The sequence below is a fragment of the Rissa tridactyla genome, chromosome Z (assembly GCF_028500815.1).
Source record: "Rissa tridactyla isolate bRisTri1 chromosome Z, bRisTri1.patW.cur.20221130, whole genome shotgun sequence".
In the NCBI taxonomy this organism is placed as follows: domain Eukaryota; kingdom Metazoa; phylum Chordata; class Aves; order Charadriiformes; family Laridae; genus Rissa; species Rissa tridactyla.
The window spans coordinates 48,312,218-48,448,536 of NC_071497.1; the positions used below are offsets into that span (position 1 = coordinate 48,312,218).

At 39.8% G+C, this 136,319-nt stretch overlaps 1 protein-coding gene across 2 annotated transcripts; it reads right to left on the reverse strand.

The window, feature by feature from the left end:
* Positions 1 to 16,526: 16,526 nt before the first annotated feature.
* On the reverse strand, positions 16,527 to 76,251 carry TMC1 (transmembrane channel like 1). 2 transcript variants are annotated; one of them, XM_054186115.1, is made up of 20 exons: positions 76,212 to 76,251; positions 69,466 to 69,531; positions 68,965 to 69,331; positions 63,970 to 64,110; positions 52,077 to 52,167; positions 50,733 to 50,814; positions 46,904 to 47,010; positions 45,684 to 45,782; positions 41,288 to 41,430; positions 36,830 to 36,974; positions 34,571 to 34,765; positions 31,221 to 31,400; positions 30,832 to 30,984; positions 29,294 to 29,422; positions 25,410 to 25,477; positions 22,449 to 22,688; positions 19,709 to 19,834; positions 17,962 to 18,040; positions 17,734 to 17,863; positions 16,527 to 16,792 (listed from the first exon to the last, which is right to left on the reverse strand). In XM_054186115.1, the coding sequence occupies exons 1-20, from the start codon at positions 76,249 to 76,251 to the stop codon at positions 16,527 to 16,529; spliced, it is 2,847 nt and encodes a 948-aa protein (XP_054042090.1). The 2 variants fall into 2 exon arrangements, with proteins under 2 accessions (XP_054042090.1, XP_054042089.1); XM_054186114.1 differs by having other exon boundaries at positions 68,965 to 69,337.
* Between the last annotated feature and the right edge of the window lie 60,068 nt (positions 76,252 to 136,319).

The following is a 136,319-nucleotide window of genomic DNA, read 5'->3' on the forward strand; positions in this document are numbered from 1 at the left end:
AACAGAACTGACTATCGCGTGGTTTCACTGTTGAAAATCCAACTTGTGAAACAGTCCTCAAAGGGCAGCAACAAAGATGATTCATACACAGTATAATAAATGGGCCATGCAAGAGGAAGAGACCACAGGTCTCTTTACACATTACTAGCAGGTGTTGCAGAGAGATTTGGGAGAAGAATTAACCAAAACACAATACAGTTGTCCTTGATGGGAGGGGAATAGAACTAGCTAACTCTTCCAAGAAAAATTATTAGTACTGACGGTTATTTAAAAGCAAGCAAAATAGAAGACACAGCGGCAAGAAGAGGGTTTGTTTTATTATTTTAGTTTATATCCACATATTGCTTATAGTTCTATGTGGAGCATAAGATTATGACTAAATAATAACTTGAAAATTACAAATGATCAGAACACCCCAATCCAAGACAGCTCTGGACATAAAGAGGAATTTGGTGTACTCTGACAAGCATTTCAAGTTATTAAACAAACCACTGCAACTAAGCACCATCCTGTCATTGTCAGCACAGAAAAAATCCCTTAGCCACCGTTCCTCTTTCATAGAATCACAGAATCATAGAATGTGCTGGGTTGGAAGCAACCTTTAAGGGACATCTATTCCAACCCCCCTGCAGTAAGCAGGGACACCTTTAACTAGATCACACTGCTCAGAGCCTCATCAAGCCTGGCCTAGATGGACTTTTTAATAGCCTTTCAAGGACTATTAAGAAGCTTTGATAATATGGTGTGAACCATACAGCACAAATCCAGCCATGGTAAACAGAATAATGCCCTTGTATCATCATACCTTGCCAAATAGCACAAGCTGTCAAGGCATTCTCTATGGACTCCTTGCAGGTTGGTGAGTCCAGTAATATGGATTCTACAGTCGTTCTGAATAAAGCTCTGTATTACACATAGGAACGTGCAGGACTGAGGAGCACACCGTGTGGTGACAGCAGGAGTGAAACTGGCAAAATTTGAGCAAGGCTAGAGATTTATTGCCTTTGGAAGAGAAGAATATCTGACAGGAAAACAAATGAACCAAGTGAGAACAAACACCACTGTTCACAGTTAGCTATATTCAAGAACCAAGAAAGATTCTGTACGTGTGAAGGAAGAAATGTGTCGTGTGAACATTGTATTTGGACTATAAATATATCCCATGCACAGATACAGCAACACATATTTTAGAACTCTTATTATGGACAAACAGCATATATTGCTAAGAACAGTGCCTATTAGAAAGATTACTCTTATATAAAGAATCTTTGACCCTGCTTATCCACTGTGTTGATGGCAATCTTTAAAAGACAGGAGATTCTGTGGTCTTCTCCATCTCCAGAAATCCTCAAGGAAAAGAATCTATGCAAGTTATGTCCTACAAACCCTCATCACCAATCAATGGAGCACTTATTTTCAGCACAATCCATGGGCCATCATACAGCACATTGGTCAAGTTCAAATTAGAGGGAAAAATGCCAACGCATATATTTGGGTGATATATGAACACAAGAAAATCATAATCTGTCTACAGATATTTATCTGGATGAGGAGCATGATGCATATATATTCAGTAAACACTCAGTGCAAATTACTCATTCAAAATTAATGTACTAATTAGTATTCAATATTCTTAACCTATCATTTTCTCCCAGTGGGGAATTTCGGTCTTCTATTTCTTCTATGTGTACTAAGTCAAATTTCTATAAAATAAAATAAATGTAAGTATTTAATTTTGAATGTCCTGAGCAATAAAGGGATTCTGTTTGTTGAATATGGGAGGCCGTGGGCACAGGTTAACTAAAGCTAGCAGAAGGAACCTGAAACCAGCTCCACATATCCACCTGTCATGAGGGAGATTCAGTCTGAAGGAGGAATGAGATCCAAGCACTCACCATTAATGCTGTTGTGGCTGTAGGAGTCTAAAGGCAAAACAACATGATTAGAAAGAGGTGAAATCTTATACGTGACCAAGTTAAACAGCAGAACAACAAGGAAGCTCTTGGGTACAAAGTGCTTTCTCCATACCACGTGCTGGCTGCCTGTTCTCAGGCTTGAGGGGGAACAATCACAGAAACGTAGAATGGTTTAGGTTGGAACGTACCTTAAAAATCATCCTAGTTCCAACCCCCCTGCCATGGGCAGGGACACCTCCCACTAGACCAGGCTGCTCAAAGCCCCATCCAGCCTGGCCTTGAACACCTCCAGGGATGGGGCCTCAACAACTTCTCTGGGCAACCTGTTCCAGTGCCTCACCACCCTCAGAGTGAAAACTTTTTTCTTGATATGTAATCCAAATCTACCCTCTTCCAGTTTGAAGGCATTACCTCTCATCCTATCATTACATGTCCTTGTAAATAGTCCCTCTCCAGCTTTCTTGCAGGCCCCCTTGAGATACTGGAAGGCCACTGTGAGGTCTTCCCGGAGCCTTCTCTTCTCCAGGCTGAACAACCCCAACTCTCTCAGCCTGTCCTCATAGCACAGGTGCTCCAGCCCTCAGATCATCTTCATGGTCCTCCGCTGCACCTGCCACGTCCTTTTTGTGCTGAGGACTCTAGAGCTGGACGCAGTACTCCAGGTGGGGTCTCATGAGAGCAGAGTAGAGGGGCAGAATCACCTCCCTCGACCTGCTGGCCACGCTTCTTTTTATGCAGCCCAGGATACGGTTGGCTTTCTGAGCTGCTTCAGCCAAAGTAACTCTAAGGAGGTAGAGGAGGGGAGTGCTTCCAGCTCACATACTCAAATTTCATCTCAGCAAAAAAAATCCTGTATAGCTTTTTTTGTTAGTCTCCCCTTATGACATCTAATGTGCAATGGGAAAAGCAGTAAGGTTTCTACTACTTCTTACTTTTCCCTGCCTCCATGAATGTGTAGGCTGAACTTCCACTGGCTTATCACTGCTAGAAATAGGGCTACTTAAGTAGGTGTCTTTATGGACACTGGAAGACACGTTTTAAACTTTATTTAGCCAAATGATTATTTTTTAATGAGATGTATTTGTTGCACATGTTTACTGCCTATTTTCTTTATTCTTATTTCTTTCTGTAAATATTTTGCTTATAAAAAACTACATTTAAATACTGATCCTGTGCAATTGATATACAAATATGAGCTTATATGTAAGTCATTGTATTATGGACAAGATGTATTGTGGACAATATGTATTATTACAAGAACAGAACATGGCAGGATTTTATTTCATAAAAGGAGACTATGAAAAATAAAAATTTTGACATATTGGACATATAGGAAGAAAAATGCTTATGCCTTCTCCTTCACACCAAACATACCTGTCGAGATCAAGGTCATAGCAGTTTCACTGTCTCCTTCCACGCCTACTACCCTAGCACAGAAGCAGCTGCCTGGTCGGAGAGTGGAGTGAGTCAGTTTGACTCAGATTTTTGTGTGGTTTTATGTTACTATTGCAGCTGGAAAGAAGAGATTCACAGCTCGTTAGGAGCTCCTTCGTGTCATATGAAGAATAGTATGGGAGAAGCTAGCTGTGTATTGAAGTGACCGGTTCCTAACAGACTGAAACTTTCCATAACCACCAAATCTAGCATAGAGTGAAATCATTTTTGACTTTAAATCAAGCATTTAGCACTGTCCATGCTGGCACTGACTTGTCAACAACAGAGACCAGCGTGAACACTCCATAGCCTATACAAAAATTTCAGTTTCAACCATGAAGAGACTTCTTAAACTGAAGATTTCTAGGGATGTCAGCTGTCACTAGCATTAGTTTTGACAGCTCCAGATATTCATGTTATTCAGGTAAACATCTCCTGTGAGCATTGCTATGCTCTGAATAGAAGAACTAGTTATTCACCGTGGTCTCGTGCTTTACTGCCTCAGGGCTGCTTGCATGATGTTACTGCTTCAACTTCCAAAAGCCTGTTTTATCTGAAAGATGCATTTTAGTTCTTTAATTTTTAAACAAACCAAATGGACATCTTTAAAACTAATATTTCTCTTGAATGCTGAATAAAATAAATTATTTTGAAGGTGAGACTTTAATAATGGTATTCAACCAGGGCAATGTATAACAAATGCGAGGACAGAAAAAAGAGCACACCAGTTGACAGAATCCAGAAACAAGTTAAATATTTAAAACTAAAATTCGTATTGTATAAATAAGACATTACACGATTAAACAGAAAATATCTGTTTACTTTTCAGTCATTGTGGTGTCTGTGAGAAAACTTGCTTCTGTAAAGTACTGATGCGCAAGTCTGAGAGAGTGGCAGTGTATGCTTGCACATGCACTACAACCACCTAGCTAAATCCATAATGCCAAGGTCAAATCTTGTTCATAGTAATCAAATGAAGGCAGAGGGACTCCAGTGAATAAAGTGGACAAGATTTTATCTCCCCAAACCTTTATGCGCTTAAAAAGTAAAGCTCGAAAAAACAATCAGTAAATTAAGAATCTTTACTGAGAAGGGAGAAGACATATATACCCACAGAAGAGATATGCTAGCAGAAAAGTCAATAGGGATTTGATGTAGAAAAGCACACTGTACCTTTTATAGAGACAGAAAGAAAATGTCTCCTATTACATAATAGACTGGAAGATTCAGGCAATTAGGATATTTTAGCATTTCTAAGAATGAACTTTTGTTTACAACATTTGAAAGTGATAATAAATTAAACATTCCACCCCATGGCATTTTTTGGTCATCTTCTGAAAACTCCAGCTCCTAAGCCTTATAGCTTTTCTTTATATATTTCCTTAAGTAATACGTATCCCAGAAGGCCAGAGATCAGCACATATATGAAGAATTGAGAACTGAGAAAAAAAACTACATACAACAAACTCGACACAATGGGCAGACTCAGAGAATTCATAGTCAAGATTAGACTTAAAAGAAATGCAAGTACACAAGGCAGAAAAAAACACAATGTGACCCTCAGACATCAATAATATTTATAGCGAAACTCTGTAGTTAGCGCAGGAGAAGAATGTAGCCTATGTAGCCAGGTTAGAACAATTAATTTCTACAACTTAATTTATGTTTCAGCTTTTTGTATTTTCTCCTTTCTTGTCAATACTTAAGAAATAGCTGTGTAAAAGAGTGGAGTCATCCACAGATAACCTGTTAATGGGTATGTTGCCATTCAGCTCAATCTTTGATGTAGTTATTAATGTGGATCTCAAAAAGGCTTTGAACAATGGCTTATCTGTGAAATCTGATTCTACTCTATGACAGTTTTGACAGATGGGTCTTGTTTTCTCTTCACAGTAAATACATTTTTCCTTTGCCATAATGCAATACAAACACTTCCTCAATAAAAAAAAATATATCTATATATGAAGAAAAATCATCTGTCAAAAGAATACCTGCAGAAGGATTTATATAAAGGAAATGTTCCTAGCCTCAAGGAGGTGATGGCACAAGATTACTTTAACTCGCTTCGTCTGTCAGTGAAATAAGAAACACGTGAATGAACAATGATGTAGTTACTGCAGAACAAGGAAGGATCCTATTTTAACCTAGGACTGAAATATTCTTTATTTCATTATATGCCTGGGCAAAGAAATCACACTTTTTATGCCACAATCCCATATAAATTATGTGTAGAGCTACAGTACAATTGAGCTGAATAATAATAAAAAAAAGTTTTAATTGATTAAAAAAAACAAAGCCTCCTAGAACACACCTGTGAACTCCTAGGAGACTGAAAAAATAGCATAAAAGTTACCCTGCTTGGGGCTGCAGTCTAGCTGTAAGGCCCCCTGCTGTACATGAACATTTCCAGGAGGTGCCCTGAGCTCTCAGTATCCGCTTGGCAGATGAAGAACATTGAAATTAGGTCTGCAAAATCTCGTATGATAAGCACTGAGCTAACAATTTCAAAATAGTCAAGAGTAATGGGGCAATGAAACATAGCACGGACTAGGGGACAGCTTCCTACATTTGCAGGAAATAGCCCCTGTAATCACTAGGCTCTGGAGTTACTCTGGCTCAGCCTCTGGCACAAGGATGCTTTGTTGCAAGTGGATCAGTAGAAAAGGAGAAAGTGCCATCTCCAGAGCAGACTGCTGTATCGGCATTTTCTGGAGAGACAAAAGACACTGGGAAAAGTTTGGTACCAGAGATTTCAAACTGGAGTCCTGCACAACAAAATCCATTAACTAGCAGGATCCCAGAACAGAAAAAGGGGAGCACTGGCCTGACTGTTCACACAGTGTTAGTGTTAGCCATGCTCTGCAACACTTACATGCTTGAAGCTTCTAGGGTTTAAGCCTGGATCCGAGTTTGTTACACTCAGTGTAATTTAGGCATATACTAGGTGACCTGGCTTTTGGCACTTGTAACAATCAAGGCTCAATCAGGTCTATGCATGCCCTAGTAGACATTTGGGTACCAGGGTAATTTTGCTAATGGAAAGATGTTTTCACAGAAATTTCAGATAACTTCAAGCAAGGAAGGAAAAAAGGGAAAATTTTTATTCTGTGATTCTGAATACGCACAACGGAAGTGGAAGCTAAATGCCTAGATTGTGCATTCTGCTACTGCTCCTTACTTTGTACTTCTCAGACAGATGCAGCTGACATGGGGAAAGTATCCACTAATTCCTTGATCATCCAGCAGAAAGGTCTTAAATGAGCCACCTTGGATGGCCATGAATTTGTTTCTAGACTAACCCTAGAAAGAGAATACAAGCTAAAAGAGCAGTTTCAAGCAGCAAGCTCTCCTGCAGCCTTGCTGGGATATAACCAAAGTCCACCACATGTGCAGAGACGGTGCCATCATTTGAAATGTAGCATGAGTGATTCTGTTATTTATCCTTGGCACATCATAAAACACCACAGAAAAATAACCCTACATAAGTAGTAAAATATTGCTAGAAATGCATACAGTGAAGAAAATTATCCTCATGATGCTGGGTTCTGTATTCATACTTTCATGAAGTTAGCTTTCCTTGTTTCTTTATGAGAGATTCCTGTACTATTTTAGTTTGCCTGTGACTCTTAGGAGGCAGAAAGAACTTACTCCCCCTTGCAGAGTGGTAGCTGGAGTTAAGGTGATACTTGTCCTTTCTAGTGCAACACCCAAGGTTGTCTAGGGTGAGTACTGTTTGTTGCTGTACATTTATTTGTTGTAGTTAACACTATGCTGTTGTTGAACTGCGAAGTGGAGACTGGATATATCACTGCTGTGCATACAACCTAGCTGCCTCTCTGCCTTACAGTGCATTGGAAATAAGATCCTTTGTTGACCTTCATTCCTGTTTTGTGTTAGGGAAGCAAAAAGTGTAGTCTATGGCAATCTTGATCTTGTTCATCCATGATGTGTAAAAGAGGGGATAGGTACCTGTAACTTCCTGCAATGGACATTGCAGCTTTCAGCTTTTGAAATTGCACAGCCTATTAAATTTTTTGTCTCTGTTCCTTTTCGATAGCAACAGCACAGAAAAGCTTGCTTTGCACTACTGGCATTAGTCCAAACATTGCATCAGCAAACTTCTGGAATTCCTATGAATTCCCAGATGATCTGAAACTCTACTAGCAGTCTTAGTTCTGTCAGATTTTATGGGATCAAATAGTAAGAGTTTATCCTTTCCTAAGGCAATTGTCTCATGAATGTAGGGCAATATCTTATGTTGTTGTGACCTCTGCTGGAGAAAAGACCAAGGAACACGTAATATTCTTTTTCTTTTTTTTTTTTTTTTTGGAGGGGGCAAGTGGAAAGGAAGGAAAAAAGGGCACTTTTTACTTCCCTGTAAGCTTTAAAACCATTTATTATTATATAGTCAGGTAATAGATTAATTCATATTTGATGGCACATATCAGTGTGAAACTAATGGTTAAGTACTCACACACCTAGATGTTCACTTTAGTAGTAGCACTCAAAGATCCTGATCAGATTTGGGGCAGATCTGCAGTGGGAGCCTCACAAACAGATGAAAAGGCTAAGCTACCCCAAAGAGTTTACATATAGCTTAGACATGATGTAGTCAGTAAGTTCGACAAAGAAAAATATCTGAAAAGGAAGTGGCTAGGCAGATGAAGGCAATATTTTTTTTTTTTCGTAAGTTAACTTAAACTCAGCAGTTATTAAAGTGATTATACAAGGCATCCTTTTCCAATCAGCGAACTATTTACTAAATTCACACTTAAATGCTGGATTATTACATCTATAGATATATGTTCTAGTGATAGAGTGAATAGGGTAGGAGCTAAACTACAAGCGAGGTTCATAGCAAGAAGGAAAGGCAAAGAGCAGGATTTCAGGAAGGGGTTGAAGGTTGAGACAAAGATGAGGAATTCAGGGACAAAATTTCATTAAGTTCAGATACTGACAAGAAAAATGTGACTGGTCTTTCATCAGCTAAAACTGATGAATTACTGAGATAAACTATCCCCTAGTTCAAACACTCTGGAATATAAAAACACACAAGGGATTTTACCAACCTAATTTAGTCTTAGGGGTACCTTCTAATAAAGAAACAGGCTAAAGGTGGGATTCAAAGAGTTAACGAGTGCCTTTCAGAAAACATAAAAGTCACGTCAGAGATATCATATAATCTTTAAAAGTAAATCTATGCAGCCTGAGCTTGCTCAGATAAAGGCCTAAATAACTCTGTGTGTAACCCGTGACTTTTAATTCTGCAAAATTACAGCATGCAAGCGAGTATAGAAAGTATAAGGCAGCAAGGTAAACTCCTATGTTAAGTGTGCAAATATAATGTTAGCCTCTGACTCAATTAAATTCTGCTTTGAACTGTAAAGCGAAACAGTAGAAAAAGAGCAAGAACAAGAGCACTGGGGCTTCTCTCTGCTGTTCATCAAAACGGGAATGAAACGTTCGATTGTCCCATGTGGGAATGACTTAGAGAAGATCTCAGGCAAAGAAACCACTGCCTAGATGTGGGGGAAAAAAAGAAAAAAGTAATTGGAATTGTCAGGGATTCTTCATTAAAATGCAGTCCAAAAGAAACTTCGTTTGTTGATTAAATCATACACATTGCATACAGAAAAAGGAAATAAAAAAAAAAGAGAGACCTACAAGAAATTATGTAAACAAGACACTGAGCCCTGAGAGCTGATCCCATGTGTAAAAGAAGGAGGACTTCTGATGTCAGAAACAGCCTGTCTGGGAGGGCTGCCCTTCCAACACCATTGGTTAAACACAGGACACCTCCCCTCTTGCCTCAGCTGCAGGGTGACCACCCCAGCCCAGTGCCACTAGTGCAGTATGCATTGCCTAAAACACAGGGATCGCCAGTCTCGTGACAGAGAGCAGATGGATACGCAGCATGAAGAGAAGGGAAACATGAATGTGCTTTCCCTGTCCCAGGGATGCGGCTGACTTGTGGCATAAGGGAGTAGCAGCTACAGGGCTGGGAGGGGCTGGGAACCCTCTCTCCATGCTGCAAGTAGATGGTGTCCCAATCTCAGAAAAAACATATCCTGCTTCTGCTGGGTCAGGGCGGTCCCCATAGTGCATGGACGGACAACCTCATCACTCGGGCGGTGGGACTACAACCAGGGCTGTTGCTAAAGCTGCAACAACGCAATGCTGCACAGAGAAGGGAAAGGAAGTTACTTCCCTGGCCTTGCTAGTATCTGTCTGCTCTTTGTTATGCCTGCTGCGTTCTTCCACTAAATTGTTGTTAAAAGCCCGGCGGAACGTGAAACCAAACCGGTGACCAAGCAAAGGTTAGAGGCAGCTCTGTACTGACAGTGATTTCACTGAAAAAAATCTGCCAGGTGACAGTCCAGCAATAAACAAAAGAAAGTTTCTTGTGGCGTAGTGTGTTTTAATTTAACTCGTCATTCTTCCACAGATTACTGCACAAAGCAGGAGAGAGAGGGCTTTCCTATCTTGACACTAAGTTTGCTGAATCAGATCAGGCTCCCTCTCTGATTTAAGGCAATATTTAGAAGAAGGGGGCCCCACAAGGTGATTACCAGGATTCCCAGCGCCATCAGCACCCTGAAGTGGAAGGTATGCCTGGGGTAGGGAGCAACTGCCTTTAGAACCTGCCTTAATCACAGGTGATTTGGAAAACCCCTAGGAGATAATAGGGGAGCAGGAGAGGAAATCTGATATTAACATGTATTGTGCTTTGTGTTCTTTATTATAGCTCATGTGCTATTTTCTAAGCTGTCACAGAACCTAGAATACAGACTGTTTATAGGTAGGTAGATAGATAAATAGGTAGATAGATTTATTCTTAGTCTCGCCTGGTGATGAAAGTAACTTCATATTATACAGGCAGTTTCTCTGAGAAATGCTGTTTATAGTAATTTGTCACGATGCCCTGAAGTATCTTGCTTCCAATCCGTGTTATGCCACTTTCCTTTTTGTGTGGAAATGACAGAATATTAGCTTTCCACAGTGCAGCAAAGTTCATTTGTGGAGAGGAAATGCCAAGTGCCAAGGAGCTTGTTTTAGCAGACAAAATTAATGAGACCGCAGTTTATGATCTAAGAACACCCATCTGCACGACACTAATCCAGCACATGAGAGCAGCAGTGCCACAGACAGAGCCACCAGTCTGCTTTTGCATGCTAGGTGGGACTGAGGCTGATCTTGACATAAAGAAAATGGTTATTTAAAAAAAAAAAAAAAATCCTTCCATATTTTAATCTGGTTGCAGCTGGAACATAAACTGATTTATGGTCCACCGGCATTATTGCTATGTGTGGTCGTCAGAGATACTTGAAGGTGCCAGACTGGTGCTATACACTGGGGACAAGAATATGCCTTTAGAATGGCTTTTCAAGGCTTTCAGCCTTAGTTGTTTACAAGCAATAACAAGGTTTACAAGGTGTTTGGAAAAATGTCCTCAATGTTTTAAATATTATTCCTTTAAACAAATGAATTTATCTTGCAGGTTTTATAAAACTGTGCTTTATGCACAGTTATTAAATTAAATAACCAATATTTTCCAAAATGTATATAACTGTGACATTAACTGCACAGAGTACAATATACAAACACACAAAACGTCTTCCAACAAAAATTCAAAGAGAAAAAAAGTATCGAATAAAGTGTGCAATAATCTTTTTTCCAAAATTATTTTGCTGTTAGCAAACCTCAGCAGATGTGGTTCACAGCTTTCTATGACTATGCACCGCAGCTGAAATGTTATGTCTCAAAGTAAAGAAAAGAATTCTGATGTGGAATACAAGCTTCTTTCTTTAGATCTTCATGCCAAGCAGAATAAAAGAATCAGACCCCTGAACCGCAGGTCAGTATATTCAGGTGTTCCCAAGACATGAAGGGAGGTAAAATATATTCCTACTTTGAATTATTATTAAGGCCAAACACCTTTCATCCCTTTACACTAAACTAAAATCTTCTAATAGTGGTGGCTGCATGTGGTGCAGTACCAACATGGAGAGCCAGCTTCCTGCTTGCAGTACTGAGTGAAAGAAGCTAAACTAAAAGGGGACAGGAAAAAGGCGGGCAAGGCTGTGACTCGTTTCCTTTGCTGAGACCAAGGGAGAACAGCTGGCTGGGACCAAGAAGTAGCAGACCTCATTCAGAGCCCTTGCTGCTTTTCAAAGCAGTTACTGCAGCAGCCAAAGCCCTGCAGTTTCACACAGTCCAGTTTCACCCGGGGAAATATTTCAGTGAGCATCTGACAAGCAACCATGCTGGCATTTGAGTCTCACAAACCATTACCACGGCATCCTAGTGATTCCAACCTGGTCTCCTTTCCCTTGCGCTCAGCCTTCGCATCACTGCGTGAATCAGCCGTGTGAGACAGAGCTCATCCGCAAGCAGCTGCGGCCCAAGGAGCCAGATCTCCCACCCCAGTGCTGCAGGGCAGCGTCGCTGAGCTGTCAGAGGAAGCTCTCTGAGTCTCCTCTGCGCTATGCCCCTCTGGAAAAAGCCTGATGCTGAAATCACCTCCATGCTGTCTTGAGCCAGCAGGCTGAGCCACAGCTGGGCTACCAGGGAGCTGCGCCCTTCCGCCTCACCGTTTCCTCTGACACAACCCCCTGGAAACATCTTTATTTGCACCCAGCAGGCAGAGCAATAAAAACTGAAAAAGTTTCTCCCAGTGGTAGCTGAGGCACCAAAGGGGAGTAGCAGTGCCTCCAGGGGCTACCACAGCCCTCCCCCCGGATGAGAACTGCAGCCTTTCCCTCCCACTTACAGGGTAGGCAGTGGGTGCTTATGTGCTTTGTGTCTCCAAACTATGCTATAGTTAGGTCCCACATCCGCAATGCGAAAGACCTTAATGGTGAACGCTGCTTCCCAATTTCTGGGTGATAACTAGGCTCATGAATGCATTAGAGACGCTAGCTGATCAGAAATAGATGGAGAAAACAGAGAACTCACAGAAAAGTGTGTGTTCAATTATGATTCTGACTTTAATAACTTGGAAGCACAGCTACCACTGAGCATGCTTATAAACAGATAGGTAACATGAATTATACAGCGCAATCACACACAGGCATTTTTATAGTACAGTCTTTACAAACAGCAGGTAAAGCAGAGTTTGCCACATCCATACAGATTTTTCTGTCATGACCCCCAGGACGTTCTTTAGTTCAGGAAAATACAGTTCTTCACAGCTTGTTTATAACCACTGAGCATAGGTGCTCCTCAGATAATAATGACCTTTTCTACAGGAGGAAGGGGAATATTGTTTGTGTCACCATATCATTATAATTGATTAATTATTTTTTGTCCATGCAATGTTTTTAAGGAATTAATACAGATTGGTTATACGACATGGGCGGCATAAAGCTCATTGTGAACTCTAACAGCCTCATTTCTCAACAAAGGACAAACAGAGCAGATGTTACCTGCTTTTAAAGTTTATCTCTAGCCATAAGGAGTTTAACAGACTGATTTTCCACAGAGAATGGGAAAGTGAAGCAAAAGATTCAGAACAGATAAAAACTGCATTTAATTTTCCAGTGAGCATTTTGTGGGGGTTTTTTTAATCAACGTAGGGTAATAAAATGATTCCTTGGATTTAAACTTCCATCAGCTTTACAACACCTCTAAATTTGTGGATATTATTGTTGCAGGTATCAAACTTGTTATTTTCAGGTCCCAGCTACCACAAATCTAGTGTTGAAAAGAATATGTTATAAAAAGTTACGTCTTTCACTTGCTGTGAATTCAGTCAAGTCTGGACTTTATTTTCATCCTTTTGCTTCCTGCTCATCTGAGAGCATTGCACAGTCCCAGGATAGGACTTTGTCATTGAGTAAAAATATTTAATTCAACAGCAGAAAAAAAAAAAAGACAAATAGGAGGAGGGAGATTTATTCAATAACCATAATTTTACAGTAATTATAATTTTCACAGATCAGTGAGAAATTAAACCTTTGGCAGGGACTTCAAAATATTTTGAAGATCCCTCTGTACCAGAACACTAATATAGTGAAATGCACCTTTATTATGCATAAAATTATATGAAATGCTCAGCCAAATGCTAGGAAGACGGCACGTAAATTGTGCATAGGATAATGTAGGACATGCTAAGATGTGCTGAGCTCTTATTTTCACTAAAAGTAATTAGATAATAGAGCTCTGAGGTATCATTAGCACAATTTGCAAGTCTAACATAGAAAAAAGAAAATGGTATATGTGTCACGAATGAATACAAAATATATTCTGTTTCTATAAGCAAGATTATTCACCATGATTTGAGCCTTTTTTACCTGTTCAGCACAGTACAAAACTCAACAGTACCTGTGTGGTTAAGTGGATGAAGGTTGCTTGAGGTGCTTTTTCAAAAAAAGCAGAGACAATGAATTTTAACTCAAAATATAGAAGAGAGAGAGAAAGGTTTTACAGAAAGGAAATGTGACTTGAAATCTGACCATGCAAAATTATTGTAACCATTTCAAAATTACTTTTTCCAAGTAAGCAGCATGTCTTCTTAAAGGTGGATGTAATATAGAACATTTGAAGGTATAACTTGTCTGCTAAGTCAATGTTATGTTATGAATGAGATGGCAAGCTAGGAAGCATTGAAAACACAGCTTCGTGAAACACATTGATGAAAGACCTTTACTTAGAAGTACCAAAGAATAAGAATAAATATTTAATTTTCAGTCACAGCAGTCTGATGCTGATCACAGGGCATGAGCAACATCTACTTAGTTACTGTTATTCATGTTGGCTATTACCTGTTCCTCCCTGCACATACAGGTGCACTCTGAGAACACATTTATTTTTGAAAGTCAATACAGCATACGGAGCTAACAGAAAGTTCCTCAGAATAATTTCAGCTGGTGGATTCCTTCCTGTGTCTCTCTCCCATTCATGATGTAAAGTAATCCCACAGAATTAAATACTAAGCTTGCTAACAATGAAAAAGCCCTTAATACACACAGAAAAAAAATCACTCCTAAAGGAACAAGAAATCCTTATTAAGATCTGTGTATGTAGCATAAACATCCCTCTACATTTCAGGGAACAAGACTCCATCAAAACCAGTTTAAAACTCCAATTTATTCCAACACCCTTTGAAAATCTCAGACGGATCACGAAGCATCTTTAAAATCAGTTTCTTCACTTCTATATACAATCTTCCTTTTTCTAAGGAATATCTAGTGTTTTCTTATTATGAAATGTTAACAAACAATGAGATGAAACCTCTATGCAAATCAGTGTCTCATGACAGATCAATCCCAACTTGTAGGAAAAAGTTTGTCTTAAAAGAAAGCATGAAAGCCCTAGAGCACTGTGGCCCCATGCTGAACTTCAATATGATTCCTGACAATCTTAAAGCTTCTGGTCTAAAAACACAAGTAGTTTAAAAATTAATGACATCAGAAAAAGATCTCAAAATTAAAAGACAGTTTGAATTACTGTACTTTTCCCACATGCCTGAAGTCCATAGATTAGAAATCTTATCTGAGAAAGATGAAACAACTTACATTGCACTCAGCTGTACTTTCTCTAATTTAAAATACTAGTCTTACTGAACCCCAGATGCAGACACATCTTGGGATCCAGTCTTAACTCATTTGTCCTCTCCCTTAGTAACAGTGCATTTCCAGCCTTTTCCTAGAAAAAGACTGTAGTTATTGCAGTACACTTATCTCTTGATTGGGTTATCAGTGCTTAGCGTTTACACGCAGAACAGCCATGCTGGTGCTCACTAAAGGTCTGATTGATGTAACATCTTACCTACAGCTGATAGCAGATGCTTATGGAAGCAGTACAACAGTCAAGTCAAGTAAAAAGTGAACTTTCCCTTGGTTTTTCCTCCCAGGTTCTGGCAATTGATTTAAAGAGTGCTTGAGCTGGAAATTGCATCTGGATCATTGTGCTTTATGAGGATACATAGCCTATACTGGGTTTTTTTGTAAGCCTTTTTCAGTAAGTTCCACAATTTAATTACATGAATGTTGTTTTGTGATGCCACAGACTTGTTTTATACTGAGATATGGTAAAAGATTTTCTCCTGTACAGAAAGGGCGTGTATTGTATAGAAGGCCCCCAATGGAATTCCATTTATTTTTTAGAAGACAGTAAGTTGACTAATTTTGTTGTTATTAATCTTGTGAGTATTAAAATAATTATCAAAGCCCAAATTCTGGACAAGGAAATAAAATCAGAACATAAAAATAAGGCTGTCTCATTGGATTAAGTAACAACAGCTTGTCCATGGGCTTGCATCTGTCCTGTGTTTCCACAAGACCTATCAGACTAAGGACCTGCTCAACCCCCTATAGAGTTCAATACACAATTATACAATGATAAATCCACAGAGCAGATTATACAGCACATATTCTTATGCAATAATAAGTATCTCTGTGCCATAATGCAACCCTGGTGAGTATTTGGGAGAAATGATTACATAACTGTCTTACCTCTATTCCTTAAATATGTTTTTCTGCACAGGAGATATTTCTTCACCACTATAATTTTTTAGAATTATTTTTAGTCTTTCAAAATGTGACAAAAATATTATTATCTAAAAATGGTACTGTAGTAGCAGATAAATGTTCCTCATAGCAGCAGGCAGGATACTGCTTTTCTTTTACCTTTTTAATACTTTCCCAAAGACGTTAGAGGTAATAATCCAGCTTTTGAAAAGGTACGCATTTTCTCATGTACAAACTGAAATCTTTGGGTACGCAAATCTAACCTGCAGAAAACAAACTATATGCAGTGTTTAAATACAACTGATTCTCATACACTCTGTATGAAGTTATGTTTTCGGTGAACTGTACTTCTGAGAAAAAGGAAAAGATGTTAGGGACATGCTTTCAGGCTTCTAAGAAAATAACTGAATACAAAATATTTTTCATTCTTCTAATAAATATCTTGCGATAAATATCGCTAAGTTTAGTAGCCTATTGACACAGATAATGCGTTTTTGTAATGCCTTCAAGTACAAGAAGACATATGCAATGTTTTCTTCTGAAGCCTCCCATCCTGCAAAAACTGAAGCGCGTGGGTAACTTCTATGCACATGAAGATTTACAACGAACACAGTGGGATTCTGCACTTGCAGGAGCGTGTTTGGGGTCAGGAGCACTCTTCTGTCCCTCAGCATTCTTCATCGTATCTCAATGTGCTTGAGGCTCCTTATCTGTAGTTGGGAGGGCCCCTGGGCATTCCTGGCTGCGCCCCTGGGAAGTGTGGATTTCCAGACGGATAGCCCGGCATTCCATAGCCCCTGGGCCCTGGTGGCCTCGTCACAGCTATGGATGGGGGAGGAAGGCTTCCTCCTCTACCCTGCGGGGGATAGTGGCCATTTGGGGCAGGACCTGGATGTTGGAGTGCCTGAGAGGAGCTGGCTTCTTGTGGCTGACCTGTCTTCTTCCCTTCATTGCCATCCTGCCCTTTCTTGTCTGAAAAGTGTTTGGAGAACAGAATTAAAAAATGAACATGCAAACCAGAAATTCCCTGAGAAGAATATCCTGCAGCTGCCTGTCCACTCCAGGGTGTGGTGGAAAGTCTGGGGCCTCCCCTGCCGACAGCCTGAAATCTGTGATAATGCACCTTCACCATCTTTGCACTGTATTTTCCCTCCAGTCTTGTCGGCAAGGCGCCAGTGGAACAAAGTGGAGGCTTTTCCCAAGTAACTAGATGCACTTAAATATCATCCATAAATGACAATGAAGGAAGTAATTTCAAACTTAGGAGGGCAGATTTTGAGGCTGCAGACATGCCTTGCACATGGTTCTTCCAAAGGCCGTCATCTCTAACTTCGGTTTCTCTGCTAGGCTTGAACCTAGCTGTGGGCTGTGTGGCATGTATGCCTGATGGGGAAAGTCTAGCAGTGTCCAGGGGAAAGGAAACAGCCTGCGCAATCCTTCAGGACAGACTGAAACCTGCCTGACCAAGCTAGGCTTTCTGGTAAGGATTACTACCGTTCTGTGTTCTCACTATACCTTCTCCCAGCGAACCTGACAAAAGCTGTCCTGAGCAGTCCTCAGTCAATGAAATATGATAGGAGGGTGCAAGACTTGGACCTGACTGGTTTGTGATAGGTGTCTGTTCATTGATGTTCATACCAGGCTTTAAGTGAGTTTTTTTTTGCAGGGCTGGGGTCTTGTGAGTCATTATAGCTCTATTTACTTTGGTGTTGCCTGGTATGGAATAACATTACAGTATTTCTTACACAAACCACAGAAAGAAAAATGGATTGGAGATTACGCTGATACTTGTGAATCAGTATTGTGAATATTTTTCATGAGATTATGGCGAAAGAAGTAGTCAAGGCAGTGAGGAAGACTACGGTCTGGCATACATGAATTCCTCATCTTGAGGAGTTCAAAACACTGCTTACCTTGGTTTGGAGTGGATTCCTCTTGCTTGCCTTCTTTTTGCTTTGGCTGTGGTGGTTCTGTCTCAAATGGATTTTCCTCATTTGATTTTTGTGCCTTTTGTTTATTTCTTCTTTTATTTTCTTCTGCTTGCTAATAATGGGGGGAGAGAGAGAGGGCATCTTTCAGTGACCTGAGTGGCTTCTTTAGTATTTAATAAAACCAAAAATCAATAATTCGCTATCTCTTACACTCTGTAGCTTCTTTTTAAGTTCCAAGTTAGCTTCCTTGTAGGATTTGGATGTAGCGTTGAGATAATAAATACTGAGGCTAAATTTAAAGAAAAATAATAGTCCTTGTTAGGTAATGATTAAAATATAAAGACTCTTACAACATTCCTATAGCAACAACTGCAGTTTTGCTAATATAAAATCTGTATCTTTTCCTCATTTATTGTGCCTAATCAGTAGTAGTGTTTTGACAAATAACAACGTGCTTCCTTACAGTATAAAGAAGGTACTGTTATTTCAGGGAAAATAGCGGCTGAAATAAATTATTCTGTCCATTAATACTCCACATTGAATCTTGTAGTGGTTAAGGAAGACATTCCATAAAGCTATGCCTCGCTATGAAGTGTGTTCTAAAGAATAACTTATATAAGTTAATTTGTATGACATATCTTAAAAATTAGAAAATCATGTTTTTTTCAAAGCTTTTGAACTAATACAATAGGCAAACTCAAGCAGTGCCACAAAAACAGCCAAAAGCATAGGTTTTCATTTTTTTTTAAACTATGACCTCCTTCTTCTACTAAACAAAAACGTAACTGCATAATACCATTTCATTTTTCAGTGTATTGTGGAAATTGAGTGATAACTAAGAAATTAGTATTTTTCACCATCCCAATTTAATTAGAGAAATTCCGATATGAAGTCTGTTATTGATATAAGCAGTAAATAATTAATCTGTATATGCTGTTTTCTCTGCTTTGCCTGATTCTGTCTTGTATTTTCATTTTATTTATTTATTTATTTTTTTATTTTTTTATTATTTATAATATATTTCCTTGCACCATTTTGAGAAAACAATATAGCTCAAAAAAATTCAGCAGGAGTTGACCAGGTATTTTGGCAGACAGTCTGGATTCTTTGTTTTTCTATCCAGGGATTAAAATGGAATATGATGTTAAGTGAATCTTGGCAAAATTTAATCTCAGAATTTCATTTTGTTCATGTAAAATCCTTCACAATTACTATTGCATTATGTAATCTTCTCTGTATTTATTGGCAGTGCTACAGTGCAGGGTTAAATCCCAGCTCATCTCTACTTAGAATTAACTTTTAGTTCAGCAGTATGCTAAATAATCCGATATACGTATACAGCAGTTTAAAATGCCTTTATAAAGAAGGATTCAATACAGTCTCTGAGAAAAACTATTCTACAGTCATTATTCTTTACCAGGTACTGACTTACAAAAATTCTCTACTAGCCCTATTGCATAAAGTGTATGGTACACACTCCTGTACCAAGAGCATAGAGTACATTGCTTATCAAGGACAGGCCAAAGGCGCTGATCTGACTCGCTGAAAGTTACTGAGAAATAACTCTTCTTCATTGTGCTCATGTTTCTATTGAACTTGCTAAGGATTTGTGATGTGCGGTTCTGCCTGTTGGACAAGCTGATCAAAATCACAGCACTTCGTATCCCTTATAGACTTCTGTGTTTTAATTGCTTTGCCATTATCATGGCAACAACAACATTTTTGAAAAGCAATAACAAAAACAAAAAGAAAGCCATTGAACAAAACAGACATATTATCCTTTGTGCGAAGGCACATTAATTATGATCAAATAAAAGGCTCATGAATTCTTCAGGTCCCTCACCATAGGGCAATCATCACTGTGTTTAATTAGATACTCAGGCAGTGAAGATTCAGAGTGAAGGAAACTTAACAGACCTTAGATTAAGCAAGTTTTGAGTTAATATTCCATACATACACCATCAGCAATATAAAAGGTAGGATGAGTCCAGGGTTAGAGGCATAACCAAATACCTTCCCAAACCAGGAAGGGAAGTCATGCTCCAGAGTTTCTGATATGACTTCAAACATTCTAGTCTTCCCACTATTAAACAGAAAAGTTGACAATATATTACATGCAAATATTATGGCAACATCAGTGCAGTAGTATGAATATATAGCTTAATCACGTCAAATCAAACCTGGGAAAATGACAATAAACTACATGTTAACATTATTTAAAACCTGACACTCTGAAAGGAATATTATTTAAAATACTATATATGTTTTTTAAGGGGCAAAATAAACCCCAATAGTTTTATTGTACGGTAATAGATTTTGCCTGCAGTTACCACCAAGACTACTTCTCAAAGAATCAACGTACCAAGTTGTGAACTCCATGCCACTAACCAAAGACTGAAATGCAATTTGTGCTCTATAAAGTCCTGGTGAAAAATTCAAATCCCACTTTTATATGTTTGATAAAATGGTCTGCTTGCAATCGGTTCCTGTTCACTACTCTTCAGCCTAATTCTCCTCTGTCTTTGCTGTGTACCAGTGCTATAGAAGTCAGTGTCTGTGTTTTAGGAGTTTTTTGTTTTTGTTACAGCAGTCTAATAATCTTCATGCACGTGTTCCATGGGCAGCTTATCTAGAAAGTGTTTTTTCCCTAGATCACTAAGTTTATTCTTGCAGAAGCATTTTAATAGATATTCTAAAAGTCCCTTCCTGCTTATTTTGCTTTTGTCTGTGCCTCACAATGTAGTGTTTGAATTTTTTTTATCTGAACAAAACCAGCAAAATTGGTCTTTATGTGTATTGAAACTAATTTCTAGCTTTAGCTGGTTAAAGGAATTGCCACCAAATTGCCACCTGATATTCCAGTCATATGGGTCTCCTGTCACCCTTTTTCAGTTCTTGTAAAGCATTTCTAACTAACAGGTCTGTTTCTTAACTCATTGCTCTCAACCTTTACCCTCTTCCCAGTAATGTAAAAAGGTTGTGGATAGAATTCTTCTTCAGGCCAGCTCTTTCTCTCCACTTCCCCCACTCATCCATGATAAATGAGAAATTCCGCTCTGTGCTCTTATCTTTTCCCAGCATGTACAATGCTTCTTCTGTTGCAACTTTGCTAATTCTGTTATGGCTTTCCTGCTCCTGGCAACTCTCTGTTGAGTTGTATATGTTGCTTTTAATGATGGATTAAAAAAACCAAACTAAACCAAAGCTAAATAAATAAATAAATAAAACAACCAAAGAATCAGAAGTTTCATAATAGATGAGACACTGAGTTACTAATAGGAAAATATTTTCTTTTTTTTAATATAGAGATGCACTATCAGTATTTATCCACTGGCTGCTCAATAGTAGATTACCCATACCCAGGTTTTATGAATGTTAATTAGTTTCAAGTCCTCTCCCATTAAAATTTACATTGAAGGTTTCACTTTTTTTACAAAGAACAAAATATCTCTGTATTCGGTAGAAAAAGTTGTAGGCACTATTATCTTTCTCACTTTGAACAGTAATCTTACCATTTTCTGTAATATCCAATTCAATAACTGCAGCTACTCAGATCTGACTCCAGATGTCTCCCTCTGTACTTTCTTTGCTATGGCAAATAAAAAATCTTACTTTGCATGACTTGCTTTGTTACCATTACATCTGAAAATTCAAGCAATTGTCTGTCTCATCAGAATTTTTGGCATGTCATGCAATTCTCCCTCTCGGGTGACTGTGACTATTGCAGGTGGCTGGGAACAATCTCCCATATATTTTGCCTTTGACCAAAGTTACTGTGGCAAGACTTCTGCTTCTTTACAAAGTGCACTGGGGATTATGCAGATATCATTTTACTCGCAACAGTAATGTATTATTCAAACCTGTCATTGCAATCAGGGTGTGTCTTTTACTATTCTCCTGCTCTTGCTTTGCTAATGCTTTGTTCAAAACCAAAGACTAAAGTATTTTAAAAATTTTCATTTCATATATTGATTGCAGTTGTGTACTCATTACAGTTGTATGTCATGCTATCTGGCAAGTAAAGATGATGAAAATGGTCCTGAACTCCTCAGGTAGTGTGTACAGAAGGAGAAAGGGTGGCAACACCTAAGTTAGCTTGAATGCAAGGCACATGTTTGCACAGGCAAGGCAGGCCTAAGTTTTTAGAGGGAATTAATGAATGTGGAGGTCTTGAAGGTTTCAGAAAGAGATTCAGCTTCACAGTGGCAATACAGATGCATGAAACACTGTGTCAGTTTAGGAGAGTCACAGCAGTCAAAGACTGTACCACCACGTGTTTGGCACACAACCATACATTCTGATCTGCCTCTTCTACAAGGCATATGTAGATATTTCCTGAAAGCCATCACTCTCAAGACAGCAGACCAGAGATGCCTAACAGGTCACTGCTGTACTCCTTAAGAATAATTTCTGGCTTAATTCCAGCAGTAATGACATTTTTTTACATTACAACTAACTAAAAGAAAAGGATTTCTCTTCTACACTTCACATAAAACTTTCTAAAGAATTACTCAGTTTTCTAGTATTCCAATTTCAGGAATTGTCCACAATGAGAAATATGACACAACTAAACACTCAGCCTATCAGGTGCTAACGCGTATTATAGAAGCTCTTTTTCATTACTGGATCATTCACTGTGATGTGATGAGACGGTTCATTACATTAATAACAAAAGATGGATGTAAAATGCAAAACACCTGAAAGGACCACAGTCAAAAGATGGTGGGATGGAAACAATGGTGTACACAGCAGGCAGTGTGGAGAGAAAGAGGATGAAAAGCAGCATGGCCATGTAGAAGTTATTGGATCTGGAAGCCTTGAAGACCCTCTCTTGGGGGACATTGCAACACATCACTGCCCAGCACTGCAGGTACATAGAAGTGTGGAGGCGGAATACATTGATTGCTGGGAGACAAGGAGCATAAAAAGATCCCATCCTAGAAAAGAAGCAAAGAAAAAATAACCACTTCATTGTCATCCTAGATGTGCCACCTATCCCCTATGTCAATGTTCTTTGCAGCCATATACACTGTGCACTGAGAAATCAAGTTCATAAAACCATCTCTGTATTCATTTTTGTTGTCTTGTCTCTTTAGTCTTGCTTTAAGAAGATCTGGATGCACACTACACAAATCTTATGACAGATTCTATTACATTAATATCTCTCCTTCCTCTTTTCATTACTCTTCAATGAAAATATAGGGGGTTTGCTAGTCTATAGTTGAAGGGAGAGAGCACTTCATGGCCCTGTTTCTTACCCTCATGGAAATCAGTTGCAAAATACTCCTCCATTTCAATGTGTTCAAGATCTGGGTAACTTACAGACTTTATCGTAGTATTTCAGTATAACACCTATTTTAAATGACAGAAAAACTCTTGCCAAATCTTGTTAATATGGAGAAGACTTGCAAATTATTTGCATCCCACCTGCTTTGTGAAAACACAGAGAAAAAGAAGAGAGTTTTCCTAACTGCATGGGCTCTCTCTCATACACAAAAATAGGTGCACACATACATGCCTCTTCTATCCTTCCTAGCTCTGTGATAGCACCAGCTCACAGAGCTGAAACTCTTTTTTCACTCTGCTTCAGGTGAGCACAACCACATGCAGTAGAATTTGAAAAGCTCAGATAGAACAGAAAGAAATTTATCCTATGTATGTATTAAACATGGTTTTGGCAGTGTATGTTTATTATAATTTAGTCAATTTTATTTACTTTTCTAATGTATTCGGTTCAGTTTAAATAGTCAGAAAACACTTTGAAAAACACTACAGCTCTAGTGCTTTACTTGGCCCTGCAAATATCAATTATCATGTAAATGTGGTCACAACTGTGATAAGCAATAAGCAGAAGGATGCTGTATCTGAACAGCATCACAAAAATACAGGTCACCGTTTCTGTGCCAGAATGTGTATATTGGGACATAGCAGGTTTACAAGGCACAGAGTCTGTACATGCAGTGAAGTAGAAAAGTGATAGGCACGTATAGAAGTTTTGTTAGACAATAATCAGGAATTGACTCCCTCACCCAGTCCTCAATGTCTCTCAGGTAGAGAATGATTTCCAACCTACCTTCCAAAGTGTTAATTACAGCAGTAGAAAGTATTAATGCCACCAATTGTGTATAAAATTGCAAGCAGAGTTTATGTTGCAGCCTTATAATTTTGACAAACAGCAGCCTTAGAAATGTTTCCTATCAGAAATTAGGCAGATAGCAACATACTGATTGCAAACGTAAGTTGCTTTTCTAAGTTGCGGGACACAATATAGGTGTCTCACATGCCAGCAGCAAGGTTGGGCTCCCTCCAGCCATACTGTTATGGCATGCCATCACTACAAGGCGGTGCTGTGCTCATATCCAGCAATATACCCTCCTTCTGAGTAAGCCCACGGTGCTGCTGTCGGGGCCCTCGGCGCATCACCCCAACAGGGTTTGGTTGTAGGGGCTGCAAGATATTTGCAGCCTCTTTTGTTGTCGTATTTCTGCAGCATTTATTTGAAATGCGCACGATGCACAACCTTTGGGCTTTACAGAAGTGAGGGCTTTCACGAAGAAAAAAGACTGATCATCAAAGTCATATTAAAGGTAAAAAATTAGGCCTTAGCAAGAATTAACTTTGAGAATTCAACAGTGCTTATGGAGGACAGTTCCTGAGGAATCATAGAATCATAGAATGGTTTGGGTTGGAAGGGATCTTAAAGATCATATTGTTCCAACCCCCCTGCCATGGAGCAGGGACACCTCCCACTAGACCAGGTTGCTCAAAGCCCCATCCAGCCTGGTCTTGAACACTTCTCTGGGCAACCTGTTCCAGTGCCTCACCACCCTCATAGTGAAAAATTTCTTACTAATATCTAATCTAAATTTCCCCTCTTTCAGTTTAAAACCGTTACCACTCGTCCTATCATTACACTTCCCGATACAGACTCCCTTCCCATTTTTCCTGTAGGCCCCCTTCAGGTACTAGAAGACCGCTATAAGGTCTCCCTGGAGCCTTCTCTTCTCCAGGCTGAACAACACCAACTCTCTCACCCTGTCTTCTTAAGAGATGTGCTTCAGTCCTCTGATCATCTTCCTGGCCCTCCTCCGTCAGGAAGGCTGGGCATCTTGCATGAGGACTCTACACGCCGGTATACTTTACCACCCATGTAAAGTCCAAAAAGGGGATGAACCATAGACCTCTTCTCCTCTAGAGCTAAGGAATAATACTGAAGCAGTAGCATTTTAGGCGCTTTCACATGCCTGCACACATAAGTGTACATACATTTGGTTTAAGTCCTTTTTTCACAGGACTTAAAAAAGTGGTAAGGTATTTTGAAAAGATGAAATTCAAAGCAGAAAGTACACACCAGGTGCTTGCTCTAGCAAGCAGTCAGTCAGAAAAAAAAACCAAAAGATATGATTCATCTACACAGCTTTTTGCTGGTTGATCTCACCAGGTCATTGCAGCATCCTGATGTGTCTGGTTCCATAATCTTAGCCCAGAACTAGTTTTGAAGTGGTGCCACTAATACCAGTGTACCAGAGTTTGGTATATATTGCATTATGCTTCCGCAAACTAAAGCCATGGGACAGGATCAGCATTTCAGCATAATCTTTCACAGATACAGCTGAATCCTCCAATCCTGCAGATGCAACATGCTTTGCCACACCTACCAGATCATGCCTTGGTTAAAGATCAGTCCCAGCACATTTCCACTTATATCGAACTCTGAATATGATGGCTGAAAGAAATAATACAGATGCTTTCATTAGGTTTGCACAAAGGGTTTTAAGATGACTTATAGTAGATTAAAACTGTCACTTCCAACAGCAGCAGCATACTGGTATTGTGTTGTAAGGCCTCTTGTTACAACTTATCAGTGAATCATGAAACAAATTAATATAACTCAAAGCCAAGAGGCAGACTTTAATACAGCTTGTGATATTTTACTGGAAATGTTTTTGAGATTTGTTCAGAGGAAGGAGAATTAAAAATAGTTCTGGATATTGGGTAAATTTTAAAACAATAATTCATAAATTTTCCATTGGAGTGGCTAGTGGTGGTCATCTAATGTGTCCTCCAATATAGCACCAGCCATGAAGCTGCTGTGATTTAATTCCTGTGTGAACTATAACTCTATCTTTCGTATTTTAACAGTTACACTGTTGAAGAATTCTTTTTAAGCATTGATAGATGTTGCCAATCCTTGTCTTCCCTGCTTAATGTGAATATCATATTTCTAATTTGAGTGTGTTTGATTCAGCCATAGATTCTCATTATCACTTTGTCTGCTGAAGAAATTTTTTTTTCTCCAGTAGAGACACATAAATCCTGTAAAAAAAAAAAATTCTTTAGTCATATTTCTAAACTATTCATCTGACTCTTTCATTGTTTTTCCAAATCTTTAATCATTTCCACATCTCTTCTTTAACCCTATTTATTAGTCTGTAATTAATGAATGGTCATCTGCAAACATTGAATACACTGCATTTCAGCAATGATTGGAATATGCACATGCATATTAGTTTGTCTGCATATGCACTAGAAAAAAACTTTCTGGTAAGAAATTGTGGCTGTGAACTTTTGGCTTACACCTAAATGTCTCATTCAAGCATATTATTCATAAGATTTTGCACTGTCACATTTCGTTTAATCAGCTTTCTCATAAAAAAAAATTGCTACACCATAGCTGGTGACTTGCACAATTCACCATCGTGGGTGGATAAAAAGATCAGGTGTTAATTACACAGATGGCTGATAGACAGAGGAAGGGGCATGAGATATCAAGACTATTATGCTATTAAAATCACCAATTAAAGTCAGAATTTTTAATTGTACTGTATTATATTGTTGGAATATTTGGAGTCCCTGCACTCTTTCCGTGTATTTTTTCTGTATACATATGCATATATACGTGTGTGTTTACAGCAAACTGCTATACTTATGTTGCGTGTATTTGTGAATCTGCTTCCATATGAGGAAAGATTAAATAGACTAGTACTGTTCAACGTGGAGAGCCGTTGACCAAGGAGAACTGTATAGAGGGATAGAATATCGTAAGTTACACAGAGAGATGAATAGAATCATACAAGACCAAATAACGTGTGACTGTTCTTCATAACATAAGGGCTAGCATTAACAAATAAAATAATTTTAAATTTAATTTTTAAACAAACAAAAGGAAGTGTTTTTTCACACAACATGCAAGTTAGTTTCTGGAATTCTTTGCCAAAGGACATTTTGGTTGTCAAAAATATTTAGGATCTAAAAAAAGTCTAAAAATTAATGGATGACAGGTACACCGTGGCCACTAACCACAAAGACACAGGAATAGCTACTTCGTAGGAAATATTTTAAGCTCAGATATTACCAGAAATTCAATGATTTTCACTTTGCACTTCTACTGATGGATGTTGTTTCAGGCAGTTTACTGGATGTGAGGACCATAATGGACCAGACCATTATAGCCATTCTTACCTACTGCCAAATAAAAATTTCAGTAATAAATTGGCTTCCACATCCCTACCAGCAGATGTGTTGTTGACACTTTGAGAACAATACTATATCATGGAAATAAGATGTCTCCTCATTGCTGGATAAACATGTCACAGCTTTCATTAACAGCATTGAAGCCCTTGTGTGGGGGCTGTGACATTCATTCTCACTGCTGATTTCGTGTCTTTATGTTCTTTACATTGTATATGCATGAATAGCCAGAAAAACGGGTGCAATCTGTGCAGCACTTTAGTTCAGACCCTTAATTAAAGCTCTTTCTTTTATAGGCTTTGTTGTATTGATTGAATTACTGTATTATATTCTATTACCATCCTGAATGGTAACAAAAACAAAGAGCAAAAATTGTCTGAACTGTAAATGGACCAATGTATGCATCTTCACTTGACAACTGGCACTCCCAGTTCAAGCCAAGCTGTCCTACTGTTCACTGTGTGGCTTTCCACACTGGGAGACTGCAGGCATCCCACAAAAAATATATCTAGTAGGCTTATCCACCTGTTCTGGATAGCCGGTGTCATCTCGAATAACACTAGGCTCCTGGGGTTGGGCAGGTCGTGCAACAAAAAGTCCCTGCATAAAAGCAGCTGATTCAGAGTAAATAGCAAGACAGAAGAGGCTTCAGGAAGCCCAAATGGAAGCCAGATCATCCTAGCTAAAGAGTCTGTCCAACAGTCTTCAGAATGGCTTTCAGGCTTGTGTTCATTCAGTCTCTTTCATTGATCATGGATATCCTGATAGGAAAAGGTCTGGACTATCACTTCAACATCTTTGGAAAATATGATGTCTGAGCTATTTCCTGTCAGATGTGGGACTGACTACAATGACTCATGTGTTCCCCACATCCAGCCTTTGCTATTGTGATAGCTGTGGAACATCTGAAAATATGAGGAAGCTCCAGATGCAATTTAAGTATATGAAAATACATGGTTCCACAAGTAGTGCTGGCTCTCCACCCATGATGTATTCAAATTCCTGCATTTGATATTGATATTGCAAGGGTTATAACTTGTTTGTTCACAGCCTGGCTGGCTGATAGTCTTTGTCTCCAGCCCTACGCCACTCCTGTTTGAGACATGCTGTAGAATTAACAGGAAGAAACCTGGTCCTTGTAATAAAGCACAGAATTTCATAGGAACCAGACAACAGCAATGAGATTGCTATGCCAGAGAAATCTTTCTTCTATAGAAAACACAAAAACCTTTTCTTCATCTGGAAAATTACCATTTCCCAAGAGGCCGCTTTTAGTAAAACAAGAAATTTGTACACGTTTGATGGTAAAATTTTGAGGAAAGGAGGACAAGAGGATGCCAGAACAGCTTATGATGGCTGTCCATGCAGATGCACCCAAGATAGCTTTAAATGACTTAGCTTTTTTCCATACGTCTCAGTAAGTACAAAAGAAGCTTCAAGAGCTTCACAGTCTTTGCCAGTGAAACAGCAACATCAGAATTTACAGTGTAGGTATCTGAGTTAGCTAATTTAACCTCTCTCAGATCTATGTAAAATAGTAAAATCCCAACTCCCAAGTGAAGAGCTCTACACCCACCTGTGTTGTGGGACTTGCTAACTTCATTTCAGCTAAATTAATTCTACCAAAAATATATATTATAAGATTTCTAGAATAAGTTCTTTCATATTTTTCTCCACAAACACTGGATGTCTCAGTATGTTAGAAGACCCTATCTGAAATCCCATGGAAATCCAGGGAGATTGTGTGCTGTGGAACAGGGAATGGGTCTTCAAATTAGAAATGTGTGAAAAATGTGTACCCAGTTTTCTTACACAATCAAATGAAAAGGAAAAAAAAAAAAAAAAACAAAACCAAACATTTCCTAAAGTTACAAAAGTCTAAAGAATAAGACAAATATCAAGGCATAAGCAAATTCTGAGGAAAAATAACACAATGCTGTTCAGGGATCCTTAAGGTGATGATTCTAGCCAACTGTTAACTGTGTAGGATAGAAAGCAAAATGTAATTTACTACAAAAATGTGAAGTGATAATCTGACAAAGACATTTAAAATAACAAACCAGATACTTACAAATCCATACTCCAAGTCCCAGCACCAGCAGTAATTGAAAAACCTAACAAAGACAGCTCTCAAGAAATCACCAATTAGAATCGTGATGTAAGTTGTCATTGTGTCAGAGACTGTTAGCCGCACAAATTCCTGTTAGAGCAAAATTTTCTCTTAAGAATATATTTAAGCAAAAAACAATACAATGAAATACTGGACTAGAACCCTAGTTGTTGTTGCCCTGCTTCAACATGGAAAAGGCTCTGCTCCTCCTCTACATTCACTGATTCTGAAAAATGCAAGGAGAGAAACTGCCCCTCGTTTGCTGGAGGTATTCTTTGTTCTAATTTGTGCGCGTATTATTAGATGACACTTCCAGGATATGATTTGACTTCCAGACAAGAGAAATCTGAGCTGGTACCTTAAACTCTTTTGTTCCTTTTGACTTTGGAAACATTAAAAAAAAAAAAAAGAAGTTGAATGGCTTGTTTTCTCAAGGAGCACCAACTCCCAGTGAATATGGAGAGGAAAGAAGAAAATCCTAATGGAAATCCTCATTCCTCTACTTTTGTTTTCATAAGTCCCACTAAACCTTACTGTAACAGGCCTTACCCCAATATCCCAAAAGCCTATTACTCTCCCTGAGCTCAAATTGAGGAGAAAATTAGTGCAGTGATGAGCTCTTGGTGTTCTTAGGTTCAGTGAAAAGAACAGAGGTGATGTTTTTCCTGCCTGTCTGCTCCCTGCTGGTGATTTATTCGGTCAGGAGTGGAGATAACCAGATGGTGAGATTGTCAGAGTGACGGAGCAACAGCAAAAGTTGTGATTCAGTGGTGAATTCATTCTCATGCACAGAACAATAGCAATGAGATAGGATCAAATAGAGGAAAGGGGGGCATTAAAATTTTTTTGGAAATTACATTTTATATTAATAGGTCAGTAAGAATAAATTTTCACCTGAATCAAATAAGATGACTGAGCAGATTTAGCATTAAACCACTATTGTTCTTTTGCGTTATGTTACTTAGCTAAAGATAGAGATACCTTCTCAAAAGCGCACTGCTGAAAGAGCTATCTTACAGGTAATTCCTTATTGAGCTGCACTTTTTTTTTATCTTTTCTATAGGTCTGTTGTAGTCAGAAACTGATTTTACCTGATCAAAATTCTGATCAGAATTACCACATTTGTTAGGGGTTGTGAGAAATCCAGCTTTTCCAAGTTTCTAAACAGGTGTTGCAAGACAAAGATGGGATGATGAAGAGGAAGGTAAATTAAAAGAATAGTGAAAAGGAGCCCGGGGGGGGTGGGTGGGTGGGCTGGGGTGGAATAAATGCTTTCAGTGCTGTCAACTACTGGAAGAAAGAATTCCCTATTAGATAGGGTCCAAGAAACTCAAATAATTTTTTCTCAAATTTTTAGCTCTGAAAAAAGGCCCACATCTGCTTTTCCTCACATTTTCACACCTTAATGCCACTTAGTAGAAATAAAGAGGGTTTAGGTATGATATCCTGCAACAGACTATGATCTATTTTCAAGTATGAGCTCAAAACAGTTACATTACCTGTCCTACCATTGTTTCCCAGCATGGCCCTCTGGGGACATCTGCAGGATCCACCTGTATTGGAGGAGCAGTCGAATTTTCTGGAATAGTACCATTGTACAGACTGGCTTCCCATATTGTCATGTTATACTTGACTATCTTTTCTTCTTCCAACTAAATAAAGAAATAAATGGAGGGGGAGGAGGGGGAGGAAACAACACGAGCTTATTACCAACTACCAACTCTCAACCTTTTCTACTCCGAGACTCCCATTACCAGCTTAGGCATGGATGTGATTTACAGTACAGAAAGGAAAGAACATCTTTCACTGACATGTCTGTGACTGGACGGAAATCCTCATCCTGGCCCACATGCATGTTAAAAATGATGAAGGTAAGTAAATAGCTTGCCTTGAGATTGATTTCATCCATTAGGGCAATAATGAAAGTGTAGAGATTGCCAAGAAAAAGAGCAAAGATTCGTCCCAGCTGCCATCTTAGAGCTATTCGAGGGTGGTAGTTTTCCAGAGAACTAATTACATCAAATAAAGTTGGACAGAACATTCCTAAAAGTGACATAACCATGTTCACCTGAGAGGGGGAAAAAGGAAAAAAAAAAAGATATTTACATTGAAATCTCAGAAGCAAGTTCTTTTATTATTATTAATTTGGGGGGAGGGTGTATTTACATTACTACCTTTTATTGGGTTTTTGATTTAATGAAAACCAAAATCCACTCTGACAGTCACAAGATGTTTTCACAAAAGAAGAAAGGGCTGAAAAGTCAGTTGTAATCTAGTGCCCATGGACATATGAGAACTTTTTTTTCATTTTACATTTTGCTTAAACCACTGAAATAATCAAATGTTAGTTATTCTGACTAGAACCTATATTTTCATGAAAATTCTAGTATCAGTGAACTTAGCAAAACATATTTCCACTACTGTTTTATGGTAGGTCTCTACCACATCTTCCTAACAGACACGTAGATTCTGTATAAAAAGCATTCCTACAAAAATACCAAGTAAATTATCTGATCTCACTCAAAGTTAATTATAGATGTCACAGAATCACAGAATTACAGAATGTATCAAGTTGGAAGGGTCCCATAAGGATCATTGAGTCTAACTCCCTGCTACTCACAGGACTACCTAAAACTAAACCATATGACTAAGAACATCGTCCAGATCCTCCTTGAACTCTGACAGGCTTGGTGCTGTGACCACTTCCCTGGAAAGCCTGTTTCAGTGACCAACCACCCACTCAGTGAAGAACCTTTTCTAACGTCCAATCTGAACTTCCTCTGGTGCAGCTTCATTCCATTTCTTCATGTCCTATTGCTGGTCGCTAGAGAGAGATCAGCACCTCCCCCCTCTGCTGCCCCCCTTGAGGAAGCTGTAGACTGTGATGAGGTCACTCCTCAGCCTTCTCACAACTCAAGTGATTGCTGAAAATTATTTTAAGCCTGCTTGAACTTTTTGGTTCTAATTCACTGTGTCAGCTAAAAATGAAAATAATTGAAAAAGTTTAAGAGTGCAGTTATTCAATTTCAATTTAAAATAAATTTCATTACAAAAAGTGTGTCTTTAAGGGAATAAAAACAACAAACAAGAAACAAAAAACATTGTCTTAATCTAAGTCACAAAGACTGTTGGAAAACACAAAAATGTTTATTTGAGATGAGTCATATTAAAACAATTAAGCAAAAATAATTTATTTAGTCACAAAAAGCATAATTGTTCCCAGAACTCTAATCTACTGATTGCTCTGAAACTAGCATTTCTCAGCCATGCTGGAATCTGTTTTGCTAGAAGTATTATAAAATTTAATACAATTTAAATTCCTGCTGCCAAGAGAATGAGAGCTGCTCATGCATCTCAGAAATAATATGGCAGCAGAAAGGTGCTATGTCAATGAATAAATTCACTCACTTCCAAATATATACATTCCCACTCTTAAAAAGTTTCATCCATGAGACTGGTGTTCTTAATGAAGAGAAATAAATGTCTCTCCCTTTGCTTTTTTTCTATTCTTGGTTTTTAATGAGTTCTAGATCTAATTACTGGATTTTTGCATTTGTAAGCAATCAGTAGTGCATTCTGCGTATGGCTTGTAGCACCCTGTAAGAAGTATGTGGGATTTTTTTAATTATTGCAGGAATTCACTGATGTTTCCTATATATTTAGATAGCATTATCTATAACTGATATTACTTTGTTAAAAAGAAAAAAACAACTAAAAACTTGTATCTACCATCTGTTACAGCACTTGGATTTATAACTGTTATTATATTAACAGCTATATTGGGTTTCATACATTCATGCTTTGAATAAATGTTCTCTTATGAGAATTGTGGTACTTCTTTTGGTACTTCTAGAAAATAAGAAAAAAATTTAAATGGCTGTTACATAAAAGCCAAATATATTTATGTAATTAAATATTAATATCCAATCAAGGGCAATATTTTGTAGCCTTCAAACAAGTTCTTTATTCGTCAATAGGAAAAATTCTTTAGCCAAATAATGGCAATGTTGCCTTATCCACTCTCCTTTAGAGATACACCTACTCCAGCTCTTAGTTCTGAGATACAGAGTCTTCCTAGCAGTATTTTTTTTAAAGCAAAAGTAAAACAATGAATGTAAACATGCATATGTTTAACTACTTTCCAGTTTGCAGCATAAGCTAATATAACAGCTTTTGGTAGTGCAGTCCTTGTTATTACAAATCTGTTCCCGCTCCTTTCAACTGAGAGAAAGTTGAATTCCTTCTGAACTGTCTTCATCTGCTAGTCTGTTGTCACACTTACAGCTCATGTTGCTTGAAGCCAAGCAGTTTTGTACACGACCTTTCTTTCCCATCAGATCCAAATCTAATAACTTTTATCAAGTAACTTAACCCAATATCAACAGCCCCCTTTCTTGGGATTCCAGAGGTGGATTGCTGGAGTTTTTTATATTACTTTCTTGGTCAGGTTTTGGTGTTGGAAATTAGGAATTGACTTTCCTCATTCCATCGTCACCCATTCCAGCAGCTTTGTGAGGCTGGCATTTTTTTGCCCTACCTTAAATCAGATATCTACTTTGCACTCTAGATGAGCTCTAGGTAACAAACAGCTAGTTTTATGACATCCACAACAGTGTGTTTGCTAAGAAAGTAAGGCCTGTCCAGGTTTTCATATAGCAACACTGACTTCAAGTGCTTACTGTAGACTGGTATAGCAAAAAATAACGACTTTCACTATACACCTCTATGAGGCAGGGCTGCATCTGCTCTAGAAGAAAGCAGGTAAAGCACAAAAATCATGTTGGACTCTTGGAACGGGCAGCTGCAACTGGAAGGCATGAGTTTCATCCTGTTGCTACACTGTGGAGTTGTATCCAACTGAAGCCCCAAATAACTTTGGATATGCCTACACTCCAGTCACTTTGCTTGGGCCAGTCTCAGGAGGAACGCAAGAGGAGAGTAGGTTCCTTGAAGAGATCTTGTGAGTCCATAGAGTGGCTGGAAAACAATGTTGATAGCACAGAGGAGTAAAGGTAAAGGCCTCAAATAAAAACTAAATACAAAGGGGCATTTGAAAGCACCAACCAAGGAATAATCATTTTAATTAAGCAGGAAGCAGAGAGACAAGAACAATTCTTTTGTTAGATATTTACCACCCGCACTCAGAGTATTTAAATTCTCAGGAAAATAAAAGGCAACATGCAGAGTAGAGGAACACAGTTTCAAACCACATCTATTTTAAAATGTGCTAGCACGAACTTCATTTCTTTCCCACCACCCGTAGTTCTCCAGACCTTCCAGGGCAAATTTCTGGGATCTTCTGACAACAAAAAAGATGAGGTAGCCACTCCCAGCAAGCGTGCATAAGGCTAAGAAGTTAGCAAGAACCCTCAGGAATCGAGTCAAGTGAATATTTTCCTCTTTTCGGCTCTCCTGCTCCTCCACGATAGCTTCCTGCACTTGTTAGAAAGAAAGGAATATTATGAGTTCTTTAATGGTCAAGATCCCACGTTGCTTCCCCAGCTGTTAGAAATCAGTTAAATAAATTACAAAAATGTGAATGCACACCTGGACATCATGCACACCGTTTGAGAAGAGCTTATATTGTCTCATAAAATCTGTTTTGGACCCTGGCAGACCCTGGGGTTTTAGTTCTGCAGCGTTCACTTTGCTTCCATTGAGTGTGTCCCCACTGGGTCTTGTTACACCTGCTCTGGTGTGCCAAAAAGAAACCAGCATGTCCTTTCAGCTTGCAAGGTGCTATGAGGCTGAGTGACCCAGCAAGATAAATGTGTGACTAGTTGCCAGAAAAGGAACTGTCACACTTTAAAAATGTGCATTTGTGAGAAAAGAGCAAAAGGTTTTATTCCGCAAGTCAGCAATTCAGAAGGAATGAAAAGACAGCTAGTATTTAGGAATCTCAAAAACAAGCAGTGCACAGTTTCAGACCTCAGAATAAATTGTTTGCCCCACATTTACCCTTGGCTAGGTCTGATAAATGTTAAGACTCCGGTGTAACTCTAATCTCCAGCTCCTGCATTTGCCAGAAGAAAGAGCTTTTGCTCTGAAATGTCCTCATGAAAAGGGATTTTGATTAGAGCTTGTCACTTTGGTAGAGAGATCAGTTGCCCAGAGGGGAAGCTGAACTCCTGCATTGTAATAATTACTCTGCATGGCTCTGCTTTTTCTTATATCTTGTGTTTATTACATAACGAAAGGAGATTGCAGCAGCTCTTGACCAAAACTCCCATGACCTCACCCACGCCAAGACTTCACCCATTTTCTCTGAGGTTCCTTGCTCATTTGCAAAGAGCGCAGTAAAGCTTTATAATTTTATTTCTCAAAAGCTTCATAAGTTTATTTCTCTGTCTCCACTGATGTGTATTCTTCTCCAAATAGCTTACAGCAACTGCCCTTAGTGTGCGGGCAGGGAAAGCTCACACATTTTCAGTGCTTTCAGTCGTTATTTCTTCAATATTTGTTTTCCTGGGACCTTTTCTTTCAACTGACTTTGAGCGCAGTTATCTTTTGTGCCTGCAGTTGGTAGGGTGGGTGGGTTGAGGTGGTATATTGGCAATATCACCCATGCAGAGAGGAATCCCTGAGTGTGATTGGACTGTGCAGCTAATGCTTGGTCCTCCATCTCCCATCCTGTATGTTGTCAGTGTGACTGCAAGCCTAGCGTCTTGTTCATAACCTGGCAACACCTTGCTGATGTATTCCCTGTACATTATTTAATTGAAAATTAAATTTTCCTTTACATGCTGCACTGGTGTGTCCCAGTGACCCCAGTGTACAAACACATTCTTTAGCATTCAACAGACAGAATATGTCCCTTTCACTGTTTTCACAGCGGTGCGTTTTACATCCTGTAGATTCCTCACACAGTGGCTCTTGAAATCAACATACCCTATACACTGAAAAGAGGCCTAAGAACACCTTGTATTGCCTTGCAAACTGAGCTATATTTCATAATTAATTTGAAAATAAAAACTTTACATTATGCAAGGAAAGTAACCTTTTTTTTCTTACTGAAAAGCAAGCATAGACTCAAAATTCTGAGGCCAATTCTTCTGACATGATTAATCTCCCTTAACAGATGATCCTATTGCTTTATCGTATGATATCTTTTCAGTGTAGCAAGAGAAGATGATAACGTGACGCTGGCAAAATGTCACCAGCATTTTAAAAAAAAGTTTTTCAGACAAGCACCATAGAAACAAAAAATGACAAAAAGAAAAAGATTATTTTTATAGTAGAATCATTTTTCTAAAACTGGTACTGCAGTCTCAGAGAACACAAAAGTTGCCATTAATGCTTTTTTTTCCACAATCAAAAGGAAAAAATCAGGATGGTAAAACACAAAGATCCAGACTCAGAAGGGCAGTATAGAGCTGCCCAATTCTAGTTTAAGCTTCTAGGCCCCAAGTACAGCTAATACTTGACCTTAGTTCCATGTGATTCACATCAGTGCGAAGAACAAATCAAGTTACCTCTCTTTAGTGAGCTCTATTTTACCTTAAAGCTTGTTGTGATGGAGGCAAACTTATTATCCGCTGTCTCAGGATTGCCAATCAGGTAGTCCCAGCTTGTGAACATCTTCCAGCTGAAATTAAAACTAGTGTCATCCCCACCACCTTCTTCATTTGCATTCCTTGCCATTCTACAAAAGCAAGAAAGACAGAGGAAGACCTTGTTAGAAGTAGTTCTGCTATGTGAGCATGATTTTTAAATTGCTCCTAAATTTAAATTCTAACATTGTTCTGAAAAAAGCTATATTATTGCAGTCAATCATGTTATACTAAATCTGGAAAGTTCAGTTTGAGAACTGAGAGAGTTGGATGGAGATTTTGATATATAAATTTATGAGCTCATAACACACATTTTGATGAGAGAGAATGAGTTTATTTCATTAACAACTCAGAGAAACTCCGCTGGATAAGAAACTCAATAGGAAAACAATATCAAGAAAATCTCTCAAATAGAAAGCTGAAGAGCATTCTGAACTGCAATAGATTTGATTAGAGACTTCATAAAGAGAAAAAAAGGAATTCTAAAATAACAACCCAGAACAAAACCTGGTTATACCATACAAAAGAGAGACAGAGAGACCACTTGGCCAAACTGGACATCCATAAGCCCATGGGCCCTGACAAGATGCACCCACGAGTGCTGAGAGAGATCACAGATGTTATTGCTAGACCACTCTCCATCATCTTTGAAAGGTCATGGAGAACAGGAGAGGTGCCTGAGGACTGGAGGAAGGCCAATATCACTCCAGTCTTCAAAAAGGGCAGGAAGGAGGACCCAGGGAACTACAGACCGGTTAGTCTCACCTCCATCCCTGGGAAGGTAATGAAGCGACTCGTTCTGGATGTCATATCCAAGCATGTTCAAGAGCAGAAGGTTATTGGAAGTGGTCAACATGGATTTACCAAGGGTAAATCATGCTTGACCAATCTCATAGCCTTCTGTGGTGTTACAGGTTGGCTAGATGACAGCAGAGCAGCAGATGTCATCCACCTTGACTTCAGCAAGGCTTTTGACACTGTCTCTCATAACATCCTCCTTAGGAAACTGAGGAAGTGTGGACTAGACGAGGGGACAGTGAGGTGGATTGAGAGCTGGCTGTGTGACAGGACTCAGAGGGTTGTGATTAATGGAGCAGGGTTGAGTTGGAGGCCTGTAACCAGACCCCCAGGGGTCAATACTTGGACCAGTATTGTTTAACGTATTCATCAATGGCCTGGATGAGGGGACAGAGTGTTTGCTCAGCAAGTTCGCTGATGATACCAAACTGGGAGGGGTGGCTGACACCCCAGAGGGCCGTGCTGCCATCCAGCGTGACACAGACATGCTGGAGAGCTGGGCAGAGAAGAACCTAATGAGGTTCAACAAGGACAAGTGTAGGGTCCTGCACCTGGGGAGGAAGAATGTCAGGCACCAGTATAGGTTAGAGATGGACCTGCTGGAAAGCAGCTCTGAAGAAAAGGATCTGGGGGTCTTGGTAGACAGTAAATTATCCATGAGCCAGCAATGTGCCCTTGTTGCCAAGAAGGCCAACAGAATTCTGGGCTGCACAGGGAAGAGTGTGGCCAGTAGGTCAAGGGAGGTCATTCTCCCCCTCTACTCTGCACTGGTGAGGCCACAACTGGAATATTGTGTCCAGTTTTGGGCTCCCCAGTTCAAGAGGGACAGGGAACTACTGGAGAGAGACCAGCGAAGGGCAACTAAGATGATTGAGGGATTGGAGCATCTCCCTTACGAGGAAAGGCTGAGAGAGCTGTCACTCTTTAGCCTGGAGAAGAGAAGGCTGAGGGGAGACCTTATTAATGTTTACAAGTATCTAAAGGGTGGGGTTAAGGAGGATGGAGCCAGACTCTTTTCAGTGGTTCCCAGTAACAGGACGAGGGGTAATGGGCACAAGCTGGAACATAGGAAGTTCTGATCAAATATGAGAAAAAAATTCTTTACAGTGAGGGTGCCAGAGCACTGGAGCAGGCTGACCAGGAAGGTTGTAGAGTCTCCTTCTTTGGAGACTTTCAAGACCTGTCTGGATGCAGTCCTGAGTAACGTGCTCTAGGCAATCCTGCTTTTGCAGGGGAGTTGGACTAGATGATCTCTAGAGGTCCCTTCCAAGTCTGAAAAATTCCGTGATTCCATGAAAAGTATCCCTAATACAGCTTTCTATTTTTCCTTTCATCTTTGATGCCCTTATAAACAAGATTTATAACAGTATCCACAAACATCATATTATTTCTTTGGTGATTTGACTTAATCTTCACTACTAACTTCTCTATTTCAAAGTGTTGTCATTCATGTAATAATAGTGGTCTTGTTTATCCCTAAGATTATCCCTTAATTCAAACCATTAAGCACAAGGATGGAGTATATTAGTAGGGTACAAACCATTTAGCCTTCAATATTGTATTGATTTCTTGGTCAGGAAAAGCTATTTTAAAGCTCAGTAATGCAGCAGAGTTATGTTATTAATGTCAATACAGTCTACAAACCACATTTTTAACAGTCCAGTAAAACACATACTCTCAAATCTAGAAGAGAATAGTAAGTAAATAATACAGAAAATCTTTCTGAGCTGTCATAAACCAATAATAGGGTTGGGTTTTTGTTTTACTGGTCATATACAGAAGGGACAGAGATCATGAAAGGTTCTTGGTAAGGTCTGTCTCGCTGCTTGTTTCTAGACTAAGATAATTCCTTCTCAAGAGTTCCTAATGAAATAGTGAACAGTCTTCTGGTTGGGATATCATTTCTTGGAGATCAGAAATGTTTCCATTTTATGTTATGCACTGGAAGAGCTGCAGAGAGAAGCCCTAAATCTAATTTTTTCCCCTAAATAGAATAATAGTAGTTACAATCCTCACTACCGCTTTCACCTAGACATTCCCTTTCCCAGATCTCAGTCAATAGCAGAAAAATGGTAGCACCTCCCATTACACTGCTTTTAGTTACTGTGCCCACTGTATTGTATTCTGAAGAAACAGCAAAGAGCAGAAGACTGCAAGAAGTGCTGATAAGATTACTTGAATAGTGATCAGCATTAGTGTCAAGTGACCAGATGGGAAGTTAGCATGTACAATGTATTTTTTTCTTCAAAGATATTCCTTTGTTTAGGACATGGGGATCTCCTGCTAGAAGGATTTTTTTTATGCTCTGGGTGACAATCATTGAAATACAGTTGTCTGACACTACGATTTTCCTAATCTTCCTAGCTACATTATCAAAAAATATTTTAAAATATCTTTTAGAGCTAAACCAATTATTTTTTTATCATAGTAGTTTCTTCCTCCTCCAAAAATATGTATATATAACTGAAGAAATGTTTTTCTTTTCTTCTGAAATGCTTCTTGCCCTATGCAGGAAACCATGTAATATTTGAAAAGCAGAACATGAATTAATCTAGTGCTCATGCAAGAGAAAAATACTGGCTTCAGCATAGAATAGTGGAAATAGATTAATTGCAGTTTTCTCTATATTCACAAGTGTCCTTGAATCTTGACCTGCAATGCTCTGATTTTTTTCACCCTTGGGATCTTCTGAAGCCACCACTGTAGCTAACTGTGTTATTGCGGTAGCTAATCACCTTGCTTGAATTAGGAATATTAAACATTATATTAATTAACAGCCTACTCTTTAGAAACTATCAGAATTATCAGAGTTTATTCTAATAGTGAAGTTGGCTATAAACAATAATTTTATTTCATTTAAATTTTTATCCTAAGACAAAATTCAAGTCCAGAATTTGAGAACCAAAAGGCTACTGTATCACCAGTTATACTGCCTAAGCCCTGTTTCACTTACAGCTGTGCTTCCTACCGTTTTAACATCATGATATTAACATTATATTAAGGATAGTTTTAACACTGCTGGATATTATTTTGTGTTCCACAGGACATTAAACCCTTACTATGGCATTAGCATTAATTATTCTACACCACTGTGCAAATATGACTTAACTACTGTAGTCTTGCTGAGAATCATTTACTACTGACTGTGAGTTACAAACAGAATTATTTGCCATATGTTTCTTTCTTTCTTGTCTTCTTCCTTCTTAAAAGAATTTAACTCACATAAGGTATGATTAAAGGTAGAACAATTGAATTTTTTGGATATCAACTGACATTCTACTAGACAGTATTATGAAAAGATGGGCTGGCAGCTCTTTTCCTTACTTTATATGTTCATTTTTCACTTTGAAATTGCAAGAGGGAAGTGTAATTTTGTTTCAGTAAAGATTTTTCCCACTTCCACAATACTGCAACACAGCTGCTAATGCAGAACAATAGAGAAACAAGTACAGGCTGAAGAAATCTTAAATGACTTTGACCTTGCACTTGATCTTGCACTGTCCTGCCTCTACAATTATCATATTTTTTAAAAGATAGTCTCGGTGGTCAACAGTCAAGTTATGTGTCTTTTTGAATGTATTTTATTCAAGAACCAAGGAGAACTTACGTTCGAATGACAATCATAAAGCTGTAGCCAATAGTCCCAACTCCAACAAGGAAATACGAAAGCGGCATCCTGAATTTGAGCCATCCAATTGTCCTCTGGTTATTGTAATAACCATAAAAGAGTACAGAATACTGTGCAAAGCCCTGAAAAGTCAGCAAAAATTGTAATGTCATATCTGTTATATATGCACATAGTCAGAAGTCGTACCAATAGCAAAGTACTGAAACATTCATTTCAATGCATACAAAACAGTTATAAGCATCACTATAATAAATTTCACAGGATGAAAATCTCTCCTTTCATTTAGAAAGACAGAATATTCCATGTCAACTTTCAAGTCTTTTATCTTTAAAACTCTTCATGGACACTCCATCTACGATGTAATGACTCAAAACTTTTTGGTTTGCATACTTCTTGTTGTAAAGACAAAAACATTTTGGTTTACAAAATTTGGCTTAAAAATTACTTGCAAATAAAATACAAGATTTTGAACTTAATTTTTACATTTCTAGAATTTACTTGTATGTCCTATTTGATATAAAATTCTTATATGCCTTCTCTGTCTAGCAATGCTGTCTGCTGTTCATCGGGTGATCATTCAATATATATTAACCAATAGTTAGCTGTATTTTATAGATGATTATTCAGTATGCAGGGGTTTTAACACGTAGACTCCAAAGCTGTAAAAAGTGCAATGTAAGTGTACATTCTTTCTCAGCATTCAAAGTGCTGCTTTCTCAGCATTCAAAGGAAATCTCCTTTTCTAAAAATCTCCGTGAGGATTACACTCTCTTCTACGGGTCAGATTGCTGATTTCTCAAAATAATTTACCAGTACATGATAACTGTAAGCAATGGCTGGTATCTAAAATGATCCAAATAGCCAAAGCTTCCTGATAATCCTCAGGTTAGAGCAAGAACTTGCCTCCTAGAAGACGACTGTATCCAGAGCCTTTACAAGGACAGCTCAGCACATACACAGCAGCAGCAAAGTTCCAGCTGGATGTAATGATTGAGTATTTGACCATGTAATTGGTGGATAAGCCTTACATTATTTTGACACTTACACAGTAAGCTGAGGGTTTTGTGAATTAAAAAAGCCATTTGCTTCCCTTCTGATTTTCAGTTGCTCATTTAACTTAAATAACATCTTTCGCTTTTATGTTATTGCAAAACAAGCATTTAATTTATGGTAGCTCTTAATATATATGAAATGAGTCACAGTGCTATCTGGAAAACCTAGTTTGCAATTATAAGATGAGAATGAAATATTAATATATGGTAAATAGAAATATAATTCAAAATGCCCTGATTTGGTAATCAACATATCTAATTTTTCTTCATATCAAACTAGCTTTGAGAGATGTAGCTGCACATAACAGATAAATAGTATGTTCCTTGATAAGGGAAATAATGTTATAGAACACATTTATTACTAATTACTAGTAAAACATCCACACTAGACAGGACACATTCAAATTCAATAGTATGCCTGTGCATTTTTTTGCTCATTAAAACATCCTATAATTCCATTTTAGCCCAGATTTCAATACAACCTAATGTGGCTTGGAGAGCCTTTTGGATCCCTCAGAGTATTAAAATGCTTTTTAAGCCACCGTGTTTTGCAAAGTCAGAGGTAATTCCTGCACTGCATGCCATTCAGTATCTTGTTTCCTGGGCTTTGCCTACTGCATTTCACCATGGGACTTGGAATATCTTTAGCTGTGTAAAGGTAGGCATGCGTGGAAGATCTCTTTCACTCCTTTCTGAGCCTAACATAAAGCAGAGGTGAGATAAGAATATTGATCAAATGATTTATTGAAATGAGCCTTGAGAGTCTATTTTTTTAAGGTTTGGATTATTATCTGAAATGTAAAATATACAATGTTAAAACTGAATTCCAAGTAAAATATATCAAAATCAAGAACTGTTTCTCTTTGCCATGTCAGTAAAATGAGTACAATTTCAAGTGCAAAAAAAAGCAAAAGGTATGTTAAGCTCATCTTTTCTTTACTATCTTAAAGATTGGTGGGGCTTGGGGTTTTTTTTAGGTGCTGATGCGCGTTCACTTCTTTGTAACTTTCTTTGTAGCATACAAGTACTGCTAGAAGATGAAAGGTACTATTTCCTTTGCTGTTTAATTAAAGATGTCATTGTCTTTGGGGAGTATTTGTTGATCTGACATGCCTCAAGAAAATTCCTTTTGCCTCTCATTATTTCAGGAGATCCACCTCTTTCCCTGCCCTATTCTGTGTTTATTACCTTTGCATTTGCTCCTTGTGTTAACTGCTACTCTGTTATTTACTATATTTTCTTCTTCAGAGCTGTCAGATCCTGTTTCTGTCAGTCATTATAAACTTTCTCACTCTTTCCACCATCTGTCTGCATCCATCTTTTCTCAAATACTTTTCTTTTAAAAACTTTGTTCCCATTTGCTGAATAAAGCTCTTCTAGTCTCTATTCTCTTTACAAAATCTCCAAGTTACTATGATTACTTTTTCTCCAGTATCTCCCTGATATTTTCTCATTTTATAATGTCATCATTATTATTTAACTTCCCAGCCACATGTCTAGATATGTTCTTCCCATCGCTCAAATATACGACTGCTGATGAACCAGATGCAATGCGATTTTATGGAGCAATCATGGCAAAATGTTACAAGTGGCTTTTAGAAAGTTCTTTCTATCCTTTTCTATCCTAAGAGGGTCCACCACTTTATGTGGCAAAATAAAACAGAAGTAATCTGTTCACTTTACATGCCTTTATAGTCAAAAGACAGACAAACACTGTAATTTCTACCTGCTAGTATATTATTTTCTATAAATTCAGTTTTCTACAGTTAATAACCCTGAAAGATTTGTTTGTAAATGAGAAAATGGCTATATCCAGTTAAGATTTTTCTGAAGTTCTGTTATCTTACAACCTGATTCTGCCTTTACTGATAGCTGAAGATTGAAAATAGAGCCAAGGAAGCTAAATGAAAGCCCAAAATCTGGCATCATCTGAGTCTCCACATGAAGGTATTGAGCCACAAACCAAGGGATCCTGTCTGAGATATGCGTGTCACAAGATTAGGGATCTCTCCACACCTCAACCATACTAAAAAATGACAATATTAATGAGAAGCATAGGCACCATACCCTTTTTATGTTTTTCCAGGAGATATCAGAGCTGATCTCCTGTTGGAAAGGGGACAAGTATGAAAAATCTGCCTGTGCCCCTCCTGGGATTACCTGTGTAGACCTCCACGGCCTCCACAGTCCTCCCCACCAGCACGTGTGGAATGGGACCTCACATGGACAAAACCTACATGGAGAGGCCACTTTTATATGAGTCCTTGTGTAGACAGCTGGAGAGACTGAGCTGTAAACTGGAGGAACCTGTGCCTGAGTTCATTTTTCCAAGAAATGGGTCTGCTTCCAACATCATACTCATGCTTACTGTTGCTAAAGCAACTCAAGTGTTAAAAGATATGTATATGCATAACTCTTTAAAAGTCTTGGTACTTCTTACAGAAGGGAAAGACTGCAGCAGATTGAGGGAGAAATCACACTTAGTTAATGGATGGTGCATCCATTAATCTGAAGGAAAACCTTATCTAGGTGTTTGCACCCTTTCACAGGTGAAGAGTACCTTTTGATGACATTAACTCTATGCCATAGAGAAACCTGACAACATTCTAAGCAACATGTTGTAATACCAAATTTATCATCAGCTGACTTTATGCAAAGTTGTATCATCTTTATATAAAGAGGCCAGCTATAGATACATGCCATGTGCAAAATTAGATAAAACTGTTGTTTTCAGGAAGAAAAAGTGGTATGACATACTTAGGAATATACTGACTCTTGTCAGTAGAGGAGGAATAGCTCCTCAGGCTAGACTAGGCATCACATCAACAGTAAAGAACGAAGACATGCTTCTCAATTCAGCTAATCTGCATATTCTGTAAAACTAAGAAAAAGTAAAAATAGCATTCTTTGGTTTAGAAAAACCTACAGAGCATATTATTGGAATTTCTTTTTTCTAATTCACACTCCATCCTCAAATTCGGAAGCTTAATCATATGAAAACAGAGGACCAAATTCACTCATAAGAAATGGAAATTCAGTACCCAGGGATGCGAATCCAGCTTTGAGACTTTTTCCCATGTGTCTTTGTATTGCTGCATACACCGAAATGTGTGTGTGGACGTTGAGATTCATTATATGTTTTGTCTGAAGGAAACAGTTATATTCAGAACTCATGAGAAAAAACCCCACATGTAAATTAATTCTATTGCCATTTTCTCCTGAAATATTTCATATTATATCTCTGAATATTAAATAATGAAGGAAAAGCCCATAATAATCAGAGAGTCATGTGAATTTACAGTATTGCAAGTTTATGCACTTACACTAAAATCCCATAGAGTAGCAAAGTTCATAGCACTTGCTTCTTCAGCTCTTGGGACAGTTTTTCTAGGCAAAGAGCCATATGGCTTACCCATCAAAGCCTGGAATGAAAAAAATGAGAGCAATTTACATTTTAAAGCAAAATACCAACAAAGGGAATGAACACTGATCTGTCATTTCTTAGGAAGACTTGTTTTATGCTCCTAAACTCCTTAGTGAGGATGACCTACTTCTCCAATTCCTTTCATTGCTCCTCACACTAGTGATTGAAACTATGTTTAAAGTATTAATGGTGTTTTCTAAATTTAAAGGGACGTTCCAATAGTATCAATGGATTGTCCAGTTGTGCCTCTTACATTCAAATGCATCACAGAAGTCCAGATTCCTCTGATGAATGGTGTTTGTCTCACAGACAAGACCAGAAGATTCCTTTTTCTTGCATTATGGATTTTGTTGTTTTTCTAACTGAAATGTATGGGAAGATGCTAGGGATTCAGTTTTTGGATTCTGATAGTCCCACTCTCGCTGGCGAGATGCTTGCTGAACCACAGTATATGTCCTCACAGAGTCCTTTCCAGGGTCCTTTACCCTCAAAACTGTTGGGCATTTTTTCTGTTTTGGCTTCAGTGGAAGACGGATCATGATATTGAAATGTTTTACTAGGAAACTGTTTGAAATTCCCAACTCTTTCTCATCTGCTGGAGAGGAGAGGAGACGAGAGGAGAGGAGAGAACGCCAAACAGTGAAAGCAGGGAGATGGTACAATAGTTTTAATTCCATATAAGTCCATTTTTAGGAAGAACTTCTGGTGGCTCAAAGGAACTAGAAAAATATTACATTTTCCATAATTGATTTCTGCCTGAATTATATTTGCTCTGAGCTGCACTATTAAGAGTGGTGCAGCACACAGCACAAAACATGAGAGGTCTCTCTTGTGACTCTACAGCCCTGTTGGGCCTTATCAGCACGTGAGTTTTAAGGCAACTGAAAAGCATCAATAGTGCCTTAGAGTCAAGATACTGCACTTGGCTGTTTCTTAGTCCCAGTTCCTCTCCTTAGTTCCCCACAGCAAAAAAAAAAAAAAAAAAAAAGAACACCTTAATAATTTTAAATGGAGCACAAAGAGTTTACAAATTTATTTAAAGATCCATTCTTACGAAATCTTACTGCAAAGACAGAAAATCACATAACAATTCTCAATGATAATTTAAAATATTCCCACCTCAGGCACCATTACAAGTCCAAAGGTCAGTCCAAAGAGAATCATGTTTATCCCATACATCCAGCGCAAAAATATGAAATAAGATGCCACTGATGAGCCAAAGTGACCTGTAAAAACATGAGACGTGAAAAAAAGGGCAGATAAGTTAGATCTCATGTTATTTTACCTTAAGATAAAGTTGTTCAAAATTTAAAAATCAAGGGAGGTTTTTCATTTTCTTTATTACTGTAATTCTAATAACTTTTTTTTTCCAGATTGCACACTAGCATTCACTGACCTGACAGAGAAAACAGAAGCAAAAAATATAATACAGAGTATTTAAGGTCATGTAAAAGCTGTGATATTTACTAATATTAAATCCTCTAGCAGCAGGATTGATTCAAAGCAAATCACACTTTTTTTCTTTTAATTTTTGTCTGATGTGGGTTATAAGCATTCTTGACATGTTAAACCAGCACCAGCCCAGTTTTAACAGGAAGCAGCACAGAATTAGCCAGTGGGGATAGTCTTTCCAAGGGCACAAAGTACTTGCAAGTGCTGCTATTGGAGTGCTTACCAGAGCTGTTCACCAGGGAAGACCAAAAAGATCTGCAAGTGTTTGTACCCTTTCTTTCCCTTACTTTCCTGTTTATGTGTTCCACCTGCACCCAGGTGTGGAGGCAGTTCCACCACCAGGTGGACAGATGAAGCCTGGGGTCCACCTGCTCTGGACCCCCGACCAGACCTATGCAAAGAAGAGGCTGTAGGAGAAGGAGTGACCGCTAAGTGCCTGATTTGACTGACACTCTGCAAGTCAGGCCAAACAGAAATAACGCTTCGTATTCAACCCCAGCTTGCTGCAGCACCACTCTGCTGAGTATAGGACAGCTGGCAGTTGGGTTCATCCATCTGTCAGATTTAGCAAAATACCAGATTACAGTTCCATTACCAGTGCTTCACAGGAAAAAAAGTGACCTTTCAACAGGTTTGTTTCACACACAGTCTAGTTAAGGACCCTTTTACACCTGATGACAAACAATGATTGCAAACAAAGAGGAGTTTACATTGATACTTCCACACCATTTCACAAGCCTTGTAACAGATCCTTCCATTCTGTAAAATGAGGTTAAAATGACTGGTATAATTTGGGGCACATATAGGCACATTTTGCTATAACAACACAATCAGTAGAAAAATTACCACAAAAGAAACACTAGTTTAAAAATCCTAAAATGCATAGTGACAGGTAAAGCAGTTGTACAGGCCGAACTCTGTGGTGGTGAACTGAGCCAATGCATTTTACATCATTAGATTTCCAAGAGTGATCCTAACAGCCTACTTCATCTGTGACAATCTGATGTCATTTGCTGCTTGTTTCACTGTACTGTCTCCTCCAAAAATGAGCTGCTATGTAGACAATGCTCCTTCTGATTTCCTTTGTGCAAGCATATTTTGCCACACGAGACTGCAGCCCATAGGAACTAAAATGACTAAGGACTTGCCACAAACAATACTGTCCAACAATAGTATCTTTTTAACTATTGATCCTGGTGTCCAAGTCTAGTGTTTAACCATTTTCTTCAACCACTCCCCAGTGTTTTGGATGGACTGAAGAATCCAGTGGTTACATGCAAGGTGTTGCAGATGTCAACAAGATTTTCTAAAGGGTTCAGTGTGCTGCATTTAACAAGTCTTATGTAAAGTCTTAAGCAACCAAAGATATTTTTTCTGCCAAATTCTTTATAAGCAGTATCAGGCACATCCAGTTCCTTGTCTGATGTCACGTGTTTAAGTCAGTAGTGTTACTGTCATTTTACAAGGGGCTGAACTGAGCCCCAAAAGACAAAGCCATTGGTGCTAGAAGTCAAAGGGGACTCAGGTCCTTGCTCAGTTTAGAGCCATGTAGAAACATGCCTCCCTCCCCTTGCAGAGTTGCTTCTGCTGTTTCTTTAACACAACTGTACGTCTGAAGACAGCAATTGTTAAGAGCATTTCATTCCGTGGATTTCATGACAGTTTGTTTAATGCCAAGAGATAGAGGAGAACTCTTACCCTTTTACTAAATTTGATACAATATGACCAGTGTAGTACATGTCCTACATACATATAAATTCAGAAGACAACTAAGTTTTTAGAAAAAAGTTGAAGTGGCAGTTTTTTGGTCTCAGTGACTCAGTGTATCTTAATCTCTACTCTTCCCTTATACAAAAAATAGCTTTTTTCCATTTCAGTTTCCCTCACTTTTCCTTTTTTAATATCTAAACCCCCCCTTTTTCCTGGAATGTGGCAGCTTTATCAGTGTCATCACTAAGAGGACCTTGATGTTAGTACTACAAATTTGCTGATATGGGGTACACACTGAGAGCTACTGCTTGGATTAACCAGAATCAAATAAACTGTGACTTAAAATTCTTTTCCTCAGCAATATTTCAGAGCTGTTCCCTTGAAATCAAGATTTATTCTACGCTATAGAGTTTTGGACCAAACTGTGGTTTAACTCTACTTCTTAAATTACTAATATTCAGATAGAGGATTGTTTGTGCACGTAGAAGCAATTGCAGCTTGCCTTAGCAATACACTGAACAAAAATTAATAGAAAAAGAGAAACTTCACAGTATTACCCCTTGAGGTTATGAAAAGGTACTATCCCAATGTGATTTTGGGGCCTTCCAGGTGACAGCAAAAATGTTACTCATTTCAAAAGAAAAAATACATAGATATAAAAAGCAGGACTGGAAAAATGACCCTGTTCTATTTTTGCATTCTGATTTTACAAGGAAAGAAATGTGTCTATTGAAGCTATTACTAGTGGAACAGCTTGTACGAGCACTAGTCCTTTACAGAAATTTGCAGAAACATTGCTCTCACAAGTCCTCAAGATGTCTATCATGTGTCCAGACCAGCAAGAGACCACGTGCATCTTGCTGCTGAGTTTGATTTTAACTACACATATGCAGCAACTTCTTTCTAAACCCCACCACAAATGAGTAGATAATCTGTTCAGCAGTCTGTAGACCGTATGTTTAAGGACTTTACATAAATTCTCCTCAAGGGCTATTTTGCTGTCCAAAACTCCACAGAATTCACAATTTTTCCGTTTTTCATTTTTCTGTTCTGCTGCTGTTCTGGTTATTGCCTTTTGATGCAACCCACAGCTTCTTCCAAAGGCAACTTCTCTAAAATCAGTTTTGATTGCACTTTCATCTGCATTGCATCAGTGGCAGAGCCTTACTCGGGTACCCATGCAGTTAAGCTAAATTTCCTTCAAAGAGAGGGGTGCAGTTTAAATTCATCGCTGGAACTAAAGCACAAAACTGACTTGTTCTAAAAACCTACTTTCCAACATACCCATAGGACTAAGTACATAGTGTTGCTTATGCCTAATATACAGGGATATCTAGGACCACTATTGTTTTTTCTATATTGTATTATATGGTTGAATATGAGAGAAATAACACCAAAATACCTCTTACGTAAGGCTCCAGATGATGAAAAAACATCACAGAAATAATTATAGTATAAATAAAGACAAAATAAAGTGAAGGAAGGCAATAGCTAAATGCCAGCTCCACTTTTTCAGGATTAACTTCAACACTGGCTCCTAAACTGTTACCTGTAGATTAAGGATTTTTATCTGTAAGGTGACTAACACTCTCACAAGGAAATTTTCAACTAGCTATACTATCAAACTCAATAAATATTAATGAAAGATAAATACTCATTGATTTTATACTAAACATTGAATAGAGACATGTATTTCTAAAGTATCAAAAAAGCAATTTACCATTTTGGTACACATCAGGGATATGATACTAGATACTATACTTCATTACCTTCCATAAATACTTACTTTCAATCTCCTTAATTTTCATTTCCCAGGGTATGCAGGCTGTCTTAAAATTCTCAAAATCCCTTTGAAATTTCATCCATTTCTGAAAAGGGTCACAGACAGAAAAAAACACCATCATCTTAGTGCTCCGATGCTCAGTTTCCCCTTGAGGTAATGTAACCCCTTAATCACCCACAGTATCCTTTGGCAGAGACCACTGCAATAGAAGCACTAGCTTATGAAGAACCATCTCATTTTGTTTGTTCTGAATGTCTCCTACTGGCTTTGTGTGAAGTCCCTATTTCTTCCACAAGAAGAATGATTAAATAATCCCTTCCTTTCATGCCATTCATTTTTTTTAGAATTGTTTCTGAGAATCTAATTTGTTATTTTCTTTGCTATACAAAATTCAGATCTGGAGCTCAAGCTGTGTCATTTAATTGCAATTACTTTACCCAGCAGTTTTTCTACTGCATAAAAATAACTTCCGTAATTGAGCTTCCTGTGACCAGCTGAGTTTGAAATCCTAATAATCTTTTGTGAGTATTAATGCTTATGAGGTGTGACTACACAACCGCTCACAGAAAATCCAGTCTAACTTAGGGTAAATCTCGCCACAGCAAGTAGTCCTGTGAAATATCCTTAGCATCATTCTGCATTGGCATTTTAGTTTGGGGCAAGTGTGCTTTTGAAGTAAAACTCCCAAACCATCCCCATTTACCACACTTAGATTTGCATTGTAAAGGAATATCAGCATAAAACTAAGTCCAAAAATGTACTTGAGGAGTGTACTTGAGCAGTATGCTAATCCACATCCACAGGTACTGGGTATTTAGTCCTTGGGACCACACAGGATTTAGCCCAGAGAAAGACCTGCCAGAACACATACTGTGTGGACCCTGGGTCCTCAGCAACCACTGTTCAGCCTTTTGGTCACAATCCTACAGAGCCATCCTGCTTCCTAGGATATATGTGGCCCTAGAGCCTTGGCTTACTGGAGATGCCTACAGTATTTTTTGCTGTGGGGCAAAAAGACACTTTTTGATCCTTCACAGAGGGCTGTCTCAAAGGAAGGACTGAGCTTTTGACTCAGTCCACAGAAAAGCCTAATCTACACCAAGAGAAAATAACTTTCACAAGATATTAAACTCTGGCAAACTCGTAAAGATTTTTGCCTTGATGACAACCCTCAAACAAACTGTGAGCTTGCATTAAAAATCTTTTCATGCAAAAGCAGTGGAAATAAAAGTGTTAAAATGCAAAGAAAGACAAGGAATTCTATTTTGGAAGATGGATACGTATGACAACTATCTTCAAAAAGCTCCCCATTTACATTACATTAAATTAGTGAAATAATACATTTACCTTGGTCATCATCACTTTGTATGCATAGAATTTTTTTCCTTTTCCTTTTCCAAGAGCACCTTCAAACTTCTCCACAAAAAGCTGGGCTTCCCTGGAAAAGAGAGATGTAGATGATGCTACGGTAAACATTATATTGTCTCTACCATAGCAATGTAATTTTTTATGTGTTCTAACTCCTCATAGAGTTTTGTATAATCTTGTTCCCTTAGTAATGTTTAGAAAGAAAAGCTCTGAGATTTTGTATTTCACAGAAGACTAGTCATATGTACTGCAAACAGAACAGGCAACTTCAGTCATCTGTTCTAATCCAAATGCATTTGGAGCTCTGCAACCTGCCTGCATCTAGTTGATGTCATCAAATATTTTCAGTCACAGTGACTTTCTTTTTCAGTTCAGCTGCTGCCCATTTGTGCCACTTACAAACTGTTATTTCTTCTGGTTCTACCTAATAAAAATTTTTGTCCAGATACCTAAGGGAATTTTTATTATTTTTTTTTTTTAGAGAGATATGTCTACTCTAGAGCCTTGGTTCCCCTCTGTCTACCCTTCTCAAGACTAGATTTAATTCAACTCTTTGGAATTTCTGCATGTATCTGTAACCATTCTCGGAAACATTTCTTAGAAGTATAGCTTCAGCGGTCCCCAAAACACTAAAATTTTGCTTACAAACATATGGAAGTTAAACAACAACCTGGTGATACAAATATGAAAGAAAGATTTTTAAATTTCTTTAAAAAGGCATAATGAACATGGATTAAAAGAATAAATAGATGAGATCAAAAGCATATTAATATTTCTTCCATTTCATCTCATTTTCATTTATAACTATGACTTTCATGTGTGTCTCTATTAAGAAAATGTACCCTAAAGGCTAAATGTCCTGATCTAAACCACTGGAAAATAGAGTAAGATTTCCTAGCTGTCAGTGTATGCACAAGACTGTATAACTATTTTATCATCACACTAGAGGACTGCAAAGCATAGTATATTCTATTAGGTATTACACTAAGCACTTGGGAAAAGGTAGACTTTTGGGAAAATGTTAATTGTGATACATGTCTCTCCAGAAGGACTACAGGTAAGTTCACTGAGTGAAATTAATTATCATGCTTATATCTTTCACTCACATATTTTATGTAAGCAAGCAAAAAGGTTGTGTTAAACTGCAAAATCTGATGATAGCATTGGCAGAATGGTGGTGTAGCTGTGATAAAGGAGAATTAATATTATGTGAGAAGGCGGCTATTAGCTGTATCATAATTTATCTTAACTCATGGTTAAAAATCTCAATATCTTTAAAAATACTCTGCATTTGTAGTAACTGCAAATCCTTAGTTTTACTATCATTTGAAGACCTTTCAAAACCTTTCCCACTAGACACCCACCACACCAGCCTCTTTAGCTCGCAGTACCAAGGCTGTGAACAACCTTTTGTTTCTACACTTCCCAAAAGGGCGCAAAGTTGAGCTACTGAGTTTAGCTTTCACTCTTTGAGAGCTTTCCCTCTTCAAGAGCCCTCTGAGGGCACCTTCCGAGAGCTGACACCTAAACCCAGCTGGTGAAGGATCAGGACCAGTGCTAGTTCACCTGACAGCCCAAGAGTTCAGCATGCCTTTTTTCCTACCATCTGAGATCCTGTTTTCTCCTTCAAAGATGCGGGTTGCCAGAAGCAAAAAGCTACACACAATGACATGAATCTCAATCCAATCCCTGTTCTCCCCCTGCCCCAGCCTCAGCACAAGGCATGCACAGGTTCAGATTAAAAAAAGATAAAATACCGAGCCACCACCCCAGCCATACATCCCACCTATTCACCACTTCAAAGTGTTCCTTGGGGATCAAGTCAGTGTCTTTTTAAGGCTCCAGATCCCTTATTTTCAATTCAGCTCTTCTGGATCACATTTATATTCTGGATTTTGGAGTCTGATCTTTCTGTACTTCAATTAACTTTGACACTGATTGAGCCTTCTTTATTTTCCAAGCCACTTTGAGTCTTTCAAAGATTTTCTAGCTCAGCACTTACATCTCATTCTTTCATTTTGATTTTCAAAAAATTCTACTCTTGAATTTTGTACTCTCAAATAAGTCAGAGAAAACAGAATCTTTCACCTTCAGGAAAGTAGTATCTGAGAGTACCTTTTAAATCCATGCCCTCAGGATTTAGAATCTCATTGCACTGTCAGGAGATATAAGGCAGTCTTAACAGCAGATGGCAGCTTCCTCATAAACTCAGCAGTCAGTGCTGGAGCAGTACCATAAAAGCAGCCAGAATCAATAAACTGGACATGTACCAATCTCACAACTCAGGATATCATATTCTGGACTTAAGAGAAAAACTTTCTACAGCCACTTCCATCCCCAGGTACTTCATGCAATGGAGCGTGTTCATGAAAAATTACCGAAATCAAAACCTACAGAGCTGTAGAAAACCTGTGTTTTCAGTCACTAATTATGTGCAGTTATGTTGCAGAATATGAAGACTTCAAATATTAAGTTGGTTTTTTTACAGTGAAGCAGTAAGTTAGAAATTTAAGGGGATAATATGAAAACAACCATTAACACATAAAAAGTCCTACATAACAGATATGAACATATTTTGCATCTGTAGCTGAACACAAAAGTTCTCCACAACGTGTTCTGCTATAAAATTAAACTAAGTCAAAACAATAAGGAATTTTCCACAATGAAAGTCATAAAAAGGTTTATTTTAAACTCTTAATCCAACCCTTCTGTTCACTTGTTTGAAATGTCTTTTTACTAGGTTTTCTACAAAAAAAAATAGTATTTTCTATCCCTGTATGCTTCCTGGTCTCTCCATCAAGCAATCTTTCAAGTTAGTGTTAGCAGTATTTGTGCTTTTTTCCAGGACAAACCAAAACATTGCTTTTTGAAGGTGGTGATCGGCATCTCCAGGTTCAATGCTGCTGACCCTTCTGAATGCTTCCCTGGGTTTTACTTTGCCAGTGGCTGAGGTTTCATTTCTTCCTGCACCCCTTCTTCCCCACACATGTCAACTAAGTCACACATGCAAGACCAGTTGGATTCATGCATGCACAATATCTGTGAAGCTACTTTAGTGTTTCATGAAAGAAATATGAAGCAACCCCTTTCATTTTTTATATATTGCTTTCCTGTACTTAAAAATTTGTTGTATAAATCTTGAAAAAAATCAACTAACTCCAATTGGTAGGCTTAGAGTATTATTTTAGTTTTCCATTTATACTGTATTTGCATTGTAGTCTAGTTACGATACACTGACTTTTGGAATTAAGAGGACTTTGGGCATTAATGCATCTTTCAGACTAACTATGACAAGAACATATATCAAATATGCATTAAAAACTGTGGCTATTAATATTTCCCTTTCTTGTGAAGTAATAGCCAAAATTGGCCCATAGTTAATACTCATCGCATAGTTAATAGAAAAGTAGCAAAAGCTATATGGTCCAAAGCTATGGTCCACTAGAGTTGTGGTGGATGGAGTTAAATCCAGTTGGCGGCTGGTCACAAGTGGTGTTCCCCAGGGCTCGATACTGGGGCCAGTTCTCTTTAATATCTTTATCAATGGTCTAGACGAGGGGATCGAGTGCACCATCAGTAAATTTTCAGATGACACCAAGTTAGGTGGGAGTGTTGACCTCCTTGAGGGTAGAAGGGCATTGCAGAGGGATCTGGACAGGCTGGGGGGGTTGGTGGGCCAAGGCCAATGGTACAAGGTTCAACAAGGCCAAGTTTCCTGGTCCTGCACTTCGGTCACAACAACCCCATGCAGCTCTACAGGCCTGGGGAAGAGTGGCTGGAAAGCTGCCCAATGGAAATGGACACGGTGGTGTTGGTCAACTGCCAGCTGAATGCGAGCCAACAGTGTGTTCAGATGGCCAAGAAGGCCAATAGTGTCCTGGCTTGTATCAGAAACAGTGTGGCCAGCAGGACCAGGAAAGCGATTGTACCTCTGTACTCAGCACTGGTGAGGCCGCACCTCAAATACAGTGTTCAGTTTTGGTCCCCTAACTACAAGAAAGACAATGAGGTCCTGGAGTAGGTCCAAAGAAGGGCAATGAAGCTGGTAAAGGGTCTAGAGAACAAGTCTTATAAGAAGTGGCTGAGGGAACTGGGGTTGTTTAGCCTGAAGAAAAGGAGGCTGAGGGGAGACCTTATAATTTTCTACAACTACCTGAAAGAAGGTTATAACAAGGTGGGTGTCTGTCTCTTCTCCCAAGTGAGAAGTGAGAGGATGAGAGGAAACAGCATCAAGTTGCACTAGGAGAGATTTAGACTGGATATTAGGAAAAATTTCTTGACTGAAAGGGTTGTCAAGCATTGGAACAGGCTGCCCAGTGAAGTGGTTGACTCACCTGGAGTCAGCTCCCTGGAGGTATTTAAAAGAGGTGTAGATGTAGCGCTAGAGACACGGTTTAATGGTGGACTTGGCAGTGTTAGGTTAACTTGTAGACTCAATGATCTTAAGGGTCTTTTCCAACCTAAGTGATTCTATTATTCAATGATTCTATGATTATTATGCAGTTGAAAGAAATGAAATATCCCTTTTTTTAAAAAAAAAAGAAAGAAATTATTTTGTGAAAGAAAAGAGTGAGATTCTTCTTTCATTTTTGGAATAAAAGAAATCAAGTTACCTTTGACGTTCTACAAGCATCTCTTACCTTTTGGTGTGTGGTGAATTTTACCAATCACATTCTAAATAGCATTTTCATACTGCTCACTTAGAGACTCTAAGTATTCCAAGGGAACACCACTACATGCAAATATACAAAGGAATTATTAAGTGCCTCACAGCAGCCTATCTGCTGCATCCATGAATATAAATGCAAATCTCAACAACGACTTGATCCTATGAAAAATTCCCACCAGAGTTTTAATGAAATATCTGAAAAGCAAATTCAGTGCAGAAACAGAGCTTGAAAGAGGGCCTCTGGGTAATGAGGGAGAACTGTGTGCAGTTATGTATACAGAAACTCTAACTACCAGACAATGCTGGGGCCATCAAACAGAACTTATTTTCCTTCTCCCCCTCACCTTTTCTTCCCTTAGCAGCTCTGCAGCAGATTAGTCCTGTTGACCTCTGTGATTTGTAGTTTAAGGAGACCTTTCCCTGACTTCTACTTAAGCTTCCTGGATTTCAAAGTTCAGCAGTGACTTGGTAGCAGTCAGTCAAAGAACAGGCTTGCAATGTCCTTTCCATGTCTGTGACAAATGATCTTTTTTATTAAACATAATCCAATATGTTACTTAATTCATGTTTCTACCTTGATGTCTACACTCTCTCACTGACAGATCTCTGCCCGTACTGCCCTGCAGACTTTCTCCTTTCCTCCATTTCTTTTGTGCTAATTATAAAATGTGAGGACAGAAAGAAGATCAAGCAATAAAAAGTATTCATAAACCCATAAAACTCTTTCAGAAACCACAACAAGAACCAAAACCACATATATATGTATACACACCTACTTGGAAGTAATGCAACTTCATTAACATGAGGACGTGTCAAAAACAACGCAGAGCGACAAAACTGAGCTTTGTAATCACTGGTATCATGTGTTATAGGTAAATTACCTATATCACAAGATACGCCAAAGTGTGCCCCGTTAGCTAACTGTGAATTTAAAGAAGCTTCAGAGAAACCTTATTAATTGAATTACAGACACAAGGAACTAATAAATGTTGCATGGGGCTGGGCATTATTGTCCCAGAGAAGACCAAGTTAATTATTAATACTAGGTGTGGAGTTACAGCTTCCAAAGTGGTAGGTGTACGGTACTTTGGGCACTTCAGTGTTACAGAGAGAGGATGAATTACAGCTCTCAGAGGCTGCTGCTAATGAAGAGGATTCAAGTGGATTGCTCACATTTTTCAGTAACAGTTCAGGAAGGTTTCAGTCTCCAAGATGTAAAAACTCATTAAAAAGAAATGTCACATCAATATTGATCACCCAGGACTTCTCCAAGTCTTAAAAAGATTGGCTAAAAACTGACCGCAAAACAACTGTTGTCAGGCACAGCTCACTTGAAAAGCAGTTCGGCAGTAATAATGAGCAAATTATAGTGTTATTTAATACCCTGCCGGCCTCCAGGACATCCAGGCTGGCCTCCAGGACTGCCAGTATATTCACAGTAAGAGAGATGAAATACTGATTCATTGGAGTACAAAGAGCGCATCCAGAGATGAGGTATTTCCACCATCCCACATGTGCACCTTATGTATCTTTGGGTTTTGTATACTTATAAAATATTCTGGTTCCAATTCATCTGTCTTAATGGGCAATCTAAGTCCTGTAATAAAATAAATGATGCAAAAAAAATACTGAAAAATCATCACATTATATTCTATCCCTGGCATATGAAGGGGGGACAGCTCTGCTCTGCTCTGTTTTGCTTAGAAAAACCAAGAAGTTCTCACGGCTCTCTTTGTGGTGCATATTTAATTGGAAGTCCTTTAGAAAGCCTGAGCTTGACATTTGACTGCCTTTTTCTTTATATTTTCATTTCACTCGTTTTGATAGTTTCCTAACTGGTTTGTTGTACAGCTTTAAAGTGAGACTATTATTGGCACATTTCTGGATTCTTGTGCTCGATTCTCTGATTATACATACTATAATAGACTTTGTTGGTGGATACAAACGACATAGTTGTTAATAGTCTTTACTATTTTATAACACAGAACTACTATACCAGAGCCAAACACAGTAGCACAGCTTTTAAACCTTCCCCTTCCCTTCATATCTGTGCAAAACCCAGACAGGAGAATGCACAGACAGGGATGTAGTGCCCAAAATCAGACTCTCAGAGGTAAACTGGGATAGCTTTCCCTTGAGTTTTTCCAATTTGCAACATCTGAAGCTGCGGTCTGTGAGTTTTATTTTTTTGTAGCTTTTTCTAATCCAAAAATATCTTCAATAGTTTACCACCCTCTCTAAATCTCAGTCTTGTAAATAATGATTGATGGTCATTATCATCTGATGGGTCTTCAGATAATTTTGTGTTGGCCTGAGTAGGCAGTGTCAAAGGAAATGTGCACGAATTACCATCTCCCACAGAAAAAGCCCAACAACACTAATCACAAAACATGTAAACCAGTGGCAGAAATACGAAAAGAACAAGAAAACTCTTCTGAAGCAGAATATATTGAAAATAAGAAAAAGTCTGGACTCCAGCCACACTCACAGTCTCAGCAGCACAGAGCACTATGTCCCCAGCCCACAGCCTAACGTGTCCATTGATTAGGGCCTGGGAGAGTGGTGATGGTGTTTCCTGCATAACATCTTTTCATTCCTTCCCGTGGTTTCTTCCTCCTCACTTTTTTCACATCTCCAGACCTGCAAATTTCTGACCAGGATGTCTCAAGGTCAGGTTAGAGTCTGACAGTGCTGGTACAGCTTAATTTCAAACTGCAGAGGGACACTGTGCAGCAAAGCAGTATTCTCAGTCACGGTTCCTTGGAGAATAATCAGGAGCTGTTTGAAATGCATCTTTCTAGACACAGGGATGTAAATTAGAAATTACAGCTGATCTAATTTACCAGTGCAGCTCTATTAGGAATGACATTTCAGCCATGAGTATCTCAGCCAGGTTTTGACAGAAGGCATTTTCTACAGAGCACCTAGTTCTGCACCTGTGTTCTAAAGTTATCCTTCATTCAAGAATTTTCAGAAAAAAAGGAATCGAGAGAAAGATTAACTAATTTACAAAGTTACAAATTCACGAAGTAGTCATTAGAGCTAAGTGAAAATCATCTTTCCCAACCTGTATTTTTTAAGCTGTGAAAAAAACACTCCCTTAGGAGAAATTGGTTTTAAATCATCAAAGCGAGGGGGTTGTGTAGTCTTGAAAATGCTTAAACAAAATGTTTCAACAATTTAAAATTTCTTATCACTTTTTTAAAACACAAATTTTAGTGGAAAATAAATCTTTCCCCAAAAATATTTTTTTTCTGACAAATAAACACTTCTTTTAAATATTTAGAATGAAAAGTTCTAATCGGCCCTAATATTCACTTTTCAAAATAATATGAAAAAAATGTAATTTTTTGGTTTTATCTTTTCATGAATATGTAAAAAATCCTTGAGTATTCCTGCAGAGCACTTTTTTCCAGTCTTGGAAAAAAATAGGTGCTAATATAGAACAAACATGGAAGTTGTGTTTGGATCACAGTAAGAACATTTCTCATAATGCTGAGAAAAAATGTCCAATGAAGTATCTCTCTGTTGTGGAAGCCAGAAGACAAAGAAAAGAGAAATTTCTTCTTCTACTTCTAAGAAGGTAGGCTTCTTTTCTTTTTTTCCCACACATCATATAATAACCCCCTTTAAAGTACTGAAAAGTATTAAAGCCCCTTTTAAGTACTGAAAGACTGCAATAAGGTCTCCCTGGAGCCTTCGTTTCTCCAAGACAAACAACCCAAACTCTCAGCCTCTTCCCACAGGAGAGGTGTTCCATCCCTCTGGTCGTTTTTGTGGCCCTCTTCTGGACCTTCTCCAAGAGGTCCATGTCTTTCCTTTGCTGAGGTCTCCAGAGTTGGAGACTAGTCTCACCAGAGTGGAGCAGAGGGGGAGAATCACCTCCCTCAACCTGCTGGCCATGATTTTTTTGATGCAGCCCAGAATGCAGTTGGCTTTCCAGGCTGCAAGTGCACATTGCTGGCTCATGTCCAGTTTTTCATCCAACAATACACCCAAGTGCTTGTACTTGGCCTTGGTGAATCTCACAAGGTTCACATGGGCCCACTTTTTGAGCTTGTCCAGGTCCTTCTGGATGGCATCCTGTCCCCCAGACATGTCAACCGCACCACTCAGTGCCATCTGCAAAATTGCTGAGCATGCTCCCAATCCCATTGTCTACATCACTGATGAAGATATTGAACAGTACCAACCACAGAATGGACCCATGAGGGACACCACTTGTTACCAATCTCCTTCTGGACATTGAGCAAATGACCACTAACTTTCTGGATGTGACCATACAGCCAATTCCTTATCCACTGAATAGTCTACCCACCAAATACATATCTCTCTAATTTAGAGACAGGAATATTGGGGGGGACCACATCAAAGGCCTTAGAGAAATCCAGATAGATGACATCCATAGTTCTTCCCTTGTCCATTGATGTAGTCAATCTATCGTAGAAGGTCACTAGGTTGGTCAGGCAGGACTTACCTTTGGTGCAGCCATGCTGGCTGTCTCAAATCACCTCCCTATCCTCCATGTCTTTTATTGTAGCTTCTAGGAAGATCTGTTCCATAATCTTTCCACGCACAGATGTGAGGCTGACACGTCAGTAGTTCCTAGGGTCCTCCTTTCTACCCTTCTAAAAAATGGGTGCAACATTTCCCTTTTTCCAGTCACTGGGGACTTCCCTTGACTGCCATGGCTTTTCAAATAGCATGGAGAGTGGCTTGGCAACTACACCAGCCAGTCCCCTCAGGACTCTAGGATGTATTTCACCAGGGCACATAGACTTATGTATGTTCATTTTCCTAAGGTGAACCTGATCTTCTCTTGCAGTGAGAGGGACTTTGCTCCCCCTATCCCTGCCCTGAGGTCCCTCAACTCAAGTGGTGTGGCAAGAGGGGTTGCGAGTGAAGTCTGAGGCAAAAAATTGTTGGGTACCTCAGCCTTCTCCTCGTCCGTTGTTACCAGTTTGCAACTCTTGTTCATCAGGGGGAGTACACTTTCTTTGACCTTCCTTTTCTTGCTGACGTACCTGTAGAAGCCGTTCCTGTTATTCTTTGCATCCCTTGCCAAGTTTAACTCCAGCTGCGCCTTGGCCTTCCTCATGCTATTACACAATCAGCTAACATCTCCATACCCTTCCCAGGATATCTGTCCCTGCTTCCACTGCCTGTGAATGTCCTTCTTGTCCTTTAGTTTGACCAGCAGGTCTCGACACATCCATGCTGATCTCTTGCTATCCTTTCCTGATTTCTTACACCTGGAGATTTAGCGCACTTGCGCTCTATGGAAAGCATCCTTAAAGACCTGCCAGGCCTGTTCTGTTCCCTTGTTCTGAGGGGCAGTTTCCCAAGGTGTTCCATTCTCTGATTCCTTGAACAGCTGCAAGTTTGCTTTCCTAAAATGTCATCTTTTTAGAGGAACACACATTTCCTTTGAGGTATTTTGCTGGTGTTTCCCTCTTGGCTCCTATTACTTCAGGAGCCCCTTGCTCGTCTCCCTAAGACTTCAAGTGTGCTGCAGTGTAGCCAGCACGTCTCAGAGCTACGGACTGAGGGCCCTCACTTCACCCCATCCCTCTAATCGTGGCATGTCATCCCACAGCCTGTTACAGGCACGCCTGATGTTATCCCCTTCCCCCTTCAAGCATAGTTTAAAGCTCTGACAATCAGTCCTGATAGCTCGTGGGCAAAGACCGTCTTCCTTCTTTGAGAGAGAAGAATCCCATCCAACACTAGCAGGCCTGATGCTGTGTAGACCATCCCATTATTGCAAAATCCAAAATTCTGGCAGTGACACCAGCTGTGGAGCCATGTATTAATAGACTGGATCTGTCTGTTTCTTCCAATGTCACTGCCCACAACTAGAAGGACAGAGGAAAAAATTACCTCTGCTCCAGCTTCCCTTACCAACTGTCCCAAGGCCTTGAAATCTCTTTTGATTGCCCTTGGACTATGTGTTGTAGCTTCTTTGCCACCCACGTGGAAGAGCAATAATGGGTAATAGTGCGAGGGCCATATCAGGCTAGGAAGTTTGCTAGGAACTAGGAATTTCTTGGAATGCTGTGACGGAAAATTTGCTATAAAAATGGAAGCTCCATTCATAGTAAGAATACAACAAATTTTAACTTTATGTACATGGGGATCCTTCTGTTATAGACTATGGAAAATAAAGTAATTGTTATCTGATTATCTAATCTGCTCATCTGTTTTTTATGAAATTTCTCCCAGCTTCACAGTGCTTCTTACACTTTACATCTCCTAGGTACTCTTGTTCTCTTTTATTCCCTTCCATGTCTCCTTCTTTCACAACGTATATTCCATTTCCTCTTTGTAACTGTATCTTTCCCAAAATGACCTTACCTTCTAGAAGGAAAAACTTTTAGACCTTCTGCATCATATTTCATATGCTCTCTCCCACCATTATGTCTGTGTTTTCTATCCATATCAAAAACTTCTGCAGGAGAGACCATCTTTTCTCTGTTAGATGTGTCTAACAAAACACAATTTTGTTGGTGTTTGAGCAATACTGCAGTGAATGAATTATTCAAAACAGAGGAGCATAACAGTTTTTGGAGAAAGAATAAAATTCTATGAGTTTACCCAGTTTCCTGTGCTTGGTGGAAATTTAACTGAAAATGGAAACTTAATTTTTAGCCTTATTGAAAATGTAGTGATAGGTTTTCTAGGGCAAAATACAGCTTTATATGTGGCATACCTAAAAATGCATGAAAATGTGGGCTCAGTTTCCAAGCAGTTTGCTTTTCTCGTAAGTTAAAAAAAAAAATCTGCTTTTCTTCCCAAACGTTTAGAATGGAAAGATAAATCTTGTTTTCCTACCCCGGTAATCTTGAGGTATTCCTGAAATTCCATCATTTTTCTTGAATGAGATATTAAACTTACCAAAGGAATAATTTACCAACATTAACCTAACTGAAGAAAATGAAAATTTTTCAGGGGGGTGTAATGAAAACTTTAAAAAGAAAAAGATCTGAGTTTTTCATATTTGATTTCAGATCTACAGAGACATGAAAGCACTGATGTGCAATACCATTTACCTCCACTTTCTGTGAAAGCACATCCTGTGAAAAAGAGATTAGAGATGGCTTGAAGTCAATTGTGTCAGTAAGTGTAAAAATAAAGTGAAAGTTCAGAAAAACAGTGCAAAGTGCAGAGCAGGATGGCAGATATTCACTATGGATCAAACCATACTTGAGGACAGACAGCTTCTTTTTCATCTTCCACGGCTTGTTTCGTAGCGTGGCAATTAGTTTCTTTTTTTCTTCTACCTCTTCTTTCAGCTTGGCCAATTCCTCCTCTGTAATGGGCTCCTCCTCAGAGTCAGAATCAGAGCTTCAAACAAAAGTAGGAACAAAAACCATCACCAAAACTCGGAAAGGACAGAAGTTTTCACTGTTGCACATACTTGGTGTCACTTCTTGTTAACTTCGAAACCTAGATAAATGCCTTCACTGTTGCACAGAAGGGAGGACACAGTTCACGTAGAATTCTTACTAGTTTTAGTATGAAAGGCAAAGCCTGCACACAAAGTGCAGATCTACAGCGGAACCAGTACTACACCCAGAGCATCCCATGGAGAGTGGGCAGGGCTCCTGGGGAAGTGTCTCACAGCCACTGATTGTTCCTTCAGGAGTCACCAGCCTCCTAAGAGTCCAACTCAAACTCACAATGGGCAAATAAGGACACTATAACTGCAGCCATGAAAATGAAGTTGCTCACCCCACATCAGTGTGCCACAGGAGAGAGAAAAGACACCACAACCACAGCAAAGACCAGTTTAAACACTAGATGACAGCCCTAGATGACAGAGATGGGAAAGATTCAAAGCTGGAACCCAGCAAGGTTGTAATGTGTCCTGGCACTCAGAATAAGCAGATGCAATAGTAATGGCATCTCCAGATGTGTTGTGTTTTTAATCTGAACTTCTTATCCATGCACTGATTTGTAGTGATTTTGGAAAGCATTGCTGATTAAGGCAATGTCCACTTTCCTATGAAGGACAAAAGGAGAATATTTATGAAAAGTTTCAAAGCAAACAGATACAATAAATCAAAATTCTTTTTCCAATACAAATTTCTCATTGGTCATCTACCTTTAGTTTTCTTGAAATATACATCATTATAACAAAAGCTACAGGGGATCAGGTTAAAAATTGCATACACAGAGGAGTTAATTTAGCAAAGGAAAAAAAGAGATTCTCATAGCTATCAGATGCCCTGCTATTAAAGACTCAATGCTGTTTACTGAAAAGACTGTCACATTAGAAAGGTAAACCCATCAGCCATAAAATTTTAGACTTTATGTGTCAAAAAAAAGTGCCACAAAAAATATAAATCTTCAGAAAGAATGATTGCTGCTGAACACCAGACATATTTATTGTTATTCCAGAATTGTGATGAGCAAGTGAAGAACTATATGAAAACTTAAGTTAAATGGATGAAGGTCAATAAAAAGATTTGTGCCTACAATTTTGAGGCATTATTATGCAAAAAATTCGTGTCTTTAAGAAGAACAGAAGGATTAAAGGAATCTGGTTTTGAGAGAGCTTTAAATCCTTAGTTGTTACAATCAGCTGTTTTGCATTTTATAAAGTGGGCAACAATGTGCAGAATATTGAAGATTTCCTTTGACAGAAGATTGCTGTGTTAAGCAAAAATTGAGGCATGTGGTTTTATGAGACTGCAGTGAGAATAGTGGGAAATAAAAGTGTGGAAGGTGCTAATGCAGTGAGCTTACTGAGGAAGGGAATCTCAGCAGAACACAAGAGGTAAAGTAGGGACAATATTGACTCTTGTGCCCATTGCCCACTACTGCTTTATTTGTCTTTGCAAACACATCTCATCTTTCATTCTTCACTTTCCTTTGGAACCCAGAAAATAATAAAAAATCCAAATTTCTAAACGTCTTTAAGAAAGCAGTATTTTCAGGAGTGTTTACACTGTGCAGTGAAACTTTCTGCAGTTACAGCAGGTTTTTCCTTTAGCTCAAGTGGTTGAACACTATGAGATTCAAGCCAGGAAATCAGAATTCTGTCTTCTGCAAGTGAAAGTCTCAGCCTTTCAAGAAAGGTTGTGATTCATATATTTGAAGGCCAGAAGGTTTCACCACGACCTTCAGGCTAACACAGAGCATAAAGCATCACTAAATAATTTCACATCAAGCCATCATCTTCCTTGGCTTCAATTCAGTGCACACAAAGCATCTTTTCCTAAGCCAATAGAGCTCTTGAAAGCAATGGTGCTTCCTTAAATCACACACGTAATGAACTTGCTCATGCTGTTCATCAGTGTTTTGGTTTATGCACATATGAGGCATCTGTGTTTTTGTTTTAGTATCATCTAGTTTTTATGGACATAATCTACATTTCTCATTTTTTTTATCAAAATTAGATGAGCTAAAAATTAAGCTAAATTTAGAGCTTGAGCTCTAAAATTAAGATGAAAATCTTTTCTTGGAGCTCGGGTCTTTTCAGGGAAATATTGGTAGTGCTTTAATAGTCCAGAGTGGTGAGTGAATAAATTTGACTACATTTCTTCCTACTTTTTTGTGAAAATTCTATTGTTTATTGATAATTCCCGTAATATCCCCTGACACTTAGGCCCCTTCAGCAATCTTCCTGCTAGCATGTGTCACTGGACTTTTGCATAAGCTTTATACTCTTGAGTATTCTTACTAAAAATCAGTCGATGTGCTTACATATAAGCCTATACAGTAAAAACAGAAATTGCAGAGGTGAGGCAGAATATAAGTCTCGTTCTCTGAGGATCTGTAGCTGAAGTGACTGCATATGGTTACTATCTAAGACCAATCAGTCACAATTAGACAAGCCAGTAAAGAACAAAGTAGCATTACAATCTAGGAATATCAAAGATCTTCACAGTGAAACTATAAGGAGCAATTTATCAGGAATATTTTGGGGATGATGGTTATGAACAGTGTAGAGCAGGCCTTCCTCACACCCTCATTTGAGGAAGCAGTCAGCCACATCAACAAGCAATAGCATCTAAGAGCAAAAGATTTAAAACTCACACAGAAATAACTCCTTTCGCCATGGAATTACCCTGTGAAACTCACTGCCACAAATTAGCAGAGATCAAAATAATCAGGTTAAAAAAAAAAATAGAATCCACACAAAGTTCATCTAGCATTCTTTTGCATCCTTTATGAAAAATACTTAGGGCATAAAGGGCATAGAGAGGTTTTCCTGATTTAGGTGAAAAGTAGGGGGGAGGATGTGGGTAACAGCACCAGATTCTACTGACTTGTACTGTGACCTAGCCAAAAAGGGCAGTGTTTGTAGAGTTTAGCAAAATCCACAATGACAGCAGACAATACAATATTATCTCCCTGTGGAATAGTATCACATTTAATTTTACTTTTCTTTTTGTTTCAGGGTTTTTTGTTTTTTTCTTTGTCAACTTCTTATTTTACTCTTTATCATGATTTTTCATGCTGAAATATCTTGGCAATTAAAAAAACTACATCAGCAAGATGTACTTTTAAACAGTATGTAGCATTTGTTGTGATAGGTACTCATAGACTTGCTAGACAGGCTATATTTCTATGCTGCCACCCTTCTCTTTTGTCCTGAAGGTTTGCAAATCCTTTTTATCTGAATCACAGCTGAACTGATTACCAGCCTATTTTCCTTTGTTCGTACATTATTTTTGCTTTTCTTTTAAAAGTCTTTTAAAATATTCTCATATTTATTACTCTTTAATCTTGTCAGCTGGTCCTCTAAAAGTCTAAAAATATAAGGCTCTTGAGGTATCTTCCAGACCATCCTCAGTTTCTCCTCAAATGTTATGCTTACTACTTCAAGAATAAAATTTTGTTCCAGGTAGCAATTTCTAAATCTTTAACCCAAACACATGTATTTTAATTCTAAGAACTTTGGAAGACAAACATTGTGGCTTCATTCAATTTTATATTTTCAGTGGTCTTTTTCTATTTAATGTTCAATAAATGTCTACATTGGAAGAGAATAATAAAGAAGCATGGATTGACACATTCAGGACTATTGCTATATGAGAACAGAAAATTGCACAAAGGGGTATAATTGGGACCACAATGAAGATCCAGCACAAAGAAAGATTTTAGGCATTCTTCTAGGGAAAGGAAATGAAGTAGAAGTATATTGAAATGGGATCATGGGCAAATTCATGCAACAGTATGTCTCACTGTATTTTTTTCTTTTCTTTGACTCCTGCTGTGCTCTCCAGTGATGCATTTGGGAACACAAACAGCTGTAGCAAGTGCTGAATGGGGGAAGGGGAATGTCTCTCCCTATCCACTTGAGATAAGCACGCCTAGCTCCATTTGCTCTATTATACACCATTCCCAGGGGTCGTTTCCTTTCAATAGCATGAGAAGGGACAGGGAGCAAGACAATTGCAGGATGGCAGAAAAATACAAAATAATTTTCTGAAGTGCTCAGTGGCAGTGGGGTCTTTCCAAGACCCCAGGTTGCATTACATGCTTTGGAAAAGTGAATAGTAATATTTTAGAGGGAGTGAATGAGAAACAGACTGGAAAATGCCCTCTCAGTCCTTGTTCTGGGTTCTTGAAACTTTGGCACTGATCGTTTATAAAAAGCTGGCTCAAACATAAATTGGAAACAAGAACTCGGTCTTGTGAAAAGTGTCAAGATTTTAGTTCTGCACTGGAAATAAAACTAGATCTTGGGTTTTTGGAAGGTTATCAGCTCAGGGTTTGGAGGATTTCAGTTTTGGGGAAAAGAAAAGCAGGAGAGATCTCACCTGTTGTCACCTCTCTCTGTCATTTGCTCCCCTTCTCTGTCACTTTCACTCCCTTTCTCCAGAAACTTAGGGTGTTTCACTACAATATGGGTGACCGTGGCTTGAGTTTCTGTTCTGCCTGACCAGATTTGGCCTAATCCTCAGGATATTGGCAGTCCCAAAAGGGACTGGTCATTTCCCAATGTCCCACCCTGGACCTGTGACAAACTCATGCCTTGGTTTCACCAAAGTGGATATCGCTTTGTGGAAAGTTTCCATTTCAGTTAGCCAGCATTTCCTCACTGCAGGAAAAAAATATCTGTGCAGTTTTAATTGGGCTGCAATGAGTAAGGGAGTCATAATGACTTTTAGCATTTCACAGCTATAAATGAAAGCAGGCTTTATGCAAGATAACCGTGGGTCTATATTAAAAATATAATTTAATTACCCAGATCCTGATTTCTTTTTGTCTTTTTTCTTCTTGTTGGCCTTCTCTTTTTTCCCTTTCTTATCAGGCTTTTTGTCCTGTTTCTTCTCATTTTTGCCTTTCCCACTTTTACCCCCTTTCTCATCTTCCTCTTCTTCATCATCTTCCTTGGACTTCTGATCTGCCTGGTTCTTCCTGGTTTTTGAAGGGTCTCCCTCAGAATCACTGCCCTCATTTCCAGCTCCTCGTCCGCGTCCTCTACGGTTTCTATGCCTGCGATGCCCAGCTCTCCTTGTCCCATCTTCATCATCCTCATCCTCCTCACCACCATGCCTGGCTCTCCCTCTGGCATGTCCCCTTCTAGTTCTCGGTGTTGCTCTCTTCCCACCTTTATCTGTGATGGAGAAAAAAAAGCACACGAGAGAAGGCAGTATGTTAGAGGGAGACCTTTCCTCCTCCTTCATTCATACAGGTAATCAGAAAACATTTGAGTGTGGCCTCAAAATAATCCACACTACTGACCTGTTCCTTTGACATTTTCTTCATTCTCAGCTGCACTGCCTTCTTCATTGTCAACATCACTGCCCTCTGTGGAGTGAAAACAAAGGTCAGCGCATGTGAAGTGTGTACCAGTCATTAGGAATGCAGGGGTTTTAAGAAATTCTTGACAATTACTGCATTGTACTCCCTTACACCATTTCACAAACCCAGCTTTTTGGAACGTGGCAAATAGATTTCAAGAAATAAGACGAAGGCAGAAAAAGTTAACACTTTCAGCACTCAAGTAAGTAAGCCCTAAAGTGATGCCATGAAGAGCTCCCTCTCATGGAGCAAATATGTAGGACAGGAGGACCCTCAAAAAGGAACACGATAGCAATATCCTACAATTTGGGGAAAAGAACAAGGAAGATGAAAATGCTTCTCAGAGATTTTCTTAAACATGTGAAAGATAAGCACTGGCTGAGATTAAAAAAGATTATCATTTTCTGATTTGACTGATTAGAGGGCACGAAGGTTCTTAGCTGCAGCACAGCAGAAGAACATGGTCCCAGAAGAAAGAGGAGACTTACTCTCAGTTCCAGCAAACAAATTTTCAAGCATAGTGACAAAAGTTGACCCAGATTGCTCATATGCTGTACCACAGTCCTCTTCTTATCACTCAGGAGATGATAAAAACATTGGAGACTCTAGACAGAAAGCCTATTTACAGAAGCAAGTAGTATTTCCACTCAGAAACATCTTTGGGTTTGGGTGGATCTCTTGCTTAAGTTTTTCAGTCTCAATAAGTTCAATGCTGTCTCTGCTACCCATCAATAATCAGGAAAGTATCCAACTCATTTGCCTGGTACACCTTGAAACTGGGGTCATGTACATATTGAGAGAAAGAAAAATGCCACTCTTTCCTACACATTATATCCCTCATAATATTTAATTATATCCTCACTGCAAATATTTGTATGAGCATATTATTTAAGAGGAACTCTTGAAACTGCTAGTGGTATTCACCAGAAATGTTTCTTCAGAAGAAATCCAACTAATACCTGAGAAGCTAGGAGCTAATAGGCTCTCTTGACGTATCTTTGAGATTGTACATGTGGGACAGCACTTGAGACACATCAGTGAAATAACTAGAAATATATAGTAGGAGGAGATTAATGAGAAGACTATTACCATAAGTAGAAATAGGCAGCTGTCATTCCACTCCTATATACCATGTATGTTCCGGATGTATGTTGTCTAATTCCCCTCTGTACAGACAGGACAGGTGGTGTCATCGTGATGATGTCATAGTTGTATTTTTCAGGCAAGAAGAAATTACGGTGATCTTCCTTCTTTGCTCATCTGTAATACTTTTGAATTTATTTTTTTTTATATTTTGTTTTTCTCCACCCATTCACGATCTCCCTAGTTCCTTTTATGAACTTTATTAAGTCACTAGTGATTCATCGAAAATATACAAACAAATTGATTTGTCTAGGGACTACTGTAGCTAGCTATCAGGCACAATTTCTTACCTTTACCCAGTATCAAAGAAAAGGACTACAATATGTAACGGTTCAAACAAGAAGGAATTTAGGGTTTTGTTTCACTATGTGCAATAATGGGCAAAGGGTTATTATCCAAAATTTGGCAGGCATTTTAAAACTGGAATATATGTAGGGAGTCTAAGTTCCCTCCACAAAACATTTCATTGTAATTACTTTTTCTAGCATTTCCACAGCATCTGTACGGTAATTTTTTAAGACTATGCAAAAATGTTATCATTCAGTATTATCAGTGGAATGTGAAAATAAGTGCTCCTTTGTTCTGTTTGGACATATCCCTTCTGCTGTTGACGGTAACAGGATCTCCATTTGACAAAGATCATTACATTGCTATTGAAAGCTTGCAAAGATGAAGACAGACACTTCTAAAGAGATACTTTGCATGCAACAATAGGGCACAGTCTTTTATTGCAACTAATGCTTTTGCTGATCTCCTCCAGCCAAACAGAAATTGCCAGGGAAGCATTTTTATGATACAAGATTGGCCTCACTGAAGATTCTCATAAGCACATACAAGAAGCAAACAGCTGGAAATTTATCCTATTTACTGAAACATGTATTAGCAGTGAAAGTGCATTGTGTTTGAGTTGACATCATAATGACATAATAGCAAAACTGACAATGGACTATGCAGCACAGAGATTTAAGCAGGGTGGAATGTAGCTATTGGCGTTTAATTAACTCTAATAGCATAAGGGTAACAAATGCGCTAGGCTGAATCCAACATTTCAGGTTAAATAAAATGTTGGTGTATGATACAAAAAGCATTGTACTATAATTTATTTTTAAAAGAAGCTAAAAGCCAAGGATGACTTTCCAATCCTCCAGTGTCCTCACACTCCGTGTCATGAGCTGCGTCACTAGCATAAAAGATGAAGCTCAGGGAAGAACTAAAAGGTGTTCACTTGCGTCAGCTGTGATAGCAGTTGGTGCTGTTTAGGAGTAACAAAATCACCGAGGAGGGGACTGAGGAGGGGGGAGGAAGGAGGTTTACCACTCCTGAGGTCTGTCCTGAACAGTGTATATGCATGCATTCATGTAAGCTACATAGTCACCCTACACCGCACCCACACTACAGCTATCCCTGGAGACTTATAATTCTGACAATCTGTATTAATAATTGTCTTTTTGTGTTTGATGGTTTTGCACATGCCATTAAAAGGCCAATGTTGTTAGTTCATTGGGTATTTGAGCAATAAGAGAGAAAAATAGTCATTACTGTGTTTAACGTTATTGTTATTAGAAAGCTATTTCAGGTCATTAACTCTGTATTACTTTTCAAAGAGGAAAGCAAGAGGCTAGGCAGCTCATAACTCAGCACTCCAGCTGCTTGTGGCAAATCCTGTCTTACTGAATTATTGGAGAAGCATTTCAACAATACACAAATTACATTTCACAGTGACACTAATTCTAAATGCAGTTTAGCACTAAATTTGAATGTTCTATGAACTACAACATAGAGAAACAGTAGAGTGCGTTCCTCAGGCACTGTATTATCATCCTAAAGGAAAACTGAAGACTGTTTTTGATGCTCTGGTTTGTTAAAATAGAAAGGTATAGTCTTTGATGTAGGAACAAAATCATCACTATGTGGGAAACTTTCAGGTCGATATACTGGACTTCTGCTTTTTTAAACACATCTTCATGTGATCCCACTTACCAAAAGTTCAGGGAATCCTCCACTAAAATCCAACTAAGTCTCTCTAAAGCACTGTCTAGAATTACTCACTGTTCCAGAAAAGGGTTGATAGGACCTCATTTCTTGACGGCATTAATATTCATAGGGCTAATACCAGGTTAATAGGCTTTGAGTCAGCTAACTTGAATTTATTGACCCAGAGCAAACTATTGCTCAGCTGTTGCATTTTCTCAGATACATCATCCTGCCCTAATGAAACATATATAATTAGGTATATTTGGAGCTATAACTCCTTAGGCTCTAGGAAACCCAATCACTTTCTGATTTTTTTTTCCACCATAGTTTAAGGGAAACTTTCTCATCTTTCTACACTAAGGGCAGAGAAGGTGAAATGTGAGTAAGCTATCATTATACTTGAAGTCTTATTTATGTTTTAGACTGTAGCCACAAATGAGCCAACAAGACTAAAGGAAGGCATCCTGAATATGAGCACAGACTAACCTGCAAGTCTGAGACTGCAGTGAAGACGGAACATCAGACAGCTCAGGAGAGAGCTCACAATGTTGACATGTTTGCTGGTAAGGAATATAAGGACAGAAAAAAATGTATAAAACATAGGAGTCTGCTATATGAAGTGGCCATTTAGCAGATTGTGGGGGTTGTTTTATCTTTATCTTATTCTCCCAAGTTGTTTGTACACCACTTACCAGAGGATACTACTCAGATTCCATGTTTAAACTTGTTTTAAACTTGTTTTATACTGAAAAAGTTTCTTAGATTTTTTCACTGTGAGTGGGATAATGATTCTTGGAACTGCTGTGTAAAATATGGCCCACTGTTGTAATATTACTGATCACATTACTATTACATACTGGTGCTAAGCAGTTCTGGCAGTGCTGCTGCCATAAAAAAAAAAAAAAAAAATATATCAGTGGTATGCAAAGTAATCTGTAATTCAAAAAAGGCTATCAGACATTTTGTATATGTTACAAAAAAAAAAAATCTTATTTATTAATTAATTTGCAAGCCAATGAAATGGATCATATGCAGATAGAGCCTTGCAAACAATTATTATGTCTTCCTCTGAACTGGACCATGCTGGACTTTTTTTCAGTGCCAGAAAGACACCAGCCTAGATAGCTAATAAACTGAGTGCCCAACACATAGAACTGTCAGTAGTACAAGATCGTAGTAGACAACAAATGTATGTGTAATATTAGTCAAAAATAATAGGAAGAGTTGTATAATATGCAATTCTAGCTATTTACATATGTTTCAGTTCTATTCTTTCTAATCATAGAAATATGAGAGTGTCTCAAAACACTTTCGTAAGGATAAATATCGCTAGAAATAACAGCTGTGAAACACACCAGAAATAACATACCAAGATCTCACAGAAAGTCTCAATGTGTCCAATTAAGTGTCTGATGCATTCCGCGAAGTAAATCATCTGACCTTTTAAGGGTCTGAAATGTGATTTACTTAGCTTATTGTCATTTATTCATAGTACTGTTAAGATGTTAATGTGGAAAAAACAGTTTATGCTCAAGTTCCAAATGTAGTATTCTTAGTGGATCTGAAGGCAATTGTATTTTTGACTACCTTGTGAGAAGACAGCTCTTTTAAGGTTGATACCTACAGCTCACCACAGATTCTCTCCATTATTTTTAGAGGATAATAGGCACTTTCCATCTGATCTCTTTTAAACATTCACTCTGAACATTTGTGCCCTAAGTCTTGGGCATGAGACTTAGGGCACTTAGGTATGAGAAGCCTAGAGCAACGAATTCACATTCATGAAGTTAGCGTAATGAACCATGCGTCTCCTACTACCATAGATTTTGCAGAAGACATTATGAAACAAGAAGAATGCGCAAACCAGGGCTTCGATACAGCTGAAGATATCAAAAAGCAAAAATATAAGGCCCTAGACTGCATTTTTGAAACTGTTGAGGTGGTCCATTCTTTGCAAGAATATTCCTCAGGACAGTCACCAATGATAAAGCAAAACCTCCTCTGAAGAAACTGCAACTAGATTAGCATCTGAGCTCTGTGCTGACTAACTCCAGCCCTTGGAACATTTTCAGTCAAAAGCTGACTCAGAACAACATTCTAAAAGTGTCTTGTAGTTACTTACGGTGGAGCTCCAGCTTTTTAGGTCTTCTTAAATCAAGACTGAGTCTTGAATTCACTCACACGACTTCATCTCCAAATATACTCATAACTGTCATTAAGGCTGTTAGATTTTATTGTGAATTATGTACAGGATAAATTTTCATGCACAGCGTGTCAAAGAGTGATCATGATTCTGCGACCAAAAGATCTCAACCTTCTCCACTTAAAATATGTGTCCTTTTTGTTCACTGCCCAAATGCTAACGTCTGTACTTTGAGTGAACAATAAAGTCACTGAATCAGAAGATAAGTCAATTCAGTTAGATATCTGCAAGTAGAAGGCAGGTTTTATGGTAAACTTAGAACCTTGATATTCTAATAATTTATTCATTAGAAATGCTTATAAAATGTGCATGTTCTATGGTTATGCGCATTTTGTTTCTTATTCAGATAAAAATTCTGCTGCAACTGGTAAGTATTATGCCTATGCTACTTTAAATTCTGTATTTCTCTCATGTTAAAATGAGCTCTATTAGCATGTAATGCTTGGAAATTAAATTGATCAGTAAAGGAAAAAAAATGGAGGAAAAAAAATGAATTAAGGTGCTCAGACAACAAAAGGAAAGAAAACAGGATGGACTCTTAAAATGAACTACATGTTATATTCCGCTGAAATGCTAAGCTGTCCCTTCTGATGTTTTCTATGGAAGCAGAAACCATTTTATCAGTATTGTAGGTTACAAGTGTGGATTAAAAACATAAAAAGCACTGTTTAGTAGCACCAGCCCTGGTACTTAGCAAGACCTAATAAATTCATTCAGAAACTAGTCATAATTAGGTCCCTGGCAATTTTCTTCCATGCTGAAGATCAGAAATATCATCCCTGTTCCATATGAAAAGATCCATATTTTGGAAAGAGCAGTATTGCCCATAACTACTGAAAGCATTTCCCATATCAAATAATTGCCTTGCACTTTGCCAGAGTAAGCCATTAGTCATTATCATCCTACAAAAACATTTCTTGCATCCTAAACAGTGCAGTATCAGCATAGAAATATTGTTAATCTTACTATGAATAATGTTTGCCATTTCATTCCAAATACTGAAAGCAATAAGAAAAGGAGGCATTGCTTTTGTGCACTTTACAGAAGCCACAAAATACCCTTGTTTTCTTAATCTTCCCTATAAAATACGTATAAATGTAAGAAAAGTGACTGGGCTGTGGTTGCACTCTTTTGGTTTACTAACCAGTGGAAAGCCAAACTGCCATGCTACAACTAGCCAACTTGCACAGCAAAGCTGCCTTCAAAAGCCAAGTAAAATACATTTCTGAAAAAAAAAAAGACAAAGAACTGTGACAAAGAAGAAATTCTATTAGAAATAACAAGAAGAAAAGAAAACTCGCACACTGTTGAGCTACATGCAGAAAATGAATAAGTGCTTAAAATGCATCATTATAGTTGTAGTTACCGTCTCCTTCAATGGTGGTTGGCTTTTCATGTTTAGGCATTGTGACTGTATTTCACAGGGCTGCTCCAGCTGCTACCTATATAAGAGATCGTCTGAAGGTTGCGTGGTTCAAGATGAAGAGTACCACATCAACGTCGTCCTGTCTGTCACTGAATGGATGGCGCTGGTGAAGTTTCACTGACTGAAATATAAGAAGATACTAATTTCCCAAGTGATTAATCTTTCATGAATGTTTAGTTTACTATTTAGGGTTGGCATGCTAGGGTCAAAGGAATGGAAGAAGTTGTTCATCTTCTTTATTATTATTACTGAAAAAAGAAAAATTCTCCTGCAATGTACTTACTTACGACTAACAGTAATGTTTAAATGCTTAAGTGCCTTGCTGAGCAAAGAGGTTGCACGTTATCCAAATAGGCACACTCTGATGCCATATACAGATCTACACTGCATCATGTGGAGGATGTTACATGGATATATTTTTTTCTCATAAAAGACAGCTTTTACCTTAGAGATATTTAAATTGCAAGGCTTTAACATCCTGACACTAATTTAAAACAACTTAGCAAAAGGAGCTGGATGCTGGTATATCTACGGGTTTATATTTGCATCTCCTTGCAGTTCCATTAAGACTCCTTGCTTTTGCCTTTATGCAGATATTACATCCTAAGTTTACCAGTTTTACCCTGATTCACCTCGTATCTGCAACACCAGACAAGCTTAATGGTCAAACAAAGGAAAAATTTAATTAACAAGATGGGTCAGACTTGGAAGTAAAAAGTTTGAAACAACTTGTTACAAATAAAATAACATGTTCCAAATAGAACAGCATAAAACACAATTCTCAATCTGTATTTAACTAGGTAATTCCTTCGCAGCTTCCCCAGTATTCCTCATATGGAATTCTTTCAGTGTGACGCAGTTTGAAAAAAGGAGTAAGCATCTGCAGAATACTCCACATTCTCAGACGCTTCTGAGTAGTTTCTGGATCCTCTTACCCTCATGACTATGAAAGCCGTTTGTTTTTCTCTGGAGTTGTCAGTCAGATGTCTGAAGGAAGTTTATCTGGAAGTTTATCCAGTGATGCTGGCTACCTTACCTTTTCATTTTGAAATTTTAGCATTGAGTTTTTTTTGGAAATGCTGAAATTGTTTGTGGATGTTGTTTGGACTCACTTGAAATTCAGTTTACAGACAAAACGCATCCAGGTGTTTAGTCCTATTTCTGTTAGAACATTAACATTCTATATTTCAAATATTAACGAAGGGATTACATACACAATTATAAAAGGCCCTATGCCTTTGTCAATAAAACATGTTTTGTGAACTATTATAATTTCTTTTACTGCATTCTCATATTAGTCATTATATAACAGCCTAGCTCCTGTGCTTTTATATACTTGGGAAAGACTTCTAATAATTAAAAATAAATAAATAAATAAAACCACAACCAAACAAAAAACCAACATTCAAGTCATCTTTGAAAGTTCATAGTTAGACCATGTCTAATAAGCCATGGTTTTAAGAACTCAGAAAAAAGAATAATCATGTTCTAAAAATTCAGTTGGTAGGCTTCGGTATTTCTTCAATAACAGAAAGAATGTCTTGGGAGGAATAATTAGCCTGGCATTCAAGTTAATGATTCTGCAAGTACTCACAAAAAGAAGCAGTGAAAGCATTGTAATGAGGTGTTTTGCAGTTGCAGGCAGATCAGAACCATAGTCTTGATAGAACTGTATAAATCTTCATCAAAAATTTAAGTTAATAATCACTTTCATTTATTAGCCACATTGGAAAAGATTTGACTGGATATATGAAAAGGAAAGGCACCTACATTGAGGGGAGATTTATTAATCTTACCACCAAAAATGACATCATATGACTATCAGAGATGCAAGGGCAATATTAAATATTATAGATAAATAAAAGAATTAAGATCATATATGCAGTCTGAATGTGGTCTCTGGGTGAACATTTGCTATGATATATCTGAATTGCACACTCCATTTTATTATTTTTGTTCTCAGGGTCTGATGACTCAGACAATGATCAGATTTAGTTAAATGCTTTTACCACGGTGCAACATTTTAACGTAGACAAGCCAGATCCTGTCTGGTTTGTGGTTTATTTTTGTGGCTGCAGGAATTAACTGTCTCCATGAGTTCCACCACCTGCTGCTCTTGCCAGTGTACCACTAAAACTGTCCATGGGGCTGCCCTGTAAACTGGGTCACTAATCAAAGCAAATAATCATTTTTCTTAAGTCAGCTTAGTGCAGTGATCCCATCCACAGCACGGTCCCACAAACAATCGTATTAGCACAGAAGAGGGAGTCAAATTGTGACACGATGTGGGAAAGGGCAGCCAGGGTCAGGAGGCAAAAAGAGGATGCAAACCTTTGAAGACAGACCTGCCACTGGAGATAACATAGCACGGAGCTACATCCTATGTTTCTATTTGCCCTTGGAGACCAAATACTAAGCACAGATTGAGGACAAACCAATTTAACTTCGTAGTATCCTACAGCTTCTCCAGCACAAATATAAGTAAATGACTGCATAGAGACCATGAACAGTTTTCATTTACACAAGGTTCTCTTTATAGCACAACAGTCTTGGGGGGAAAAAAAGAAGAAGAAAAAAAAAAAGCCTTTCAGTAATTTAGCTCTATTTAATAGCAATAAAATCAGAACAAGACAAAGCGGTTTTAGTATATAATAAATTATGAAGATTGCCCCAGTACAGACAGGTTTGGAGAACTGGGCTCATTCATAAATGAGTTTGTTGAACACTGCAAATATTTCTGTTATCAGCAAATATGCCACACTTTTGTTTCTGTGTTCAAATCTGTATCTCCTTGTCAGAGACGCTTACTATATATTAAAGGTGCTGAATCATGAGTGGTACACAAAAGTTGAGGATGGAAATACACAATTATTCCTTCACCACAGCTGAAACTCGTGGAAAAGCCTGTAATGAAGAAGTGGAAAGCATTGGTCCACATACCCTTCCTCATATTGCTAAACTGGCAACCTGTTTGATAGCCACCTCCCAACCAGATGAATCCATCCAAGAGAAATAAAGATGACACCAAAGAACAATAACATAACTATGTTTGGTACAAACATCAGTGCCTCAGTAAATCTGCAAGCATCAATTTTGCTTATAATCGGCATTTAAGTTACAGTGCCACAACCTATTCATGAAAAAATAACCGCTCTAATTTCTTTCCTGCCACTTCTGCAGGAAGTTTCGGCTGTGAACCCTTTCTACCACAATGAAATGCCCTCAATGTTGGTTTTTCCATGTTCAAGGTGCATTTTCTACAAGTTTCTAAACATAGTGCAAAACTTAGGACAATAAATGATTTTCTGACAGCATTTGTTGCTAAAGGTGACTCTTTTCAGGATGGGATATTTTTGAGGGACACAAAATGTATATTCTGCCCTGTTGAAGCACATGGTAAAATCAGATGGTTCTGGAAGCAGATATGAAAACAAGCTGAAGTCATGGCACTGTAGCTGTGCCAGTGAAAACTCCTTTTTCTATGTAATGTAATACTTAAGTCGATCTTTCCCTAACCTGCTGCATCCAAATGAGTCAGATGAGCCTGAACAGCATTAACTGGTCAGTCTGTGCCTACCATCCTCATTATCCCACATCTTTCCACAGCTGAGTGGATGACGATGCTGATCATGTCTGGTAGCAGCGGGAGGCTGCATCAGGAGGGGGACGAGGAGGGACGGGGGTCAAAACCTCCCTGAGAGGCACCATCCCGCAGCAGTGCAAACAGAGCAGGGCGGTGACAGTGACACTGGAGGGACCCTGGCAAGGATGGGCAGGCACAGTCAGATAACAAATCGGGTTGATTAATTTAATGCAAGAAACTTTCAAAAGCCAACTCGCTTCCTTTTCAAATACTAACTCCCAAATCGACATGTTCAGCTCTTGAACACTGATTAGGGAATTCCGTTCAAGAGAAACACAAGTAACCTTGCTCTGATGCCACGCTGGTATTCACAGAGAAAAGAGCTACAGCCTAAATCTACTTGCAGGCAAAACCTTATTTGGGTCAAGGTCTCTGAGCAGCTCATGAAAAGGAAAACTAACAGCTAAGTCAAAAAACTACGTTAAACTCCAACAGACTTCTGCCATTATTGTTTCTGAAGACATTTGTAGCTTTTCTGACATTTCTGAAATACTGTATTTCAAGTTTCTCTGAAAAACTGGAAGTTAAGACAAAAGTACAGTGGGATGTATTTTTTGTTATACTTCATTGCTTTACACTCTCCTGGTAGACATGATCACCAGGTTCAGAGTTAAAACATCAGAAGTCTTATGAAGAATCCTTTTTTTTTTTTTGAATTTTCTAGTCAATCAATGTGGATCACAAGAAATGAGGGTGATATATAAGATTTAGAGAAATTTATCCAAATTTCTCTTGATCACTGAATATATCTTGCTCCATCGTTAATCAGAATGTTTTATTAAAAGCCCAAAACCAGCTTTAAATTCCTAAACATTCATTAAAATTCTCCAAAATGAATTTTTTATTAGAAAGCAAAACATTTGGCTGTGTTTCTACATATCCATATGCTGTGTTCTTTAGACTACTTCTGAATATTTGTAGCCACAAGCATTTGGGAAGTGCGTCTGAAGATACGTATATATATATTTCCTCTAACAATAATGCTACTTATAAATTAGATAATTCTACTTAGTGTCATATTCTTGTCTTTATCCTAGCCAAAATGAATGGCTGACAGAATGGTTGTTCATACATCTCCTTTTTTAACAACACCCAATAACGCACGCTGCCGCCTATGCCTGACTGCCTCAGCGCCTGCTTTGCTGACGAATGGGCACACGGCTCAGATAATTGCATCTGCTGCTTAGCTGTGATTGCACTCAATGGAGGGACTCCAGATTTACTTCTCGGTGCAATCCTTTATTGCTTATGTGTTAAAAAATGAGATAAAAAAAAAAAACAACACTAATTGTTAAATGTCTTGAAGAACTTATTTGTATAGCAAGTGCAGCTGGAGTAGCCAAAAAACAATGAACAGAAGTCTTAGCCTGCACAGACTGGTTGAGGCAGGGTGTACTCGGGAGCACTAAAATCCTGAGACTTTATGGCTTCACAGCCATCAATGCCTCACGTAAACCACAGATCAGGTCCTTCTAAATACCATGTCCACTTTAGTGTACTCTACTACACCAGATAACACTTGCACAAACCATTATCACCCAGAGAACATATTCAACAGTGATAACTTTCCACTCCAAGATTTCATTGTATTTTTCAGGCAGCCTGTCTGCAAAAGACTTAGCAGGCATGCGTGGCACAGCTCAAAACTCTCCTTACCACTGCGTATGCCAGAGGAAGTAGAAAGGTTGTAATCCTCTCTTTGGACTTAGACCATTGCATGTTCTTGAGGTAGACCTGTCTATATCTCATGAAGGCACTAGGATCATAACAAGCTCCACATATTCTCTAGCTAGCATTTGTACCCAACTCTTATTCCTCTGCTGTCATGGCAAGTGGCAAACGCTGTAAAACCAATTACCCCTCTTTTTTTTTCTTATTTTTTTCAGGGAAATCGTAGGCCAAAGAGCAGCAGAACCATGTTCCATCATGGTTAGGAGTTAGAAAGTAAAATCTTGAATGTGAAGTTTCAGCAAAATAACAAAACCCTGAGGTAAAAAAACAAATTGTGTAGAATGACCAAGGGCATGGTGCCTTTAGATAGAGGAGTCAGTCTATTCATACCTCTATGTTTCACATTGCCTGTAAAATCAAGTGAATACAATACAAATGAAAGACAGGAGTCCAGGGAAGAACAGTGCAACAGGTAGTTGATTCAATGACAAATTCTTCAGCCACTGAATGAAAATTATTAATAACACTGCCCATAGTCCTCCAATGCACTCAATCAGTGCCTGCTCCTAGGAGATAGCAAGTATCCTGAGAGGACAAGGTCAAACAAGCTAAGCCCATCAGCAGTCTTTATTGTTGTACTGGGAAAAGCCTAGAACTAGTAGAATAGAAAGAAAATTGATTTCATGAAGGGGGGGAAAAAAAAACATACTACTTAGAGCCTTTTCAACTACGGCAAACTTCCCACTAAACCCATTTGCCTCAGTGTTATTATAAGAATGTGAACATATGAGTGAAAAGTTATTTTTTAACTTCCATACACATTCAACCTTAGTTTTGTGAGCTGATGTGCCACAATGGGTGCCAATCAGTGTCATGTGAAAATATCAGTCTTTGATATGTGGACATGCCTTCATTAGGAAACATTTTGAAACTTAACTCAATTTCTACTAACCTCTTGAACGGCTGCTGAACAGTGATAAGTTTTATTATTTGGCAACCCTGAACAAACTCACACAATTGGTTAAAGTTTTAAAAAGTTTACTGCAGGCTAAGTGTTTCCTAGACTATTAATGATCTCTTGAGACATAAATCCAGCAATTCAACTGATGAGGGAAATAAATGTGCTTGTATCAAGTGAATACAGAACAAAACAAGGATAAAATAAGATAAAATGTTTTGAAAGCAAAACATGATGGCCTGAAAAAATACACACATATGTCCAAGCAAAAATGGCTGGAAAAATAATAGTATGTTCCAACCTTGGGCCACAAACTGAGGCTTGAAATATAGGCTTGAAACCATAAAATCACATTTTCATTAAAACCAAAGCTGTAAAGTTAAGCACCCTTGAAAGAATGATTTGAAACCTCAAACATCCTTTGAAAAAATATCAGTAAATGTAGCAGAGACTAAAGCTTGTCTTAAAATTGCTATGATTTTGGTAAAATGCAGATCATCATCTACAGAAATTTCAGCAAACTACACCATTATGGTTTCCAAGTGAGTTTTTTTTTCATATAAGATTTGGTAGTTGCTGAAAGACAAAGGCAATTTTGCAAGGGCTTTTTCAGCATACCCTTGTCCTTATTCCTGAACACGGCAGCATTGTGTCATGATTTTTTGAGGGAAGACCCTTGGGAAAAACACAGTCTTGCATTCCTAAGCAGACACGACTACATCACCATTGTGATGTCACAATCAAAGGTTTAATACTGGTGATGGTCCCGGTACTCCAAACGCTGGGTCAGCTTTCCAGCCATCCCCAAGAGGACATGAGGCAGCTGAGCACGTGGCATGGCAAGGGCTTTCTTTTCTTTTCCTCCTAGTGTTTCTTAATGCCTTGGACGTTTCAGCATCCACTTAGTGTGCCTAACATGCTGTGTCGCACAGTCCTGGCCAAGGCCACTGTGACAAATTCTGGGAAAGAATACAACAGTTTTATTAGCACATACTTGTTCTTATTATGTGATGCAACACTCACCCATTAATTTCAGCTCTCTAAATACACACACGCACAAGTCTGTCAAATTATATTAATTGACTTAATTATTACTCCTAACTTCTACAGATACAGAGAAAGATTATTAGTTTATTATTTCTATCATTCTTTGACTATCACAATAATGAAAAGTGTCAGGAAAGAGCCTTCATACATCTTCAAAACATATCACAGTTTGTAAAAATATGCAAAGCTAGAAACATAGGCAGTGTTGATGAATGAGATATCATATCTCTAGCTTCTAGATTGATAGACATAGATAGATAGATAGATAGATAGATAGATAGATAGATAGATAGATAGATAGATGGATGGATGGATGGATGGATGGATGGATGGATGGATGTTTTGTTAAACTATTTGGATTACAATTTGCTGTGAGAAAGTCCAGGCCATGAAGACCTCTCAGAGAAGCTGCAGTTTCAGCTGCTATCAGCAGATGGCAATGCATGTGAGTCAGTCTCACCTTAAAGCAAGGGCTCCATTCACAACAAAACCTGCAGTCAAAGAAAAATCACGGTCTCATTCCTGAAAAAGCAGAGGCCCATCCAACAGATGTTTTACTTGGAAGCAGCAAAAGACAGTGCACAAAATTAAACCACCTTAATCTTGCACCATATCAGTTATATTCCTACTTTCCATGACCTGTTAGATTTAAATTGATCAACCATTTGGATGGCAAAGATAAAATAAGATTCTTGGTCAATTTGTCAGTGACATAAACAATGTTTCTTCTTTTTCAGTGTGTGTGTATGGCTTAAGCAAAAGAAGTTGAGAATGACACCCAGACTGCAACTAACTACAGTAGATAAAGGCTCTGAAGACAATCCACTTTTGGATTTATACACAAACCTCATTTCTTTCACTGTTGTTTCTAACAGTAAAGGGATGCTGACGTGCACAAAATGCATCCCTTGGCAATGTGAACTAGAAAGAAAAGCGAGAAGATATATATGTTTTATACCATCTCTTCTTCCATCTGGGAGAAAAAGCAGGTTCAGAAACATAATTCTGTCTCCGCATATTCAGAAGGCACATGAATCAAAAACCTAAATGTGGCCGTAAGACTCAAGCATCAACAAATAATTTTGTGACTCTGTCCTTACGGGAACAATATGTACCAACAATCTGATGCAGAGAAGACAGACATAAATACAGATACAGACAGGTGGACAGGAGTAAATAAGTATTTTCAAGTATAGTGACCTTGCCATTCCCCTGCCCCCCCGTCTTAAATAAAGTCCAATTTTCCTCTAATAACCAGTCACAGAAATTTACCTACCTGTGCCATTCCTCCAAATCTATGACTATTACTTCCACCCTCATCATCACATTTGAAGATTTCTACTCAAGTAGATACAGATACTTAAGGAATAACCAAGAGGAGCTGGAAGCTTTGCCTCAGTCCCAGAGTTAGGACATTATTGTCAGAAGAGAAACCTAGTGGGATGAGTCCTGTGACTGGGGTGCCATGATGGACGGCTATAGGCTCTGCAGGAGGGATAGGCAGGGCAGGCAAGGTGGGGGGGGTGGCACTGTATATAAGGGAGGGGCTGGATTGTATGGCACTTGCAGCTGGCAACAACACGGTTGAGAGCCCCTGGGTAAGGATGAAGGGGAAAGCAAATATGGTGAACGTTGTTGTGGGATTTACTATTGTCTATCCAGCCAGGACGACGGCACCAATTAATTCTTCTACAAGGAATTAAGGGATATTTCTAGATCAACTGCCCTTGTCCTTATGGGTGATTTTAACTTCCCAGACATCAACTGGGAATATCATACAGTGGACATAAATAGGTCCAGGAAATTTCTGAAGCGTGTTGAAGATAACTTCTTTGTGCAGGTACTAAGGGACCTAACTAGGAAAGGTGCCCTCCTAGATTTATTTTTTGTAAACAGAGAGGGACTCATGGGTAAAGTGGTGATTGGTGGCTGTCTTGATCACAGCGACCACAAAATAGTTGTGTTTCAAATCATTGGTGATAGGAGAAAAACCGCAAGCAAAACTTTGACCCTGTATATGGGGAGAGAAGACTTTGGGCTGCTGAAGGAGCTAATTAGTATTGTCCCCTGGGAATACGGTTTTGAAGGTATTGGGGTCCATAAATGCTGGTCACTTTTTTAAAGCTATAACTTAAAAGTGCAGGAGAAGGCAATTCCAAAGTGTCAGAAGTCAAGCAAGCTGGGCAGTCAGCAAGCTTGGCTGAACAGGGATCTTCTTCTAGAACTTAGGCAGAAAAGGAAGATGTACGGACATTGGAAGCAAGGACAGGTAACATGGGAGGACTACAGAGATGCTGTTCACAGCTGTAGAGAGAAAATGCCTGTGGACAAAGCTCAGTTACAGTTCAAGCTGGTCAGCACTGTGAAGGACAACAAAAAGGGCTATTTAAATATGTTAATAGCAAAAGTTGAATCAGAGATAACATTTATCCATTGCTTGACAAGGTCGGTCACCTCACAAGTAGGGACATAGACAAAGCAGAGACATCTAATGCCTTCTTTGCCTCTGTCTTCAACACCAATGATGGGCCCCAGGACTGCTGGAGCTCTGTGTAGGAAGACTGTGATCAAGGCGACCCTGAACTTGTTCATGACTGGCTGCTCCAGGTGAATGCACATAAATCTATGGGGCTCAATGGGATTCATCCCAGGGTATGGAAAGTGTTGGCCGATGTCATTGTGAGACCTCTCTCCATTATTTTTCAATCGTCTTGGGAGTCTGGAGAGGTCTCAATGGACTGGAAGCTGGAAATGTTGTCCCAGTTTCCAAGAAGGGAAGGAAGAAAAACACTGGTAATTACAGGATCATCAGTCTCACTTCAGTGCCTGGTAAAGTTATGGAGAAGATTATTCTGGGAGTTATTGAAAAATACTTGAGAGACAACACAGTCATTGGTCATAGCCAGCATGGGTTCATGATGGGAAAGTCCTGCTTAACCAACTTAATTTCCCTTTATGATAAATTCACCCATTTAGTTGACCAAGGGAAGCCAGTAGATGTGAGGCTTTTTTGATTTTAGCTAAGCTTTTGATACTATCTCCCACAGTATCCTTCTGGACAAAATGCCCAGCACACAGCTAGACAAGTCCATAATATGTTGGGTGAACAACTTCGGGGTTCTTCAGGGCTTGATCTTAGGGACAGTTCTCTTCGGGGTTTTATAAATTTTCTGGACACAGGAATCAAATATACATTAAGTTTGCTGATGATACTAAGTTAGGAGGAGCTGTGGACTCCTTCAGGGTAGAGAGGCCTTACAGAGAGATCTGAGACAGACTAGAGAGCTGGGAAATCACTAACGATATGAAATTTAACAAGAGCAAGTGCCAGATTCTCCACCTGGGACACAGCAATCCTGGTTATACATACAAACTGGGAAATGAGAGCAGCCCCGCAGAAAGAGATCTGGGGGTTTGGGTTGATGGCAAGTTGAATATTAGTCAACAGTGTGCCCTGGCAGCCAAAAAGGCCAACAGTGTCCTGGGATGCATCAAGTACAGCATGGCTGGCTGGTCAAGGGAGGTGATTGTCCCACTCTGCGCTGCACTGGCGAGGCACTGCCTCAGGTACTGTGTGCAGTTTTGGGTGCCTCAATATAAGAAGGATATCAGATTATTCGAGTGTGTCCAGAAGAGGGCGACCAGGATGGTGAAAGGCCTCAAGGGCAAGACTTCCAAGGAGCAGCTGAGATCACCTGGTTTGTTCAGCTTGGAGAAGAGAAGGCTGAGGGGTGACCTCATCACAGTCTAAGCTTCCTCAAGGCGGGCAGTGGAGGGAGAGATGCTGATCTCCTCTCTCTGGTGACCAGCAATAGGACACCAGGAAATGTAATGAAGCTGCGTCAGAAGTTCAGATTGGACATTGAGAAAATGTTCTTCACTGAGAAGGTAGTCGATCACTGGAACAGGCTTCCCAGGGAAGTGATCATGGCACCAAGCTTGCCAGAGTTCAAGAAGAGTCTGGAGAATGCTTTCAGTCATACAGTTTAATTTTAGGTACTCTTACAAGGAGCAGGGAGTTAGACTCAATGATCCTTATGGATACCTTCCAACTTTAGCTATTCTAGGATTCTATGTTTAGCTGTTTTACCATTAGCTATCTGTACATTGTTTATATGCCTCAATGGAGGTATTTAAGCTTCTGTCCCAAGATACCTTCAAAGTCAGCAGAAAGGATAAGGAGAGGGAAAAAACATTACGAATTAAGAACTAGGATGCTGAGATATGTACAGTGTTTGTCTGAGGACCAGCGATGCTGAGATATGTACGGTGTTTGTCTGAGGACCAGCATGAAGACTTTATATATCTAGGAGCTGGGTGCAGTATCTCTGGGCGTTGGGTCCTGGATGCAGTGGGAGATGTGAGGGTCCTCCTTATGATGCGTGGTGAAGAACTTGCCCTACAGTCCTGGGTAAAGTAACCCCCACCACTGAAGCTGGCAACAAAAGCTATTATGAAGGAACTAATATAAAAGTGCTTGTAAGAAAAGACTATACCTATGATATAGGAAAAGTGCCGGTAGTTGGCACTCAAGTATACATGGCACTCTTGCTGGGATTCTCCAGGACAGATAAAACTTGCTATTACACGTGCCTACGGGTTGCTGTGCGCTGCTTTTAATATGCAGGGTGAAATCTGAATCTCTTACGGATGTTACAATGCAGGCACAAGAACGAGGCATCTCAATATAGTCCATATGAGTCTTTTCCTGGAGGCCTCCCCAGTCACCAAGGTGCTGGAAGGACCTTGTGTCCTATACCCTGAATTACCAAAGTTCTGCCACTCAACTGGGCAAGCTGCAAAAGTCAGTTAGTCAAAGTCAACGTGCAAATCAGAGTAGGTGTTAACAGAAGAAATTGTTCTAGAAAAAATAACCAGCAGAAGATAGCTGTGCTTTGAATGCACAGACACTTGTCTTCTGACAGGATCCAAGTTTTTCTTGCGCTTCTTTATAGGGTGTTTTTTTACTAACGGCAATGAGTTCAGAATTACAGCTGACCGTGGTTTTTTTTTCCCTTGGAGCAGCTGTGGTCAGGCTGTACCAAAATAGCTCAATGGGCAGAAGTGAGGCACTGAGGATGCAACCTGCAGTGTCGGGCCACATACCTACCTGGATGTGGAGAGGTAGCACTGGAGCAGCCGCAGGCTTCACTGAATCCTTCCAATGAGCTCTGAAACCTTCAATGAAGAACCTGACACTAAAATGCTTGAAAATCCAAGTATTTCTTCAATTTTGTGCTTCGTAGCAACTAAATATAAAAAATGGGAAGAGGATCAGTTTTCCTGTCGAGTATCATGTTTCTTCTTTATAAAGGAGCAAGTATCATGCTCCTTTATAAAACATTTCATGTCTTGTCATTTTTATTTTTTTTAAGCAACGAGGTCTTGCTGAAGGCTTAAATTTCCTTTACATTTTCATCTTGTTCAAATTGTGAAGAATATTTTTCACTCTCTTCATGTAAACACAATACATGAATTTAAGATAGAGAAGCTGAGCAGTGGTGTGGAGACAAAGCTTTTTTCTGGAGCTTTCTGGAAAGGTTCTGCAAGTACAGCAGACTTAAATTGTCCTCTCTCCTCTCTACTGTCTCAGAGCAGAATATAAGTCATTTAAATGACTCTGTGTTTGAAACAGGGTTGAAATCTTTCAGAGATTCAAGGTATTAGATCTAGGGAACTTAATTTCATTTTCACTGGTGTAAAACCTACATACCCTAAACAACACACCTAGTAAACTGTGTAAATGAGATCAGACTTTTGTCACAAGAAGGAAAGACATGAAGTTCATTACCACATTGGAGCATCACTAAAATTTTTATGATGTTCAAATTCAGGATTTTTATTTAAGTCTGTCTCGGGGATATGCATGTATATTTGTGGGCCACGTTCTCCCCTCTGCAATATCATCCATGTACAATTTCAGTACTGTAAATGAAAGCACACTTAACCCAGATGATGCTCTCATAGGTCCTTTAATATAGACCCTAACAGCAACCAGTAACCACAAAACACAGCTGATTCAAGTCAATCTGCCAAACACAACCTTTTTCACAGCCATGTTGGCAACAGTCATGGTCAGTTGCAGGTGCTTCCAATTCACTTAGCGATTACTATTTAAGGATATTATCCTTCTAAATCACAAAGAACCTTTTCATTGTGGGATTTCAGCACATTTCTGTTTCAAACAGATCATGGCCAAGTTCTTTAAAAGTTGTTTTGAAAATTTAAAAAAATGTGGGTTTCGCTTGCCCCTTCTGCAAAACAGAAATGCAGACCGAAGGGAGACAACCAAAAGGCTCTGTCTCATGTTTTATGATGTCCCAGAGTCTTTCCCTTGCCATATTTTAATTGCTACTGTAAATGGGGTTACATGTTCCTCATTGCACACAAACCTAAAGACTCATAACACTATGAAAAAGTGCAATTGCCAGAAAAAATGAATTTTGCCCACAGAATTAATGTATTACACCTATCCCTGCATGTGGTGGAACTGACTTGTACAACTGATGTAGAAAAAGGGGTCAGTTTCATATGTCTAGCTCTGTGGAGCAGTTGCATTTCAAATTGTACATCCTCCATAAGCTGACATAATATCTGTAAACTTTTAAGTCACTTAGGTTCACTATTCAAATTCAAACTTCAAGTTATAGTGAAGGACAAAATTCCTGAACTACTGCCTTTTTTTAACTAAACAAGCCCCTTGCATCATCACAGAAACCATAAATATTATAAGACTAGATAAATTTGTAAGATCTCGAAATCTTCAAGCTAGGCCAGAAAAATTGTGTTTTTTACTTGTACTATATTAGCATTTCTTTATCCTGATCATGCCAAATTGGCAATGCAAATAAAACTGAAGAGCAATTATACATTTTGGAACTCCGAAGATATACATGTTTGATTCAACTTCATCACAGACACAAATTATTTTGTATTTTATTCCTCTTCTTTCTTCCATCCCTGTTTTTTAACTAGTAGTGAACAATAAAATTACTACACTGGCAAGATATTTTGAAGTTTCACAATATTCAGTGTTTCTTCTTAAAAGTCATTGATCTTCAGTCATCTGAAAACAGGCTCTCTTTCAAAAGAATAGCCCTCATAAGCTTACAAATATGTTCTTAAAACTGCAAGTGCTAGAAGGTATATGTAAACATTCTGTATGCTGTTATTTAGACTCATGGTTTCAGAATGGTTGTGGCTGGCATGCATTAATGAGATTATGATGCTTATTTTTAATTGAGAAGTGTTGTGGCTTAACCCTAGACAGCAACTAGGACCACATAGCCGCCAGCTCACTGCCCCCCACCCCAAGTAAGGTAGGGAGGGGAGGGAGAAAATGGGGGAGGGGGGAGGGAAAAAGGAGGACAAAGAAACAAATGAACGAAAGCTCGTGCATTGAGATAAAGACAGTTTAATAGAACAGTAGCGGAAGAGAGTTAATAATAATAATAGTAATAATAATAATTATGGTAAAAGAATATACAAAATAAAGTGGTACAACACAAGTCTCTCTCACCACCCAATGACCAGTTGCCCATCCCATCCCGAGCAGTGATTGTGCATTCTTGCCTCCTGGCCAACATCCATTTATATACTGAGCATGACATCTATGGTATGGAATATTCCTTTGGCCAGCTTGTCCTGTCTATGCTCCCTCTCAGTTTTTATGGGAAGCTGAAATAGTCCTTGACTAATATAAACATCACTTAACAGCAACTAAACAATATGTTATCAGCATTATTCTCATACTAAATACAAAGCACATAAGGTACTAGAAAGAAAATTAACTATCCCAGCTGAAGCCAGGACAAGATCGCATCAGACTCTGAGATTCCAAGAATTCTAGGTGTGTCTAAATTATCACTTCTGCTTTTTTTTAAACTTCCTACCATTCAATTCTTTTCACCGTTCTTATTCTTTTTCTTACCGAGACAGAAATCCTGCTAGATTATCTATTTGTCTCTTCAGACCCCTGAATGTATTTGGGAGTCACTCTAGCCTGCTGCATGGAGAAGGGACTGCTACTGTTTGGAAAACTTGAATCTAATATTGAAATGCTGGGTGACTTTAGGCAGAACATCTCACCTCTCTGTGCTCTTGCTTCCTCATCTGCTAAAGGGGATATCAACCCCTTGAGACCTAGCAATAGAAAACTGCATCTGTTCAAACTAGGTTGTAGTACACAAGCTATAGTCAGCATTCCTCCTCCAGAGTATTTGCAGCCTGGCTACACTGGTGCAGGGTGAGGAAGAAAATACTGCGACCCTTTTGGTTTTTCTTTTATTTCTGCTTCTGCATCTTCTATTTATATTTCACAGTGTTTTTTTAGGAATTAACTGAAGTGTACAGTAATGTGATTTTTTTTTTCCTGAGAGTCTGTAAGCAGGAAATCAAACCTTCAGAACGTGTAGCCACCTTCTCATAGGCTACAAAGAGCCATTGTCAACCAGAGCCAGCAGACTGCAGTAGAGGTTGCCCAAACGGCTAGTGGAAACCGTGGTTCAGGTGAACGTCGAAGCACATGCTCATCCTGAAGCACGTGAGCAGTCTCATACAGGAAAACAATTAGCCATTAGATGTTTAAGTGACTAATCTTGTTCCTACTTATCAAATGGCATAAGCATTAAGTGTTTGATTCTCAGTGCAGCCAATGGCAGACCCCTTGTGAAGAACAGGTCATTCCAAGGTCAGTGGCTAGGGATCAGCCCAAAACAACAAGCTCCAAAGAGTGCCCAAATCAGACTGTGGAGGTCTGTGGGAGTCTTCCACAGACGGAAGGGCATTGTTGCAATTCACCATTTCATTATTCTGGTTTTAGTCGTGTAATTCCATAGAAAACTGGTTTCAAATCCATAAAAGTGATGTAATTCAGCAGCGAGAAAATCTCAACTCTTTTGTTGGAATTATTTTTTCCTTATCTTAACATTTTATTCAGAATTAGTGATGAACCTAATATAAATTTCTCTCTTACCTTCTTTCCAGCTTATTCTCTTATAAGAGAGCAGTCTCTCTTTTGCTCCTTTTGTTTTCACTCCTTTTTATAGAATCATAGAAGTATTCAGGTTGGAAAAGACCCTTGGGATCATCGAGTCCAACCATCAACCCCACTCTACAGAGCTCTCCCCTACACCATATGCCCCAACACCACATCTAAGCGACTCTTAAACACATTCAGGGATGGTGACTCCACCACCTCCCCGGGCAGCCTATTCCAGTGTCTGACCACTCTTTCTGTGAGGAATTTTTTCCCAATGTCCAGTCTAAACCTACCCTGCTGCAGCTTGAAGCCATTCCCTCTTGTTCTATCACTAATTACCTGTGAGAAGAGACCAGCACCAACCTCTCTACAATGTCCTTTCAAGTAGTTGTAGAGAGTGAGGAGGTCTCCCCTCAGCCTCCTCCTCCTTAAACTAAACAGTCCCAGCTCCTTCAATTGCTCCTCATAAGATTTATTCTGCAGGCCCTTCACCAGCTTCGTTGCCCTCCTCTGCACTCGCTCCAGCACCTCGATATCTCTCTCGTATTGAGGTGCCCAGAACTGGACACAATACTCAAGGTGTGGCCTCACCAGTGCTGAGTCCAGGGGGACAATCACCTCCCTACTTCTGCTGGTCACACTATTTCTAATACAAGCCAGGTTGCCATTGGCCCTCTTGGCCACCTGGGCACACTGCTGGCTCATGTTCAGCCGCTTGTCAATTAGAACCCCCAGGTCCTTTTCTGCCAGGCAGCTCTCCAGCCACACTTCCCCAAGCCTGTAGTGATGCATGGGGTTGTTGTAGCCACAGTGCAGGACCTCGCACTTGGCCTTGTTGAAGGTCATACCATTAGCATTGTCCCATCGGTCCAATCTATCCAAGTCTCTCTGTAGAGCCTCCCTATCCTCATGTAGATCTACACTCCCACTTAGCTTCATGTCATCTGCAAACTTACTGATGATACGCTCTATGTCCTTATTAAGATCATTAATAAAGATGTTAAACAGAAATGGTCCCAACACCGAGCCCTGAGGGACACCACTTGTGACTGGCCGCCAGCTGGATTTAACTCCATTGACCACCACTCTTTGGGACCGCCCATCCAGCCAGTGCTTGATCCAGCAGATCGTATGCTCATCCAGGCCATGAGCAGCCAGTTTTTCCATGAGAATTCTACGGGGAGCAGTGTCAAATGCTTTTTGAAAATCTAGATAGATGATTTAATTTAAAACAATACTACACAGATCCTGTATTTTCAACCAAAAAGATTGATTTTTGATAAGATGAAATATGAATAGATTTTGTTATTGAAAAATCTGAAGAAGCTGCACAGTAGAACTTGTTCAATCATAAAATGCAATAGGGGAATCTTGCAGATTTTTAGTCCTGTGTTTTATGTATAAGGCCTACCGCAATTGCTCAACCAGGACAATGGACATGGACAGGCAAATAACTAAAAAAGAATATCAGTATATCAGATTATTTACACAGCTAAAATTTTAAACTGAGTCAGACTGATACAAAAGATACTCTTGTACTAATATGCTACTTTTTCATTGGATGTCATTTTTAAGTGAAAATTTCATTGACATAACTCTATAATGCAGAAGAGAAAAAAAATCATACAAAATCCCATTTTTGTGGATGACACTGTTTATATACTATGGGTATATACTTCATTCAAATTTCAGTATCCATATTAATGAATTGACATGATCAGTTTATGTCCCTAAATTCTTACTGAAGGAGATAGAACAGAGAAGGTCCTCCATAAGCAGAAACTTAATTGGTGTGCTGTGAATTGGTCAGATTTAGTATAACTATTGGTCATGGTTTCTCTATTAGTTTGTTTTACACTAATCATTTGTATTGGGTTTGCATGGGAAGGTTTTGGTAGCAGGGTGGGCTACAGGGGTGGGTTCTGTGAGAGGCTGCTAGAAGCTTCCCCCATGTCTGTTAGAGCCAATGCCAGATGGCTCCAAGACAGACCCGCCACTGGCCAAGGCCGAGCCCATCAGTGATGGTGGTAGCACTTCTGGGATAACATATTTAAGAAAGGGGAAAAACTGCAACAGCAGCCAGAGGAGAAGAGTAAGAATATGTGAGAGGAACAACTCTGCAGACACCAAGGTCACTGAAGGAGGGGGAGGAGGTGCTCCAGGTGCCAGAGCAGACGTTCCCCTGTAGCCTGTGGTGAAGACCACTGTGAGGCGGGCTGTCGTCCTGCAGCCCATGGAGGTTAACTGTGGACCCACATTGGAGCAGTCTGTTTCTCGACTGCAGCCCATGGAAGGCACTTATGCAGTTTGTGAAGAACTGCAACCTGTGGGAAGGACCCATGTTGGAGAAGTTCATGGAGGACTCTGCCATGGGAAGGACCCCACACTGGAGCAGGGGAAGGGTGTGAGGAGTCCTCCCCCTGAGGAGGAAGGGGCAGCAGAGACAACATGTGATGAACTGACCACAACCCCCATTCCCTGTCACCCTGCACTGCCTGAGGGGAGGAGGTAGAGAAATCAAGAGTGAAGTTGAGCCCAGGAAGAAGGGAGGGGTGGGGGGAAGGTGTTTTTAAGATTTGGTTTTATTTCTTGTTATTCTACTCTGATTTGATTGGTAATAAATTAAATTAGTTTTGCTCAAGTCGAGTCTGTTTTGCCTATGATGGTAACTGCTGAGTGATCTCCTTGTCCTCATCTTGACCCACTAGTCTTTTGTTATGTTTTCTCTCCCCGTCCAGCTGAGGAGGGGAGTGTTAGAGTGGCTTTGGTGGGCACCTGGCGTCCAGCCATGGTCAAACCACCACACTGTTAAAAAAGAACTTGTTCATATACACACACTGTTTGCAAGGGTTTGCACCTGGATTTTGTGCACCTCGGAGCACCTAACTCACTATTCTCAGTCAAACCAGTGCAGGGCACACAGATAGTGTAATATTGCCAGTGATGACATTATACCAACTCTCCATTGCTTTTATACCGGGCATGCTTAAGAAAAAGCAATGTTTTCCTAATTGGCAGAAAGCCCCCGAACAAAAGTGTAACCAGGAGTTATCATTTGTGCTCCACCTCCAGTTTCTTATGATTTAGACAGCAAACAATCCAGCACGTGAGTTTTGTTTTGTTGCAACAAAAAATATGAATTTTATGCCATGGATCTCTCATTATTTGTGCTGATTTATTATGAGTCAATGTAAAGAGCACAAGCGTGGTAAAACATGTCTCAGGCTAATTACCAGCTTGTGACATTATGCCAGTTATATTAATTAACTGCACTGATCAGTGCTAGCTATAAAAAGCTCTTGTGTGCTACTGTTTATACAGTACCCCATGATTTAAAAATGGAAGTAGTTCTTCCTGGTTTTCATCACACTGATCTGTCATGTGAGAATTGTGCCACTCTTGTAGATGATGACAAGACTATCTAGGTTACTCATTGCCTCATGAGCTAAGAAAACATTGTGCTGGACTATCAATGCCCTCCCAAAGACCTCAACTAAATCAATTTTTGGTGAGCAAAGGTCATGGGGGTCTTCTAAGGACAGCTTCCACAGCAGAGGCAGGTGAGAGGGCAACTAAATTCCTCTAGACACCTTTCTTTGTCCCTGGGACAGGACACAAAGCACAAAGGAAGATATTCACTAAAATGCAGAATAGCCAGTGAGATTCACAAAGGATGTTAACATAGTTGGGCACTTAACACAGGCTGAAGCTAGTGGGAATTAGTCAGAGGCAGTTCCCGATGACATCTTCATGTGAGCACCCAAACACTGAGCCACGCTAAATCAGTGGGTTCTCATGAAAGCACTGGCACTAACAATTAATATCAGCCTCCGTGATGAGTCACAGGTACTAAAATGTGTGTGGGAACGCTTGTCGCAAAGACAAAGACTGCCTCCGGAAACCATTCCGCCTACGTTTTGTATTGTAATTTCCTTCTAACTCATGGAATTCCTAAAAAATGTATGACTTTACGTTTATGAGTTAAGCTAAAAGCCTATACAAAAATTCTGAGTTAAAATATTCCCCCATCACAAAGGTCAATCCTTATTCATGAGAGATCACTGCCAGCAATGTCATTATTCCTCCTCTACATATGAACATTTTAGAAACATTTAAGAAGAGTGAGGAAGAAAAAATGATTTTTAAGTATCATAAGGAAAATCAAGATCCTCTGTCTTTTTTGTCAGCTTCAAAAATATTCCTATTTCAAAGTATCTCTCCCATCTTTTAGTGGCTTGTTATGTCATTTTTGTGTATTTATAAATAAGGTCATGCTTTTCTGGACCAGACCAAAGGTCCATCCTGCCTGCAACAGTGGCCATAAGCACAAGCTGTGGAAGACAGGCATCTCTGACTCTTCCCTCTAGTGCCCTCCTCGCAACCTCTAACCCTCTTCAGTCCACAGACCCGCCCAAGCCTGCTGTGTTTCCTGTGCATGAACTAGTTCTCAGGGGACTTCTCTTCCATGAATCTGCCCCTCAGCCCCTTCGTTATTTTTGCTCCCTTCCACTCCCTGACCCCTGTCAGCCCGATGAACCAGCGCCTCAGCTCGTTCCAAATCCAGCCCTGCTTTGGCCCCTCCTCAGCACTCACACTGGAAGAGACCGCAAACGAATGACCCTGCCTGATGCATTGCACTCACGATTTGACAGATCCCCGAGGACAAGCCACGCAGGCCTGGTATCTCAGACGTGGCCAAGTCCTGCCATGTGCCGTGCTATGCATGGGCCAGCTGACAGTTTGCCATCAAGTTGCCCTGGAGTTCAGCAGCAGCACCGGTATGGCAGGGTGGTTTTCTGTCCTCTTCACAAACATTAGCTTTCCAAAAGTCTTTTATTTTCTAAGCAGCTTATTTAATTTTCATGTAGAACTGGTAAGACATAGATAATAGCTGTCAGCATAGATGTGAAAAAATATTAAACGCTTTATTTTTGGAAGATCGAATTTCAGCTAATTTTGTGTCCTGGATTCACTGATCAACAAAATCATTTCATACCCATAGAAGAAATATTCTGAATACAGATCTTTGATGGGTCTGATACCACTAACATAGTGGCATGGTATGAGGAGAAAGGAGCTACTGCTAGTTTTCCTGAGGCAGTAACAGTGAGATCCTGTGGATCTCACTAGGATAAGTCACCACGAGTTACAGTCAGAAATGCCTAATGAAAAGTGGAGCAAGGGCGATTTGGACCCTTGGGATCTCTGCACGGAAGCAAGCATGATTCCCAGAGTAAAAGCCACACGTTGCCACTGGGAATTAAGAGGCTGGCTCTTGTTTATTTGTTTGTTTATGTAGTCATTCTTGATGCCATTTTCTTTCACTGATTACTAAAAAGAGAAGGAAAAATTCCCAACTTCTACTGAGCCTAATGAACAATGTTCTTTTCTTCTGCAAGGGGCGAGGGGGAGTTTGGCTTTTTACATGCCAAAAAAATGAATAAAGCAATCTGCTTCACACTGTGACGTCCCTGTGTGCTGGCAATGTGATCTTTCAAAGCTCACATCTAACACCCTGAGTCGGAGCGTGCATGCTGGAAAAGCTGCTGCTGCCGGGCCCTCTGTCTGCAGTCCCACGCAGTTTCTCCCTGTCCCACTCCTGTCCCTCTCTCTCAGCCCTGGGCGGTCTCCCTGGCTGAGACTCTGTTATAGCCTTTAGGGCTCAGGGGTAAGGCTAAGGGCCTTTTGTGAAATCTCATTGACTCCAAGGAGTTGGACAGGTGTCCTCAGCTGAGACTCATTGGATGGGGATGGGGCCGAGCATGTCCCAGCCCTGCCAGGCCGTATCCCAACACTCCTGAGTATGGTGTAACAGTGCTCACGCCATGCATGCTGCAGCATGGGGATGGAAATTAATGTCCTTACACAAGTGCTTTTACTGAAACATGGCCTCACTCTGTATCTCCACTTGGTCTTCGCTGTGTCCCTTCTTCAACTACCCTGTACCACTCGGCTAAATCTTTACCTACCCTTTTCCTGGTCGCCACACCCTCTTCAGTACTTTTCTTACGTTGTAGTAAGCGATTCCTCTGTCACAGAGCTCTGATCTGCACGTCTCTCCTCCAAGTCCAGCAAGTCTTTGTCACTCTTTTGTGTTCACCTGGCCAGCGATTTTTGTGTAACAGGCACAGGTCCACTCGGGGAAAGAGGCAGGAGACACTGGAGTTGCTCGGTGCACTCAGGGAACATCTGCAATCACTCATGTTAGGCAGCCCTTATGGGACAGCTTGATTCTTCAGTCCAGGGCTGTATTCCACAAAATTTAATCACTCTCTGTTTGCAGATCATGAAACCTTTCAAGACACAGTCCTACAAGCAGAGAGCAGAATGGCGCAGTTTTAAACAGGGTTCCTATGTCCTTTAAGCACATGCACCCATCCATGATAAGTGTAGCTTGGAGCAGTAAAGCCCATGATTCACGATGCTGCAGCATGCACCAGATTGGTTTGCCTTCCTAAAGGAAGCTATAGCTACTGATTGGGGTAATTAGAAAGTACCAATTCAAATACAAGTGAAACCACACTGGTGACTACTTTTTCCTTGTGGGATCAGACAGATTTTGCTGACAGGGTAGAAACTGTATTACCACATGAGCCTCCATGCCCTTCAGGGGCAGTTTTAGGAAACCACAGACTTTGCCTCAGCTGTCCTGAACAGCCACCCTCCAGCAGGAAGAAATAGGCCCAGCAAGTTTAACAACACAACAAACCCTATTGTGTTATTAATGGTCACGGACACCTGCCTTCCCTCTAATCCCCTTCCCTCGGGCTGCCAGGACTTGCTACAGAGCACTGAAAAGAGGTTGGTGGCAGCTGTCCCCGATCCCTACTCCTCAGGTCCTCACAGGGCAGCGTGTCACAGACGCCAAACAGCTGCAAGAGTTGTCCGGAGCTGGACAAGTCAGCTGCTAGCATCCTGTGACTTTCACATCCGTCATCTCGTATTACCTGCTTGTAGTGCAGGCAGCAGGGAGACAGAGGGGAAATGATCTGAGATGGAGCAGTCAGCTCAGAGAAAGCTCAGAAGAGAGAGAGAAAAAGGCTGGCCCTAATCTGTGGACTTTCAAACCATCTTTAGGTGGGTGCAGCTCCATTTTCATTATGACCTTTGCACACAGTCAGTTGAACTCTGCTCCTTTTTCTGCCATGTAGAAGATAGGTGGGTAGCCCAGGGGACTTGGGTTTTGAAACTTTGCAAGCCTTCCAAAATCACTTGCTGATGCCTAAGTATTTTAAGAAAGCACTTGTTGCAACTGCAAGAGTAGTTATGTGTATACGTACAAAAGCACGTTCCCTGCCTGTTTGTATGCCTGGATACTGTAGCTCAGTGTGCCTGGAGGCCACAAAACTCTTCTTTTTGAGACTCCAGCCAGAGCATCACTCCAGTGTATGCTGCACCACACGCAAAAAATCCTTGAGCCGTCCCAGAGACTAACCCTACTCTCAAATACACAGAAGCGTCTTCCTGTTTGATCAGAGCTGTTGCCTGTTGTAACTCCTTAAACCAAATGTTCAACAACTCTGCATTTATTTTTAAAAACAAGTCATCATGGAAGAAGGAGCAGCCTGCTGCTCAAATCTGCATCAGCATTGCAAAACAAATATTGAGCAATGTAAGAAATGACTCATTCATGTTATTACAGGGTGTTTCACTGGTGCAGTTGGATGAAGTGAACAAAAATAGAAAGAGAAGCACCAGCTGCTTTTGAACAACTTTTTCAACCCAACAACAATAGGAGCGTCTGCTGAGTCACCCCTGAAGCTGTCATCAAAGCCACACCTCTCTGTATCTCACCAGCCAGTAACAAACAGTCCTCTCCAACCAGAGACTTCCCCTCTCTGCTCTGGATTACCCAAGAAATTAATCAGATGTTTACAACACTGCATATGCAAAGCCTGAGAGTCACTTGTTCTTGGGGGAAAAAAGAGCAGAAAGCTGAAACTGGTAAATGAATTTGGCCAAATAAGGACTCCCAGTCCCTTTGACACTTTTTTTTTATTTCTCATTCCTAGAAGATATCTTGAGTCAGGCTGCCTGATCTGGCAAGCATAGCAATCGGGTAGTCAAGGAAAACTCAGTTTTCCTCCTGACCTATTTTCAAACAAGGGAAATATCTTTCCCCGGAGCTGGTAGCAGATGATGCTCCCAATTAGTTTGCATATTAAGGAAACATGGCGGGGCAGGGCGCACTCAAAGTGTCTACTTTCCATGCTGCTGCTCTGGCTTTAAATATATTGCCTAACAGCCAAAGTATTCCTATTTACGAAGGACTGCAAAAGCAACACGCCAGTGCTCCCCACAAAAGCAGCTATATACCTATTTAAAGAGTGGGCCTGATTCTCCTTTCCATTACACCTGCTTTACAACCATGTAGTTTTTGCTGATTTCAGTTGAGGCAATGCAAGGATTCTCCATTTCAACAAGAAAATCAGCTCTGCGGTTGGGATGAACAGTGCTAAAATCACGAGCCATTTGCATTATTTTGTTACCTGTTAAGCCTTAGCTAGCAAAATAGGTCTTCTCATGTTCTAAATCACAAAAGCTGAGCTCAGTATTAACCTGAGGAAAAGCGTGGCGACCGCTGTCATCCTTCATTCTCTCCGCTCTACACCACTTCGTGCTTGCTGCCGGCGCTCTGGGAGCATTGAAAGGAGGCAGTGCTGCCGGGCAGGGAAAGGCAAAGGCACCAGCCGGGTCTCCCCACTTTGTATCAGGGGACGAGAGGGAAGAAAAGCTGAATGACGCATGCAGAGCTCCCTCCAAAACAGCTAATTGGTTAGTAGCTGAAATAAGAGGAAAGGCTGAGACACTGTACACGACATGGACATGTAGAGGGCTCTGCTGAAGTCAATAATCTTGGAGAGATTTAGATGAGCTGAAAAATGAGTCCGGCTGAATTCAGCAAAACTGTGCCATTTTCCTGGAGCTGAAGATGCTGTGTGTACAGTTATATTCACTTATTCCACCAAGCCTTGTCCTACAGGACAGGACACCACAGGCAACCAGGGCTCAGGCACTAGCTGTCTGTCTCAATACAGCTGTACCTGAAAAGTCTGCACTGCAAAAATCCTGTTTTCGGTTCCCTCCTTTTTACATATTCACACTGAATATGGCTAATACATCTGTGGTCATACGATGCATTTTTTCGTTCTTGTGTCCTGTTCAGTGTGACCTTTTTAGACTAGCAATTTTGATTTGGAAGCCATTTAATTGCTCCATCCATTAATTCAGATATCACAGGCAAAAGCTGTTTCTTTGTTTTCTTGTTTTTACCAAGTCTGAGTTAATGCAGGAGAAATTATCCCCAAATTGTAAGCCTAATTTAAAACTGGTTATAGCTGCAGGTCACATAAACCTCCAGTGTGTGAAAATATTCATACAAACAACTTGTCAAATTTCCCCAAAGTGGATTTCACTGAAATCACAGTAATCATTAAAGCTTTGTCTATTTGATAATGCCATCCACAGAAGGTGCACTTTGTGAGGACACTAGCAGAGTAGAGAAGTGGTGCGCAGCTGACTGTACAGCGCACTTAAGGAATACTGCATGACAATTCCAACTCACTGTGCAACAAATGCACAACACAAGCAAGGAAGCCTTTCACACCCTCACAGTATGATTAGGTAGTATCAAAGCACCTCATCTCATTGGTATCATAGTCCCATTGCCAAAGCAGTCAAATCAGATGGGACACAAAACTATGCATTTCACTTAACGGCACTTAGAAAATGAAACTTGTACAGAATAAAAAAGGAACAGATTATAACCAGTGCTGGATGAAGATTATACACCCAGCTATTCTTTCAAGCCAGCAGAGGAGAATAGCTAGAAACAAAAAGTTATGCTAGTGAATTGGAAGATGAGATTTGCCATCTTCCAAGAGCCATCTGAAACACCATTTTATGAATATATGAATATAGCTTACAGAAATAACACCTTTGGAAAGCTTTTGTTTCAAGAATGGGATCAACTCAGTCAGCAAACTGGTTTTCAACTACTCTGAGGGCTTTAGAATTGCTACACAATTGTAAGGCTAAGAATCTGTTCACAGTTCCCCGAACGAGGAGACAGACTGTGATTCAGACTCCTTGTACCCCTTGTATTGCTAGATGTTTACAAACCTTCATCTTACAAAAGGTTTTCTCACTTATATGTTTGGAAACACTGGACCTCACATTTCTGGATGATTTTCTTTTCATCAAAAAGGAACATCTGATGAGAGGTGAAGGAAAACTCATTTAAAGTAGACAGAAATATTTGATAAATATTGTCCAAGCAGGTCATAGAAAGAAAACCACAGAAGCAAGTGAACTATTACAAGACAGAGTTGCAACTTCTGAATATTAAATATTGACTGGATATTAGCTACCAAAAAAACCCACAAATCCTCTCAAAAGCCTGTTCGTTTGGGTTTATCCACAAAAACACTGGTGATTCCCACCACTCCTTTCTCACCCCTAGACATCTGGTTGGGGGTTTTAGTATAGGCAGTTCCCACATTTCGTGAATGCTGCCCAAAATCTAGAGTAGTCAAGCCAGGGACAGAAGAGATGCCTTTGCAACCCAGGCTGAAATCTGTCTCTAATAACTTTGCATGCTGAGTTGCAAACAGTTATGTGTTATGTGTCTCTCTTTTAGCTAACAGAAACTCCATACTCTGATTTGCAACCTGAGGGAAGAGGTGGGCACCACTCGCTGAAGTGCCTGCTCAGAAAGGAGGGATTGCTGTCCACTTGTAGGAACACAACTTTCTGGACTCTGTTATTCCTATAAGATTGAAGGCAGAGCTACAAACTGGTTCAACACTTCATCCCCACATCCTCCTTCCTGTAATTTCGGTACAGTAGTCAAGGTGAAAATCAATATGACTCTGAGCTCAATTAATGCCTTCAAAACCTGTGCTGAGCAGATGCAGAGATGCTAACTGATGTCCAAAGCCGTGTTGCCATGGTGGGTAGAGCATAGGCAGACGGGAAGCAGAGTACGAAGCTTTTCATTTCAACCTAGGAGGTCTTACTCAGTAAATCCTTAGTTCCTGCTGTGTTTGGAGGTTTCACCATCTGCCAATGCGGTGTGACTCTCAGATGGCAGTTTAAGGCAACTTCCCTCAGTAGACCCCCTGAAGACTTTCTCTGGACCTCAGAATGATTTCTGGTTATAATGGCTGGAATCACTTAGCAATCCCAGTGATTAAAAACATGGATACAGATTTGTGTGTCTCTCTCAGCATGCAGGAAAATGAGCAAAAGGTTTTCTCAAGGAGTTGTACACTGTGTCTGTGATGCGCAATGATCTCACGATCAAATCTGAATAAACCCAGTTTAAATGCAATGCTGCATGACATCGTATGCCTGCCAAAATAGACTTACTAATCATGGAACAGAAGAATTCCTGGCAGACTTTCAAAGGTACTTCGGAAGTTTATTAGAACGAGGCATTAAGTCATGGAAAGGGGAAAAAGTCAGAGACAACAACAGCACTACTCAGCTACGTTAATCGTTCTTTTAGTATGTGACATTGCAGACCGAAACAGCAAAGAGGACGGGGTAGAATGAATGTGCTACAGGACTTTTGTCAGAACAGGTCCCATTTTGTAGCTTGCTGAGCATATATTACAGTGGATGCAACTTTTTTAGGCTTTTTTTTTCCCTTGGAAAGGGAAAAGCGAGTTGTGGACACACATTGCAGAATGCTAACATTTAACTGGCAACAATAGTCTGCAGTAATAGATGGAGAATAGATACATTTTCTCCATATTTCTTTAGTATCTTACATCGAAGGATCACAAAAAAAAAAAAAATTAGTATATTGAGATAGATATGGATATATATATATATATATAAAAAATTACAATGATTGAAGTACATCAGTTTAATATCCTTGTCTCCATCACGCTAGTTTGGCACACTATTTGCCTATGCTTATGGCAACGAGGAGTAACGCCATTTTTCTTTGCCTTAATCAGCTTCAGGAGGACAAAAATCACAAGCGAACCTGCGAGAAAGGAAAGAATAGGGGCTTCCTGTGCAGGCAGGGCTCTGTGCTCTCCCTGTCCTGTTCTCATGGACACAGAAGTACTGGGGCTCCTGTGAAGGATCCCTTTCAAAGACAGCATGGAGCCAGTGGAACACTCTGGGACAGAATTTGGACAAGGTCTCATTCACTCCTGCTCACACCAGAATGGTTTGCTGAAATCTTGCTAAGTGTGTGTTGTCTACTACCTTCACTGGGTAGACAAACAAAACGCTGGCAAGGAAATTACATGGCCATGTATGTCAAAACTTTGGCAATTACTATTCCAACAGAAGCATGTTGATCCTCCAGGTGGTGTGTGATACCCATTGGGTAATCTTACCATACTTCAACGGGGAAGCAGAAATTATCCCAAACATTGTATGAAATGCGTTAGTAATGCACTTAAACCCCCTTACTAAATATTAAGGAGGCAAAATTCAGCCACAGAGAAATTAACCTGCTGAAAGAACTTAACAATTTCTTTTGAAGCACCCTTGCTTCAGTTCTTCAGTTGTTACAGCTCATAGAGCTGATTTGCCTGTAAAATATTTTTTTTCTTTCATCAAGTTTTTGTCCCACATGAGCTCTCTAATCCAACCCACTGTATGGCCTCACAAATAGTTTGTATCTTTACAACTGAAACTGTATGTAACTATCTTGAACTAATCCCATTCATAAAGGTGAATTTGGGTTGGGTATTCATTTCATTTGTGACAACTAAGGTCAGAATTAATGTTATTCAAGTATAGCAGGATAAGAATAAATGCAGGGGGTTAGAGCCTCTAACAACAGTACCACTGCTAAAAGAAATGTTCATCAAGTCACAGTTTGAATTTCCTTATGAAAATTACCTTTCATTAAATGATATTTTTTCTTTCCGTTCCAAAGACTATTTATGAAAAGGTTTTTTTCTATGCAAATGTAGTCATGAGCAACTGGCTGAAGAACTACATTATTTTTCCTATTGTTTACCTGGGGTCCATAACTGGTAGTATAAAAAATCAGTACAAAACTTGAAATGTATTGCATACCACAAAACAGCTGCAATTATAATCATTCCAATCAACAATACTGAAAATTGTTCTGCATGTCTTCTGTACATGTTTTTTGAAGTGTCAAAAATGAATATCCTCAAGGATTTCAAGGAAACTACTTTCTGAAAACCCAGATTATTTTTTAAATTGAAAAAAATTGTAAAGTTATTGAGATGTTTAAGCTTCTTCTAAATATTACACACAGGACACAGAGGGAAAACATAATCTCCAGATGATCTATTATTTATTCACTCTGCAGGAAAGAGAACTGTTAAAGCAAAAAAGTTGAAGATCACAGCAGAAAAGCAATAAAGCAATGAGTAGCACCTTAAAGAGGAAAAAAGCCACACAAACTGGTGCTAGAAATTGAGGGTCTGACCTCAATTACTGTCTATCTACTGTTCAGAAACTGAACCTTATGCCATACGGCAGAGAAAATGGGTGCTTCTTATAGCTAATAACCCAGAAAATGTAACAGTGTAAATGAATTGTTTTTCTATTTCTATTGTCTGGCATCCAGTGAAATTATCTACAGCAGTTAAAAATGTCCTTGTGCCTTACACCTATTTTTGCCCAAGATGTTATCAAATAAAGAGTTTTTCCAAGATAAACCTCTCTAACCATGATTGGCTTCTGAGAGACAAACTTCTGAGAGAAGTTTAACATGGAACAATGAGAGATCTAACAACTATCCCTCTTTCTCCTCCATGAGGTAATGTCTTTGTGTCATACTGGATTGTGACAGTTATGATTATGGGACCTTTTTATTCCCAATGTTTTAAGAAATATTTTAAAGTCATAAGAAAAATGTGCAGCAAAGCAAAAAAATCCCAACAGGCCGAAGCAGAATGAAACAGGCTAATATTGGTAACAAAAGGCCATGCTTTGCCCAGAGCAATATGCTGTACAGTGGAAGTGAACTCATGACAGTCACCAGCCACATTGCCCTTCCTGTTCTAGATGAATCACCTTTATCTCCCTTGTCTTCACTTTTTGACACCCGCTCCTTCTGATGGTAGCCTATTTATCAGAGCTCTTGGGCAATGCATCTGCTTACTAACACTGACAAGAAAAGCAATGGTAATAGAAAAGGCCCCAAGTCAAACTCAGAATGGCTGGTTTCGGTGCATACTGAAACTATCACTTCTGCTATTTGTTGCCATGTCCAGACTCTCAGCAAACCCACCCTTGAGTATGATGGACTTTTGGTAAGTGGGTGCTTGATAAAAATATGTTTGGCTTCACGTGGACTTCAGCTCTTACATCACTCTTTCCATCATTCTTCTAAGATTTCAAGGACACAAATTATTAGCCTGCATTCAATTTATGCATGCATTGTGTTGGTAACCAAATCCATCATGAGCTACTTGAGCATTTTACCTCAGGTTTCATTCTCAGCTTGGCTGAATATGGAAAATGCAATTAAGTATGAATAAGCTGTCATGAAGACTGCAGAAATACAGCATATGGGGATAGTTCACATACGGAAGGCTCTTGTTTGGTATACTTGACTCACAGAACTGTCAGGGAAAGCAAAAAACCACAAATAAACTAAATATTCTGTGCGGTTAGACAGACCTTAGCTGGAAAATGGGTGTTCTGGTCAACAATTGGTTGTTACCATCCTCTGCCAGCCGTAACCAGTGTTGGGAAAGGGATTACAGGAGCACTCCCTTGTCCATTTCAAAATTGGTTTATCCGGTCAGGTGGTTTGAGTTGACCTACTTGACTTTTTCTGATGTGGATAACTCACAGTTCATGGGATCCCTTCTACTGGCACAAGCCTTTGGATGGTAACCTTTGCTTGGCAGATGGTAGCAAAAGCTGGCAACAAAAACCTCCTCATCTGGCAGAGAAACATACAGAAGTGGTCAGTCCCCATTTTAGATGACCCATAGCTTCTGTGGACGATGGACCCCAGGAGGTGTTGGCCAAAGCACTCTACCTACCACAAATGTCAAGAGAAAGCACTGAGAGAAAAAAGATCCTCCCCAATAATATAAAACCATTTCTTTCAGATCTTTATAGATTAGCCATGTCCTTGAACAAGCATCTTAAAATTAAGAGGACATTTTACTGCAGGCACCTCCAAAGACTCACTCACTATCAAGCGAATCCGGTCAGAGAACTACCATAAAATACAACAATGTAAAAATACAAGAAGGTAGGGTTAACAACTATTGTTTTCCATTATCCGTTATTCTGTGGGAGATAAAATAGTTGCAGTCCTCAAGGCTGTGAATCCTGAACAATGAATTCACTACAGAAAAGAAAAAGTCCTCCCCAGAGTAGGGTATATTTATAAGGAAACTCAGTCATTTAAGAGTCAGAAGTCTTTGATGAAAAAAGCTATAAAGAGATGATTCTTTATAAGCATTTCAGTATCACCACAGGCTTATCATATGGTGTGACTTATGCTGTTTGCTTAGCTTTACTTAGCATGAGTACCTAGATTTGCTGAAGCCTTTAGGCCACAATCATAGAATCATAGAATGTGTTGGGTTCGAAAAGACCTTTAAAGGTCATCTAGTCCCACCCCCCTGCAGTAAGCAGGGACATCTTCAACTAGATCAGGTTGCTCAGAGCCTCATCAAGCCTGGCCTTGAATGTCTCCAGGGATGGGGGCCTCCACCACCTCTCTGGGCAACCTGTTCCAGTGTCTTACCACCCTCATTGTAAAGAACTTCTTCCTAATGTCTAATCTAAACCTACCCTGCTCTAGTTTAAAGCCATTGCCCCTTGTCCTATCACTACACGCCCTTGCAAACAGCCCCTCCCCAGCTTTCCTGTAGGCCCCCTTCAGGTACTGGAAGGGGCTATAAGGTCTCCCCGGAGCCTTCTCTTCTCCAGGCTGAACAACCCCAACTCTCTCAGCCTGTCTTCATAGGAGAGGTGCTTCAGCCCTCAGATCATCTTCGTGGCCCTCCTCTGGACCCACTCCAACAGGTCCATGTCCTTGTGCTGAGGGCTCCAGAGCTGGACACAGTACTCCAGATGCGGTCTCACAAGAGCAGAGCAGAAGGGGAGAATCACCTCTCTGGATCTGCTGGCCACAGTTCTTTTGATGCAGCCTTCTGGGCTGAATGCACGTTGTTGGCTCATGTCCAGCTTTTCATCCACCAGTACCCCCTCTTTTCCGCAGGGCTGCTCCCTATCACATCGTCCAACAGCCTGTTTTGATAACAAGGATTGTCCCAACCCAAGTGTAGGAACTTGCACTTGGCCTTGTTGAACTTCATGAGGTTTGACCAGGCCCACCTCCCTAGCATCCAGGTCCCTCTGGATGACATCCTGTCCCTGTGGCACACCAACTGCACCACTCAGCTTAGTGTTGTCAGCAAACTTGCTGAAGGTGCGCTTGATCCTACTGTCTATGTCATTGAGCTATGTCAATGGAGCTAATTTTCTTAGTAATTTTCCTAGCAGCCAGTACAGTGCTTGAATGGTGTCTGAATGCTCAGGCAGTGTCTTCTCCTTTAACACTTACCTGGTATATCTGTGCAATATGCTTTTCCCTTTGAGGGTTTGCAACCAGCCGTGAAATCCATCTGGCTTCTCATACCTTACATAGTTTAACCAGGAAAGACAAGACTTTTTGAGAAAGGGAATCCTCAAACAATAAAGAATCTGCACTCATCCATTTTCACTTAAACTCCTACTGGCGGTGACCTCGCAGGAACATGTCGTAAAGCTCTGGGAAAGGTCACTGGACTGCAGTTTGAGAAACCTTTGGTCAAAATACAGATGCTCTTTTCTGACACACTGCCATTCTCTAAAACCAGATCAAGCTTCTTAAGAAACCCAGTAAGTACTTCTCACCAGCCGAGCAACTTCCCAGAAACTTACTCCTAACAAGAATAGGAGTGCCTTTACTGCTCATGTCCCCTGCTGCTGCCAGTTCCCCAACTATTACCTCTTGGACTGAAATGGCCCCAAGTACTCAGCAAGAGGTCCAGCCGGACCCCTTGCAGAAAGCAGCTCTGGAGCAGACCACAATGCCCACCCTGTGCTCCCTATCATGACATTTAGATTTTTTGAGTTATTTTCTGAGCAGCTCAAATAGTTTAACTTTAGTTGGAAAATACTGAGGGGATTTGTGTGAGAGTCCCACGGGGAAGTCCCTGTCTACCCGGAGGTCTCTCACTCCTCATACACACGCTGCTGAAGATTGACTCAAGAGTTCAGCAAAAGGCTACTCACAGATGATTCCAATTTGTCCATACTCATATTTGATGGGATTTTTTAACTGTTTGCAGGAAGAAAACATCATCTTTCCATGTTCAAATGTGTGCTAATTGGAGGAAGAATGAGCTGGAGAAGTCCATAGGACCTGTCCCTTAGCCCCTGAGAAACACATGGGTGCACGTGACAGCGGTCCTGGAGAACAGCCTGAACATCCCCCTCAGGTCATGTTTACTCACCGGACATTTGGTACGGCCCAGGAGTAACACAAGGAGAGGAGAGTGGGACAGGGTTTTGGAGTCTCTCATTTATTTATTTATTTCCTGCTCTAACTGATGAGCACACTGAGTCCAGTGCAGGTACACGAACCTAAAAAGCCAAGGTGACTGATTAAGTCATTTTTTATCCTCTTTTTTTTTTTTTAAGCAATGCTTGTCAATGTAAAAGGCAAAAATTCACTGAACAATTTGTTCCTTCTCCAAGTACCATACAGGCCTACAGCAGCAGCATGTACCAGTTTTACTTTAGCACATTACATGGCAGAATATGTACTTCTTTTGCTGTTAAGCATGTGCAATTTAATGGAGGAATTCTTCAAAACAGATGAGATTTTAAATGACAGTTGAAACACACAAACAAGCTGCAAAATTCTTTCCCCTGACAAAGGAAATGCTACAAAAACAGCTACCTCCAAATTAATCTAAAACAGAGGAGTATCAAAAGCAGTGGACAGGTTTGAAAATATCTGTGGGTAGGTTTTCAAATATAAAATGTCACGTAATCAATATCAATCAAAGTATGTAGTTTACTTTTTTTTTTAAGGTGATATAACACTGCTATCAGCATATGAAGTACAATTTAGGTTAGCTGTGGCAGAGACTTCACTATAGTTCCTTTTTCGGAAAACACTATTTGGCTTTCAATATGTTTTTTTTTTCGAGAAAGAAACTGAAGCTTCGCTTGCTCTTACTAGTGTTCTTTACTTCTCAGCTCTGTGATGTCTGCAAAGCAACAACTGAGAAGTTTAGCCGAACAGGGCTTGCAGCGTGAAAACTGGAAGGAATTTACCTGCTCATATTTGGGAATGACAATTGATTAAAGAGCAGCTGCAATAAGGGAAGTGGAATGGTAAACATTCTTAGTGTAACTACTTTCTGATCTTTCCAGATCCCAGCAGGAGCAAAAGAGTGCTTTTTGTTAATTACATAGATTAGTGTAGTTTTTACAACAGGTTAGAACTTCGAAAACTGTGTGAGAACAGCTCTTGCACAAAACCAATTTTTGCCTGGTAATACAGCAAAGGCTTAGTACCTTCCTAAATAACTGCCATGTTGTCATCACCAGCCCGCACGCACTAGGCTGTGAGGCTCTTATTCCATCTTGCTCTATGGGCAATGGCACACCTTCCTCCCAGCTGAGGTTCCAGACTCAATTGCTTTCTCTCCTGTGTTCATTGGGTCATCCCTAGAGTATTGCATCTCCCTATACTGTGAGATTAAAGAGAAGCAACACAAAGGTCCTGTTAGTACACTATGCCCACCTGCTTTTTCAGCGGGATAGATGGCTTTCAACACATTATTCATTTGTGTTGAAATTAATTAATTTTTCCACTAGTTTTTGGTTTGCCTGTATTGCCAGCACAATAGTTTGATCATGACATTGTGGACCATTAATCATGGTAATGATTGCGTCTCTGTGAACAACTGAGGAAGATCTGAATGTCTTTTGGAGTGACAGAGCGCAGAAAGAATACAAATATTCATGCACATACTGGATGGGGAAAGATTCTCACTTCAGCCTAGTACAAGAGAGTACAGGTAGAAGAACATAAAGTGTCCCAGTGACCTTTCCAGACCCTGATCCTGAACTCCAGCTTAGATCACACTCAAAGTCATACCCATCACCCCATACCCACAGGAACCTCCCCAAGGATTAGAAGGAGCTCAAGGCCTCCTTTGCATTTCCCCAGATGCCTCCTACCAGCGACTAACCCCTGCCAGATCCCCATCTGCCCTTTCTGTTGGACATAGGTGGGAGACACATAGCTGGCCATTTTCAGCTTCTCTTCTGTGTCTCTTTAGGGTAGCTTTCTTGCACTGCCTGCTGCCCAGTTTACCAGACAGGATTTAATGGTATTTAAACCAGGGCTAGGGTTGACTAAATAACATCATTTCTCCTGCACTGTAAAACTTGAATCTCACTGTAGCAAAACTGTAACAGTGGTAGATCTCTTGATAAATGCTGGCTTAGACAAGTCAAAATGAAACAACAGAAAGAGTCTGTGACTGTTCTGACAACCAATTTGCATTCACTGGCAGAAGGGTAGGGTCTTCTGTTTTAATACTTAATACCACCATTCTTTAATCTCATTCACTGTTTATGTAGTTGAGCTCCTATCTTGATGCCCATCACCAAGGCACCTGATGTCTCACAAGGATTAAATTAACAATAATAAATCTCTTATCTTTCCCATCAGGTAGGAGTTAGAACTTGATTAGGAATAATTTAAGCCATTGTTACTCCTGCGTTCCCCCCAGGCAGCAAACAACTCTTGTTGACTGAAACACTAGTAAACAGGAATATGATGAAACAAATCATCAAAGTAAAAGAATTGGGGTGTGAAGCCCAAAGCATTTATAGAAACACATTAGTCATACCTTGGAAATCAATCAAGAATTTGAGAAAGGAGGGGCAGAATACTAGAGAGGCCAAGAGGCAGGCATAGCCAGCTGTAAATAACTTCCCTCAAGACAGCTGACTAACATACAGTGCATGAGCTGAAACTTGTTTATTTGAACCCTGCGAACCCTGTACAGGTTTCTACTGGTCAAATGTTTTGGAGCTGGAGGCAGATGCAAGTGGCAACGGCTACTCCCCAGTCACCACCATCAACAAACAACATGCTGTCCCGCACCTTTCCACCCGGGGCTAGCACAGGGACAGTCAAGCAGAGAGACAAGTCCCTTAATCCCCGGGAAACACAGGGGTGGCAGGTGACAATGGTCCTGGAGAACAGCCTGCACATCCCCCTCGGGTCACGTTTACGCACCAGACATTTGGTACAGCCCAGGAGTAAAACAAGGACAGAAGGGTGAGACCGGCAACTTTGGGGTTTCTCATTTATTTACTTATTCCCTGCAAATTGATAGTTACTGAAAGGGAAAGAAACAAAGGGAATTGGAAGGATGATTATCTCCCTCAGCATCTCTCCTCCCTCCCCCGTTTTTCTTCTCTGCCCATGTCACTTTATCACCTCGTCACTGATGTCTTTGTTGCTGGAAAAGAGTATTTTTGGGAAAACTGCAGAAAAACTAGCACTGCGCCCAGTGAAACTGCCCTGCATAAGTGCAGAAAAAAAATTCCTGTTAAAACTTCTTGGAAGGAATGCTTTAAACAGTTTCTAAAACTGTAGGATTTTTTTTTTTTCTTTTTTTTTTTGTCAGTTGACTGCTGGGTAGTGGGGATTCAAACATCTCACCAATGAGATTCATTCCTCTGGAGATATTATCTCTCTTTTAACATGTCTTCATTATGAATTTTAAGTAGGGAAACACTAAAAGTAGGCACGGGCAGAAAATTATTTCGCAGCATTAATAAACATCGCATCTCCCGGTACTGAAGGTGAGCTGTGATGAACATGTCAAATTACTTAAAACCCCTGTAGTGTTCTAAGCCCACCTCGTGGTCTGCTCCTGCTGCAGCACAGGTCACCTAGAATCAGTCTGATGATGTCTGCCCCACTTCACAACTGAACTCAGAAGCTAATTCAAGTTAAAAGCTCAATGAATTTCATTCCATCTACCTGAGACACATCTCTCTTCCTGAGACTAGAACATCTCGAGATATCCCAGTTCCACTATTAGGGAGGAAATGTTTATTCATGTAGGCAATATCACGACACAAATTTTAAGAGGAGAAGGACGAAGGCTGTACCTAATTGCCAGCTGAAGTGAGAGTAGTTTTTTAGTTTGGTGCACAGCAAGGTCAATGCAAAACCATCTTTTCATGCAAATGCTCCTATCTCTATCGTACTCCTTTCTTTCCTTTACTCTCATAGTACATATATCACTGGAAGGGAATAAATGCTCCCTGATCCCCATTCCTTACTGGAAGGGAAGGAGAAAAATAATAATTTTGTTATTTTTACAGCTTGTCCAAATTTCCTGCTGAAAACCTTCCTGATTAAGTATGCAAATTAAATTAAAATGCTATTTTTTCTAAATAAAAATATTAACGCCTGATTTTTCCCGAAGAAATGACAAAATGACATTATTCTGTTCTAACTGCTATTTTGTTTTATATTATTACTATTACTATTATATATATTACATATATATATTATATATTTTTATATATATATATATTATATATTACTATTTTTATACTCAAATGTCATTTGAGTATATCCGAATAGCAACTCACGGGAGATTCAGTACAGCAAAAGCAATAAAGCCAACTATGAAAAAAGAAGATGTTTGGACAGTGAAGTAGTTCTTCAACAACATTGATTACAAATTAACATTCATCACAAGACTGGAACTTTGTTATTGTTATTTCAAGGGATGATATGAGCGTTAGAGAAATAACAGGTTAATATCCATAATGTGTAAATCAATGGGCAGGAGGAGTATGATAACGCATAAACAAGTTTTGACTAATTATTAACTAGGTTAATTTGATTGTGTGTGTGCGTTGGATGGAGATACTCTTATGAAGTGTTATGAGTGTGTCATATCTGCAATACTGATTACTCATCTCCGTTTGCAGACAGACTGAAAGTACTTACTGTTAAGTGTATGTACCAATCTAATCGGTGCATCCTAATGGATTAGATGGAGAATATTGTCATGTAGGGCACTGGTGATTCAAATATTGCAGCTCCGTGAATGAATTCTGATTGGGTTTTTTTAATCATCTTCTGTTCCCTTGTGTTACAGTAACGTCACCATCTTAAGAAGCTAGACCATGAGCTAGAAAACCACGTCCACAATTTAGCTAGTACTAGCCCAGCATTATACCACAGGACTGCTGAGTTTCTCCCCACTGCCCTTTGTGCAAAGTTCACAGAACAAATGGCCTTGACAGCTCTCTGAGCCCAGAATAGTTCCTCCATTCACACTTGCTGGTGTTTATCCCACAGAGGTCAAGTGATGTCATGTGGCTGTGCTCGCCCTTGCTCATTGTGTAGCCTGTGTCATCCTCTGCCGCAGTCACTAAGCTAAACCTAAGACTCACATGCAGCACCACCCTGCTCCCCCCATTCCTACCTTGGTGATAGGCCAGATCTAATTCCTTGCCTTGCACCATTATCAGTCAGGAGCTACAACTGGATGCAGACCATAACACAATTTTAAAAATGCTTTCCATTCATCTTCTACTAACAGTGTGAGGAACCACAGCAGGTAGGTCGTTTTTATATATCCTGTGTCAGGGAAAACATCCACATTTCTATAATATTCTTTCAAAACAACTGGAATACTTTGTTTAGAGGAATTGGGCACAAATTGAAGGTAGCAACCCTCAGGATCCTCACACTTGTGGGTGCCAGAGTCTCTTGCCTTTCCTAAATCCTGACACCCTGAGAGCCAGATTTTTAAAAATACTGGTAGCTATGGATGAATCTAAAAGTTTTGAGAGCCTCAAATTTATACCTGCAAGCCAAGAGTCTGAGGGCTCAGCCAAAAACACCATTCTAAGGGATTCCACTTCTCCCACAAAGAGTTTCTAAGTCCAAAGGGCTGCCAGAATCAGGTTTCAGGAAAAGTATTTCCCTTCCTGCCAGTGATGCCTTGCACTTGGCTGAGGCAAGGCAGGGCAAGAAGCTGAGGTGTCCTGACTCCAGAGGCACATCCCAGGAAACAGCTGTCCGGTGCCTTGGGGTTCCCAGCCCTTAGACCACCTGCACACATGGTCAGCCTACAGTCTAGTTCATCACTTTTGCTACATCTATTTAAATAGGAAAACTGACGGTCTAACTACCTGAAGGTGGCAAATAGTTGCTACCAAGCAGTGAGCTCTGTTGATGGTTCACAAAGTTGTTTTAAAGGGGTACAACCTTGCTTTTAATTTCAATAGAAAAGCTTTGGATTTGAGCAGACTTCCAAAATATTTAGGACTTTAAGGAGTACTTACACTGCTTGAAAATGACCTCTGAAAACACAAGATTTTGTTGTGGATGTATTACAAAATAAGGGTTCCAAAGAAGAGGTTTTCTTGCAAATTTTATAATCCTTTTCAACGTAGGCAAAATTTTACAAAAAAAATGATTGCTGACCTAATGTTTTTCTTTTCCACATGCTATTATGTCAGGGCCCAGTAAAGGTCAGGAAAAATCAAAAAAACCTCTGTCCAATTTTCAAACCTCAAAGGGATACAGCTGAAGTTTTATTGTAATTGAATTGGGTTTTGCTTTGTTCTAACCAGAACCTGTTCAGAGCAGGACTTCAGACTGCATCTCTGCAAAACCCATGCCATAGAGCACGGTCCGTAGACAGTATCATGTGCCTGCTTTATTCATGCGAGTTATCCCATTAATTTCGATGGGACAACTTGTTTTCTAGGTTGATCTATATTCTCAAATGTTTTCAGAGTTTGTGTTAGAAATAGCTATCAAGGGAGAAATAAATTATTAATGAATAATGTGCCCTCTATGTTCCACAAGGAGAGCTGGGCTTAAAGATTTGGCCTACTGCTCTGTGGACAAAGTATATCCAGGACTGTAACATGCAGAAGGACAGCCTTACACAGAAGAAGGATATAAGGGGGAGAAAAAAAAATCCACTTCCTTGCAAAAACAGAACTAAATTAAGAGAGATCTTAGCTAGTGATTCAATGAGATGTTTTGTCCCCTGCGTAGTAAAGTTTCCTTGTGTGATTATTTCCTATTAACGTCTTTCTCCAGATTAATTTAATGATGAGATTACATTTTAAATGCCTGGAAGGTATACCTAACATCCAGACCAGTTCAGCCTGGAATAAGTATGCGCAGGAAACTGGAAAATTTTGACACATGTACCTGCTCCAAGATTAATTGAAGACATAATCCCCGGACATTGGGGCTTTCAGAAGAATTGGTAAACAAATTTATTTCAAAACCTGAAAAACTGGCAGCTCGATGGAAGGGTAGGACAGGAGTCATCTCCACCTTAGTGATCCAGATGGTTTTGCTTACTTCCTTGCCTGCTATTTGTCAATTTAAACACCTTGTCATTGCAAGATTATTTTGCAGTAGTGGAACTTTGGACGTACAACACTGCTCAAACATGCACATTTCCTGAATATTAAAAGACCAGAACTTTTGGACATGAGTGAGCAGCATCTCACAGGAGACAATAAGTTATTATAACGCACTTGCGCATGTCTTCTTTTGTCTCAAAAGACGCAGCACTACCTGTCTGGCTGGCATCTCATGCTAACAGACTGAAAAACAAGCTGTTGATGCTCGGGACAGGATTTAGACACCCAGGCAGACACTATCCAAGCCATGTCGGGCAGTGCCTATTACAACAGGACCGCATACCCCCTGGCCCTGAGGACTCTTTCTAACAGGTCGTTTGTGAGTTGTGGTTACACTCCCAGTCCCACAAGGCATCATACTGTAGGGTGACAACGCTTCTCTTCTTTGAAGTGTAGGTGCCAGATGTGCAAATGCCAACCAACTCTGCACACCCCCACAGACTCTCATCCCATCCTATGACTTAATTTTTTCTTCCCCATCCCCGTATTGGTTTCAGCGACCCAGAATAACGCTGTCCCTTGCCATCAGAACAGCTTAAAATACAGGGATTGAAGTGCTTGCCAAGCAGTCCATGCTCAAAAGTACAGCTCTTATTCTGCATTTCCAAATCATGTAAGATTCTACACCAGGGCTTAGTTTGGCCTCTATGTATCACTTTTGTGCATGCAGGTATGTGAATCATATACCCAGAACCATGTCCGATTTTACAATGGATATTTGGTTCCCGGGGTATGCATTTATTATGGGGATCGTTGCTACTTATAAAAGAGTTTAGCCTTTGTTGTTCCTGAAGAAGAAAATAATAATACTACTGTGAACACTGAAAGTTTAAAACTAGAATGAACATTTCAAAAAGACAAAGTATGTTACAGTTGCGCAACTGCTTAGAGGTCCCGTGATTTTGCAGTGCATGGAGTCAACACTACAGGACTGGTACAATCACCTTGCTTACAAAGAGCAGCACCACCCTTCAGGAAGGAGAATGACAAGTTCTTGAAAAGGTGGATTGTTCTTTCCTTCATTGATAAATGAGGCCCTGCATGCTGAGATGTCCCCTTGTTTGACGGGTTAAGGACTTTATGCAAGTGGTTCTTGGCAGACGTGAACCAACTGCTGAAAACAACTCCATCTGTAAAACTGCACCAATTTGGCAGGCACCGAGCTTCCTCTCCTTATACCATGTGCTGACTCATGGAATATGAATCATGAGAATTAAAGACTAAATTAAAGAATAAAAGATCTATTAGCTCATCTGTCCTTCTACTGCCAGGCCAGTCTTATTCCCTCTTATATATTCCGCAATGCTTGCAAGTCCTTTTATAAAAGTTGCACAGGGACTTGTACCAATTCTTTGGCAATGCACAAGCCTAAGGGCTCCCAAATTAGAAAACCTTTCTTAATGTGTAGCTTTTGCCTAACTTCATGGCATTACCTCCTTGCCATGCCCCTGGCAACTTCTCTATATGTTTAAGTCTCCTTCCTCTTGTTTCCACTTCAGCCACATCATTCCTGTCAAATGCCACAACAAAGGAGCAGATTCGTAAAGGTGGCAGTTTTTAGTATCCTCAAAAATATTCAAAGCAGCTCTACATAGAACAGCGTGGCTGCTGGGGTGGATGGTGAGCAGCTATTAAAAGCAAAGGCAGAATTACACAGAAGTACAGGGACAGACTTCTGCTAGTGGAGGCATGACTGAACCGTTAGGGAGGAACAAAAGGCTTTCCTGAGTGTTGCTACATCTCATGCAGTCTGTTTATGAAACGCTAACAAGAATCTACAAAGAAAATACTGCAAGTCAACATTTGAGGTTTCTGCTTGCTGTTTAAAGCTTCCTGTAATGGAAACTGACAGATTTCTCTAGCTAGGCAGTTTTTCTGCGTGCTTAAAATTTCACATTCATCCACGTATAATTGTACATGTTGGTTACAAATACACGGGTAGCTTCCTGATGTAGCCTTTCTGTATAATGTATTTCCTATTACGATTTCTGTATATTCTTCAGACCGAAGTTGCAGGTCCTGCAATAAATATCCCATTTCAGAACATGCCAGTTGCTCAGTATGCCAGAAGCCCAGTTTAAAAGACCAGACTCCAGGCAGCGTACTTGTATTCACTAGCTTCCTACCTGCATTCCTTTCCTCCCACTACAAAGGTGATAATGTCATAGAAATTAGAAGCACTTGTGTGGCTTATCATTTGCCCTGAGGTGATTCAGCATTTGATTTACCCGAAATCTTCACTTGCCTACACCCTCTTTCTTCATGGAAAATGTTGCCCTACCTGGCACACAGGAAGATGAGAAAAAGAAAATCTTACTACTCTAGTAGTTATCTCCTAAATTACGTGGTGGCCTTGGGGGGAAGGCTCAGAATGGTGCCTTATCATCTTCTGGCAGTGTCAGACCGCAGCACACCCACTAGTGCCAGGCAGCAGTCTGAGCATGAGCAATACACCTCGTTTTGCTGTTACTGACTGTGAGGCTGGAAATGGATGGGGAGCTCTCAAAACTTATTTTAATGGGTTAGCAGCACATAGTATAGGGTCAAAGAATCAGAGAAGTAAAAGATAGGAAACCCATTTTAGTTCATCTAGTCTTGTGTTAGCTTGTTCCCTAAAACATGTTTTCTGGGCTGTGGCTGTCTCAAATCAGCTTCTTCCACTTTCTTTGAGGTGTTATATCCAGTCTATTATCACCACCAAAGTTCTGTCAATACAGAAGCCATCACCTAGTACTGCCAGGAATTAAGTTTTATGAAGGATTTTAACTTTTTATCCCTTTGTATGGCCAACAACACAAAATTTCAACATTCGTCAGAAAGGAAATTCCAGGACCTGGGGAGAAAAGGGAAGTGTTGGAATGGTCAAAATATTTTAAAATAATCGTGTTTTAATGTCAAATTTTCAACTGTTACATTGCATTATATATATATTATGAGGTATATTGTACACATACTTAAAATGAAAAGTCATTTATTAAACACTGTAGATTTTCAGATTAAATATTGATTGGGAAATACTCATATGGCTCAAACATTTTCCTGTAAACTTTTTTTAAGATAAATTCCAGCCAGCAAAATAGGCTTGATTTCTTCGGAATTTTCATATTTACATACTTCTACTGTGCAGTTTCAAACAGAAAGCTTGTCAGAAATGTAGTCTCACACATTTTATTTTTGTTTTGTTCAGTCACAGTAAATGCCAGTCTAGATATATGTTAAATAAATTCCTATTTTGTTCCTTTCATGTATACCAAAGTACATATAGTGTATGCCCCTGAGTGAACTCCAGCATGTTCTGAATATAAGTATGAATATTTTCAAATTCAGCATATGCATAAATTTGTTGCGCACACCTCCTTAAAATAAATTTTATTCAGAATAGAGAAAACCCATCGTGTTCCAGTTTAAAAGCAGGGAGGAAGTGTGGGAGGAAGTTTCTAATCAATTCTGAATGGAAGAAAGAGAGATGCTCTGCTGCCATTTAAAAGACACTTGTGCAAAACTGCCTGTAATTTTATAGTTCCACGGAGACTTATCACGGTTCTAAGTATTAAGCAACGCTTACATTTTAGTGACAATTCCCCAGGGGACTGTGACAACTGCTACGGTTCACAGAAGAACTGCACTATCAGCCATAAGAAAAGTTCAGCATTAGCACAAACCGTGCTGATGTGGTAGGTTAGGCTCCGCCTTTAACTGTTTATACTTACGATATTATTTTTTAAAAAGTCCAAGGAAATCATATGATCCTGAGAGAGCAGACAGAGGGTATAGTAGGCTTGAAGAAAGAAAATTGCCCAGGGTTTTTTTTTCTCATGTTGTCAGTTCAAGTGAAGGGCCCTGAACTTTGAAAATGTGTTCAGATTTAAAGAAATTAATAAGTATTTTCAGAACTAGGGCTAAGATTGAATACTAAGCAGATGCTGCAAGTTTCTAATTGCTGTATTTATCTCCACCCCTACAATGGAGCCACTCACTACTGCAAGATCCTAATTGTTATACGTGCTCCCTCTTACCCACGGAGATACATGGGGAAGATACATGGTGTCTTTATATTTTGCAAAATTAAATAACAAGGCATCAGCATACAACATAGCTTACAGAAAGCTTTGTGTCAAGACACTGCAGAACAAAGCTAACAAAGCTTTAAAGCTTGGGCTGCTAAGCTGCACCAACACAATCTGCATGCACACCCCATGCACATGTAAAATAGATTATTGCATATTGTGTTATTTTTACTCATTTGTGTTTTGGTAATGATGACAATGTGCTTGGTATGCTCTCACCACACACAGAGAAAAGACAGTTTGAACACACACATGCACACACATGTAGACTTCTTTCATGCAGTTTGGGAGTGGACTGAAATTGTGGCCCTACGTAATGTGTAGCAAATAAGTAAGCAGCAGCTAACTGTAAGACAAAAAGTAATTCTATCTCACAATAGTCAAACTTAGCAAATGTGGCTTGTCTTTATTAAATTTTGGTTTTCATTACAAAGAAAGCTGGACAATGAAATGAAGACAAGAAAATTGTGAGCAGAAGAAAGGAGTTTGTTCCCAGTTGTTACTCTCGTCTCAGCACTGGCTCTACCAGCGTTCAGAGCGGCAGCCTGGTTTTATTTTCATGCACTTAAATTATCATTTTCTTCTAGAGCTGCTGAGGAAAAAGAATTGTGACATTTGTGCAGCAATAATGAAGTAGTGAGATAAATGTCCTCCGTTTTCCAGCCATTTGCTCACACGCTTTCTGAATTAGCGTTAAGGGAATTTGCAGTCTCTTGGCCCAGCAGCATCTCTGAGTAGTGTGGTGGCATTCAGCGGCATCAGGAGCCTCTGTAACCTGACATGGTTGTAACTCTGGTTTGTGGCATTTTATGGCAATACACAAAATTTGGCATTCTGTAGTTAGGCCATAACTTGGAACAGAACTGGGAAGACAACACAATTTTAATTCATAATTAGTCTGGGATTAGTAGCTAATTCTAAGTAGCTTTTCCCCAGATATTTAAATAACGGTGTTAGACTTCACCAGCTTATTGCTGGAGCCTTGGTGCAAAAAGGCAGAAGTACCCTCAGACTGTCGAATGCCTATATAATTTTACTTGCCAAAGAGAAGCTAAATTCTAGTGTCATGGCCAGAATTATTCTAGCTTTGGGATCACATCAAACAAGTCAACACCTCTCTAAAAAGCAGTCTAGCGCAGCTGCAATGAATAAATACAGCTCACTTGTGCAAGCCCCTTTATTTCAGTAGTATCAACCCAAGTCAGCCCAATACGGAAAGAGATTTAAAGTTTGTCTGATTTCTTTGGGTTACATCAAGATGATGTACTTCATTTTAAGCACATCATCTGAGCGGGCATGCAGTGGCAGCATCCTAATAGCTTTCATTTTACAGTGAGTTAGTGCTTTCAGACAAGGAAGGTTTTCTCTGGCGACTTCACTTGCTTAGAACAGTGCTGACCTCCATTCTCAGTCACATTTTTCTGGCAGCTGGACATGGGCCATAAAACAACTAATAATTGCTGTGCCCTACCTCAGGATCAGACAAGAAGATAACCTGGGAAGTTCTCCTGCCATCTCGTGATCTGACTCTTTTGAACAGCCAGCTCCAGTGAGGAGCCACCACCACCGTAGAGGCAACAGGTGCTTCAGTCTGATGTGGGTGTATATTTGACGTGATGCTGCCTGCTGCAAGCTGGCTGCAAGCCACGCACTGTGCTAGCCAACAACTGTGACAGTGGCTTTAGTGGCCACAATCATAGGTTCCTCTATCTCATCTGCAGCTGCCCAGGGAAGAGCACAAGCATGAGGCCAAGGAAAGAGAAGAAGCCTGGGTAGCTGCTTCAGCGAGGACAACACAGAATAGCTTCCTTTAGTACATTGTTGTCCTGGAAGCAATAAAGAGGCATTGTCAGAGAGAAGCAGTTGGTGCTGCAGACCCAGACCTACCCGTGGCTGGAGAAGACAAAGATCTGTGTGCTTCTGCAACAGGAACTTAGACACAGGAGACCTCCTGTAAGCACCTAGAGGACCTGGAAGTTCGTGATGCTCCATTGCTGCCTGCAGGTGCTAACAAGGAGAGTGCTGACAGCCTGACAGGCGGAGTTGTGTTGATGTAGGTGGGCGCATCCCTTGAATTACAGATGTTGCCACTGCCTTGCCCTCAGCAGTCCTCTGGATTGCTACTGACTGTTCAGATGCACAGACGTTACTGTGTGTTTTTCTGTCTTCTTTTGAGTCTTACTGTTTTTTCCAGCTGCCACAGCTGACAAAGGTTTCTTACACCAGGAACTATCTAACAGTCACCAAAGCAGCTGCACGGTAACCACAGAGCATGCCTTTGGGAAACAGTGATCCCTGGGGTGCGATATCAACTTCAGAATCCAATTCTGATGTGTTGGCAGCAATATTGTCTGGAGCAGTATAGGAAGCATTGCAGAGAGAGAAAGACACTATTTTTCCAGGCAGTCTAAGCGCACTAGGAGATGCCACCTCCTAAGGGAGAATTGGCGAGGGTACAGTATCAGGGATGTCTCACATAGACACGTAGACATTTGTTTGGCAAAAGAGGCTTTGACCAACATACTGGGTTGCTTGTCCTAGCTCATGTGGTATGACACCACTGTCCAAGGCCCATGGTCTCCTGGGCCCATGCTTTTGCTGCACCTGCAGCATGTGTTATTGAAGGTACAGTGATATGAGATACACTTACTGACAAGAAGGTGATAAGCATACCTTTCCTGTGTGATCTTTTTAAGCATTTTGGCCTATTGGCTCAAAGAAACAGTGGCTACTCTCTGTGGAATATCTCCTCAAATGCTCTGTAAAATGGTATTTTCTTAATAGAAGAAGAGGTCTCTCTGGACAGGAGCATTTCGTTTAATGGGTGAAAAGAGGAAATCAAATCACATTTGAACAAACAATATCTCTGTCTTCCTTAAACTGCAACTGCTTACATGCTATGCAAACAGTGGGGGTTTGAACTGTAGGATCAGAGAGGTCTCAGTTTGGAAACTTTAATCTCAGAATTCAAGGTTCCTTGTTGTCTCTTGGTGCTCCCTCAAGAACCCCAAAGGCTGAAGGAGTTCATGAAGCACCAGCTTCACCTCCAGAGGAATGAAAGCAACGCAGCTTCCATGGGCCACTGTTTTCATTACAGAAGGAATTGCTAGCTGAAGGATTATGACACTTCAAGGTACGTTCCTTGCAGGAGGCGGAGTCATTCATGCCTGTCAAAGGGAAATCCTCACCAAAATTCACTGCCCTGCAATGCCAGCCCTTGTATGGACCCTTTGCAGAGCAGTAGGAAATAACTTGCCAGCCCCCACGCTTGCTGAACAATTCCCAGTGTCCAGGTCCATGAACACTACCTGGATACAGCTCTGATTTGCTATTTTCTTTGAAGCACTGCACCATATAGCTTCACCCCGATTCACTTTGTTTTTCCACTTTCTCATTGCTTCCACTTTCTCACTTTTATTGCTATAAAGAAGGAAAGTTCATTTAGTGGAACAATGTCATTGTACAAGATAAATATTTCTAATTAAAGAAAATGCAGATGCAAACCTGATTCATATTTAGCAACAGGGATATTTTTTAGCTGCTTTAGTACTCTTTGCCTATAATCTGTCAGCCAGGCCTAGATGTCACAGCAGGAAGAAGGGTTTGTACATGTTATGACTGTCATGGGGCTCTGGATCCTTCGCAGGAGCCTAGGTGAACACCCAGGATGAAGGAGCCACGTCAGGATGAAATACAGCCCACAGCATTCCCTGTGTCCTGCTTTCCACACAAGGGAAACCCAAGCAGGGTTTCCTGCAGGCCTCCCCACAAGGGAGGCCAGAATGAAATCACAGCGCTGCCCAAGAGCTCCAGTGATCTAGATGATCATAGGGTCAGGACCTGGGAGGTACACCCCAAAGGACATTTGCTCTGCAGGTTAAACATAACCTTCATTACATTGTCTCCTGTGTAGTGTCCTCAGCTCAGAATGGTGCCTCTTCTACCCAGACTGTCCACTCCGTAGTCTTTGCATCTAGGTGGGAAATCCAATACACTTACCACTGAGCTTGTATGCTCTGGAGCAGGATCAGCTGCCTAAAGTGCTCACACGTAATAAATTGTTAATATAGATAGGAAAAACCTGTTGCTTTGCTTGACAATGCCTCTTCTTTTTCCCAGCTATTATTGGAGTTTGAGTGTCATGGGTTCTTATGGGCAGCTGTTCCTTACACACAGGATTTCAGAGCCTGCTGATGATGGGACTTCAGGCTAGTGTAAAGGCAGTCAGACACCAAAGAGGAAGAAGTAGAAAAGCAATAAGAAAGCACGCTTTGTTAGCTCATTTATCCACAAGATCTGCTTCTGCAATGCTTTTCCAGTTCCCTGAGTACAGCAGTTTTCCTTCTTCAGCAATTCCTAGCTTTTGCCTCCTTTCCCTGTTGCCGTTTTGATTGTCCTCCATATGTAAACCCTCCAAACGCAATCCTCTCTCCTTCATTTCATTGTGCTTACATAGGTTACCCAACATTTGTTTGCACATGTGCAGTGTTTAGCAACAGTGTTCCAGGAAAGCTCTGATGCACTTTGAATGTAAATTTTCTGCTGCTCATCATTCAGATTTTATGATAGCAAAGCCAAACACAAAAAAAACAGCAATATAACAACACGCGTTATGTTAAACTAGGCAACCATGCTGCCTGTATGCAAATCTTTTTATATCAATGAAGCCTGATTTGCTACTAAGTAAATTCAACGTGCACAAAAGTCCCCAGGTACCATCAATATTGATCCACAAAGTTAATCTTTCCTTGTTGTGCTGTCCATGCTGCTAGGACCTGGTCACGCAACACTGAATTCAACTGAAAGTATTTCTTAAGAGCTAATGAAGACGAAATTCTATCACAAGACTGTTCTTGTGAAATAGAAAATGAGGTCAAATATAAATGCAGACCTACTAACCCACTTGAAATTAATCATGACTTTGCACATAAATCAGCCATCACAGTATTTGCACATACTGTCATAGTAGCTATCCAGCCCACAGAGCACCACCCACAGATTTTTAACCAATTCACACCAAATACACATTGATCGTGTCATTGTTAATGTCCCTGGCCTACAGACATCCCTGAAAATTCCAGTCCTCTCTTCCAGACTAAAATTAGCTACAGATGTCTCCCAATTAATTTTTGCTCAGTGAATGCCATATATTGTGAGGGAAAAATAAACTGTATTGGACAACATACCATAAAGAATCTATATTGTTTCACTGATGAAGAGCCTTCCCAGATGATGATGAGAAGCTTTAATAGTTCAGCACAGGAACTGACAGATATGTGGAACAAAAAGGTGGGTAGTTGAGACACTCTCCAGAGCCCTGTTGCAGATAACTCCAAGTCCTGTTGTGGGTGTCTCAGCTAGGCATTTGTGCTAAGCATTTTATCTACATGGAGAAATTTATGGGTCAAACAATGTTGGTATAATTATCTCACTAGAGCTATATTAGCATAAATCCTTGCATGAACACTCTCTTTCCTGGGTAACACTGCTCACGTGGGGATTTATTCCAGCATAACTATAGCACTATAATTAGATCAATAGAGTTCTACTAGTAAAAATTCCCATCTAGAAAGTGCTGTCAAAATTACGAGAAGAAACAATACCACTTCGCCTTCATTTGCTCAGCCACGTTTCTTCACTGCTATTTTTGTATATAGAGGAAGGAAAATAATTTTTTTCTCTATATAATGCAGAAGGGAGAATTTTTTACGTTGTCTGGCATTATATCTTTTTCTGTGTCAACAGTAATTGCTATAAAACTTCATACCAAGCATATGGTAGTATAATGTAACTCAGAACCCAGAGAATCAAAAGGCAACACAGACCTCCAAAAAGGCTCAGTAGAGCTTGGTGAGCTATGGTTGAGGGGGGAAAATGTAATTAAATGTAATCACAGCTGACAAGTAACTGTTCCCCCCAGGGGTTTACTGAATCTGTTTGAAAGCTCTAATTTCAGATTGAATCAAAGTACAAACCATTCCAAAAGGCATCAGAGATAGCATGGTCACTACTGGAATATTAAAATATAATCACAGACTTCTGACACAAATCAACTGATTTCTTATCTGGCCAGTTCTTGTACTGATGAAAACCCCTGTTCAACCCAGTTCAATACCGTCCTTCTCCTCTGCCTGCACTCAGTAATTTGCTCCTTTCTCCACAGCCAGCAACAGACTGTGGAGGTGGAACAATGAACCCTTTCATGGCAAGAAAAAGAAAATAAAAACCCTTTCACTGGACCTCTTTTGCTCTTGGTCTCTCTATTTTCCTGAGACAACGGCTGCCTACGCATTTTCAAAAAAGGGAAGGCTAAAGAAGAGATTATTAAAGTTATAACAGTCCAAGAGGACACCCTTTTCATAGCAGATCTCTTACCTATACAGTTTCAACATTCAAAGAGCTAGTTCCTTATCAATTATAAGCAGGCACCCACTTGTAAGTGCTGGAGGATCTCCACAGGCACTCGTGGTTTGAGACCGTCTCTTCTTGTGTGCTATGAGGTCTCCCCGCTGCAAGGGGCTGCAGCTGGACAGGCGCCTGTGCCCATGGTGGGGACCACGGATGGGCTGATGTGTGTGCAGGACCCTGCTACAGTGGAGCACAGGTTTCAGGAGATAAGCCAGCACTCCTCACCTCCATGCACGCGTGGGAAAGCCAGCAGAGCCCTGTTGCATGGCGTATGTGTTTAGTGCAGTGATGCCCCAGTAAGATGCACCACAGTGGCACAGTGCAAACACCAGGCTGCACAGAGTCCTCTTCATGCCACAGCATGGTCCTCATAAAACATCCCCAGCCAACATAAGTCTGTGTTGATAGAACTATAAAGCAGAGACAAGTCCAAGCAATGAGGTTCCCCAAAGCTGCCGGTTATCTCCCTTTAAGATATTAACCTAATAATTAGTAGAATCAGTAGAGCGAGTGGTGGGTAAAGAAGTTTTCCCATGTGGAGCAACTTGTGACACTGGGGCTTTCTTCTCTCTCTCAGTGGTGCACCAAGAGGTCGAATAATGATTTCCATAAGTATTCCCGAATTATTTTTTAATAGGATCCCAACAGAAGCTTACGGTTTTAATTACAGCTGGTGGAGCTGAAATCTGTATTCCATCCTCTCAACCCCAAAGATCTTCTTCCATGAGATTTTGATTTTAAAAATATGTTCTTATTGTTCCTCTGAGTCTTTTCAAATGCCTGTCATTCTTTAAGAGCAGTGTTTTAGGCTGTCTCAAGGGCTTTGTTTAAATATTAATTTATTTTCTCCTCCAACATATTCTTTCCATTAGAAAAGTACTTTGTTATTTACTACACGGTCTGGGTCCGCTGAGAAGTTCAGCAGCTCCTGAAAAGTGGGAGTGCTTAGGTCCTCGTAGGGGAGGCTCAAGACAACATCCCTTGAAGAGCACTAGGAGGGAACTGGGAAAAGGCTGAATGCAATTCCCGTCCAACTGAAAAGCTTATGAATAGCTGCCATGAGAACAAAGGCTGTGTTCACTAGCAGAACTAATTGAAACTAATCCAGCATTATGGGCCTGGAACTTTGATTCCTCTTGGAGAATCTTCACATTTATATTGAGCCTCCCAGATTGGAAAAGGAGAGGAAAAGGGAGAGTGTTTTATGTCATCCAGGAAGAAAGGCCAGTAGCCCAGGCTGCTTTACACATCTCTGGTTTTGCTGTTTAGCATTTTAGGAAACTTAAGTCTCTTGGGCTTCTACTGCTAGCAGTCACTCCTTTAGTTCAAATAGATGAGAAAAGTATTAGGATTCCTTCTCTCTGCTAAGGATCCATATGAAAGGTAGTCAGTAGAGCTCAAGAAGACAACTTCTTCAGCTTAAGAGGTTACTTCCTTTTTAAAAATCCCAGGAAATTACATCCCCACCTTTCCAGCTTCCTCTGCACCATAAGAAAACCCTGATGCAAGAGAAAAGTTTAACAATGCAAAGTCAAACACTGAAAGGTTCATAAATGTTAGCATAATGGTAGGCAAAATTTTGGGTAGAAAAAAATGTATGCAACAATATAATTAAAGTTGGTAGCATAATGCATAACCTCAAAGGGCTTGAACTAAGGCTGCCCCAGCAACTCCAATTTTTAAATACTAGATTTCACAATGTTCATGTTTCTCTCTCAGAGGTTTCTGGACTGTGATGTATCCACTGTCAGCTTTGCTTGTGGCTGTATGGAAAACATCATTTTTTTAAAAACATGACTTCAAAGACAACCTTGAAAAACATGGATTTTTAACATACTCTAATTATTTTTTGTATGGAAAAAAGAAAGTAGCAACTTACATTAATTTGCAAAGTTTCAAGTTCTATGAAGTCTGCATGTTCTTAAAGTCAAGGAAAATAATGTGGTTATAGCAACCATGAAAAGGTACACTGATTAGCACTCACTTTTTAATTTCATAAAATAACCACAAAACCTTCTTCCCAGAAAACATACATCATAACTTCCAGTTCTTATGCTAAAAACGTAGTCTGGTGGACGATACCTGGGAGCCGCGGCATTTCCAGCATGAGAAATTCTCCTGTAAGCCCTTATCTTATTTAGCAAAATTTTGCTGAGCTGATGAAGGAAACCACTATTGCTAAACAACACCAGAAGCTCCTCACAAATGTACCAGCAACTGCTCTCCTTTCTGCAGAGGTGCGCAGGCATGAGGGTCAGCAATTCAGCAAAGGGAGTCTGCTAAACTAAAGACGGGTGATTCTCTGGGATGCACGTCTAACACAGATTCACAGGCAAATCTCCAGCTCCTTGGTTCCTACTACTCCCAAAATCAGGAAGTTTGCTTAACAATCCTTGTTCCCATCTTTGAGATTTGCTAGGCTGGTTGTTGGTAATGCAGAGGTCCTATTAATACATAATGACAATATTTCCCATTAAGTTACTCAGCGAAAAGAGAGAACTGGATGACTCACAAACTGGACATTGCCACCACTGATGGATCTTAAAAAAACAGGTCTTCCTGAAATACTTTGACAGCTTCTAAAACAAGTGCAAGACCAAAGTTTGCAAAGTCAGCATGCCTGAGTGTTACTACAGTATTTTGTCACTTGTCACTGGTTTGGAAAGGCTTGTTGTAACAGCTGGGTGATTTCAGGCACGTAATGTGACTTCTTCAGGATAACCTTTTAATCTCATAATCTTGATTTCTTGCAGTATAAAGCAGCTTAAAACAAAACAGAAAAGCAGACTTTCAATAACCAGATCAAGCTGCAAGCTTCTCTAATGAGTGACAACTTTTTCCTCTAACGTGCTAGTTTTATACAGAAGACTGAATTTTGTATTGTTTTAATGGCAGCAAAATTCAGAAAAATAACTCCAGGATGTATCTATTTTGCTTTCAAATACAATCCCAAATCCAAATTTCCCAGTTAGAAAAAAATTAGGATCACCAGGAACTGAAAAAGCATGAAAGTTAGAAAGCGTTCGTGTAACCTTAGGAAAAGCAGATGAAATAATTTTTAGTGAAACACTAGAGCTCCTGACCCAAGAGAAACTGATGAAGACGGTACACAGATAATTTTCAGAAAAATCAAAATTGTTACTAGCGGATGCTAAGACTCTTCAGTGGGAGATAAATACTAACATACAGCTCCTGTCCATTCCCCCATCCAGTACGATTTCATCTTATATCAGACATGAATCAATGTGTGGATTAATGGTGTTGTGATCCCCAAAGTTATAATATGCTGTAAGGCTTCACCAAAGTTTTTCATTTCAGTAATACAAGCAGCACTGTATACTGAAAATCATGAATATTAAAAAAAAAAAAAAAAGGTTGTCGTCTGTGGTGATGTATGTGAAAATCAACACATTAAAATCTGCAGTTTTATATACTCCAAAATTTAATCTGGCCTAGTAATTTGCATTGCATATCAGATATACAGTGACTCACAGTAATTACAGACATGTAAACAGAAACGGAGACTATTTGCAAATAGGCTGCACATCAAAGATGAATATAAAACTTTGTAGCTGGCTTGTTCTTATCATTTGACTCCTTTGGGACTCAGTTAAATTCACATTTTAATAATATTGTGGTTTCTAGAAAGATTATTTCTGCCACCAGCCCCTCTGAGCTGCCAGATAACTCCTTCAATTGGCAGGGCCCTTTTGCCATCTTTGCGTTACCGTGCAATAGGTTGGCTTCCCCTGTGCTCCACCTACACACTCTGATGCCCTGTTAGTGTGATGCAATTTAACACTATTATGAACACAAAAAGGCAAAGAGAGAGGCATTTTTACACTCCACAATTAAAGGAAGGAACAGTTAGATATACAGTGGCATAGGGATGGGGCTTGATGTCCAGGGCTAAAAGCTGGAAAAGAAGGGAGCATGATCTTCCCAGAAGGCATTTCAGATGTGAGAGTAATAAGGAGTTGTATCTTTTCTCCAAATTATAACAGCAGATAAAAGGCAGGGAGGAGAAATAAAGCAATACGTCATATAAAATCCACTGCCTACACTGACATTTTGATTAGAGGGAGAGGGGCAAGCAGAGTATCCAGAGACTGGCACCAGGTAAAATGCCACACAAAGGCAAACACAGTGCAGTGGGCTCTGCATATCTCTTCTCCGCAGTTTCGAGCCTGTAACCAGCCAGCAGCCTGTTCATTTCCTTTAACAAAAGCCATGGTTCGTGATTGTAACCTCCCCAAAGTCACTCACCCACTGGCTTGGCACAAGCACTTATGAGCATGACTAATTTTACAGTTGGAATGAGCAGAGCCCTTGCACAAAGGGGAGACAGGAGCCAGAAGTGTGGAAAGCCGTCCACCACCCTCCTGCCCAAATCCGGACACAAGAAAAGGCGGCAGCGTGCAGACAAGCCAACTCTTTGTCTGCTTTTGTTCCTAGAGCACACACCAGCGACGCTACAAAACAGCTGCAAGCTGGAAGGGGACTCAGCGCATTCACATTCATCTGCCCGGGCAGGAGTCAGGGCAGAAGCACTCGCTAATTCCTGGCTATTTAATAGCAGCACCCAGGCAATTAGAGAAAACTGAAAATCAGTGGTGGGCTTGAATGTGCGCTCGGTCCCTCTTTATAAAGGGAATGGTAAAGTAAATCAGTTAAGCATGCTGAGTTTCTAAGTCATAAGCTACAACATTTTCATTTGGTGCAGCTGGTTTTTAATTTTACAGTATTTCTGCTAATGGCTGCAGGGATACTCTAAAGCCCAAGTAGGGAGCCCTCTTACTAGTACGAAGGGCAACAAATCCATTGAATGTGTGGGTTAATTGTCAGGTTTGTTGTGATTTCTGTATCACAGGAGGGGGACATGGACGGATTTATTGTGACCCTCTACTATGGAGGATTGCTTCACTGTGAGAAGAGGAGGAAAGAAGCAGATGGGGAAGTAACGCTCGGGACAGCACATGCAAGTGGGCAGGCCACAAATCCTGGGCAGGCCACAGCCAACATGAGAAGGCAGAAAACAGAGCCGTACTTCACCTTGCCACTGCCTTTCCATGAACCTATTCTCAGTAGAGGTTCACAGGAGAAACATCTTAGAAAATCTCTATATTTAGCATCAACAAAATGCTTATGGTATACTCCCAAATAGAGAGGTCCCAAGTCACTTGGGCCATTCTCACGATCTCCACAGAAATATCACTGGTATCATATTTGAAACCTACCTCAACTTACCTCATCCCTATTTCCCATGCACCAGACTCGTGAAATCTAGACCCAGGCTAGAAACCTAAGAAAGGATTTATTTTCCACTCAGTGCATCTCAATCAATAGATTTTAGCACCTTAGAGAGACCGCTCAAGCCTAAACTGAAATAAAGCCAGCTAAACTGGTTAGGCTGTGGGTAAGCAAACACCAGGAGGATTTTCCCGTTGTGTCGTTGAGCAAACACATAGGAAGAGTTGCTGAGGCAGGACCTTCCCTCTTGCTCCTATAATACCATCTTGCTGAATTGACTCGCTCATGGCCTCAACCAGCCGTGGGCAATCCCCTGCTTGTGCCCTGGCTAGCAGCAGGGCATACCTGCACAGGAGGAAAGGTCTGGCCACTCTGTCCTGTCTTTTTGCCAAAGGGCAGAGTCCCAGAACCTGACTTTATAGCAGAAGAAACCAACGTAACTCCACACAGCTCTGGGGTTAACTTTGCTGTGCAGAGGGAAGTGAGTGATTGATGCCCAATACTCAGCCACAAAACTTTCTAAGCATCTGTTGGAAAGGCAAGGTGAGATATTATGACCGAAATCTGTTCTTTCCCATGGGAGTTGCTCTGAGAGGCTGAGACTACAAGCAAGAGTTACACTAAGAAAATGTGTAGGTAAAATTTCTTTAGATTTTGTATTTTCATTTCATTACTTTATATTCTTTTATAATTTTATCAGTAATGACCTTAATTCTTGCTACGCTTTAAAAATCTTCAAAATGTTCTGGGATAGACAGCCTCAAGTTTAGAGGGTAAACATACTGTTTTCTTTAATAACAAAACATTGGTATTTTTCCCAGAGTATAGCAAACAGAAGCAGAGAATGACAAAACGCAGATTATAATCTCTTCCTGGTTCAGATGCCCTGATGCCCTGAGACTGTTAATGTAATTTTCTATGCTTTGGCATCTTTGCATCCTCAGTACCTTCCTTTGGAAGAAGTACTTACCTTCATTATCTGTTAGCTACAAAATCAGCCTCCCCGAAAGAGAACAGCTGGTATTTGGTAACTTTTGCCCACAGGTGTTTCCACAGCATTCGGGTTAGGCTCAGTAAATGCTGCGTTTATCAGTCTTTGGCCCTTTTCTGTTGTCCTAATTGGAAGAATGCAATGCTCAGTATTGTTTATGTTTTGCTCCGCTACAGTCAGTGAGAGTTTCACCATCATTTACAAAAGGAGCCAAGTTACACATGTGATAACATACCAGCCCAAATTGTACTCCTCCATCAGCTGTCATCTTTTATAATTATTTCTTAATCTCAGTTACATCATTTTAATGACTTTGGGGTCATCATTTTGAGACTGATGGCAATCATATTTAGGTTTCTCTTTGTTCTTTGAATGACTCGGCCAATTTCCTAAGTGCACCCCTTACCACCCACCCAGCTTTGATCCTATCAATACTTGGCTTCAATTCCACTTTCCTCATTACAGCTCCAATATTGATGAATATACAGCTCATCTAACTGGGCTATGCACTTTGTGCCTCAAGTGAAGTGGGCCCCCAGACTGAACCCCGGATCTCAGTGCATCATTCCAGTTTGTACCTGGTGAGTAGCCCTGGGGAAGAAAACAGAAAGTGTCAGATATGACCTGTTGGCTGGTGTTTAGGCAAGTAGACATGTTTAATTAGTGGATTAACTGGCAGACTCTCAGTCTGCCTGCATGCACTGCACTGCCTCAGTAGCACAGGGGTGCCCAGGTTCCCTGTCCCATCTCCCTTCCCCATGGACAGCCCATCCCACATGGCAGCACTTTCACTTTTTTTTGTCAAAGGTTGCGCTTTTCCACTGACATTAGGAAAGCACTTTTGATCTCAAATGGTTCCTCAATTTTCAAAGGGCATGGGAAGAAGGTTAAGATTGCAAAGTGAATCAAAACAAATTACAGGATGCCAGTATTGATGTTAAGTCTGCAAACAGGTTACAATGCAGACATCTCTGTCTTTGACAGAGAAAGCTTCCCCTTACACAAAGTTTGCTATATTATACTGACAAATTACTCCTGTTCCAGCAAGTACCTCTGGCACTAGTGCAATAAAACCACTCCCCTATTCCTCTTACAAACGACAGAAGCCACATGGATGAAAACATAGTTTTGTCATTATAAAAATGCTGGCACCAGGAGAGTCTGTAGCACAGAATCAGTCTGAGACAACATTGCCAAGACACATTTGTAGAATAAATTTGCCCCACAGTTATCTAATCCCTAACATGGCTAAGAGGCAGCTGAAAAATATGGTCTCAGCATTAGCAATTTTACCTGCAGGCCTTATTAAAAGGGTATCGACTTACATATCCACCAGCTGGTTTTATCACTTTCTGTGGACTGGAGCAGTGAAAAAAATCCCAAGTATAAAGCTATCAGTTTAAAAAAAGAAAGATTACACAAATGTAATTTTAGATTATTAGTTATACTTTAGCCATAAAGTTATTTTTTGCTAATGAAATCAGACTTCACGGAGCTCATCTTGTTTCATATTTTATGAGCTGTAGTAATCATTCTCTTCAAAACACTGCTCATAGGTGTGCTGCCTTTGTCTTGTAAAAGCTGGTTCCTTTGTAGCAATGGAAAAGAAAGAAACGTTTTCAATATTAAACTACACTCTTGGGTGTAGTTATGCTCTACTGTGCTTTTCAAATGTTGAAGTGATAAATCAAGTGAAGTGGAAAGATTTCAGTGGGATAACCTACCTCCTTCCACAAGCAGCTTGACTAGCAGTAGAGAAAGGAAGAAACCAGGCAAACAAGATGACTTTCAATTACTTGCTGAAAACTGTCAACTTAAGAAAGGTACCTGAGCACTGGATCTTTTCACAGGAAAAAAAAAGTAAATTAGTTTCTCTTACGTGTGCCTAGTTGGAACACATTGAAAAGAAGGCTTTCTTCAATGTGCACAAAAGAACCTTGCACAGCCCTTTCTGATGAGAGACCAATGATAGAGAGGAGGTCTTGTGAAAAAGCACTGTGAATGTTCTGGAAATGCCAATACCGTGACCTTGTAGAGACAGAATTGGATGGACGAGCAAGGATCTCAATTTCCACAGGACTGAGAACCCAAAGCCTCAAGAGTTCGGTGCAGTCTGACAAATTCTCAGTAAACTCCTTGGTGGCTACCTAGCTTTAAAATCTGCCTTAGTCATAAACTGTGGGACTTAAAAAATAAAATATGATGCTAAAAGCAGGGGGAAATAGGAAGGTTGGAAACCCAACAGAACAAACAATGCTAAAAAATCAAAAGTGCATAAAACAAGTAAATTAAGCCTAACAGGATGGAGAGATATGTAGGATATATAGCATGCTTAGACATACTTGAAAAAGAAGCAAGAAAAGAAAATTACAGTCCAAAGAATGAATACTTCCCAGAGTTCTGGTAAATTCTATATTTTCCTATATGGATAAATCTTTATGGCATAGCTTTAATGTTATTGTTATTATTTATTAAATTTTTTATCATTATATTTTATTGTTGGAATGCTTGTCTTACCAAAAGCCAATAGGCATTTTCAGGCCTATGATGACAGACTGCGCAAGA

Coding starts and splice junctions, on each gene's coding strand:
- TMC1 (XM_054186114.1), bottom strand. CDS start 76,251: ATGCCTAAACATGAAAAGCCAACCACCATTGAAGGAGACG. Junction 22,689..25,409: donor TTTAACCAAGGCATGATCTG/GTAGGTGTGGCA, acceptor CTTCTTTTCTAG/GATGGGATCTTTTTATGCTC. Junction 19,835..22,448: donor TTTGACTGTGGTCCTTTCAG/GTGTTTTGCATT, acceptor TCTGTTTAATAG/TGGGAAGACTAGAATGTTTG.